This window comes from Calidris pugnax, unplaced genomic scaffold (assembly GCF_001431845.1).
Source record: "Calidris pugnax isolate Ruff unplaced genomic scaffold, ASM143184v1 scaffold41, whole genome shotgun sequence".
In the NCBI taxonomy this organism is placed as follows: domain Eukaryota; kingdom Metazoa; phylum Chordata; class Aves; order Charadriiformes; family Scolopacidae; genus Calidris; species Calidris pugnax.
Window position 1 is genome coordinate 10,204,799 of NW_015094509.1, and position 128,981 is coordinate 10,333,779.

General features: G+C 39.6%; 3 protein-coding genes across 5 annotated transcripts in view; 1 reads left to right on the forward strand and 2 right to left on the reverse strand.

The window, feature by feature from the left end:
• The window catches only part of VPS13B (vacuolar protein sorting 13 homolog B (yeast)), a 461,850-nt gene extending 426,507 nt beyond the window's left edge, over nucleotides 1–35,343 (forward strand). For 2 of the 3 annotated variants that reach the window (XM_014965404.1, XM_014965405.1), the window contains exons 47-61: nucleotides 1–146; nucleotides 796–997; nucleotides 2,005–2,193; nucleotides 2,606–2,752; nucleotides 3,854–4,137; nucleotides 5,597–5,724; nucleotides 6,316–6,515; nucleotides 9,160–9,278; nucleotides 10,474–11,297; nucleotides 15,782–15,958; nucleotides 16,886–17,056; nucleotides 23,730–23,906; nucleotides 26,331–26,433; nucleotides 27,097–27,346; nucleotides 33,299–35,343. The exon at nucleotides 1–146 is cut by the window's left edge and continues 25 nt beyond it. In XM_014965404.1, the coding sequence (XP_014820890.1) occupies nucleotides 1–146; nucleotides 796–997; nucleotides 2,005–2,193; nucleotides 2,606–2,752; nucleotides 3,854–4,137; nucleotides 5,597–5,724; nucleotides 6,316–6,515; nucleotides 9,160–9,278; nucleotides 10,474–11,297; nucleotides 15,782–15,958; nucleotides 16,886–17,056; nucleotides 23,730–23,906; nucleotides 26,331–26,433; nucleotides 27,097–27,346; nucleotides 33,299–33,544 (3,363 nt within the window). In that variant the 3' untranslated portion in view covers nucleotides 33,545–35,343. The remainder of the gene's footprint in view (nucleotides 147–795; nucleotides 998–2,004; nucleotides 2,194–2,605; nucleotides 2,753–3,853; nucleotides 4,138–5,596; nucleotides 5,725–6,315; nucleotides 6,516–9,159; nucleotides 9,279–10,473; nucleotides 11,298–15,781; nucleotides 15,959–16,885; nucleotides 17,057–23,729; nucleotides 23,907–26,330; nucleotides 26,434–27,096; nucleotides 27,347–33,298) is intronic. The other variant, XM_014965406.1, reaches the window with a different exon arrangement.
• A 2,925-nt stretch (nucleotides 35,344–38,268) lies between these two features.
• On the reverse strand, nucleotides 38,269–44,240 carry LOC106902292 (cytochrome c oxidase subunit 6C). Its single transcript, XM_014965674.1, has 4 exons — nucleotides 44,086–44,240; nucleotides 42,971–43,098; nucleotides 41,216–41,354; nucleotides 38,269–38,395 (listed from the first exon to the last, which is right to left on the reverse strand). Exons 2-3 carry the CDS (start codon nucleotides 43,082–43,084, stop codon nucleotides 41,235–41,237), a joined length of 234 nt encoding a protein of 77 aa, XP_014821160.1. The 5' UTR covers nucleotides 43,085–43,098; nucleotides 44,086–44,240; the 3' UTR covers nucleotides 38,269–38,395; nucleotides 41,216–41,234.
• Nucleotides 44,241–57,586: 13,346 nt separating this feature from the next.
• On the reverse strand, nucleotides 57,587–118,809 carry RGS22 (regulator of G-protein signaling 22). Its single transcript, XM_014965208.1, has 28 exons — nucleotides 118,744–118,809; nucleotides 117,783–117,811; nucleotides 116,441–116,489; nucleotides 115,141–115,203; nucleotides 106,695–106,916; nucleotides 102,810–102,895; nucleotides 100,831–100,996; nucleotides 100,355–100,526; nucleotides 96,910–97,591; nucleotides 96,190–96,351; nucleotides 95,069–95,249; nucleotides 93,259–93,398; nucleotides 92,632–92,737; nucleotides 90,672–90,797; nucleotides 89,010–89,111; nucleotides 83,829–84,023; nucleotides 79,513–79,605; nucleotides 78,833–78,999; nucleotides 75,505–75,667; nucleotides 74,732–74,890; nucleotides 72,854–72,913; nucleotides 70,667–70,828; nucleotides 66,898–67,077; nucleotides 65,246–65,386; nucleotides 61,531–61,629; nucleotides 60,503–60,605; nucleotides 59,915–60,024; nucleotides 57,587–57,739 (listed from the first exon to the last, which is right to left on the reverse strand). Exons 1-27 carry the CDS (start codon nucleotides 118,807–118,809, stop codon nucleotides 59,918–59,920), a joined length of 3,981 nt encoding a protein of 1,326 aa, XP_014820694.1. The 3' UTR covers nucleotides 57,587–57,739; nucleotides 59,915–59,917.
• Between the last annotated feature and the right edge of the window lie 10,172 nt (nucleotides 118,810–128,981).

Sequence of the window (128,981 nt, forward strand, 5' to 3'; positions counted from 1 at the left end):
GCAGTCCCTATCTCAACCGCGCTAATTAAACAGATAGCGACTAAGTCCCATCCAGGTGGCAATGTCAACCAAGTACTGTCCGAGTTCTATGGCACCGCTAATCCTCCCCAGCCTGCATGGCCATATAATAGGAAGGATTCAGACAGGTAATTCTTTGTTAAACCTTCTTCATGGTTGTTGCTTTGCCTTTTCAAGTGAACTGAAATCACGTTCAGGAAGGCTATATGTGATCAACATGGAATATTTTTCTGTAATTACATGATTCCTGTATGTAAGCTGCAGAATCTGTTGCAGGTGGGAAAAAAATTGAGGTCAGCCTAGGGGCTGCCCTTGATTACACTGAGAAGATTGCATCAGCAAGGATTAAAAAAAATGGAACTTTTTTTTTTGTGAATGTACTGTCTTTACTGCAGCTCTAGAGGCTGTTGTTTATCCAGTAACTGTTTCAGTGCAGAGACAGGGAGTTGCTGTAGGAGGAGTTACTGGGGAAAAAAAAAGGAAATGTGATTTTACAACTACAAAAGTCACAGGCTTAGTTCTGAAGGTTAGTGGTAATTTTGTTAAGGTGTTTCTTTAATTGGCTACATTTAGGTTGAGCTTATGCATATGTCTTTATATGTAGCTAGATCTGTCTGACTGCATCTCTGGGTGTTCCAGAATGATAAGAGGAGATTGTTTTTCTATTTCAAAACCGGAAAATCCTTGCAAATTTCTGAAAGTGACACCTTATAATTTGTAATCTTAAAATTCATTATTCCTTTGATTTTATCTTTTTGTTTATTTGTTGTTGAACAGCAACGAACAACTCTCCCAATGGGACAGCCCAATGCGGGTAAAGCTGTCGGTGTGGAAACCGTGTGTTAAAACTCTGCTGATAGAGCTCCTGCCCTGGGCTTTGCTTATCAATCAGTCCAAGTGGGATCTGTGGCTGTTTGAAGGAGAGAAGATCGTTCTTCAAGTACCTACCGGGAAAGTAATTATACCCCCCAATTTCGAGGTAACTTTGCCATTCACGTTAACAGGCACAGTTCTGCTAAACATTCTGATTCTGAAGAAAGCTTATTAATCCAGATGATTCTCGCTTTCCAGTCACTGTGTCTGTCAGTCACATGGTGAGGAGTAGAAATAACAATAGAAATTTGCCAGGCTGACTGAGCCACCGAGTGGGTAGAACATATTTGATAGCAATGTTTGAAGAACAACAAATGTCTTAAAGATGCATAGTTAAAAATTGTCTGTAAGACACTGTAGGAAGAGGACCTGCGTGCCGTCTGATTCGCCAAACTTCTCTCCTTCCTCCCAATTCAGTTAATGAATCTGCAACACCGGCATAACGTAGCAGCCCAAGTAAATTGCTATAAAGGCCACGTATAGACTTTGGCCCCTGCTGTGCCAGCCTGTCACTTGGGAAGTGTGACCACAGCAGCAAAGCTGACAGCCTGGAAGGAATGTTTGGCTTGAGAGTGTTTTAGGTTGAGTTATTGCATAGCTGGTGTGTTGTCAAGAAAGGTTTGACAGTGACATAGGGTGAATTACAAACAAGGAAGATTCGTTAGGATGCCTGCCTTCCTCAATTCAGTTTTCTGTAGTGGATCTTCTCACATATCTTAGCTTGGCCATGTGTGTGCTTTTAAATTATTATGACCCAAGAATTCCTTATTTTTAAAAGAATTAAAATAATTTGGCACAGCATCTTGTCAATTCTGATTGGGCAATCTGATGCTTTCTGGTTTTTTTGCCATCTGTTTTTCCCTTGTGAATGCCTGTTAATAAACAAAAGGTCTGCCTCTTAACACATCTCTGTGTAGACTATGGTCTTGATTCCACTGTGAAGGATTAGTCCCATAACTGCATTGTGGTTTAATCTGTCCTTGTACTGCATAGAAAGAAACAGAGGGAGAAAGGGAGGAAATTAGATAAATTTCATACTGGAAACTACATTTAACTCTAGTAGAAGTGTATCAAATAGCCAACAAGTGATAATTGGTCATTTTTCACTTGCAGGAAGCTTTTCAGCTTGGAATATACTGGGCAAACACTAATACTGTGCACAAATCAGTGGCAATTAAACTGGTTCATAATGTAACCTCCCCAAAATGGAAGGATGCCGATAATGGAGAAGTAGTAACGTTGGACGAAGAAGGTTTTGTTGAAGCTGAAATAAAACTTGGTGCTTTTCCAGGTCATCAAAAGGTTAGAAGAAAAATATCATGATTTATAACTTCATTGTTTAAAAACAAAGTCATATAGCAGATGAAAACAATCAAATGTATATAGTGTGAAAGCTCCCTAATTATATTAATACATGTAAAACATAATGAGACTGTAAACATTGTATGAAGCATAATTTTAAAGAGTTAGATCACCAAAGATGTTCTACGCTACTCATCAAGATAATACAGTATCTCCTGGAAAAAGAATTAATGAGTTCTCAATCTTGTTTGGAAAATGTTGACAGGTGGAACTTCAAAGATACATGATGTGGCTCCAGTTACGAAGTGCATGAATGTAGACAGGATTTCCACAGTTAAAAAGAAAATGGCAGTTCTGTCACTGTACCTTATGTGGTTGTGTGTGTGACATCATTGTTTTTATCATCTTACAGTTGTGTCAATTCTGCGTTTCTTCAATGGTTCGACAAGGTATACAAATTCTACAGATAGAAGATAAGACAACAATAATCAATGATACGTCATACCAAATCTATTATAGGCCACAGCTTTCTATTTCCAAACCCCACTCAGGAGAAGAGGTGAGGCACTGTGCATACTGGTTTTGTTTGTCGTCTGCGGTATATGGGTGTTTAGATTTGTATAGTCTCAACTGCACATAGCAGAGCTTGAACAGAAACCTTTAGACATAATAATGATAAAGGATTTTATATCATTTTGATTTAAAATACAGAATCCTGGGTAAATTCAACTACAGTAATTAACTGTGATCAGAAGTCTGTGCAAAGCAGGAGATTCTTGCACATTGCAGAATTAGTTCTGCCTGTTCTCCATCTGTTCAGGCACTAATGGCCATTTCTGTAAAATAGGCAGCGTAATCCGTAGTAGCTGTTGAAATTGTTCTCAGAATTTTTACGGAGTTCGCGTGTAAAAGAGGTATATTGGCCTGGCAGGCTGAAAACTTTTTGTTATCCTTTTGGGAAGATTCCAGTTATCTGAACAAAGCTGCAGAGCTAGAGACGTGCCCAGAGTTTATGTATTTCAGTGAACTGCATCAAATCGTGAATATCAGTTTTCTAATAATTGCACAGTATATTTAGGGACTAGCTTACAGGAACCCAAATGTATGCATGGTCAATATATTTTAATCAACCATTTATACATATTTATTGAAGATTACATTTATAGTAAAATATGTGGAAAGAATTCTCAGGGTTAAACTTGCTAGAGGAGTTGGCAAATAAACAAATTTTTTAAGTTCTCTATTTCTGTATTGTTTTCCTACTGCATTAGTTTTCTTCACGTCAGTAGCTACATTTGTGCATCGCGCTTCTTGTGGCAGTCTTTGGGATGGGAAATTGGAAGAATGTTGAGGCTAAAATCTATTCTTAGTTTTATATCTATAAATGGATTTTCTTCTCACAGTTGTGTTATAATACTGTAACTGTTGCTTTTGGTAGTTGTGTTGTTCAACTGAGCATGGACTGTAGATAACTGTGCTCAGTTAGCTGCCTAAATACACCTTGGGACAGAATTTGACCAAATGGCTTTCAATGCAATGGTCTTAGTGCATCTCTTAGTTGAGTTCAATTTGCTACTTGAGACTGTTCTGTGCAAGACTGACATGAATAAACCCCCCGTTGGGAGCCAGCATGTGCCACCACCATCTTTTTTCTTTCCAGGACTTCCACTCACCGGACAGTACGGTGTTCAGCGTCAGCCCAGCTGGGACACCACCCAGCGAGACGCTGAGCACTGTGCCCTGCTGGGACCTGATGTGGGACACGGGTCCCTTGGCTGAAGGGGTGCCTCTCACTGAAAAACGTGTGCTGCTGAGCTTCAGCCCAGGCGGCTGCACCGGCGGTGGCGAGCTGTGGAGCCTACCAGCTGTCATTAAACAGGAGTTTCCTAGACAGAGCGTGGCGGTGCCCACGGGGGTTTGTGGTGAAAGTGGATTTTGTACCAGGTACCGTATACTGTACTATCATGAATTGTTACCATAAAGTCTCAGTCAGTAACAAAACATAAGAGATTAATACAAAAGTCAAAGTAACACATGCCCCCCATATGTAAAGGCACGTCTTACTTTAATTTAAGAATTGTTATCTTTTGATGGTTTTGATGCTTTTATTATAAATGGTTTAAAGTTATGACCGTGTACAAGTTGTACAATTTTTATAATGTATGGGCTGCTATTTTTTTACATGCATACAAAATAAGAGCGTGAAAAATTCATATTTGAGATTATGGTCTTTTTTAAATTTGCAGGTAACAGTTCAAGGACAGTGTGAAATAATACCATACAAAAATTCAGGTTTCGTTTATAAAAGTCAAAATATTTTTTAGTAATAATAATAAGAGGATAAATAGGAGAAGCAAAAAAGGGAATGAAACTATTTTGAGAGTACAACAAGGAAAGATTTCCAAGTTTTAAAGCTTGAAATGTCCAAATGTGCACCCCACTTAAAAATTCTATTCATGCTTATGCTGATATAAACAAGCATCAATCTGCTGAAATTAGAGAGGCTACATCAGTATATATTACCAGCTATATGATCTGTCCCTTGCTTGAAGTGCTTGATACCATCCAAACCCTCATATAGTTCCTCTGCAGAGTCTAAGAGGTGTCATTGTGGATACTAGAGATTCTCACACAGACTTCAGATTTTAAAAAAGATTAAAATGTGAAGAACAAGGAAAGAATTCCGTATAATACAGAGACAGGCATAGAGGATCTCATGTTCTTAATCAATTTTTCAAACTGTTTGGATTTTTAAAATCACTGTGAAGTTTTTTAGAGTTAGCAAATAAATTTGCACAAGGAAAAAGAAAGAATTTGTGTTAATGTGTGAAGGCACTTTATGTAGCTAATGAGTAGAACTAGATTAATGTATTTTCATTTTGGAAATTTATGTAGTGATGATCCATAACATTAACATTTGAAAGGGCGATGGCATCGTAGATCGTTCCAGGGGAGCAGTCAGTTACAATTTTATGCATTTGTTAAAAATACCTTTCATATGTATCAGAGAAGTATGCGTGCAAATTCTTCTGGAAAATTTTGAAGATTTATGTTGAAAATTTGGGCCTACAATCTCATGTTTTTAATTTAATATAAATCTCTGCTGGCTAGGGCTCTCATCTTGCAAACACACGTGCTCAATTTAACTCATGAGTAGTCTCTATGAAGTGATTTCTTCTCTAATGTTGTTTTTCATGCTATTTCCACGTGTTCCTCTGTCTAAATATAATACTCAGTGGAGATATGTGTTTGCCTACACGTATAGAAATATCTATGGAATTGGAACTTGATCATAAAGAAACTTACAGATGGTAGTTTTGAATGTTTTTAATGGTCCAGAGTAATAATACGTAAAGATTTAATCCAAAACGTGCATAATCAAACATATCTGCTTCTGTTTTAGAGCTATAGCACTGACTTATCAAGAGCATCTTGGCGTGACATACCTAACACTTACAGAAGATCCTAGTCCTCGTATAATTATCCACAATAGGTGCTCCGTTCCATTGCTTGTAAAAGAGAACTTCAAAGGTAGGTGGTATGCAGTAATGAAAAACAGTGCACTGTTGCAGTATACATTATTTTACTGTATCTCTAATACATAGTTGAGTTCAGTATGTCTTTTGGTTACAAGACCTTGATGCCCTCATAAAGGTCTGTCTCAAAGTGAGAGATTGTGGAAGATACTGAAGCCTGGAAGCTATTGGAGCTCGTCGTGATGAGGTCAGGAGTATGAACTTACATGGCTCCAGGCTTTTGGGTCTCCCTGGTTCCAGCAGTCAAGGTGACTTGGCTCTAGGAGACTAGTGGGCAGTGGAGCTTGTGGACATCAGCTCATTCCCATGGAACATTTAAATCTCAGACTTGCAAATGTGACACAAAACATACTGCCAAAATTCCAGTTACAGTATGTTAATGTAATGATCAGTGGAACATTATGTAAATCATAATGACATAAGAAAGAACAAAAGCCTGAACACATAAAAGTTCCACCAATAGAAATGTTTCTATTTATTAGTAACATTTCAGACAGAAACTCCCTCGTTTGTGTAAGCATAGTTGAATTTTGCTTTAATACGGTTTTTAGAAACCCCTAATCTTGTATATTTTACATAATTTCAGATACACCAAAGTTTGAAGTTTATTGTAGAAAGATTCCAGCTCAATGTTCAGTTCATCATGAACTTTACCATCAAGTCTCCAGCTATCCAGATTGCAAAACAAGAGATTTGTTGCCCAGCATTCTTCTGAAAGTGATGTCATCCGATGAATTAGTAAATGAATGGAGTGATTTTGTGGACATCAACAATCAAGGAACACAAGTAAATCATTATTAACTATATCCTAGTTCACAGCATAAATGATTGTCTTTGTGACCTGCATGGTATATCATTCCTCTGCAATAAGCATATCCTTTCTGTTGGTTTGTTTTGTTTTTTTATTTAAGTCTTGGGAGTTCTGCTTCCTAAGCCCCTTCCTGTGGAAGCTGTAGTATGCAGATTACTGTCTTTGCTGGCTGTTTTTAAAAATAGCTACATCGAAATACAGGCTTTCTAGCACTGAGAGTTTTTTACTTCTTTTTAATCAACCTGGTGTTCCCTGGAAAAATCAATCCTGAAAATTTCTGGCCCCTGTAAGCAAAGAATCCCAGAGGAGCCAGGAAAATCCTGCAGTTTGGTAACTTAATTATCACAGGTTTTTTATCTTTACATCTTGTAGGAATCATCACTGTCATTCTCCCTCTATGTCTTCACAGAAGCTACGCGTGTCTTTCTAAAACAAAACAAAACAAAACCCCCTTTTCTTTCCTTCTGTTATTTTTCTCCTGTTTTGGGGTAAATGAAAACTTCCTTCACTGGAGTAATTCTTTTTGATGGGAATTTTTTCCATCTTTGAAGTCATTAATTTACATGGAATCAACATAAACTGCTTGGCTCTTTGAAAGAAATACTAGTTTCAGATGTTTTCCCTGGGGACCAATCACAAAATGCTCTTGATTATTGAGTGTTATGTTATATAGCAAGTAGTTCAGTTTCATTCAGCAAGCCAGTCAAGCAACCCAAGGTTTCAGATTTCAGTCATTAATGTTATGCCAGACCAGGGTTCTTTATAAGTATCTGGCTCCTAGAAGGAATTAGATGCTAAGACAACATTTGGGGATCGTTGTCTACTTGAAGAACTCCCCAAATAAAAAGTGTAGCCTTCTGTTATTGAAGTTTTAGGGTTTACACCTAGAGAATTTCCCCAGGATTTCTCCATCAGTCTTTCTCTTAAAAAACTATAAATATGTATAAATAAGGATTATGCTAATAGCTTTGCATACAACTCAATTCAGATTGTGAAATAACTGGGATTTAAAGGATCTTGAGTAATTTGTACTCTTTCTACGTAGTCACAGATAAGTACTTCTTATTCTATTAGAAAGAAAATGGTGTTTATTTTCTGAAATTAAGGTATTTATCATCAAAATCATCTGAAATTGGAATTAAAATTACCAATCTTTAAGATCTGTTAGGGATTTTTTAGAATAATGAGGGTTTACTGAAAATTCAGTAAATGTCCTTTTTCCTCCAGTTTTGTCATGCAGGATTGCAAATCTCTTTCAGATAAGCAAAGGATTAAATCCCACTTATCAAAATTAGACATTCTCTTATATGTAATTCTCAGAAGAATAAGACATAATTTGATGAACAAAATTTAATTATCTGTACAAGTATACACTCTGTACAATATAAGTAGTTTAAGTGTTGATCTTAATAAACTGCCAAGTGCTTTTCCTTCTGGTGACTTGTTAACAGCAGTAAAGATTCTTCAAGACAAACAACTGTTAATTTTACCTGTGCTAGCCCATTATCTTTGTGTTATTCCTTGAGTTTGCATTCCTTTGAATTATAGCTTCTGTCATTACAATCTAGTAAACAATTGTGTTGATAGTAGCCCTACAAGAAAAGAAAAGCCAGCTTGCTCTAACAAGGACTGCTGTGAGTTTTCCAAACCTGAAAAGACCTTAGTATTTTATAGTCTCATAAAAGATTATTTATATTTATATTCTTCTTATATTTAAGTATTATTAAATAATAATATATCATATTATTAAATAATAATATATATTAAATGAATTTATTAATATTTATATTTAAATATTTATGTTATTTCCTTGCAACACAAAACTTGCACAGAAATACTGCAGAATTAAGCTCCAAAAACAATACATCATTCCTTTAAGTTGAATATTAAGGATAGCATGTTCAGAATGAAAGTTTGCATATCTGTGAGCAAGACACAAACCTGTTGTCAAGTTCCCATTTTCTTGCCTTGTTAGACACTTTACGCATTCTAATAGACTTTTGCAATTTCATTGTGGGAGCACCTTGCTTGTGAAGGTGTTCTCACCAAACCAGATTAGATGGCTTTAAAATGTGTTCAGTGTTGTTGTTAAGCAGGTCTTCATGTTACTTATCTTTTCTAGTCTTCATGTGTTTTGGATCATGTTGTCAGCCATTCATTGAACCAGCTCTGAGCTGGGGCATAGCAACATAATGTTAATTTAGAGGGTTTTTTTCCAGAGGAGAAGGTGGGATTTTGCAGAGCTCCAGAAATACGCCTTTGTCCTTAATCCAAAATCACAAATTAAAAGTTCCTTTTTATTCTTTTCTCATATAACTTTCCCCCCTTCCCAGCACATGCTGCTTATTTCTGGAGAAAAAGTTTCTTATTAAATTGTATTCACTTATACAGTTTAAGGATGAGGTGCAAATTTCGTCTTGCTGTACAATTGAAATACTTTGAGTATCAGAACTGTTATTTTCTGATGTATTGAAATCTGTTTCTATTTTTCCTGAACAGTATCATGATTTGAGTAAAAATCTCAACTAGAAGGCATTAATAGGATTGATTTGAATTATGGCACATTAAAAATAGTAATTTCAGTAGTATCCCATATGTTTCTAACTCTCTTTTTACTAGATTGTGTTCTTAACTGGCTTTGGCTATGTTTATGTGGACATTGCCCATCAGTGTGGAACAATAGTCATAACCTTGGCCCCAGAAGGAAGAGCAGGACCCGTCGAGATCAACCTCAACAGGTACATAACACACATAAAAGATGATAAAAAGCATTGCAAAGCGGTGCTGAGAGGTCAGTCAGCTTTCTGAGTGTTAACTGACTTATGAACCTTGGCTTAACTGTTTGGTTTGTTTAATACTGCTGCATGCTCTATGGCATATGTTTAGACCATATGTTATGCTTTGTGTATCAGAGCTAAAAAAGAACAATCTAACATCAAAAGTCATGTCACTTTAGGGTAAACACTAGATTTCTGATATAAAAAGAAGTCTTGAGTTGTTCATTAAAAAACCCCCACATTTTCCATTGTAATTAATTTTGATTATGTTCATCAATTTAAAATTGATGAAATAGCTAGGTCCTGCCATCTGTTTTCATATAATTTACTACTAAAATTAATAGGCAGTTTGATATGCAGGGACTGTAGAAATAGTCTTACAGTCAGTAATTAATTGTACTTTATTATAATGCTCTTCTTTGGAAGACTTGTCCACTTCCATAACACACCACAACTTGTTCCTCAGTTCCATGCAAGTGCAATTATAATACTACCTGTTTCCAAGATGCAGGATGCCTGGCCTCCAGCAATGCTGTTACAATTAGAATGGAATTTGTTGTACTGGTTTTGTTTGCACTGTAATTAAGTATTAATCCCCAAGGTACTGATCATCAGCAGTACATAACAGCCTGCTTGCTAGTTAAACTTGGCAATGGGCAGTTAACACTGGAGTCGGGGAGGCCCTCAATGCCATCGGTATGAAAATGCTGTGGTGGTGTCGTTGGAGGGTACTCACTGCGTGTGAGGTGAAATGAATTATCCATAATAGTAATCATCAGTAGTGGCTCCCAGAAGGTGTTGTAACAGCTGAGGTTGTACGGCAGTTATCAGAGAATTGTATTTGTCTGCTTTAATACCTGACTCCTGTTGCAAATCCAGTAGGGAGTAAACCTGTATATAGAGACATTCCTGTCTAAACTGTCCTGTTGATGGATAAGAAAGCATGAGAAACCTGGCATAGATGTGTAATATCCCATTTCTTAGAAGACCCCCTGGGTGGTACCCACTGTGGTGATTAAGGCTGCTAGATCTCATTAATATTAATTAATCTTAGGTATTATAGAGAATGTCTCTCCTGATAGTTTTTGGAGAAAGCAAGATGCCAGGTGAACTCAAAATACATGAAGTGATAAAATGTTTTTTCCTTCCTGTCTAGAAGTCAAGAGCAGACCCTGTCACTGAAAATGTTCATCAGTCAGTTGAGTCTTGCTGCATTTGATGATATTACAAACCATAAAGTGTCATCTGAACTTCTGCGTCTCACAGCAGACAACGTTTTCCTCCACATGGCCCCAGCTGCCAGCTACCTGAGACCCCTGTCCCAGGAGTACCAGCGGGATGCCATGGAAGCCCTCCCACAATTTCATAGTCTCCAAGTGTATTGTGAAGACTTGCAACTGGACAATCAGTTGTACAGCAAATCCAATTTCCATTTTGCAGTCCTGCTGTGCCAAGGAGAGAAAAATGAGACCGTGCAGTGGTCCAGAGTGAACAATCTCATTGTTTGCAACAAAGATTTGGAAAGCTATAAGGAAAACTGCTTTATAAAACTCTGCATTGCTTTTTCTGAGGAAGAGAATTTCATGTTTCACGTGAATGACCTCAGCTTTGAGCTCAAACCAGCTAGGCTGTATGTGGAAGACACCTTTGTTTACTACATTAAGACTTTGTTTGATACATATCTTCCAGAAAACAAAACAGCTTGTCAATCCATGAATACTTCAGATACTACCCTGATACTGCCTGAACAAGTCAGAGAGCATGCAAGAGCTTTAGTCAAGCCAGTGAAGTTAAGAAAATTAACAATACAACCTGTTAATCTCCTCGTCAGTATTCACGCTTCGTTGAAACTGTATATAGCCTCAGATCATACCCCTCTCTCCTTCTCTGTATTTGAGCGAGGACCCATCTTCACCACTGCCAGGCAACTTGTCCATGCCTTGGCCATGCATTATGCTGCTGGAGCACTTTTCAGGGCAGGTCAGTACTTTTCCATACTATGTAGCATTTTTATTAGGTACCAGAATTCTCCGATTGTCTCTCAAGCTGACTAACCTAGATGTGAGCCATACAATTACTGTTTTCCTCAAACACCATTTGATAATGATATTTTCAGACACCTTTCATGTCCTGCCATACGACAGACGGGAAATAAAATGGCTGAGCAGACACCAGTGAAGATTCATAAAGTTGTGCTAAACATTAGCCAGCCGCCTGAAGGCTTTACAAAACTCTGAACGCAGCATAAAAATGTATTGTAGCTGGCTTAAGTTTTGTCGTTTTATATTATAGCACTAGTCAGAATCAACCCACATTCCTCACATAAACTCCCCAAAACTACATTTAATCAAATTATTCAGCATGTTGCTCTGCATTCAGAAGTAAATTATAGCCCTGAATGTTGTTTTGTTGTTAAAACTCCTTTTGGCTGCAGTTTATGATTAGGAATCTGTCTTTCTTCATGCAGCCTTCATGCTAAACTGGCACACAGATGTTTGTTGTCCTTTGATCCAAGAACTATGAAGTTTGCTGTTACTAACTTTTTTCCATATAGGATCAGTAGCGAGCAATTAATCTATTAGGTTAGCAGGTACATTCTCTTTCCCATGAATATTAATTTAGATAAAACAAAATTTGGTCTCAGCTTTATCTTATTGTGGAATGGAATTTGTACCTGAGACAGCAGGAAGGTCCTCCATGATCATACAGAAGTAATATACTTCACACTAAAACGTGGGATTTATTTTCCTACAATACTAATGGTCAGATTTTCTGAAATCCTGATGCTTCCATTTGTGCTGCAAGTGTGCCTGCGACCTGATTTCTATGCACAGTTTCCAAAACTGTACACGTGCATTTCAGGTGTTTATAAATAGATGCTGATCAGGTCTTTCCCTGTGGCATACCTGACTTGCGTAGCTGATTTTGCCAGCTGTGTACAGAATTGCGCATCAGAACATTGCGTACTGATTCATTATTTTCTTGCATTATTTTGCTTGCAAAATTAGCAGGTTTTTCTTTTTACTACTTGTTTGGATTTGGTTAAAGTCAAATCCCACAGTGCAAAAGGGGAGATCTAGTTTCTTCCTAGTTAAGAGTGAAACTGTGGCCAAATATGGTCTACAGTGTGAATGTTTCTCCCCACAAGTGGCTAGGAGTGGTGATACAAGTGGTGATAGACTGCAGCAGGAAATTGGGGTTATACTGGCTTTTCATCTGCAACATCCCAGGTGAGGCACATATGCTAGTGAGGGATTCCTGAGCCTGCTCTTGGTCTTTCCTCCTGTGCTACCCTTGCAGCATGCAGCAGTGCACAGCCCACTCGATGCTCTTCCTGGGCTTATGATGTAGCTGAAATCAAGCAGGTTTAAATATTAAGAAATAAGATTTGCTTCAGCGGAACTGCTCTTCAGGAAAACACATAAGCATATATTTAGTTGCTACTTAGATCCTGCTCAAAGCACTGAAACTAAAATGTATTTTTGGAAAGGGGTTACCGTGATTAAAATGGTGAATTGTGTTGATTAATGTTTGCTTGGGCAAAGAAGGTGCTTTATTTTGAAGAGTTTGTGACACTTGTCAAAAGGCTGACTGTGTCAACAAAGTTAAAAAGGAGGAACAAAATCAAGCAAAAAGCTTTATATGGTCTGCAAACCCTGAGTCCTTTCCTCATCCTCAGGTGAGTTACACTTCTTGGATTGGTCTCTTATGGAAGAGAACCTCCCTCTCCTGCCTTTTAACCACATTAATCTGCAAAACAAGGGGTTGTTTGACACACACCCCCTCCCCTTCTGCTCACTGCAGCCCCATGCATAAATCGTTGTAGCATCTGCACAAACAGTGTTCCCACACAGCTGTGCTTTATGCTTCAAACGGGATATAGTCTCGTTCTGCCCTTAGCTTTGTGCAAGACCATTGCTGCCCTCTGGGAGGGGGCAGGGTTTGCCCCAAAGCCTGCTAAAGGTAGTCTATGAGGCTGCCCCATATGTTGCAAAGGGGCGGCCAGAATCCATGTCATGGAAGCAGTGAATGGGGTTGGAGACCTCTGTTCAAATATGCTGATGAGCATTGCTTGTCTCAAATTAACAAAGCTTACAAAGGAAATCTCCCATTCTTTTCTAATTAAGTTGGCTCCTATTTAAAATTATTACTGCTATTAGCCAGATCTAACCTATGGTTACCTAAAAAGAAAATGCAGTGACTCTCTGCTAATATAGTCATAATTATTTCGTATTAGTGGATATAATTATTAAGCATACTTTGGGAGATGGTAACCTGACATAATACTGTATTTCTGCAAAGTAAAATGCAGCACAGAGTTTGTGAATCGAGGGATTATTCCTGATTCATCATATTCCTGTTCCTGACTTACTCCCACGCCATCCTCCTTGGGTTGGGTGGTCCATGCTGGCAGTGAGGAGCCATCACTTTCGCTCTGGGCACTGGCCAGGGAGAGTCACCATTGCTGCAGGTTGCACGTTCCTCCCGAGTGCTCTCCAAGGGTGAGCACGCTCCATCCAGAGGTTCCAAAACTGAGCCCACAGGCCAGGGCCAGACTGCAACAGCCTGTCCCCAGGGTACTGGGCAACCCCTCAGCTTTGTGTTTAACCAGTTTCATTCCTGGTTTTACTCTGGTTTTCATTCTTGAGCCCACTGGCTGGCCAAACAGGTGAGTGGAGTTGGAGTCTCCCCTGGCCTGTCCTGGCAGTGCCTGCCTGGGGTGTCACAGGGCAGCAAGGCACTAACCCTCAGTGTCATGCAGCCCCTTTCCGTCACATCACCACCTCAGGACAAGGAATGCCAAGAACATTTAGTTAAAAAAAAAATTTAAAAAAAAGGCTGCTTGTAAGGAATTATAGCAACATTATCGATCAGAAAAAGCAGAAAGAGCATCTCTTCCATCTGTAGAGGCCTCCCCGCCCCTCCAGCTTTTCATCACTTCACACAGTGGCAAGGATAATTTGTTAAAAATACTACAGCGAGGGAGCCGCAGGCCCAGCCTGGAGTGCTGGCTTCCCCGTCCCCGGCAGGGAAGGACTGCCAGGGGGACACTCCTCCCCAGGGCAGGCACCGCGGGGCCGCAGTGCTCGTTGCCTCTCTGCTTGTCGCGCTGCCAGTAGTACTTGTTTTTTGTTTTCATAGTGCATCCCACCCTCTCCCTTATGTCCACTGCGGTTCCCGCTTTTTATACTACGTATACTGGAGTTCTCAACCTGCCAGGGCTGAAATGTGGGACAGATTCAACAAGAATAATAGATTTTCCGGGAGCTTAGAATGATAGTATGAGATTAATTCATTTCATATGAGTAACATTTTCTCTTCTGTTCAGTTTCATGATTCAGCCTTCCACAGGAGTGACTGGGAGGGGTTACTAGAAAACAAGAAAAGCATCTGGATAGCAGGAGTTCGCGGTGATGAGATGGGAATGAGGAGGGCAAGGCAGATCAAGGGCCCTCGGTGGGAGAGCAGGAGGCCAATCTGTCCATCGTTCAGTCCCCTGGCCCTGTCACGCCTCGTGTCGCTCTGACAGTGCCAGTTGAAATTCATGGTACGGGGGCTCAAAGACCAGGCAGTTCCCATTTAACGTTTATTGCCTTTTCTGAATAGCTCTCTCCGGGCTGCCGAAAAAAAAGAGTTCTGCAGCACTATTTCCCTAATAAATCTGCTGCCAACCAGCCTGAGAAAGACAAGACCTGCAAACAGCTTTCCAGCAACAGATTGCTGCGCGCTCAGCCATCCAGCAAGCTGCTGGCAACCCTGCGTTTATATAGGAAACCAGATCCGCAGATACCTCTCCTGGGATATGCATAAGGAATACTCCCCTATGAGTAACCTAATCAGCATGTAGATGTCATTGCTGTTTACACAACTGTACTGAGCAAAAGACATTTGTCTGGCTTTCACTGCACTCTAACAGAAAATGATCAGCTTAGAAGGGTTGGGGTGGATTTAAAATAACTTCTTAAGCAGTTGTCAAAAATCTGCATCCCCTTTCCTAACACTCCATCAAGCAATTGACCTCCACACTCCGGTAAAGCAGTACATTGTATCAGTGTAAACTCCCTGTCACAATTCTATCACATAGGGATGTGAAATCACAACGCTGCCTTATAGTGTCTAAAACCGACCCAGGCATCTGAACTTGCAGTCCCCTTCCTCTGAAGCTGTGAGGCTCTAGCATCCGCCTCGCTAGGACACTTTTAGCAGAAATACGGGAAGCTCCTGGAAGGAAGTCATTCTAAAGCTATTTGTGAGTTTGCCAAAAGGATTTCTTTGATTTACGAAGTATGAAAGATTGCCATTTCTGAATTCATAGTGCATGAGTTATTTCCCGTGTTGTGCTCAAAGGAAGTTCATAATGCGATGAATTCTAGTGTGAAAAAGAGAATTAAGGAATAACCTTTTCACAACTGCTGCTTCTGCAGTTTTTGCAGCCGTAACATGTGTCTTGTTTCTTCACACAGGCTGGGTTGTCGGATCCTTGGAAATTCTGGGAAGCCCGGCAAGTCTGGTGAGAAGCATAGGGAATGGCATAGCCGATTTCTTCAGGCTCCCCTATGAAGGGCTGACCAGAGGCCCAGGAGCGTTTGTCAGTGGAGTTTCCAGAGGAACAACATCATTTGTAAAACACATTTCCAAAGGTAGAGCTTTCACTTTGTTGCTCCAACTACTGCTTTGTTGTCGTGCGCTGTTAAAGGATGTGTTAAAGTTTTAAACAATATTGCTTGCAGCTTTGTTTGGCTTGCTAGGCTGCAGAGAAATGCTGGGAGGGGAACAAAGCTCATATATAACATTTTATGTATTAAACAGATCACCGCTTAACTACAGTGTGTAAGAATGTTTCAGAAACTTCAGAATTTTAAACCTCCCAGTGGGAAACAGAGATTGGCTCAGCCAGTATTTCATGTGATAACTGCAGAAATATTAAAGGTGTTCTGTACTTCTGCTAACCATCAGAAATTCTACACTGTGTCGCCTCATCATATTTATTATTTCTTTTTTTTCAAGGAAAAAAAAAAAAAAGAAGTAGATACAGTTGTCATAACTGTGTAAGTCCGTGGATAGGTTTTGACAGCGGGGCTGGTCTGGCCTGAGAACAGGAGCAGCTTTTGTTGTGCGAAGCCTGTACACACAGTGCCATCGCGTGGCTCCAGCCGCCGCAGAGACGGCAGCGCGACTGCCTGCGCCGCTCGCTGCTCTCCAGGCTCCCCCAGGACACGTCCTGCCGGGCTCCTTCTCTAAATATTTGTTTACCTTTCCAGCGCTCCCCCCCTCCCCTTAGATTGGCCTTAGAGGAGTTTGTGAGCTGGAGAGGGGTGTTGGGATGAGCTGCTGTTCCCACCGGCCGGGGAGACCTGGTGCAGGGTCACGTCACAGGCGTGACACGGGACCGTAGGAGCAGCGTGGCGATGCTTAACTAATAGTAAAGCATGTTACACATGGGCAACTTTTCAATTGACTTGCTGTTCTGCTCGTAAGCTCAGTATTTCAGTGAGGCATAGAATGTCTCCATGTTTTAAATTAAAGCATTTTGATCCAGACCCAAATGTATATCTCCATGTATTTAGGTACACTGACGTCAATTACCAATCTGGCAACAAGTCTTGCTCGGAATATGGATAGGCTGTCACTGGATGAGGAGCATTACAACAGACAAGAAGAATGGAGAAGGCAGCTTCCAGAGAGCCTGGGAGAAGGACTGAGACAGGGGCTCTCTCGTTTAGGCATTAGCCTTCTAGGTAACGTACTATTAAATATCAAATCGAGTGATAATTCTGTTTTATGATCTTCTCACCAGCCTTTTCTCCATGTGAGTTATAATAGCAAAATCTGTTTGTTTTGGTGTTTTCTTTTGAAATAGCCTCACAGTATGTATATGAGATAGTTTCTTTTCATTAAGGTTTAGTAACTTTTGTATATGTTTTTTGCTGATAAAAATCATCGCAGTTACAGAACAAGTTTGTACTCTGTTTGTATTTTCATTGGTACAGGATGTATATCTGAGAAGAAAAGAATAATTCTGCTTTGGGCAGGGTGACTTATAACTAAGTCAGCACACGGACGTCATCACACTGATGTTTACTTTCCAGTGAGTTATAGGAATGCCTTCTGAACCTGCTTGGTTTTGCTGCACTGTAGATATCGGGGGATTCTTGGTTTTGTTTGAAAACCACTTGAACTTAGTGCAGATGTTAAGTAAGCTTTGATGAGGAATTCTGCTTTAACAAAGAAACCCAGATCATCCTGATTCAGTGTAGTTGTATTCGTTAGGTAGCCAAGTGGTTTCGTTAGAAGTGAAGATTACTCTAGCAATTTCAAAATAGTACCTAAAAATTTGAAAACTAACCCATACTGGAAAAAAAAAAATCTCTGCAAGAAGTTCTGCAGTGAGGAGCTGGATTTTCTAGGTTACTTCTACTTGTCATACAGCAAAGGAATGCAGAACTGTATTGTTTGGCAGAGTTCCTCAGTACATATTAAAGAGTATGAATCCCTTAGAGATCAAAGTGACCAAAAGCAGTCCAGTGCAAAAGGTTAGAAGAGCTGAAGCTTGAAAGGATTTGTCCTCTTTCCTAATCTTCAGTAGTGTACACAACTCCTAAATGTGCAACCGCAACCCTGAAAGCCCCAAAGAGGAAGTGGTAAAAATGTTACAAGTTTGGGTTAAGTTACTGGAAATTATTTTAAGCAATAACATTAGATGATGTGAAGCACTGTCATTTGATAATGCCTGTAAAGCGGCAAGCAAGTGTCCTGGGAGAAATGTGTATAAAGGAGAAATTTCATATATTAGTAGCTACTCTCCCAATAGTAAGCTGTTACTGGTGTTGCAAATCAAAGGCAGTTCAGAGAAGGTTTTATTTTTCCTTCTTGTTTTATTGGGCTAAGGGCAGTCAGGTTGAGTAGCTGGATGAAAGATTATACTTTTAGAAGCACCGTGTCAGCCTGGTGTATGTGTGCTGGTGAAGTGGTTTGGTGATCTTGGCTCAGTTATTAATAAGAGACAAATAAGGTGGTGGCTGTCCCCTTCACCGACACACCGGAGCCCTCAGAGCTAAAAGCATCAGCTGTACAGCCTGAACTAAAGAGCTAAATGTTGTCGCTTTGGCTGTAGCAAGGCAAAGTTCCTGCTGTTCAGGAGAGCTGGGAACTCACACCCTACGTGCACAAATAGGCCATGGCTGTGCCTCCCTGCACACAGGGCTGCGGCCGGGCATGGGATTACACCTGAGTTAAAAACAAAACCAAGGAAAAGAGTTAGAATTTCAGTGTCGCTGATTTCCTAAGAAATCAGACTTCATGTTAGAAACCTAGAGCTCCGTACTAGCATTTAAACAGTGCTCCTCCACAGCCTAGGATCTTGTTCTTACTCCCGCTGTAATTATTTAGAGATTCCTCCCTGCTAAATACCTCTGTTCTTAGCAGTGGAGGCAACAAAGCACTCAGATAAATTGCTGTGGTTACTGTGTAACTGGACTTAACAAGTATAGGACCTCTCACACTGAGGAATCAGAAATATTCCAGTGAATTTGTATCAGGCATAATTTTTTTTAGTTCAACCTGATTTTTTAAAAGCATGTTTTCTCTGTATACACAGCAGCATGGGTGTAAATTGTGCCAAGACCTAAATTATGAATTCACTTTTTACAAATGCATCAGAAAGCTGTTTCTGTTCTGAACGTTCAGTTCAGAGAATATCGTGGCTTCCCCAGAAAAACAGTTGTGGTTGAAGGGAGGTACCACTGTGCTGCTTGCTTTCACCGGAACGTTCAGCACGAACGTGCTTACCCTAAAAATAACTGCAGGTTCTTCGTACATAACGAAACAAAGCAGAGCTGCGGTGTTACTTTCCTTCACAAGGATGAAGAGTTCAGATGAGCACAGGAATGCAGAGAGCGAGATCCTTTGAAGCCATAATTTCTATGACTTTCTAATTGTAAAATTGAGACGTGTGAAAAAGATTTCTAGGATAGTCAAAGTACTGTCACGTTTGTAAAAGCTGACAACTCGTGCAAGCAGCTTAAATAAGTGCAGATGCAGATTTAGTGCCTAGGCACTGGTGTGTAAGAGCCCTCAGTTCACCGATACGTTGTGGTATCTACGCAGAAAGAAGAGTTGCGTTTTCTGATTTTTCTGAAAATCTGGCTCATGGTGGCCCTGATTCAGCAAAGCACTTAAGCATGTGCTTAAGAGCTTTGCTGAATCGGGGCCAAAATCATGTACTCTTGTCTCCTCCTCAGTGCAAGTTGTTCCCTGTGGTACATTCTTAAGTGCTTTGTCCTGTCTCATTTTAAATGACTCAAGCACTGTCAGGGTGTTGTTTGATTTGATTGTTATCTTTGGCTGGATGTCATCTTCTTTTCTCGTTTGGGAGAGACTTCTGGGTCATTTTAGTAACATTTGTGCGTGAAAAGAAGCAAAAACTTATGATAGGTGTGTTTTTTCTTTTATATGATTAGACAAAAATCCAGTGAAATTGCATTGAAAATATTTAGATGATCGGCACTCCCCACCAAGGAACCGCCTTCTGCATTTTGCATGACGGAGTCAAGCTTAAAATAGTAATTTAGAACTGTGTAAAAGAGGATACTGAAACTATAGGATTTATTTTCAACTACTGGTCCTAGTGAAAAATACTGTGTTGAAGTAGCTCCCTTTAGGAAGCTGAACTTTTCTGAATAACAGAAAAGCTGACAAGTATTAGAAAAGCCATTTTTCACACTGGCAAAGGTGCTGGACATTTCAGTTACTCCTTCCTGCCTTTGGGGAACGTGAACTGACAGTAGTAGTGACTGACGGTGTAACTGTGCTGCTAGAGAAGGTAAAGCCTGGATTTCAGAAGCTCATATTTTTGTTGTTAAAGGTGGTGGTTGTTGCTCTTGCTGTGCAACTATCACTTCACTGGGGCCACTCGAGGTTTGCCTATCTACAAGTGAGATGCCAAGGGCCAGTGCTAACCCTGAAGGCTATAGTGTGCTATTCCACACCCTAATTCTGCGAACACATTAGTGCACACCAACAGGTGCTCTTTTCGCTGTATTTTTATGTGATGTTTGCTGTGATGAGACCATGCTTCAGCGTACTTTCAGTGTGAAACACTTGCAGCAATCCTGAAGGACAACAGGGAAAAAAAGAAAAGGAAGCAAAATGGTTTCAGCTTGGCTGGCTTCCAGCCTTATGACAGAGCATGGCCAGTTTTTCCTGCTGGGGGATTTTTTCCTATTATTTCTTGGTCTGAAAGAGTTTTTCAACAAGCAACCCCAGCTTTGCTAAGTTGTGTAAGCTGCGCGACATTCACATTGTCAGACTCCGCACAAATCAGTTGCTGCCCATAATCAAATTCTTCTTGAAGTAATACAGTGATATACTCTGAACTATCTGAATTTTGTAGTTATCAAAGTATCTTTTTTATGGTTACTGAGCAACATATATTAACCAGAGTGCACCCCAGCTGATGTTTAGCAGATGTTACGGTGTTGCTGGAACCTCTTTGGTCCATTAATGGAAGAATATGTTTTTGTTTTGTTGCTTTGGTGTTTAATTTTATTGAGGTTTTCTTTATACATACATAATCTGTATGTACATATGTGGACATGCATATAAAATTGAATGCCTAGGGTAAGGAAGGAGAGAAAAATGGAGAATGGTTTCATTTAGAAAAAAAAAAAAAAAAGAAAAATGGGGAAGGGACAGGGACAGCAGTAGGACACCACCATAGCTGTCTCCAGTGTCTCCAGGCTGCGTGCGTGGGATTGGAGAGGAACCACTACGTGTGGTTCCATGCTCTGCTTCCCTGATACCCTACTGAAATCTAGGGGGAGAGACCTTATGGGATAAGTCCATCCAGCACGGTTCTACTAGCACTAACTTTATGTTAGAAAGAAAGAAGCCACATTGACACCAGGGGACATCTGTTTCATAGTTTCTGGTGCTAGAAGATGCAGTGAACCTCACGTGGGTGTCACCATTATCTCACTGCTGTTGGGTTTTGAGGTTGCTCAGCCTTTTGACCTTTTGATCCTTTTTTTTCTTCCCTTTGCCCACACATGATGCACACAGGAAAGGAGCTGCACAGATCTGGCTTCCCCATGCAAAGGTGGTAGGACCAGCCACTCCTTAACGAAAGGAGTAAAGTTAGAGTTTATTATGTGATTTGTGGGCATGACCACATGTGAATGAGTGATATCAGTGAGTTGCAATTCAGGATGAGAGATTATAAAGGATGAGCAGAAAGGAAAGAGAAGATCATTGGTTATATATTTTGCAGGTAGAAAGACAGGACTTGCAGAAGGATTTGAGGTACAAAAGGACAATGGCTTCACGGACAAGTTCAAAGCATGCATAAAATGGCAGAGTAACACAAAGTGTGGAAGTACTAAACAACCGGCTAATTAAGCTATATATTATTTGGGCTACTATATAAATAATCTTATATAACACAGTCACAGCAGTTTCCATTCTGTTTCCTTGTCCTCTGGGCCTAATTCCAGCTGAGAAGTGCCTGGAGCATACCACAGGTCCTTTGGAGTAGGCTCTTATTTATTATTACCTTATAACATTGCTCAAGTGTATTGCAGTAAATAATTTACTAGTGCTAGGACTTAGGTGGATTACATTTAATAAGGCAATAACTTCTGTTCTGAAAGTGCAGTTGCTGTGGATGACCTCGATAGATAGGGTGAAGGAGGTCACAGGGTAACATAATACTGGAACTTAGCAGAACACCAAGTATTGTTTCATGCCTTCAAATGCATCACAATTGTACAAAAGAAAAGACTGGACGAACAATCCCAATTGTGTAATGCGGTGTTGGGGTATTATTTTAGTCAAGCAGCAGGAGCAGCTGGTAAGTACTAATGAAACAGAATTGAATTGAAAATTGTACCATTTCCGTGGCGTGGCATTAAGGACTCTTCGTGGCCTTTGTGGTACAAGGGTGAACGTTCAGCTGAACGCTCTGTTTTGCTGCCTGAGATCAGTACAAACTGGGGAGCACATTAAAAATAGACCAACATTTTCAGGGGAAATACTATAGGTTTAATAGTAAAAGGTTGGAAGCAATCTCTCTAAGAGGAGAGGAAGGCATTTATGGGGGAGGCGAGTTTCTTGAACTGCTGATAGATAGTATGATAGTATCCCAGGGACAAGGGTCTGAGGAAATGTGTGCTGCTTCTCATCCTCATCTTTTCTTTGGACAGAAAACCAGGGTACAAGTACAATATTAGTTCTTGTTGTTCAAAGTCAGCAACTTCTCTGTTTATCCAGTAACGGTAACTAAAACCATCTGAGAAACGGTTAGCGGCGAGCTGACTAGTGCATGTCACGCTGGTAAACACACACGGCCAAATACCTCGGCTGTGATTGTCCAAATCTCTGGAATTACGCCTGGATTTGCTTCCACATACAAAACAGAATCTTCAAAGATGTCTGGGTTGCAGTAAAAATGCCTGGTTACCAAGGTGACACAGGATCTTACTCATTAAATAATTGTTTTATCTTGATATTTGCAGCCGAAGGTGCAAACTCAGAGCCGGCCGGGGAGCCTGCAAACTTGCTTTTCCCTGAGCAAAGAACCTCGGATCAGGCAGACCCTTTTCTAACTGATGTCACTTTGTCCAGTCCTTGTACTCTTAGCAAATTCCAAATAGCTTATCTATCAAAATTACAATAACTAGAGACATGTCTGTGGTTAAGTGGGTAGAGTAAACTCAAGATCAAAGAAATGTACCACCTCACATACCTGTTTACGTTTAGGAAGATTTAAGTCAGAGTTCTCTGTTGATACTAAAAGCTGGGAAGGTCACTGTGTCACTTGTAAAAGTTTGACCCGTTCGCATTAAAGTAAAATATGATCGTTTTCACAAAAAAGTAACAAAAAGTCTCAAAGTCTAATTCTGCTAATCTTAGTAATATATCAAAAGTTGCATTAGCTTATGAACATTTCTGGCAGTGGAAGAGGATATAAAAATGATCTATTGAATACAGGCAGTTTTTATTTTCATGAAGTCAATCTCAGGCTTACGTGAAGATCTCATTTCCATAACAGCTCAAGTCTTCTAAAACGGGTGGATTTTAATCCGAGCCCAGTATTTCCAGAATTGCTACACAGAATGAGCTAAATTAAACTAACTTAGCAAAAGCATTTAGTGAAAGTAGTTGAAAGATGAAAGCATACTGTCAAGTTAAGTGATCTGAATGTTTAAAAAAGTAAAATACGTTTTTTTAAAAAGGAAGTTGAGATTTAACCTAAACTGAAGCTAAAGCGTCGTTTAGCTAATTGGTCGCATGCTAAATAGCTGTATAAGGGTGGGGTACAGTCTATAACACAAGCAACATCCAGGCAGTATTAGGATTTCCTCTTATTCTGAGATATTAATCTTTACTAATTACTGGGTACTCTTGTTTGTTCAGGTGCAATCGCTGGGATCGTGGATCAGCCGATGCAGAACTTCCAGCGAGTGTCCGAGGCCCAGGCCTCAGCCGGGCACAAAGCCAGAGGGGTCATCTCAGGTGTGGGGAAGGGAATCATGGGCGTCTTCACAAAGCCCATCGGAGGGGCAGCTGAGCTCGTCTCCCAGACGGGTTACGGTGAGTTTCTCCATTCCCAACATCCCTATTTAAATTTTAAAATGCTCTTCAGATGCAACCTGCTGTGTCTTACTTACCGGGCTCAGTAGCTGTGGGACTAGAGAAAGATTCAGAAGGGCCAGCGCTGAAGAGCGATAAACGTTGTGCTCGTTTTCTTAAAAACCATCCTGTTGTGCTTCTCTCTTGTGTTACCGATCAGCGCTGCTACAGCCACAGAAACACAGAATGCAGAAAGCATGAAGTAATGCTTGGAATACAGTAGAATTAGTTACAGAAACATATGTGCTTACAAAAGAATTTTTGACATAAAAGTATTAGAGCAACACTATATCCAATTAGAGTGTTATTTTGAGATTGCTTTGTTACGGCAAGGGAAGAGTTGTGCTATCTCTACACAAGAGAGAGTTATGTTCCCAGAGAAAGAAGTGAGTCATGGAGTGGGACCATCCCCTTTGAACTGGAGAGTTGTGAGAAGAGAGTCCCGTTTGTAGATACGCAGGTAACCTTTTAACAACCAGAGGTGGGTTTTCCAGCTCAACTGAGCACTCAGGTGGTGAGTCCTTTCGGATTGACGTGAATACTTCTGGACAATCAAAAACTGTAAAAAATAAAAATGAAATATCAAAATACACTAATTTCTTTGTTTCCAGCATCAATAAATCAGAGCTGTTGGTCTGGGGGTGGGGGGCACTCACTGAGGAAAACCAGGGAGACCTGTCGATACAAGGACAGATGTGTCAATAATTTTGCTTCACTTATTACATCAGACAAACCTTGAAGATTTAAGCCTTTAATCACTAGCGGTATTTATGTTTGTGATGTCTTGATTAGAATACGAGTAGTTCTCCTAGGACTTCAGTTTAGGATATTGTTTCCATGCTTCCCATTACATTCAAAACTCATTCCTTAAAGCAATCTATTTAAAGAAATAATTAAATACTTAATTATTGCAGTTCTTTCAAATTATCTTGTTTGTATGAGTGTAAATATAACCGTTCTCCTGAATTACCATCCCATAGGTGTAAAAACCTTATCAGTAAAATCAGAAACTTTGCCTGTTGTCGGCTGACTGAGCGGTGGGTTTGCTGCTTTCTAGATTTAACTCTGCTGCAGTCTTTATCAAGAAACTTGTAACAGCAGAGGGACACTTTTCTTTGCAGATATGGTATACAAGAGATCATGTTTTCCGTGAGCATGTGACAAAAAGAGTTAGCCAGGAAAAAACATAAAAACTGTATCAATAATAGCTGACAGTGCGTGAGAGGAAAACACACAAGAGTTCAAGTAACTCTTACCCACAACTGGATTGGAAGTGGGACCGTGCCTCTTGGGGGGGACCGAGGGGTGGGGGACCACACAGAAATAAACACATGTTCTCTCTTTCTCCATCTGTAAATAACATTTTCACTCACATAATGCTGAGAACCTCGGTAAGCCAACTGTTACAACTGGGATGCTGCTTTTAAGTATTACCATCAACATGTGTGCTAAAAATTAAAGGTTTTTTTTCAGCGCTGATGTTTTGTTTAAATTATTATCCATTGTGTAAAAAGGAATCTAAGTTATTGACACCCTTATGCAAAAATGCCTTTTGCTTCAATGGAATGCTTAATTAGACAAAAGAAAATGTCTTTGTTTATTTAAAGAGTAACTTTGCACTAAACCATATAACACTAGTTCTTGCTGCTTAACCTACTTCCTGTCTGTCTTGTAAAAATTTTTAAAACTACTTGTGAATTTTTTTGCAACCCGCTCATTCTTTCTGGTGATCATACCTCATCTTTGGAAGTTTACAAGCCATCTGAAAGCACACGTACTGTATCCTCTTCAGCTTTGGATAGTCTGTTTAGAAACCTGTTTAACTGCTTCTTGTAGTCTCTATCCTGTGCTGGCACTAAGAAGAATTCACAATAATCCAGATGCCCCGGGAGATCTCATAAATGTATATGGATCTGTGTTTAACAGCTGGATTAAGTAACTGAACATTTAAATACAGTATCTAGGAAAACTTGCCTTCTAATTTGTACTGATCATGACACGTATGTGGAAGTATTTTAATATTAAGCAAGAAAGTTAACAACAGTCTTGATTTTTTTCACATAAATCTGAAGCGATGTGTCCGATCCTACTCTGAAATGATGGCTCTCAGGAGCATTATGTTTCTCTTGATTGCAAGGGTATGGCTGAGTTTTAGAACACACAGTGGGGTTTTTTTGTTCCTTGCTAATACAAGATCACCAGGGTTAAGTGCATAACTCTTGCATTGTAATATTTAATGAATTATCTTGACTATAGCTTCCAAAGTTGTGACATCATTTCGGATCTGCACTATTTTATGAACTGCTCTAAACAGATGACATCACCACAACATGTAACTGCTTCATAGAAAACAACTACTAAAAAACTCAAATTCTCTTACCACAGGTATTTTGCATGGAGCTGGACTTTCTCAGCTTCCCAAGCAGCGCTCTCATCCAAATGATCAACATGTTGAGCAGGCTCCAAACAGCCACGTCAAATATGTCTGGTAAAATTATTTAGACACTTGCTCATTTTTACATCCACATTGTTTATTAATAGGTTCTGGCCCGCGGTCAAGTTAACGGGCTGCTTCCCGGGGAAGGGCTGAGTTACAGCAGTTTGTTTAGGAACATTAAACACAAAGGTAGTGCATAGAAACCCAATCTGCAAATGATGGGCTGCTGATCTGCTTCCAGCTTTGCAACTACAGAGCTGATCTTTATTTAATGGCATTCAGTGAGTTCTTACTTATTTATCATTGCACCGAGCCCAAGAAAAATACTGCACATCTCCAGAAACAGCTGCTAGTGAAGATAGCTTTATTTTCTGCACTGGATTTGTAAGCCACTTCTCATGGTAATTTTTCTATTAGGATGGGAAATAGGCTGACCTAGCACAGTTACTAGGCCAATTTTGCAGTGAATGATTAAGGAGTTTCGATAAGTAACAGTTTCACATTTATTCTCTAAATCTTAAGTCTTATAATGGAGATTTGGAATATACTCCCTGGCTTATTTTATATTTGTAGGTGATAGCTATGGGCTTAAGTAAGAACATTAGTGATCAAAAGAAGTCCTGGAGGATCCAGTGCATAACACTGAATACTTCTTTGTTTTTCCTTCTTTTTCTCTAATTTTTCCTCTTTTTTTTTTTTTTCTTGATAATGCAGGAAAATGCTGCAATCTCTAGGAAGGCCGGAGGTCCACATGGCCTTAGACGTCATGATTGTGAGTGGGTCAGGGCAGCAGCATGAAGGCTGCTTACTGCTCACCTCGGAGGTGCTCTTCGTGGTCAGCATCAGTGAAGACACGCAGCAGCAGGCCTTCCCCGTGACTGAGATCGATTGTCTGGAAGACGATCAGCAAAAAGACCTGCTGAAGGTGCAGCTAAAGCAACAGAGAGTGCCTTCTGATTTGGAGGTAAAGACTTGAGTGTGATTTTCATTCAAAGATAAAGTTACGCTGATGATGATGATGCTTTTGGCACTGGGCATGCTCACCTCTGGGTCATGAGGCCAGAGTGCCACACCAGGGCACCTGCTGTTTTCATGCACATAGTTGACTGTGTTGTCCTTTGGATGAAAGGGACGTGTCTCCTCCCTTCTGTCTTTTTATTCATTGTGACGTTTCATATCTGTGACAGTGATTTTCTGAGGGAAAAAGTAGAGAAGCCCAGGTTCTTGGTAAGAACCACCCCTTTTGTGAAGGGGTTCTCAGGACTACCTGTGAGTGAGGTGTTCATTGTTTGGCCAGTCAGTGTTGCTGCCTCCACCTACGAAGTCACAGTGAGAACCGTTCCTTTTGTTCTTCTGTGAATTCTGTTTTAACAGGTCAGTGATGCTGCTGCGTGCTCCTTTCAGCATGTTTCTTACCTTGTTGCTTCCAATGCAGTGGTGTCTTACTTGGCAGGTCCCTGTGGTTGCTTCCTTAGATCTTCCTCCTTCTGCAAAGGGTAACTTTAAAAGCATCGGTTCCTTTGCTGAGACTGGATGCACTAAGTGTTTTGCCAGTTAGAGCATAAATCCTTCATCTTCGTATTGAAAGATTTCTAAGCCATTTGAATACTGAGGTTTTGGATGAGTGATCTCCTTTTAATGGTAGAAGAATGTTATATTTTTACACTTTCGGGAAACAATGTTTATTGTATTAAATTCTCAAGTGGAATCATATGAGTGATCATTTCAAAAACAAACACGCATGTCCCAGTTGTTGTTTGTATAAAAGTGTGTCAGGTAGTCCATGGACTGCCATACCAGGAATTTCTCTGTTTCAAGTATAAGAAAAGAGCAGACGTAGAACCCCATGAAGTATGAGGTGTGCCAAAAAGCAGGGGAGGCTTCAGCACCTTCAATGAAATCCTAATTTTGCTGAAGTCACCATCGATTCCAGCACGGCAAGAACTTCATCTGTGTCATGACAGCGCTTGGATTTTTTTGTGAAAGCTTTTTTTAGTGCTGAATTCCCTATTTACATTTATTGTCTTTCCACTACCCTCAGTCTCACAGAGTGCTGCTGACTGAAGTTGCCTTCTCTCACCACAAAGCTACATGAGGCATTACTTAAATTTCGATGGAAGTGGGCAAAGCTCAGCTTTTTTATCCCCGAATGCTGTGCGGTTGCTGGAGGCACACATCAGACTGAATCCAGACTATCCTGCTCAGTCCAGAGCTACTGTCCTGGAGGGAAGAGGAAGAGAATTTGTTCTCCCTAAGGCATTTGATGCACTCAGCCCGTCCTAACCCTAACTTTAGCACCATCCCACATTTTTTTTATTAGGCTGTTGTGTGATGGCTCTTGTCTTTGTGCCTGGTTGTCCAGGGGGTGAGGAGTGGGCTGCTGCTCTGGGGGAAGGGCTGCTTGCCCAAAGGTTGCTGCAAGGGGATGATGAGGCAGAGGGGCTGCCTGTCAGGGAGAAGGGAAGGCAAGGAACAGGGAACCTAATTCTAGTCCCTGCAGCTGGGAATGTACAGGGCTCCTGGGCAAGTGGCTGCTGTGCATGTGTAGCACAACCCTATATGGCATGTGCAGAGTCCAACCTTCCCACATACATGTGCTAGTGCACGCAGTAAGCGTGACCTGCTTTGTGGGTACTGGACCAAATACGTTTTTTTCTGAAGTTCTGGATAGAAGTATGGGACTCCTACTCCAGTGGCATAGCGATGCCAGGAGCTGTGAGCTTTGAGCCACCCAGCTGCAGTAGAGAATCTCTTCTGCTGACATGGGCTCTTGAGAATGTGGTGAACACGTATGGCATGACAGAAGCAGTGAAGAGTGCCTTTGCCCCAGGTGGAGCAAAGTCAATGATGGCAAGACAGCAAAAGCTGAGTGATGCTGTACAAAACAGACCTGGCATAAGCATTCCTTCAGAATGCAGAAGCTGATGCTGAAATTTGTGTGAAAATAGGCTGCAAGGAGGAGCAGTTGAAAGTAAGGCAGACAAGAATAAGAAACTTAAGGGTTTTTTATGCTAAGGCAGCTACACACTAAAAGATTCCAAAAGCTTCAAAAGTTTTAGTAATTACCTAGAGTTACAGAGTTGTGTAATGCTCTTCTGTAATTTATGTCTATTATAGTTTTTGCCTTAGTGGACTGGGAAATTTCGTAGTCCTTTCCTTTCTGCAGCTGAGCCTGTCAGCTCCGTGGTGCTTGGGGTGCTGTGTGCAGGGCTGGTGGCGGCGGGAGCCAGGGCCTCCCCTTCAGCTCCCCCACAAGAGCTTCTGTAGGAACTCTTGGGGTGTGATTAGGAAGAGGAACCTCAGGAGCAGCAAGCTGTGACGTGCAGGCGAGCAGCCTCGGAGCTGCAGGCCTGCACCCAAATAGACACGACTCCTAAATACTCATGGCAGACCATCTTCCTGCACTGAAGAGGTCCTCAGCTGAAGGGCAGACGCATCTGTACGTGATGACATTAGTAACGATGGCTGGGATTTTTAGCTGGAAAATGCCCAGTCAGGTCAACCAAAATGTTATGATGAGTTTAGCAAAATAGAGGTGATGTTACCAAATGTAAATTATGTCTGGTTTTCTGATTAATTTAGTCAGGGATCCTAGAAATACTACAGCAAATTGAAATGTTTCATTTCAACATTATAAAAATCCACTTTTTTGTCTTATTGCTCACAAAAATAATTGCCAAAAGTTTTGTTTCAGCTCTGCCCAAAACAGTTTCTCCCTTTCCCTCTCCTCAGCTTCTTGGAACTATTAGGAAACAAAACATGAGTTACTCTACAGCTGTAGTCACCAGAGATGTTATAGAGCATATTTTGACTCCTTTAGCAATAGGTTTGCCTGATGGCTTGTTCTCTTCCACAATATATAACTTAATCCATCTGGCTAGGAATAGCCTGGATGGGTTCTTGAAAACTCTGGCACTGACAACTTTGTTGTTGAAAGGGAAGCATTAATTGTACCTGGATTATCTTCCAAAGTAATTGAGACACTGCTTGCTTCCAGACAGACAAAGCACAGACCATCAGTGTTCCATAAGCATCCATCTGCACAACAAAGATGCTGTAGCTACTGTAGGGTTAGTTAGAATTGCTGAAGGCTTACTCTTTATAAGTCATAATGGGAGGAATTTTAGAAATATTCTGGAGTTCTTAGCCCAAAAATGTGGCCTTCCAGCATGAAAGGACATGGTATCTTTAGCATTCCTCTAGCAGGTGCGTTAAGCAATCCTTGACTTGAGTTTGGATTTATGAAATGATCTGGCTATTAACATTACAGGTGTTCACATTAGTGGGCTGAGGCACTTAGGGACAATGTTAGGTCCCATTTAGGAAAAATTTCAGAATAAAATCAGTCTAAGTTTCTGATGTCCTGACAATATAAGCTAAACTGAAATTGGCTGGAGAAGCAGACGGTTGCAGATGAAGTCATCTGGAAGCAAGTAGGGTCCCAGTTACTTTGGAAGACCATCCAAGTGCAGTTAATATTTCCTCCTGCATAATTATGCTGTATCTGTGGGCTATAGCCTGGGGCTGAAAATGAAGAATGGCTTCACGAGAGTAGGTGAGTGGGGATGCCAACACCTTTCCAAATTCTTTGATAACTTGGGCCTTTTAGTCAGTGTGGCAGCAGAACTGTAACGCAGCTGCCCCTGGGCTTTACCTGGAAGTAGAAATCAGGGAAAAAGTGTGGAGCCACCAACTAGCAAGATTTTCCCCATAACTTACTTAAAATCTAGTTGACGTAGGTGCTACTTTAATGCGTTTCTCTCCTTTCAACCGGTAAGACTGACTGCTGAGGTGCTTTTTCTGTGCCACCAGACTGAAGACCTGGTTCCGACCACTCTCCCTGTTAGCTGTGTGACTGCTGCAGCCATCTGCCTGCTGATTTCCCATCCCTCTAAGGTCACTCACAGAAAGCACACTCTCCTCTGTCCACTTCACCCTTTCTGCTGTTTCTAGGCGTAGGCTCCAACCTTGAGCTTCTGAGCGTCTTCACGAGGCTGCTTCCTTTAGCATTTTTGTGGTGATGATTGAAAACAGGAGGGTTCCTACTTGCTGAGCAGCAAATCCATCTCCAAAGGCTTAGTAAAAAAACCAGAGGGGACTGTTTTGATTTGGATGTGACATCTGCCGCTATCTATCAATCATAATAATTCTTTCTTCAAATAAGCAATGGTTTGTTTAAAATGGGCCTTGCAGACCAGAGTTGTGACAAGATATTGATCCTGGACGTTAAATTGAGTCCAATGGCAGTGTTTGAAAATATCATCACATCTAGTGAGCCATGTGTAAACCTCCCTGAGAGACAGTCAGGAGACAGCAGCCTTTGAATCCTCAGTGTGACAGCCAACAAGCAAAGACATTTTAAACCCTGCAAAAATGAAACTCATCAGCAGTTCTCCAAGTGGAAATAAGGAAACGTCAAAGCCTCACCCTGGAACAGCTTCTACCTTTTTGTTCATGGTCTTATTTTGGAAATAACTTCTATTCTGACTGACTTTGCTAGTGATAGCACTGTTGCATCCATGGTGGTATTTCTGAAATATGTATTTCATCTACAACTAGGAGGGTGTAGAGAGGTGGGTGTTGGCCTCTTCTCCCAAGGGAATAATGACAGGACCAGAGGAAATGGTCTGAAGTTGCAGCAGGGGAGGATTAGATAAGGTATTAGGAAGAATTACCTTACTGAGAGGGTGGTCGGGCACTGGAACAGCCTGCCCAGGGAGGTGGAGGAGTCACCAAACCTGGAGGTATTGAAGAAACGTGTAGACGTGGCTCTTCAGGGCATGCTCTAGTGCCCAAGATTATTGGTTTGTGGGTGACTGTGATGTTGTAGGGTGTTGTATTTTTTGTTCTGTTGTTTTTGTTTTGTTGTTGTTTGGTTTTTTGTGTGTGTGTTTTGTTTTTTGGTTGGTTTTTTTTTGAGGTTGGACTCAATGATCTCAGAGGTCCCTTCCAACCATGGTGATTCTGTGATTCTGTGATTTTTGAAACTATGTGACTAGCTTGATGCTGCTTGCATGCTTTCCCTTCTCAAGCTAGTCAGTCATCTCCAATTTCTTTGCCTATGACTTGTCATTTAATACTTTATCTGGTTGGAACCATATGGTCAACTTTCTGTTGATGCCTATTTGTTTTATTGTGGTTTTTCCACTAGAGGTGGGTTATTTGCATCCCTCTTGCTATAGAGCCTTGAACATCTACGTATTTCAGCCTGCAAAAAGGGGTTTCTTCTTTCCACCACCCTCCAACTCATGGTGGTGGAAAAGGCAGTTTGCACAGACACCTTAGTTTCTTCTCCAGAAACAACACGCCCAAACCCTCGTTGGTAAAACCCTTTTTGTTTCACAAAATGGAATTGTGTGAGTCCTCTGACCCAGAATGGCTTTTTTGGTGGCCAGAAGCAGACAGATGTATCCTGTCACAGAACATTCACCCGGAAGGTAGCTTCTAGCCTTTATTTTAAATCAAGTTATAGACTTAAACTGAACTGCGCAGATAGAACTATGGGCTGTCTTTAATTGTACTTTGTAAGAAGAAGGTTTTGCTAATTAGGATTGTTATCTGATAAGCACTGCCAGGAGCTACTGGCATTTTTTAAAAGGGGTTCAGGTGGTTTTCCTGTCCACAAAGAGTAGATCTATTGTAAAGATCTGTCCTTGAGCAAAGTGTAGAGTCCACCCCTGAAATTCTCAAACGACACTGCTTGAATTTCCTAAGAAAGAGTTAGAACTTCCCAATCCACCCAGCACTGAACTATGGGAAAACACTGTTGACTAAAACATCCATTAAACTATTGTAGAAAAGATCCCAGGGAGGAAGAACTTTGAACTACAGAAAGTAATGTGGAAGTGACTGTCCTTACTGCTGAGTTCAGTCACTGTCAATCACTCAATGATCATTTTATCTCGTCTGATTTCAGGCAGATGGAGCCAGAGAGAGGCTCTCGGAGCAGCAGTACCACCGCCTCGTGGAGTACGTCACCAAGGCATCTTACCACCTCCCTCCCAGCACCGCCCCAGCCCCAGCCCTGCAACCTGTCGCTGCCGACCCCCTTCCAACCATAACCAAAACTTACCAATATGTAGTTGATCCAAATTTTGCCAAAGTGTTCATTAGCAAATTCACCATGGTGAAAAATAAAGCCTTGAGGAAAGGATTTAATTAATAATTCTTTGCGGTAAGTACAGTAATACCTTCCTGGTTTGAAATGAATGCTTTCTCTGCAGTGACCTACATGAAGCGGAGATGCATATAATTTTTGAAGAGGAAGGAGATGATAACAAAGTTAAGCCCCGTAGCTTTTCTCATCTTGACAGCATTCCTGCTCCCTCGCCAAAATGGGAGTGCTGGAAGGGAAGTGATCAAGCAGACAAATCAAGTGAAAAGGAACAGCCTTGGACTATAACTCAATCAAAATCCTTTTCAATAACCAAAAATCAGAGATTAAGGAAAATTGCGTGCCTACAGCCATCTTTGCCACACACACAAAATGTGTCTCAATACCTACTCTATCATATTTTAGGGTCTGCCAGTTTCTGTTATAAACCAGGTTTATAACTCAGCTGTAAAAACTTGCTCAAGGCTGAGCCTCCCCCACACACACACTCACTCCCCCCAACATGTACATCCTGAGGCAAAACATTTTCCCCGCTAAATCTGAAAACCCCAGTGTGGCTGGTTTCAGTTACTAGTGACAGCTGGGTTTTAGCACCGCTTTAACCTTAAAATAGCTTCCTTTATTTGACTGAAGTTTTGCAGGACATTAGTCCTTAATGTAAACTAGTGCCTTTGTGTGGTTTGGAGAACAAAACATGAACTACAACATGAATTTATTTTTCAAACTCTCTGTATACAGAAACTTTATTTTATCCACCATCAAGTATTCAGAAGGACTGTCACTGTGTATATGACATTGCGCACTGTCTGGTTGTTAGCTGGAAGCCAGTAACGTGCAGTTCAAAACTTTAAGCAGCAGAGCTCAGTCTCCTTAAAATCCACCAAAAATCTGTAAGCTCAATGTAACATAGATGTGCAGGTGCTAAGCATAACCCTGCTGGGTCTCACTCACTTCTGATCTGCCACCACTACACAGTATGTACTTCCCTTAAGCCCTAATTCATTTTATGCTTATCATCATGGAACAGCTAAAGCCAGGGATATTTAAAAACATGAGTTTTCAAGTATGTTTTTGCTAAGCAAAGTGAGATATATTTTTTTTAAGTTGATCAAAAAGTATGGACGCACAGGCTCCAGTTACATGAGTAGTTAATGATGCCATCACGGTACACTTACGATGTTAAACACTTCTTATTTTTCAGATGTTTTAGTTTGTAGTAGACAAGAAATCACTGTCTCTGGGTGCAGTTAAGTTACTTTATACACCAAATCTGGCTATGGCAGCTTTAAAAAACAAAAGCTTACTTGGTTTTCAACTATGCGTGTTACTTTTCTCCCATTTTCTATGTACTTATGGGCATGAATTTTGTCTGGGGATTCCTGAACGTGGCCAGAATTGGAGACAAGAAAACTGGAACAAAATCTGATCATTTGGAGCAGATACATGTGCTTTATAGTTAATAACTTCTATGCATAACTTGATACGACCAAATGGCACAGTAAATAAGAATGTAGTAACTGCAATGCTTTTCTTGTGAGTTCTGTTTTGTTAAAAGGTATTTCTAAAAGCCGTGTCTCTCGTGTACTGAAAATACAGAAGCCTGGGATCTGCACTGTCCTTTGCTGAATGTGAAATAAGCCCATCCATTATCAACATTTCATACAGTGATTTAATAACTTAGTCATTGTTTAAATAACACTATTTAAATAACATATATGTATATAGACATACATGCTTCGTTCCTGAATATTTTATGGAAATAGTTTAATACTTCTAATTTTGCATATTGGTGGATAAATTGTAATATAATGAGATCGTTTGAAGATAATAAAGCTATTCCTATAATACTTGGTTTTGTGAGCTATTTGGTCATTCAGTTACAAAGGAATGAACAGGTCTCTGTGTAGAGCAGTGACAAGACAGACATCCAAGCTTCACATAGACCCCATTAGATTCCAGTTGGTCACTGGACTCTGTCATGTACCAGAAAATGCAATAGGTCATGACAATACTTTGGAAGTAAAACCTGATGATTTAGCTTGCCAAAAAACACGTGCTGAGAAGTTTTATGCTTTTGTGACTGAGTCAAACCAGCACTGTAGTCACTGTTAGAATTAGACTAATCTGTTCATTATTTACACAGTGCACAAAGCAGCCCAGAGGATGCAAACACACCTGTAAAAGATGAGGGAAGGCAGCACTTTAATCTCTAAAAGTTTGTAGGTTGCAGCCATCATTTAAGGTACATTTGTGGTTTTCCCTGAATTATATTCTCCTGGAATAAACACTTAAATTATACTCCTCTTCAGCAAATTAAGCGAGCGTCTTTACTGCATTAGGCAGGTTCTTCCTCCCCCTTCTGCCCACATGGATGGAGACGTGTGCAGACGGGGTATAAATCAGCCGCTCCTACATACGAGCTGCGTGAACTATGAAAACAAAGTTGTGCACAGAGCAGCTGCCTGTACTTAGCTGCTAAAGCACTCCAGTGTGTACTCTTAAAACATGCCTACTCTCATAATGCTCTTTAGCCCTGGAGAGCGCACAACTTCAAATCTATCTTTTTAGTTTGCTTCCAGAACAATCAATCATTCCTCAAACACTCGAGACCAAAGTAAGCCAGCCAAAAAACTGGAAGGCACGGTCAGGCTTATACACAGCAAGACCTTTCCCAAAGTAGTTTAGGTCAAACAATTCCTTGTTATATATTATTTCATGCATAAATATAGCAGAAACCTTTGCAGACTGTGGGGATGGCCTCAGCACAGACAAGCACGTTTCTCAGCGCTGCATCTCCTAGAAGAGCATTGCCAGCCCCTGTAAGGATCGGCTGATTGGGGTCTAACTCACACAGGTCTGGCTTCTCCCTTGCTACATCCCAGTCCCACGTGTGTGTCAGGCAGGATTAGCTGAACTCCTGCTGGCAAAGGCAAAGAGAAAGACCGGGAGGGTGGGGGAGCGGAATAAAAGAAAATCAATGGGTTGTTGTGGATTTCAGAAAAGGAGGTTTGCCCTTCTGCCTGCTCCTTCGTTAGGTACCCAGCTTTGCCCTCCCTTCCCACTCCCGAGGAAGGGGAGCTGTGGGTTGGTTGGCATTCCCTGCTGAAAGAAGTACTTGCTTTGCAGTCACTGTGAAACCATAATATCATTTTACAGGAACTGTTCTAACTCACAGACACCCAAAGCAGAGACACAGAAGTGAGCGCTCACCTTCCATCATCGTTGCACACATTCAGCCAGAGACACCTTTGAGCTCTGCTGTCCAGCCAGAGCTACCTTCAGTTCAGCCACACACACTCTCATGTCTTTAAATCAGCACGTGCTGGTAACTGAAGGAACACAGACTACAGCAGTAACTGCTGTTGGCTGTAACAGTTTAGAAGAAACCTAGAATTTAAAAGCAAATTAATTCCCAGCAACTGGGAAGAACAGAGGGGCTAGGGCTGCAAGGGCAGTCAGGTCTGCTGGCCCGCACACCTGGCAGTAGCAAGTTCCTTTGCCTCCAAAGCTGTCAGTATGACTAAAGACCCCTGGCTATTTAAACCTGCAGACATGCCTGAGAAAATGTTAGTCAGTTCTTAATGGCACACAATGTTTATACTGTACATGGGGAAGATAAATGGGTATCATTTGCTATTGTTAAGCTTTGGTTTACATTTATAGGAACAGGGGTATTTTGATTACTAGCGGGTTTCCCCTCCACCATTAATGTCAAATTCCTTCTTTGCTTAAAGGAAGCACTGCCTGTATGGAAAGCTTAAAGGAAATCCCATGGTGCTCTGTAATAGTGTTCTGGATCAAATACATTACTTACTTGCTTTCATTAGTCCAAATGTTGCTCACGGATACCTATTAAGTGTTAAGTAGTTAATGATCCATTTAAAATAATGAGAGTTACTCCAAACAGGATTTGAACTGAAGACCTTCAAATACAACACAGATGGCTTAATTTGTCACGCTGCTTCGTACAAAGCCTTCCCTCCTTCCACAGTCGGCTTTGACTCCCCTACCAGTACCCACAGGCAGCAATGGAGAGCTGCAGTCCTAGTACCATCCTCAACCTCAGCAACAGGCAACGCACAAAGCACATTCCAAGTGAGGGGTGTCATGGCAGAAGATAAAGCATCAGGTCTTGGACTACACACAATGTAGCAGAGATGAAAACCGCACTTAGCTGACTGCTTCCAGAGATTAAAAAGGAGATGAATCGTGTCTAGAAGCAGCAGGCAAAGATTTTCATTACTGTAAAATCCTAAAAATAAGTATTTCTTGTCTGCTTTTACCCTCTTTCCCCTTGTACATCAAATAAAAGCGACCATACCTGCAGTTTAGAGCCTCTGTCCAATCAGAGTAACTTACCTCATCCGAGTTGGTGAGTCTGGCTGTAGCTGGTTGCTGCTGTGAGGAAGGCCATACAGCGGTGGCAGCAGGAAAAGGTTGGCTAGCGTATTTCCAGCATTCCTCTCCAAGTTCTTTCATCCCAAGGTCAGCTCACCTTGTGAAGCCAGAGGTAACACAGAACCTTCCAGAAATCCAGCCTGTAACAACTATCCTCTTGCATATTCCCATCAGCAGCTGGGACAACCTAGCGGTAACTGCTCAGGGATAGACTTTGTTATCAAATGGGGAATTTGGTCAAAACAGGGATGCAAATAATTCCTGGGGGAAAGAAAACTAGACTTAGCCATCTTGAGCAATTTATAAAGACTTTCCACCACTCTTCCCAGCATCTGAGCATTTAGGCATTTCGACATCAATGAAGACAACGAAGCGCCACTGACATATGTATTTTATTTATTGGGTTACATTCGAGCGTGCCATGCACTGAAGTGCACTACACTTTACAGTTCAGTGAACAAATAAGGTTCGGTCATCAAGTCTCTTTAGACTGAAGGGAATCTGCAAGATAAAAAAAAGTATTAAGTTATGTTGGACAAACTTTATGCTCTAAGGAAAACATATTGGTATGTATGAATGCAAAGCAATAGAGAGAAATGTTTATGTGGTGGTTTAGTCTGGAGGAATTCCCCCTGCTATTTCCTGATGGTTTAAGATTCACACACCCTTCATGTGGCAAACAGAAGTGAAACATGGAACAAATCAAGAGCTGGAACAATACTGCTTAGCACGTGAGATCCACTGTACATGCTGCACTGATAACTGAATCAATCTTGCTAAGGGCCTGAAAGAGAAAGGAATGCAACTTTCAGATAGGAGCCAGAGAGGAAGCAAGTGGTGTAGGCAACCTACCAAGGAAGGAAGAAAACCAAATTCAAATTGCTTCTCCACATTATATTGAACGCAATCCAAGACCAGCTGCGCTCCATGACAAGAGTCATGCAAGTGGTTAGCACTGAACTCTGTGCTGGCCCCTTTATTCCAGTACCGAGCACACTGCAGAGGCAGGAGACCCCTCAAATTTATACTTGCGCTTGGTTTCCGTTACGGTATCACCACACAAAGTCTGTGCCAAGTAGGTGAAACAGCGTAAATTCACACTTTGGTACCACGTTGCCTGCATGCCCAGCAGGAACAAACCCGGTGCAGAGTTCCAGGCTAACACCTTCACTCAGGAATTCTGCTTCCTGCCTGCCCTGCCCTCTCCTCAGTCCCGGGGCTGAGCACCCACTCCAGAGCGAGCACTCTAGGAGGTTAAACCACCACATTTACTGCCACATACAGAATATATTCCAATACAATGAGAGACATAGACCACGCATGACCACTGTACTCTCTAGGTAACTATACCAGCAACACCATCAAACTCAGCCTCCATCCAGCTTCCTGAGATTTAAGCTACTGAAGCAAAAGAAAATGTCTTCCATCTGTTCTGTGTACTTGTTCTTTTCACAGTCTTTTCAGAACATTTGAAACACTGGCATCGTGTTCCCCTTCTTCTACTTACGTATTCATGTGCAGGCACACATGAAAAAAACCCAACTCTTTCTACTATGAAAGAGTGAAAAATATGAGTTCTTATCTAAATAGGCTAAGGAATAAGAAGCCTCAGCACTTCAAACAAAATCACATATAAAGGATTTGTCTTTCACATTTTTCTTTTGAGCTGGTGTAATTAAGGAATGGAAGACATGTTTAGGAAACATTTAATTTTAACAGGTGCACACAATGTGCAACTTTTTTTTTAACTGCAAATGGGAACATAAGCTGCTGAGAGTAGAGCTCTATTTGCACTGAAAAAAATCCTGTTCATGATTCCAATTAAATATTCAACATGCATCCTTGTTGACAGTGTTTGTTTCAAATGATTTTACCACCAGATGGCCTTTCAGAATACTCTGATGGAGGCCACCTGACTAAAGAATGCCATTCTACTGTCTAAGAAAGTTTAAAAGTGCCTATATATTAGCAATACTATCAAACCAAAGGCAGAATTACAAGAACTAAACCAGGTAAATTTATCATTTCATTATTTATCTTTGTTGCAGTCACAGCTAAAAAACAAAGTTTTGCCCTCTCACAAAAAATAAAAATAAAAAAACAACCCAAAACTACAAAAGGAACTGCCACTTTTTTTTTTTCCTTTTTAAATTTGTTAGAAAAGGTGGAGCTCTGCTTTTTTATGTCATTGTGTTATGCAGAAACCAGATGATAGTTTTAGATTGTGACACAAGAGAATTTAGTATTAATAGCGCTAAGTACAAATATTTTATTCAATATTGCTGCTTTAAGCAAACAGACTGAGAAAATCCAGCTGGCCAGGATAATTAGAGCCACAGATTATCATGTAATGATCACAATATGAAAACATTCCAAAAGAATGAAAAAGCTATCATTCTTGATTAGCTTGAAGTCATTTTAAGAGAAGCAGAGAACTCAATGTAAGAAATTTGGATTGAGAAAGGGGGAGGAATTCTTTATTAGTTGTCACATCGTGAGTTTGTGCAGTGAGTGTGCTTATTAATAACTATGACAAGGTTGAAATCAAGACTTCTTTTCCCTGGTGTTATGACAACAAGTGAGGGAGAACAAAGTTTGGTAATCTTCAAACAAAAGGCAGTATTAAACGCTAGGAAAATATCATCACGAACAAAGTTGTATTCAAGCTTAATGAAGGACAGCAAAAATCCAAATATTAGTACACAGAACTGTATGCCGTTGTGATTTTTTATATCTATGAATGTATTTAAATATATTTCCCCTCACGACTAGTTAGCTTCCCCCTCTCACCAACTTCAAAAGACAGAAGGATGTGTGGAAGCTGTCTCTGTTTCATGCACTAAGATGGATGCTATGAGAGAGAAACAGCCTCTCCCCTTTCTCATTCACTGTTCCACCACAAGTACATAAGTAGCAGACAGAGGCAGCCCGAAGCTAAGCAGTTCAAGATGTGAGAGCACCAACAAAACAGTGATATCGGGCAAATCTTATAGCTTAATACAAAAGCTTTGTCTCCTCTCCACTGCTGTGTGAGGAGGGAAAGGCCTGGCCTCATCTTGTGCAAGTCTCCTGTATCACACCAGTTAAACACATTACCCAAAAGGCATTCAGGAGCTCTCTATTCTACCCCTACTACCTGCTTCCCAATTCCTGTATTTCTTCATGTTTTTATTACCTGGAGGTCTCCCAAGTGCTTTTGTATCCTTTTTCTTTGGGAGCACCTTTCTATTTGATCAAAAAAGAACCACCTCCAAATAGAAGCACAATGTTTCACTGAAACAATCAAGCTTACTCTTGTTTTAATGCCAAGGAGCTTATTACCTGTTAATGCAGGTTCCCATCATTTGGGTGGTGCAGACTCAAACACACCAGCTGCCCTCATAGCTTCAAAGTCCTTCATGGGATCATAGTTTTTATAGAACTCTGCATAAGCTCGTTTTCTGGGTTCAGCAATTCCAAACTGGAAAGTAACACACAGAAAATTAAAGCCTGCAAAGCTCTACAAGCAGGGATTATTTTTGTTTCTGTTAGTGCTGTGATGTGTATCAGTGGAGATCAGCCTAACAAGCCCTTAGCTCAAATCAGGAAAATATTACTTTGTTCCTGTTCAAATCCACAGTTCAGGCCACCTGACCACTGGTCGGAAAAACAAATGTCTGAAGCGAAACCTTAAAAAGAAAATCCATTACAAAATAGCACATTACACAGATCCAGAAGCACTCCTCCTAGATTGACACTCAAGTGTCCAGTGCCCTCCCTGCTAACAGTTTTATAGGTAAAATGTGCCATTATGGCAAGTTTTGTAGACAGCTGCAAAACTGTGACTCCAGATAAAATGGCATCCTAAAACAATGTATTACATTGGAGCTGCACTGCAGGTCAACTACAGAAGTCTGGGAAATTTTGACAAGGCTGCCAGGCCACACTTAGAGCTCATCGACAGAAAAAGACACAATCCTGACTCCTTGGATATTCATTCATCCAAAGCACAGGGATATGCTCAAAAAGCCCCCAAAAAGGTGAAGAAAAGTCCAAGGTGGGTTCAACAGTATCTAACACATAACCAAGTAAATCACTGCTGAGATCCATGTTACTTAGTTCTAAATATGGTCTGGTGCCTTACCAGTGTGGGGATAAGGCAAATATGTGGGGGTGCCAAATGAGGTATAAAATTTTAAGTCTAACCACAAACAAGCTTGCCTATCTCCTAACAGATGTGTTAAGCAGATGTTGAGCTTTAACTGTATACATTTATTGTTTCTGATAGACATCTCTGAGAAGCTTAAGTCAACTGTGACGGTTTTCTGATGAACAACCTGAAATTAACTTAATTTCTAGTCACTTCCATCAATAGCTTCCTGAGTACTCAAATGCTGCAAATAGTATATGAGTTCAATGGGCAAACTAAGATCCAGTTCCTCCACAGGAATCCAAACTGTGTTGCTTGCTTTGTGTACGAGACCCAAGAGTTATTTAGTAAAGGCACTCAAGAACCACCACCACCCTTATCTTTGTCAGAAGTCTCTTAAGGACCACAAAAACCAAACTCCAATCTGTAAGTTGCTTTTTTTGTAAGTGTAATGCTCCATTTTCCCATGACACTTTAAAAGAAAGGATAAAAGGACCATACTGGCCTTCCCCACACTGGTATCTTCAGTGTGAAGGATGGGTTTTCCGAATTCCAGATAAGCAAGTTTTCTGAAATCAGTCTGGAGATAAAATAAGACTGACAACTCCAGAGTCTCAGATACCATGATGGAGAGAGACACAGACTATCTAGAGTTAACGTGCGTCAATCGTGAGAATGGTCAAGAGCAGTCTAGGACTAGGAGATTCAAGGTTAAGTTGTCACGAACTGCAAGATCTTGATCACACAGCTTAAGGCATCAGGTTATTCATATCATTTCCTCAAGTGAAGATTAGGAAGATTTATTTATGTTCTGGAAACATGCTTACCAAAATACATTACTAAAGCTTTCTGAAGAACAGCTCAACCCAATCTCAACAAAAAAATATTATGAATTCTTAAAACACTCTAATGAGTCCAGTTTATAATTGAATGACTACAGATCTCACCTTGTACAAAGCCGCACATCCCACAGATACAAAAAATGCCCCAAATAGGTGAAACTTCATTCGCCTGGCCAAAAGGCGCCGCATTTGTGGCTTAGGCAACAGTGCAGACGACATGGTGACTATATTTCCTATAAGAAAACAAAAACGAGAACTGTGGGACAAGAACCTCTACTTAAATAATCTTCCTTAACTCTACTCTAGAAAGATAGTGCTTTTTCTATTGTGTAATAATCACCTTCACAACATAAGCAAGAGCACTCCTTCTCTATTTGACTTCTCAATTAGACTATTTAAGTGACATCATTCAAGGATGACCTATTTATTACATGAATCCAAGTAAGTTTTTATACTCCTTACATCCAATACTCATGGAATCAAGACTGGCCTTCACTGTTCATATTAAACCCTTTCCTCCCTGCACATCTACCACTTCAGTCCTACTGTCCCGGTACTCACATCAGAACACATTCAGAACACTTGATCACATTTTATTCATTTCTAAGGAAAAGCATATGCCTCTTGAACTAGTTTTGTGGTTTGGTGTGTTTTTTTTAATAACTGCACACTCTATCACATGAAAGGAATTTTTTTCTCTTCCATAAGATTCTACTAAAAACCTACAAGGCCTGAAGCAGGCGGCTCTCTTTAAACACCCGTTAAAGGCTCACTGGGCGAGCAGCGGCTCCCAGGCCGTGCTGCCCGCAGGCTGCTGCCCTCCGTGCGGCCTCCAGCGCCACAGAGCCCGGGAGCGACAACCAGAAGGCGGCCCAGCCGTCCCCAACGCCCTCGGTGCCACAGCCGCGCACCACCGCCCTCCTCTCACACCGAAGAGAAACCACCACAGAAAAGCCCCTCTGCGGACCCGCCGCCGCCGTGCCCAGGCTGAATCAAGCCCCGCACCGGTTCCCCCTCAGAGAAGGCCCTCCCTGCCCTCGCCGCCGCAGGGCCCGTCCCCGCCACCCTCAGGGACGCGCAGAGGTCACGGGCTGCCGCAAGGGGCCGAGGGGAGAGCGGCGGCTGGTGGCCCTCGGGACGAGGCGGGGAGAGGGGACCGGCGGCGGGGAGGCGGTTGTGGGGGGAAGAGGACGAGGGGGGGGACAGGAGCGCGGCCTCACCTCAGCGCGGTCCCACCAACGTCCTTCCGCCCCGCCGACCGGGCACCTCTGCGGCCGCGCGACGCCGCATGCGCGGGAGGCGGCGGCCTGGCTACGGCGAGCGGCTGGGCCCAAACCCCGCAACGCGCGCTCCAGGGGGACTGTCGGCCTCGGGGGGAAAGGGCGGGCCGCCCACCCGGGGGGCGACCGGGGCGACGCGCTGTGAGGGCCCCTCCGTCACCTCAGGCCTCCTGGGCACCCAGCACCTTCGGCGGGCGCAGCGAGTGCCCTGTGGGCTGGCCTGGCCGCTGCTGAGGGCTCTCCCCACGGTGTACTCCAGCCGACTTACGAGTTCTTTTCAAGATTGGGCAATAAGCAATTTTAAAAAAAAACAAGAGAACAAGAAAAAGCACAGTAAAAATGCCTTCCTCCTTTCATATTTGGTACTTCAGCGACTGCGTCTGGACTCCTCTGTCCCTTCCTGGTGTCCCCAGCCCAGGAAGGACATTGGTGTGTGGGACGTGGGCCCAGCCCAGGGCCTTTGGGGTGATAAGGGGCAGGGGCACAGGAGGGAACACTGGGGGAGCTGCCTCTGGTCAGGAGGGTGGTGAGACACTGGGGCAGGTTGCCCAGAGAAGCTGTGGATGCCCCATCCCTGGAGGTGTTCAAGGCCAGGCTGGATGGGGCTTTGAGCAACCTGGTCTGGTGGGAGGTGTCCCCTACCCTTGACAGGGGGTTGGACTAGATGATTTTTAAGGTCCCTTCCAACCCAAACTGTACTATGAGTGTATGGAGTGCTCTCGATGGGGCCTGCTGGGCTGAGCCAGGCCGAGACGGGCCACACCACAGCCCTTGTGCCAGCCAATGCTACCTGCTCACTGCCCCACTGCTTCCACAACAAACCAGTGCCCTCCACCCTTCCCACACATCAGTCACTTTTCCAGATCTCCTGAGTGGCCATCAAACTCAAAATGACCATAATACTAGAAGATATGAATCAATAATCTTTGTAGAGTTTGCTAAGAACGATTGGCCAAGCCTAGAAACATATCAATCGGTTTGTAATCCTTCCTAGATATCCCTTAGCCAGCTTTCGTACCTTTCTTGGAATGAGGCACACATGTGCTTTGCCCAGGGTTTCAGCCTAATCATTCAGCCTAATCACCACCTGCATATGGTATTGTCGTTGTTTCCATTCCTGGGGAGTCTCTGTGGGATTTACTAAATGCTATAAATTCCTGCCTTGAAAAAACTGAGGCCACTCATGTGCAGCAAGGTATTCATCAAACCTTGCACTCCCTTGCAAAAGGCAGCAGGTCCTGACATCAAATGGCAAGAGGAGATGGGCCCTTAAAACTGAAAAGAAGTTGCTTTTACTTTGATGGAATTAAAGAAGAGGAAAGTGTGAGTAGAAAATTGCAGAGAGAAATCATACAGCCACGGCTACAAGCTGGGAGAATGGTCCATGCATCAGCAATCTGAATAGATGGAATTTGGACAACGTTCCTCAAACTGTTACAATAGTTGAGACTGAAATGAAAAATGTCTGTCCAAGAGTTTTTCCTGTGTGGATTAACACAAAAAGCCAAATGTTAATGATGTCATGCAGAAAGAATGACGAGATATATCTATAACCTGATTGGGGGTGGGTCTAAGGAAATACCCAGGTTCACAAGGGCACTGCTCTTCCTGAGGCAAGCTCATGAAGTCATTTGGTGAGACCAGAAAAGAAATGGCAGGGAGAGTTGTCTAGGGAATCTTAAAAGCTCCACTCAACTTGCCCTAGTATTACGCAATGTCAGAAAAAGAGGATACAAAATTAATTGGAATAACAGCGTAGCAGGTTTCATGGCTACTATCGTTATAAATTAAATATGAGGAATTTTCCTATAAACGTCAGTCTTGGTGAGACAGAAGAGTTTGGTGGATGAACCTAGGTCTGCAAATAAACTCTTGATTGCTGTTTTCAATAGCTTAGTTCATGGCTGGCCAGGTCATTAAATTCTTTTCTATGTGATCAGTTTCCCCATGTGCCTGAGATACTGCTGGCTAGGCATCTTTGTGTTATAGTTAAGATGCTAAATGAAGTGCTAATTGTTATTATTCTTTGACGTCATTACTGTGGAATATACAGCCAACTCCTTATTGTTCTGTGTAAAGGGCAGTTCGGGACTGTGCAAATAAGGGATAAAAAAAGGATAGAGGATACGTTGGAGGAAGAGCCATGGAAGGAGGGCAGAGAGAATCAGCTCCATCAAGTTAGTGCACAGAGTTGCTTCCTATCACTCCGGTTTCCGAACAGATTATAATGGCTGAATGTGGCTTTGAACCCGAGTGGACCCCTTGCGTCCAAATCCATTAGAGCAAATAAACCTTCTGAAAACTCCGAGGCATACAGTACAGAGACAACAGCAGTTACTTCCTTCCCAGTCCACCCAATCCCTGGGGTTTCTGGCACCTGCTTCAGTTGTCTTTTGGACATGAATTTTAGGACTATTTGCTCAAAAGGTGCCACGGTTACTGAGCTAGAAACTGCAGTCCTCTTTCCCTCTCGAAAATGCTATACACCAGCAACAGTTGACACTTCTTCATGGAAGTCATCTTCTGAGGAGTGAAGGAAGGCATTAATGCTAAAGCATTTCTTGCTTGCGCTCCACTGAAATTTAAAATAAAATTTACCTCTGACTTTAGTGAGAGAAAATTTAGGCAGTGGATCCTTGTCTTTTCCACAAAGAGTGCCAGCTGTCATACTTAGCACTGTACTCTCTGTGGTGTGGACTGGAGCCGACTAGGAACAGGACTGTGACAATCAAGTGATTTTGCATATGCCACAAAAAGTCTTTAGATAGTCGTAATCTGGATCAAATTAGAACCAAAAATCTACTGGAAAAAGATCACGTGGGACATCAGCAATCCCCTGAGCCAGCTGCACGCCTAAATAGTTTAGTTTATTATAAAATCTACCTCTCTATCACAAAAGAAAAAAGTTAAACAATGTTATGTGCCACATATGAGAATGTATACATTTGTGCTCCTCCTCCCATTTCTGTGCCAGAAATTAACTAAGCGTGTACTGTCTTACCACGGCTGTGTCGACATCCATCAATGGTGCTGTGGAACAAACAAAGATATTGTGGCACAAGAAGCCATTTAGCAGAATTGGAATGGCAGCTGTACAAAAATGAGGGTGAATCAATGATTCCTAAATGGAAAAAGTCAAAATTAGTAGGGGGAAGAAAAATATTTTTGTACTTCCAAAAGGGCATTATAAACAAAGGAGAGAAAAAAAGCAAAAGTTCAAATCAGAATAAATGGAGCGGACAGGGATTTCACAAGCCTTTGTTGATTTTATGCATGCTTCTGAAAGAGAAAAATGTCAAAAAAAGAAATTTCTTAAGTTCTGTTCAACTTGTAAAGAGTCGGATTTTTAGTCTTTTTATACACATCAAATAGAGATATAGTTACATGAATGATCCTGTGTTTGGTACCATCGTGACCTGTACTGTTAAAAAAAGAGACTCAGCTATTTCCCAAGTTCCCAACCTGTGGTGAAGACATGGCTGATGGGTGTACTCAGGCCCAAGAACTAGAAAACAAACCAAGTTCCACAGCTGAGACGTTAACATTTATGTGATACCTTTTCCCCTACTTTCTTTTCTGGAGCATCGTTCTGTATTAATTGTTCTTGCTCTGGAGTCCTTCAGGTTCAGAGGGTCTATCTGAAACAAATATACTGCTTATTTTAGCAACAGGAAAACCTTTGTTCAGATAAACTGCATTTTTAAACAAGTAATACTCTATATATGTCTCATCCTTGCCTAAAAGCTTAACTTAGACAAGTCTAACTTCATCATTTATTGCAGAAACATTCTACATTATCATCTGATTTCTTAGAAAAACACACCCACAGAAACACCTCCTTCCAGTTCCTTGCTCAAAGCCCTTTAAATGATGCCAATATTTTTCTGTCTTTTGTGCTTTTAAATGTTATGTAGCCTGTCTGCAACGGAAATAAAGTCATCAAGGACAATGTTTTTATGCTGTTCCTTTACTCCTTTCTATTTGCATAGAGGTGCCTTACTCTGGGAAAGCTTTTTCATTCCCCATCCGTGTTTTCCCATGAACTGGTGGAGTTAAACTACCTTTACAGACAAATGCTCCAATCAACCACTCAACACACTAAATTGTTACACGTAATTCAGTCTCTACAGTCCCATCTCAGCCCATCAGATGTTGGCCACAAGCATTCCTAGCCTGGCTTGAGCTCCAGAAAGTGTCCAGGTAAAAACAGCAAGGGAGCAGAGTTTCTCCTTTTGAAGATGAAAGTAAGAACCACAACGTGAGGGCAAAAGGCCAAGCTTTTCATAGTCCTTTTCAGAGCACAGAGTTTGGGTGGTGTGCTGTGGCGTGGTTTGGTTTCACACAAGGTAAAGTTCTCTAGCTCCAAACATCATCTACCATATGGAAACTATCGTATGGCAGATGATGTCTGCCCAGCCTGCCCAGCATCCTGGTGGGTCTGTACACACAAGCACCTGGTACATGACCAGTACTCCCCTCCTTGGTCATGAGCGTGTTACAGTAAGTCTTAGCAGAAGATTCATGGGTACCCGTCACTAGTCCAAAGCCATTGAAACAAGGAATGTTCTTCATATCTTAACAGGGTTTAGACCAGACCTTTTCTTAGTTTCTGTTTTCCTAGACGTGACCAGTGATCATCTGACCTCCAGGAAAGTGGAAAGTGGCCAAGTGCTGCTGTTCACACAGGAGTTGGTTTGTTCAAGGCATTAATTCTGACAGAAAATGGCAGACCAGCTTACCCGTCGGTGTAAAACAGTTGCTGTGAAGCGGGAAAGCCTCCTTCAAAGAGAAGATCAGACTCACTCTCCACAGGTCACTGCGTTTGGTCCCTTCCTTGGTTAGGTTCAACCTGCTTGTTCTGGGCAGCTCTTGGCTCAGTGGGCTCCTCTAAGAGCAGTGAGCTGCGTGGAGAGGAGAAGAGGCCTTGCTCGGGTTAGGGAGGGACTGCACCCCAAGAGAGTGACACCTGAAAATTTGCAACTGTGGGATGTTACCTAGAGGCATCTGTGCCCTTTATTTGTTTTAGGCAGTACAGAGCAGAGCACATCCTGAAGAAATAAAAGACTGTCCCGGGTTATATGTAAAGTGCTGCTTCTGCAATTGTTTCCTGTGGCAAGTTTTTAGGCCTTTTCTTACAGGTTTCTAAACCTCTCGTTTTAGTCTGTTTTAATTCATGTTGAGGTGGTGACATGATAAGTGCTATGAGACATTGGCAAGTTTTCCTTTCGGGGGCTGAAATTATAGTCTAGAAAGAGTAGGGGGTGTCTCTTTCAGATTTGTTGTGACCTGTATCATCACACTGTGGTCATGTCAACCAAATCGTGTCCATTTATGAAAGAAGAGAGTTCATGAACACAATTGAAAACAAAAATAAAATAACAAGTACCCCAGAGATTATCTATTTCTTGAACTCTTTATGACCTGGTGAACGAATTGTGAGCCTGAGAGCTTGTCTGTTGTTTCCAATTACATCACCTGGTCTAATAAAAGATATCCCCTCTTCCTAAAAAACGCCATTGCTTTTGTTTATTTTGGTGTTGGAAAAACCTATTGATTTAGGATTGCTATGTTGTGTAAAAGGTCTGTAGCTTTTATTTGATGTTTGATGGTAGTGAAAATATAACAGATTTTCTTTACAGCCATAAATTGGGCAACGTTTGAAATCCTACCACTCAGGGAGTTCCTGACTACAAAATCCCCAGTGGAGCTAAAATCCAGTCAGATTGTGGTCCCAGATCTGAAAGGTGAGGCACAGTCAGACGTGTGAGGCTTCCAGAAAGTAGTCAAATCATCTGTTCGTGTTTTTTTAACGAACTTGTTATTGGAATAAACTTTTAAAAATATGTATACTTAAACCAGCCTGTTTTAACTTTACTGCTTTGTTTGATATAATCTAATTAGGAAATCGTGGATCTCGGGTTTCTACTGCATTGAAATTTTTGAGCTTCGTGATTAACAAAACTGGCAATAGATAACAGCATAAGCAACCTTAGTTAAATATATTTTGATTAAGTGAGTTCAGGATACATTTTCCTAAGACAAATTTGGCCATGTTCAATACGGCATTACATGTAAACGTCTGGAAAAACTGCAATGTTTTTCCAAGCAGGAGGCATGAGATTACTATAATCCATAGCCTCCACCACAGTATTAATTAGCATGGCTCACTAACCAGGGACGTAATATTTGTAAATGAAACTCTAGAAGGGCATCAGTAAGGAACAGGATGTTGAAGCCAAATGGAAAACATGAACCAATAAAAAGGCTGAACTAGCTAGAAGTGCAAGCTCAGCCTTTGAAGTTAGTTCAAGTACTGCATGCTTTAATTTTGGTGTAATCTTATGATGGGGGTACAAACAAGAACTCAGAAACAGATTTTGTAACATTTGGCCCAATAGCAGATGAATCAGTTTGTTGATGGTTACCAACAATTGCACAGCCAGAGAAGCTGTGGTCTTTGTTAAACCAGATTGAATAATTGGCTTCAGTGGGAGTTTCGGGTGCAGAGCAAATGAAGTGTCATGGCCCTTGACTGTCGTAAGATTCCTTAGCAGAGGCTAAGCTTTTGCATTCAGAACAACGCGAATATGGATTCAGAGAAAATAACTCCCTCAAGAGTTCATCTACTCGCTCCCCTGCCCCAATATGGCTCTGAAAATACGTAGTCATTCCTGGCAGATGTGCGTATCTTATCTGTTTTTAGAATCCCTCTGATGACAATAAGGATACCAAAAGCTCTCTGGGCAGTTTGTTTCCAACGCTTAACTATTGTCTCAAAATACAATCTGTGATTAGTACTACATTACCTTGGCAAGTCCAACTAAGACTATGTATTTCTGTCTTTTGATTGTGTTTTGCTTTGTTTGTGTTGGGTTTTTTTTAATACACTGTTGTGTGGAGCCATGCTTTCCTGGTGTTTCACTCAGAAAAAAATGCCAAAAGATCAGTTTTCGTCCTTTGGACAGCTTTCCGAAGGCCTAGTACTGCCAGGTGCTGAGCACCTCCAGAGACATGAATTAAGAGAACAAATTTCAATATATTCAGCAAATTTCAGGATCAGGAAGCCAGGAGTTAAGATGATCTTTGACCTGGCAGGTCATAACTGGAAGATGAACACAATCATACATACTCTCCTTTTTTAGATCAAGTATTCAGTTCATTAGCTTGAAAATAGTAAATCATTTATCCTAGTCTTTAGTGAGTGGCCCAACACATGCTGTTAATTACTTTCTCATTTGGGAGAAAAAACGCAGCGAAAGTTAATTTTTTCTTGCATATGCTTTCTAGAGGAAAAAGAACTCCCCAAAATTGCACTTGTTTTCTCTTTCCAGCAGCCACGCAGACCTCTGGAAAGAGCCATATTCCTCAATAAAGCAAGTGTAATGGCTCTGTCCTCTCAAATGCAAATGAGTATGAACCCAAACATTTTAATGAAACGTAAAGACCTTAATTTCAAAAAAATACACAGAAGTAAATGGTTGCAATATTGTATCAGGAAGAAGAGGATATACACCAAACTTGAGCCCTATGTGATTATGGCAGTAAAATAGTTTACCAAACAAGGTAATTTTATGCATATTTAGTGTATAAATTTATGCACCCAAGCACACACAAATCTGTGAAGCATATAGACGTGTGTACATGCCTGCACGCACATATACACACACAAAACTGTAAAGCTGTAAATTACTCTAGGGATGTGACAGATTTGATTCCCAAGTTTCTGGAATGAGTGATGTTCAAGCCAGTCAAGGTCTGGGGTTTACAAAAGTAGTGCTGGTCAGTTGGGTCTCACCAATGGGATGAAATTCATTGAGTTGCCTACAGGTGAAAACCACTAAGAATGCTGAAAGCTTGGTGATTGCATTTACCAAGCCATAGGCACCACAGCCTGTTACACTGAGTATTCCCAGTGAAATCTCTGTATTTACTGACTTTGACAGATGGGGAATATTGCATAAGCTATTGTGTGCCTGTGCATTCCTTGAGTGTGATGCTCTGTTTTTTTCTTGCTTGCCTTGTCATTTGTTTCATTTAACTTTCTCATTAATGGCACAATTGCTTTGCTTTGTTCAAAAATCCTTTTCTGAGAAGCGAGTATTACTTTCTTTTTAAACTTCTTGCCAACAAAAGATTTTCAAACGCATATGGTACAGAGCTTACTACATTTCCACTTTTCCTTTGACATGAAATGAAAACCTAACATGAGAAATGCACACAGTTCATCAGCATACTCTGAACAAATACATAATTAACATGTGGAATAAGCAATGCTGTTGTCAACGCTTTCACATATGTTACCATAAAACTAAAATATTTTAATTAGTAGAGAAATAGAGGAAAATCCAAGTAAATGCAGCCTGTGCTTGACATATAAATTAGCTTGGCTCAATGAATATTAAAAATAAGAGAATCTCACCTATACCTTGTCAACCCTTAACATACTAGGACAGGTTAGTGCATCCTGCATAATTCCAATCTGTTCCAGCGCTCTAATAAATTATTACTTGGCAGAGAAGTATCCATCGTGTCCATTGTGCAAATGCTTTACTAAATCACTGGTAGAAATCAAAATGTGTGAGTTCATTAGCAGGTAGGTAGGCAGAAAGCATAGACTTTGGTGTTTTGTATTAATCCAGTGTGCTGGACTGACAGAACCTTATTTGAAGGCTACGTAATAAGAGGAAAAATGAAAAAGCTATATAGCAATACCATGTGGCTTCTGATTTGGGAACTACAATTTAGCCTATTAGACATGGACCTGTTCCAAAAGTGCACATTCAAACAATCATGCATGAAGGAGTTAGAAACACAGATGTGAATTATAACTCTCTGAAATCCTGGGAATGCTCCAAATCAGACCATTAGAGGTAGGTTTGAACTGTGTGTACAGATCCAGATCTAAAATTTTTGTACAAACTTGTCTTTCCCTAACATTTTTACAGCAACTACTGAATGTATTAAAACCAGCAATGTTCCATAAGCTTAAAAAAATACCAGTTAACCCCATCTTAGCTGTATTCAGACATGATTCACAATGACAGACTAAAGGCATTTCTATAGAAAGGCAGTAACAAAAATCATCAGTTAAATGCAATGGGACAGTTTAAACAGGTCAAATTCTAGCTGGATTACAGCAGCTCCCTGGGCCACATACAGCTGCACGGGGATCAGTTTGGCCCAGCGTTTAACATTAGAAACATAAATAATTTAAAGATTTTCTTGCCCAAGTTTGGGACAGAACTTTGACACATCTGGTCTCTTTTCAATCATTTTTACACACAGACAAGCTTAAGTGAATAGTTTTGAGGAACAGTGTTGGATGGGATTGAGGCTGGCCATTTCACAAACGTACAAGGGCTAGAGGACAGAACATTTCCCCAGGTCTGTAATGCAGTGTAGGGCTAAAGGCACAGAAGGAGCAGTGAGGGGCCATCTGCCATTTTTAAGGGTTTTCAGCAGGGAACTGAAGGTCCCACATTTATGAGCATACCCAGTCCATTGATCCTTTTGTCTGTAGACTTCATTAATGCAGGTTTCTCTTTTTTTTTTTTTTTTTTAAAGGTCTGTAATGCAGTGTAGGGCTAAAGGCACAGAAGGAGCAGTGAGGGGCCATCTGCCATTTTTAAGGGTTTTCAGCAGGGAACTGAAGGTCCCACATTTATGAGCATACCCAGTCCATTGATCCTTTTGTCTGTAGACTTCATTAATGCAGGTTTTTTTTTTTTTTTTTTTTTTTTAAGTCAAACTTATTTGCAAAGTAAATAACAGTGATTCCTCTCGTGCACCAGATGTAGAAGGTGTGGCACAAACCAGTCGGGCCTTGGCCACCCAGAACTGTCTGCTGAGGGAACTAACAGCAGAAACTGGGTCTGCTGAATCTGGTTCTGCTGCTGTGCCTGCAAAGCACGTCTCTGCAAGGCTGATCTCAGTGCCTGACAATTAAATACTAGATTTCCATACCTTGAAAGGGACAAACGAAGCCACAACTCAGGCTCTAAGACCATTCCCCATTAATAGTACTTTAAGAAACAGCCACTAAAAAGAGATCATGAGGAGTATGGAGGCAATGGCAGAGCAGCATTGTGCAGACACAAATGAGAAAGCATTTTGCTCCTTTTTAAATGGCCTGGTGACCACCACTACCCCTCTTGTGAACCATTGTAAGTGTGCACATTAATGACATACGCTGGCACTACACATTTGCAGGAATTAAGGACATAGTCTGATACATATATGTGTCATGGAGTAGCAGGAGAGAAGTCAAAGCAAAGTGTATAAAGCCCCATCCTGAAGTGCCTAGTCACAGCTTACGCTGATGTCAAAAGTATTTGAATGAGCAACTTCAGGACTGCACCCTCAAAAATTATAAAATATTTTAATAAACATACCAGGTAAAACACCAGAGAAAAGTGAAATATATAGTAATATAATAATAGCATCTAAGCGTAAATATTTATGAATCCAAGTGATGGCTTAAAAAAATTCCAAAATAGTTCCAATATGTTGCATTTCTTGGAAGTAAACATGAAAAGTAAGACTGAATGAATATGATTAGAATCTGTATTTTGAACGCCACTAAAGCATAAATCCATCCAGAAGAGTTTCTGAGTTTGCAGGTTTCTGAAAAGAGAATTGTTTTTATTGCCTGCAGCAGCAAACTCCACAGATAACTGTTCTGCCATGGGCTTCTGAAAGTCTCAAGGTATATGTAGTTAAAATAAACAAGAAACTACGTTTTAGTTATCTAAAGGGAGGGGGTGCTAGGCTCGGTGAGTAAAACTTTTCTAGCCCTTTAAAACTGTGGAGCTCCCATAGGTGTTATATCAGCCACCTGAGAGAGACCCCAGGACTAGCGGGGGCTGTCCCAGCCCAGGGCAGGGGGGTTGGAACTCAATGATCTTTAAGGTCCTTTCCAACCCAAACCATTCTATGATTCTATGATTCTAAATCTGAAGAACAAGATAAAAAGGCAATAGCAGTGCAAGCAGAAAGTGCTATATTACAGAAGTGATATCGAGTCATCATTTAGAACAATAGCAGTTAATTAGTCTCTGTACCTGTTCAGTTCTTGGGCTCGTTGCTGGAATTGGCAATAGTCATTACTTGGTCGCTCGGGAGGGACCACTAAAACCACTATTCCATTTCAGGTGTGTCACCACAGAGCAGTTACGGGGTATCTGCCATTGCATCAAATTAGATTCAGTAACCCAGAAGTGAAAGGGTTCCTGTTTCTTGATAAATCCCCTGTCAAAATGCTCAATATTTTTTTAAAATTCACACATAAAATGGCCATACTGATATGACATGTATTTCTAGCATTACTAATACACATGATCCTCTTGAGTTGCATCCTCCTTATAGCTTATAAATGACTCTGTGTGTGTATATGCACATATATATACACGCATATATATATTTCAATTAACATGGAGACAAAAGTGCAAACTGGATTGAGGGTTATTATTGGTTTGCAGAACTTTGAGTGTATAGAACCAGTTGGCAAAATTGTACTCACTCGTCAAAGTACATGAAGTACTTTTTTTGTTTGCTTTTTAAGTTTGATAGACGTGTATGGTATTAATCATAGTAACTGTCTGGGACAGTAGTTTTTGCGTAGGGGCTGGTAAATTTTTGTTAACAATTTGGCAAGACTGGAGCATATTCACAAGGAGTTTTATCATCGGTGACAAATATCTGGATAATATTTTTCGTTTTAGAAGTAATCCAAGTATGATTCAGGTCAAAGCTACCACTGTAAGATGAGCATTGCCTTGCATGTTATTTAACTGTCTCAAAATGCCATGAAGGCAGGAGTACAACAAAACAAACTGACTGCCACGCACCAGCAGTTGGTTGTGTGCACTGTACTGACTACAGCAGCAGAAGGTGGCCTCGCACATGTTTTTTAGACTGACATACACCACTGCATTTATGGCATTTCGTGATTCTTCTTTGCCTTTCACATTAATGAGTGGTAGGCCACACAGTACCACATGTGCTCCGCTCACTACAAGATGCTACATTCCACCCTCCTCAGATGTAGTGAGCATTAAAGTTTCCTGCATCTGTGAAATTTGGGAAAACATGAAATACAGGGACAATAATTTTATGTTTTACTCCCCTGTGGCTTCCACCCACGACATCTTTCTCAGGTAACATCACACAAGCAAACAACCTAAACACAGAAGGAATGGAGATAAGCACAAAGCAAACTCTGCCTCTGAACTGTTGCGAGAACAGGAACTGAACCAATGATCTCCCGTGCTCCTTCTGTGAGGATATATGAGCAGGGCAGCTATATCCATAAAAGTGAGTGTCTTTCTTCCCTGCCAGCCTGTCTGAAGCAACTCCTGATGGAACTACCATGCAATTCTTGGTCATTATGTTAAAAGTGAAAAAGAAAAAGACTATTAGTTGTCCTTAGCTGCCATTCCACACTGAGGAGGAAAGCACTCATGAATGGTCCTTAGCAGTGTGGTCTAAGAGCTCCAAGTGAAGAACCAAGTGAAGAGCCTGTACTTCTGACAACTGTGATGGGGCTGCATGGCTTGTTCTCTCTGTCCAAGAGGTTGGGAGCAGTAGCAGAAGACAATCCCTGCCCTAACTCAGGGGTAGTCCTTGGAAACTCAGCAAGCTGGAGCTCCCTGATCTGCCTTTCTCTTACATGCGTTACACACATGTAGAGAAGAATGGAGCCAACAACTTTATGGCTGGGGACTGGTATTTAAAGCGGTCTGAAGAATGTGGAGAGGTCTATCATTATCCTGTCCCCTGCCTAGCAGTTAATTCTGTCCCTGCCCCCTCTTGACTCCGCAGTTAATCCTTTGGCCCTAGTCCCAACATCAACTCTGCCTCAATTCTTTTTAAAACTCTTAAAATTGTAAAAAGAAGCAAGAACATAGGGAGAGCTACACAAGAGCTATGAGGTCCTGCAACCTTCTGTTGACTAATGCTGTGGGAAGAATGATGTGTTACAAAAATTCTCAATCACATCTGTGTCCTGATGTATTTTAAGCCTTTCTTGTTGATCAATACTCAGAAATGAGGCAGGAGGTGTACTTTGGATCAGGAATCAGACCGGATTGGGAGCAAACCACAACAGGGTTTGATTTTGTGATAGCTTGGACACCTCATGAGTTTATACTTGACAAATAGAAGCTGCGTGAATTGCAGTCATGAGAACATAGTGTGCTGACACACACTGCTTCAGGGCTGTGAGTTCAATGCAGTGGTTTACTTTTTCATTAGATCAGGCACTGAAGAACTGGGTTTGATTATAAGATCTTTAGGACCAAGACCACCCAGTTGTTTGTACCATGCATACTTCAGCAGAATCTTAGTCTGACTTGAGCCTCAAGGTGTACTAATAAACAAATTAGTAACACAAGAGTCAGTATCACAATCATGTTGATGTGGAAGATGTTTATTTTCTACCCCTGACTAATGTCTCATGGTTCTTAGTAACATTGCAAGTCATCATCCTTGCTCCAGAAACAAAAAGACAAACCTTGCATGCTCATTATTTTTGTGCCTCCTGCCCACCTCCATTAAATGTCTCTGTGTTCCCTTCCTCAGAGAGATTTTAATCTGCCTGCAAAAGGTAACAGAAAGTCATTGCTGGGTTCCAGCCAGTTGAAATAGTCAGAACAGTTCTTCAATAAATGCATCACAAAAAGAGAAACAAGGTCTGATAGGGCTGGTCCTCACTAGCAACCAGTCTCCCACCCAGCTGCTTGCTTACCCACTCACTCACTCCCCGCTCTCCCCCAGCAGGACAAGGGGAGAAAAAAGGCAAAACAGGGAAGAGAAAGAGAAAGAGAGGGAGATTGCCTACCAATTACTGTTGCAGGCAAAACAGACTCAAATTGGGAAAATTAATTTATTGCCAGTTAGAATAAATCATTACTGATTCAGGTAGTGGGAGACAAACCCAAGAGAAACGAATATTTACACACTTTGAGAAAACACTGTTCCTCCACATTTCCCAGGTTCAAGGTCACCCCAAGCACTTCTCTTCCCCTCCTTGTTATTGCCACAGGTTACACTCAGTCCCTGCGGTGAGTGAGGCACTGGGCATCCCCTGCTTCCTTCTCACTCTTTTCCTCTGCTGCAGTGTGGGTCCTCCATGGGCTGCAGGGAATATGTGCTCCACCACAGACCACCTTCTCTGGACTTGATGTTTCCTCTGTTGTTTTTCACTCTTTTTATTCCCTCCTCTCTCTAGATTTCTTTGCTCTTTCTTAAATATGTTTCCCTGAGGTGCCACCATCTTGGCTGCAGGACTCAGCTGTGCCCTGTGGTGTGTTGGCTGGAACTGGCTGGAACCAAATGTGTCCAGCATGGGGCAGCTGCAGCCCCCCTCACAGAGGCCACCACTACAGCCCCCATCACTGCCAGCACCTTGCCATTTATACTCAATACACAAGGTGTGACCTCCTCTATAACAAAGTGGAGAGAAGCTGTCCCATCAAGAGCAGCAGTGGTCTTTTGTAGGTATCTCACCCAACCAGCAGAGAGCGTGGCTGAGGAGAACCACCAGAGGGTCATGATGGAAGAAGAGGAAACCACTCAAATGTAGTGGCAACACTTGAGCTATTGGGAGGGAAGGGGCAGGGAAGACAAATTTCCAGTCGTATTGTAGAGTGGGGTGCAACTAAAGCTGGTGAGAAAGACATCTCAAACCACTCAAGACCTCTACTTTCTCAAGGCATTAGACCATAGCAGAGCCTGATGGCTGGCAGGAATGCAGCTCTCAGGTTTTGAATCACAGGATGGGCTAGGGACTGCTGGGCTGGTCTGCAGCAATGACTGCAGCTACCTTGTAGGCCCTTTTTGAGTGCTGGGACTGGCTGGAGGTTTCTCAGCTACAAAGCAGGACCAAAGTCGCCATGCAAGGCCTCCACACACTGATACAGCTGCGTGTGAAGCAGAGCTGCAGTACAAAAAGGCATAAATGTATGAAATAGAATAACACCTGCAGAGGTGCATAAGGTCCGAAGTGACTGGATGACTTTAACGGCAACTAGAGGAAGTAATAAAAGGGCAGAAAGACAACACGAGGGAAGATGAAGAAATTCTGAAGTTTTCTCTGAAGCCATATACAGAAAATGGTGCCACAGGAGGGACTAGCAAGGGCAGGACAGCAACTTGCCTAAAATAGCAGTGTTGAAGTACTGAATTAGAATTCTAGAGAAAGGAGGAGCAGAAGATGAAGGGGAGCGATAGTCTAAGTTCTATTAATTCTTTTCAGTCCATCTAATTTGAGCATAGGCCTAAAAAAACAAAACCAAACCTCTAGGGGATTCTTCCATCTAGGAATTCAAGCTTTGAAGCAAAATCTGCTTTTCTGTCTTTAGCAGATCTCTTTGCTGTCCCACTTCTTTCTCCCATTCTAATGTTTAATTGGCTTCAGCAGAGATGATCTATTGCTAGTTCTGTGTCAGGCCCTTGCCAGTAACTCCATGGGGTCTGAGCTTCCTTCAGTCATCTCATGCTCTTATTTAAAATATTTTAACTGGAAAGCTTAGATAACCGCATTTCAGAGACTACCATTTTGCAACAAAATTCCATCTGGTCAACATTAGGTCCACTAACCATGGTTGGAGTGAAAAATAATCTTGCCTTCATGTTGAGTCTGTACAGCTTCAGCTAAACGTGATTTGGAGTGGGATAACTTGCTACTAATGAGCATCAGTACTGACAGCAGGAAAACTAGCTTTTAAGAATCCAAATTTCAAAGCACACTTCTTGGCAGTCGGGTACTCACTTTCTATTTCTCAGGAAGATTTGAGTCTTTCTCCAAAATCATACTACTCTTTGGAGAAATGGTAGATTTTTCAGAGTTTCCAGGCTTTAGGAAGGACATAGATGAAGCACCTGTGTACAGAAAGATAATTTAAATTATAAGAAACTGAGTGGTTTTGATATTACATAGTGTTATTGCTAGCCCTACTTCTACATTGAGTTATGTAATGAACAAACAGGTCATAATATCCTTGGGGCAGAGCTAAGAGGATATACCCAGCTCACAGGAGGGTGAGGCAATGCCTCTTACATCCCCCAAAAATAGGATTGCCATGCCACGTACTGAATGAAGAAATGGCCATATTCCTCTCTGCAGTAGGACCTGTGCAGTAAAGACAATGCTGATACCCTACAACTTTTAATTTTCCCTTTCTTAAAAAGCTTATCAGTCACAAGTACAGTGCAGGGAGCAACTCTTCTGCAGAGAGAATAAGAGGGGCAGGGGTTTATGTACGTAGCTTCAAAGGAGAGCAAACAAAGTCCTTCGGCTGAGAGAATTTCACCTAGGTTATAAGCTTGTCCTTCTGAACTACAGAGCTTGGTTAACAACCTGTAAGGAATGATGATGAGTTTTTCTCCAGATCATCTTGCATTTTAAGGTGTATTCTCTCCCGCTCCAAGGCTTCTATGTACTTGGAATAGGACCAGGAAGCCTGCAAGAACCGTTAAAAACCATCAGCCTCCAGACCATATCACTGGTAGTTCCTGATCCATTTCAACAGTGAGACAAAAAAATTGTTTATGTTATATCCCTGTTATTGAATAATCACAACTATCAAGAAGAGAAGTTTTTTCATGACAATACCGTAATTGTGGGGAAAATACTATTGCTGCAAATAAGCAAATCTCAAAACACCATGAAATGCCACGGGAAGAGCTCTATGGAATATGAGCAGTGGTCAAAGTGCAATTTACTCCTGCATCGCATGACATAGCTGTGATGATGTGGTTGCACAGATTCCCCATTATGTTATGGCAGTGTCAACTCAGCTATGAATGATCCCTCGATATGCTCCAGGTGGCATGTCTATTCTTCCTGTTTCTCCAATAAAATTACTGTTACCTTTTCACTACAGATTTGATGCATCATGAGAGTTGTCCTGATAGAACTACTAAAGAGCTATTTTCTGACAGATTTTCTATCCAAATACCTAGATGTCCTAAATTAGTTCAGCTCCAGTTTTTGATATATCAGCAGAACACAACTGAAGCCTAAACCACATTTTTTCTGGATATGAATTTCACAAGTAATGAAAAGCTTCTTATTCCAGAACTGAACTTCCTTTTCTTCAGTTCATCTTTAAATAAAGATTCTTTTTAAATCTACACTCCTAAATGGCTTAATATGGCTTAATACTACTCAGAACCCAAGTCTTAAAAAAATTAACAAAGAAAAAAAAAAATTATCACTGTCAGGTAGATAAACTTATGACAGCAAAGTTAATTGTAGAAGAAAGAACAGTTATTGAAGAACCACGTGACAGCAATATTCCAAACCAAACTCAAACTTCCCATTCTCCCAAGATCATTTTATCTCTCTTGAATGATGATATCTGTAGCAACATTCTTATTACTCACCTCCAACCCATATCCTTCTGACAATGGTGCTGATCCTGTCTCTGCACTAATTTCATCTACCAAAGTGCTGCTGATGAGTTTTGTCTCCACTTCTTTAACCTGGCAATAATAAGAACTCATAATTAGATGTAGACAATAGTTACTGAGCTAAAGTAAAAAGCAAAGTCTGAGGAAGCAAAAGTTGTCATTGGAGATAGTGTCATATGCAGTAATGTTTTGTAATGCCCAGCTTCATTATTCATCATGTTGGTCATAATAAAAAACAGCAGAAGATACTGGGTTTTTTTAATTATTCCTGTGTGCTAATTGGAGTTTCCTGACCCCTACACTCCTGTCGACTATCTTCCTTTCAGATTCAATACCTATTCCAAAATTAGCTAAGCAAGAGGGGAGATCTGCAGCACTGCATGTTTTAAGGACAGAGAAGCCTTTGTGATCCTCTAATTTGGCCTCAGGTATAAAAGTAGAACGTAGGATTGTCGTGATTAATTCCAGCTTGATCCAGTAGCTGTGAATGAACTACAGTATACATGGTAGGAAAACAGGCAATCTGATTTTAAAAATTTGCAGTGAAGGACAAGGCATTGTAACCCTTGGTAAACTGCTCTGATAATGATTAACTATTTGTCATTTTCATGTTGGTTCAGTGTTTTACTAAGGCTGCAACTTGGCACATTCTGTTTGATGATCCCAAAACTCTTTATGAACATTTATCAATTGTCATATTTAACCTCACGTAATTAACCCCACAACATCCCCATGAGGCGAGTAATATAACCTTTAATATAACCTTACCATGTTGCAAATGAGAAAGTGAAAAAAATGAGGGGAAATGGTTCCCAAAGTCACTCAGAAAGCCCTTGAAAGATATGAAAAGGATCAGAATATCCGATTTCCTTGCTCTCAAGGTGCCTTTTCCTTCCTCATCATCCTCACTGTCCTATGAACCCATCATCTATAAAGGTGACTTTTAGGTATAGAACTGGCCAGGCAATGTGATGTTTATCTTCTCTCCAGAAGAAGGCTTACTAACTTCTGTGGCACGCTAAATTGGTGGAACAGGGGTGCCAAAGCAAATACAGCAGTAGTGTGTATGCTAATATACCACAGTTTATGTTTGCTAGCTTTCTCAATTAGAATGGTGAAGCAAGTGAGGTCTTTAATAATGCCTTATCATATCAAATTAGGCAACGTTACGGCAATATCATATCCCATGACAATACACCACTTACTAACAAATAAGCTTACTGCTAGGAAGCTTAAAGAGAGATGCAGGAAAGATGGAAAAGGAAAACGAATGCTTATTTTGGCTTTGCCAAAATAGGTTTTACCTTTCTTTGCTAAGGGCATGGAAAGAATAAGTACAGATTTACAGGGCAAGTTGAAACTATCTTGTACACTTGAAAGCAAAACATCCAAAATCTATTTTGAAGGTAAAATGCAACTATGTATACAACAAATTACAAATACTGGCATCAAGACAGCCTGCCTAACGTAATTAATGATATTTTTTTAAGTATGTGGCATATGCATCTAGCAGTTAACAAAGGAAGGTGTCTGCCTTCCAGACACCGAGCTTAAAAGAGGTCTCTGCATTGTATGGTGCTTGCGTGGCATCCTTCACAGTCAGCCACTCCTCCCCTGCACTGAGCCCATTGCCAGGAAGCCTTCAATAGCATTTGCCCCATAAATAACAAATAGGCACACTCAAAAAATATTGAGATAGTCAAATAATACCAAGTCATGCATCATGATCCAGTGAAAACCTCCTTGACTGCCCATTTTTTCCATTATACTACATAAAAGTCCAACTCTTATCCAGTTGGTTCAGAAAGTGAGGTGAGACTGGGCACCCAAGGGACAAATTTGTAAGAAGGGAGAAAGTAAAATTCCTCCCCCAGGACAACAATTGTTCAGTTTGACATAAATCCAAAATGGCAACTGATTTGTGGGGGAGAAGAAAATATACAGAAAGAAAAAAATATCATTTATAACCCTTGCCAGAGCTTTCCTCTCCTTCAGCATGAGCCTAGTGGGGCAGAGGAGCATAGACATTATTTTAAATGCCAAGAAATCGTCACCTTCTACAAGCTGCCAAGTGAACCTGCTATCGCTTATGTTGGATGAGTCTTATCAGTATCCTTCAGGGATACTGAATCATCTGAATAGTTATGTTGTCACTGAGGGGACAGAAATCTCAGACAAGAGAACACGGAATGGCAAATTCTTTAAACAATAATAGAGGGGGAGAAAGGTTTCAAAAACTTATCTGTTCCACCTATTCTTTCAAGAGATTTTAAAAGGTAACTGGTTTGCTGATAACGTTTTGTGAGAAGTTTGTCTGCAAACTGTTTACTGAACTGCATTCTCTGCCTGTCACTTTCTAAAATTTCTTACCCTATTTCCCAGCTTAGAAGGGTAATTCACCTTTCCCATTTGTTCCCCATAAAAGCTAGGCTTTTGCCCTCCTGGCCAAGATTTGCTCTTTACTTCCTTGATCTTAATCAGAAATCTTATAGACAGGCAACAAACAGATGGAAAAAATAAGTCTGTGAAAACGCAAAAGTGCATTACTTTGAAATATTGCATTCTTGCACTATAAGTATTGCCAATGGCCTTGCCAGACATATCTGTATGGAGGCAACGTGCTTTGGAGAAAGGAACAAGAGTTCTTGGATTTTAGACTTCACTTGACATTGGTGTGTGGCCTTGAGTAACGCTTCACTGGTCCTCAGTTTTCATGTGTCTAAAAGAGGATAACAATGTGTACATGATCTTACAGGCATATATGTCTTTATCTGTCCAGGTACTCATGTGGTTCTCATCACAAGTAACATCTCAACACATGTGTACATGGTATTTGAAATATGTAAAGGTCTTTTAATACTACTTTTGATAGTTTGCAAGTCCAATAATTTCTCTGCCCTTAAAGGAATGTTCTCTCCTCAAAGCTAGCCAAACAATTACATTTTGTAAAAAATAAACTTTTGCAAAGCCTATAATCAATAGGAAAAAAAAATCCATTATATTTCAATAATAGAATTCCAAGAAAAACAATTTTACAAGCAAGCATTCCGATGTAGAAGTCACAGTTCTGTTAATGCACTGAAACTGTCTGGAAACTCATTGTGAACAGTCTAACAATTTCACTGTCAAAGCTGAGAAATATTCAGGAAAGACAAAGACTATACAAAGCAATTAGCACATAATATTTTTTTTTTTAAATATGTGCTGAATTTTCAAATGCTCCTTCTGAAAAATAGATATGAAATCTGGATTTGTTTGTTTTTCTTTCAATAATGACACAGGACAGTAAATTCTAAAATAGGACAGCACATAATGAAAGTGCCAACAGGTCTGCTATTTCCCATTGTACACATGGACCGCACATAGATTTATTTCTTTTTTAATGCAGCCCTCTTTTTTTGCTCTTCTCTTGGCACAAAAGATGACTCAAATACATTTTCCCCTCTGCTTAATGAAAGGAGTATTCCATTGACTCATGTGCTTCAAGTTAAACATATGTATGTGCATTGGCAGGATTGGGAACTAATCGTCCTCGGACCGGGTTGCATGTAAAGTCTGAACTCTAAGAATAAGATTTCAGTAGCTTTGGATCAGGCTGAGAAAGGGATATTTGAATTCTTGCATGTTTGCTCATGAAGGAGTTTTTATACAGATTGTCAGCTGTCACCTGAAAATTTGTGAGCCTTACCTCTGCTGTTTTGCCTTCCTTCTTTTGCATCTTTTTTTCCTTTTTTTTCTCCAAGGCAAGTAGAATTTTGTCACCAGGCAAATTGCTTCGAAACTTACAAAATTTTGGCCAAAATTTAAACAGAAGAGCGAAAATAGTCATCTGCACAGAAAGAAAAGAGAGTCAGTCTTGACCATATTAAGAAAACAGAGTTTACTGTAAAATAAAATGTAGTTTACCATGAGAATGAAATAACTATTTCTTTTTGAATACACAGCCTTGTTCCTCCCACGTACTGTGTCCTGACATTTCAGCCCAGCTTTGCTCGGCACATGCTTTTCATCAGTGTGTTTATTACTGGTGAGAAATCTTCCTAAAACACAGTTAAAAGGCACTTTCTTTTTTTATATTTCCCTAAACAATTGTTTGCATTAATGAAAACATCCATCATTTTTTACAAGTATTCCTGATAAAATATACACCAGTCGAATTGCTTTTGCATAACTGTTCTGCTCAAGTATTTCAAATATTCAGTTCATTAGGGAGAGGGGGATTTCTCCCTCCTTAAGAGAAAGGAAATACTTTTTTGCCTCTGGAAAGGCTCTTAAACCACATTACAGATCTATGAGCAAATCTTGGATAATTTTTAAATGATATAATCTCTCACAGGGTCTTTTTTGAACTAGAATAAGAAAAACAATTTTAGAAAAGCAAACAGAGGGGCTCAGTGAATTCTGTTGCTGCACATACTAAGGCTCACATTTTTAGATTTAGATGTTTAATTCTCATTGAGAAACTTGGCTTCAAAGGAGCCGAGCATGCTCAGCACCTCACCACTTCTGGCCCAACAGGCTTGAAAGTGACATGTGAGTCACTGTCATATTCTAGTCACAGCTTTTTGGCCGAGTTCTTCCCTTGGTTTTGTGCCACATTTCTGGAGCTCACAGGCTGAAATGAGACTTCATATTTCTCTTAGGACCTGTATGAACCCTCTTCTCTGATCATTCATCTTTTGTGATCCAAATAATTTATGGACTCACAGCTGATGCTTAAAGGTGTTGGTGGCAATTTTATAGGAAAAGAAGAGGCACTAGTTTTCTTGGGTTTATAAAATAAGTCAGAGAAGACAGTAACGAGAAATAAGTAGTAAAAGTTCAAAAATTGCTGTTCAGTCTGATTAATACAAAGATGAGAGAGAAAATTGCCTACAGCCACTTAATATAGACTTTCTATAATAAAAAAAGGGAAAGACATTAGGTTAAGCTGTCTTTGTGATTTACTCACATCTGCATTTTTTCATAAACTACAAAACCTACAAACTTTCTAAGTATGAATTACTTCTCTGACATTAAGCAAGTGGTAAAGGAGCAGCAATTAAAAACACAGACAGAATTCATTTCTACTGCCAGAATTCCTAACACAGACCTGGATAACACCTTTCCAGGATCAGGTAGCTGTCAGATATTGTCCAGTTTATTGAGCAGTAAATATCTGAAGCCTCTCTGTCATCTCCACCATACAATCTTCATTGAAATGCATGACTATAGTGTTCTCCTTCATTCCCAGGCTTATGTGTGGAGTCCAAATTGCCACATAAACAACAAAGACTTTCCTTAAAATCAGGTACAGAGACTCTGGCCGGATCTGTTACAGAGATTCTCCCAGCTTCTTACCTGTGCTTCTCTAAAAATGTAAGGTCCTAGTTCTTTCCTGTGCTCCAGAATCTTCTTTGCTTGTTCAGTTGGGATGTCAATCTGCAAAGCTGGGGGTACGGCAGAATTAATAAAGCAGTCGATAATAGCTGTGATCTTTTTCTGGACTGTGGCATCATCACAATGAGAATGGCACAAGTCCTGAAAGATGAAAAATAGCATTTTCAGTCAATGGAGAGAGAGACTCAGACCCTTCACAGGGGCCCAGTGATCAAAGAGTAGTAGTCATACAAAAATAATTATACAATAGATTTTTTCAGTATGTAGGGCAAAATTGTTATAGCAAATGTGCACAGTCAAAGACATAGTTAAGACATGAGTGGGACTTCTGGTTTGCAAATGCAGATATATAGCAATCATTGCTTTGAGGTGATAATCTGTGCCTGTGCGTTCTGATGGAACAGGATAGTTTTTATCCTGCATTCAGTTCAAATACATTACTGGCAAATATGAGAGATTTCTGAAAAGAGAAACACACTTACAGGTGTAAAGTGCACTGATTTTCACAATGAGCCTGCTATGACTAGCATAGCCATGGTAACTAAAAGACAGAGAAATGCTCTAAATGCTCCAAGAGGGGAATTATTTAGAGGGTACAAAGTATTATAACCAGGAATGTTGGCACAAGAGGGGACAATTTCAGCTACCAGTACAATCTTCTATTTTTTGAAATCTAGTTTCCCCGTTCATTAAGATTTTCTAGTTTCCCCAAAAGCTCAAAGCTTGAAATAACTCTGTGCAAAACAAAATACAAAACAAACCTGGACTTACAAGAGTGAGATCTTAAAGAAAAATTGGGATTTTCTACTTTTTAAAATGTGATCCCATTGTTCTTGTAAAAACTGTTATTACTGTGTTTTCACACTCTGATGATACTACCATTGGACTTTGGCAGGACAGAAAAATAGTTGAAAGAACTTCCTTCAAATGCTTTGAAATACAAACTTTCCATTTATCCATAAACATCAAGAAATTTTTATAACACTAGGACATTATCACATACATCTCCTAAAGACAAAATGAGCAGTCTGGAGGATTTTCAGGAAGAGTGTGCTCTAAATGAAGAATTTGCATTTAGTTTTGGTATAGGAGGCTAGGTATTTACTTTGCAAAGAAATTAAAACCAGAGTTTTTAACCAGAAATGTGGTATGTGAAAGAGCTGGCTTGTTTTATTATGAATACTTTTTAGTTTTGTGAAGGAAAAAAAGAATGATAACAGCTACAATGAGGAAAGTAAGGCAATACAAAAACATATGCAATGTATCCTAAGAATATATTATGGCTTCCTTTGCTCATCTAACATAGAAGAAAAGGCAGAGAGCTCAAATGGGGAAGACAAACAAGCCATATGATATCAAGAGGGGTGAGACATGAACATAGAGGAACAGATGGAAATGATCGACAGAGTCATATTTCTTCATATTTGTTTAAAAAAAAATAATAATTTGTTTTTTGATTGTCCCAAGATGTGCTGCCAGTTTGATGGGTTACAAGGAGCAATGCAGTCACTGACTGCTAAAGGGATTTCTGTCTAAACTGATGGCACAACAGGGCTCAGACAATACAAGTATGCACGGTGCAAAGCGCTGCCCACGGCTTTGGCGATGTTCTTCCAGTTCAGCCTGACCCACAACACTCCTACTGCTCCAGCCCTTTGCTTCTATAAAGAGTATCAACTGCCAACGATGACAAATCGCGTGCATGTAGAAATATGGTCAGATTGTACTTTTTCTTGATAAGAAGACAAATAAAGTTAACATAAGTGAAGGAGAGAGGGTGGGACATAAAACAATGAAGGTTTTCTTCGGAGACCAGATCCACAAAGAAAACAGTCTAAACTACGCTCCACATTAATTGGCAGAAAGTTTCCATTTCCTTCACAACGCAGTGATGAAGAGTCACAAATCTGAAAAAAGCATCAAATATTTTGAGAAGGATTTATGTCAGGGAACTTCAAGTGCCTTCATGTCAAGTTTCTAATCTAAGCTATTCACTCTGTAACCAAGAGAGACACAGCAGCAGCTCCAGAGAGCATTTCAGCCGACAGTTCCTTGCTTGGGGATCAGAGACTCTGTGAGGAAGAGAGATTGCCCCCTGGAAACAGAGAAGCTAAAGCAGACCCCAAACTCAAATGCGTAAAACTAAACAGTGAAAATACACCCATATGCCTGCAGCAGGATCTCCAACTGCTACTGTGTTTACCTGCTGATTTCTGAGCGTGATAGCTGACCTCATGCTCCCTGCCCGCCACGTGCACACAGGCTGTGTTCAGGAGCCCAGTCTCCAAGCTCTGGACTCCAGGAACACTTTTGCATCAGCAGCATCCCAGAGGCAAAAGGAACAACTGAAGGATCCGTGGTGTCCTGCACTCAGTACAGGGTGCTACTAGGAGGCTGCACTGTGATTTAAAGCCTCACTCCAGAATTTTCCCATTGTGTTTCATCCCACACAGCAGCAATTTCACAAAGGGAAAAAGTTCTCCTAATTCTAACTGGGAGAGAGGCAACCTCTGCTGAAATTCCCTATCACGTTATACCTTGGCTGCATCCTCAGCTGCAGTCAAATGTGACTGTAGAGAGTGCAAGGAAGCTGGGGGCTGCATTGTACGTATAAGCTTTTTGGGTAAATACTGTCTTTACATCTGTACATTTGATTGAATTTAAAAGTTTTCTCTGATTTTTGAGGGATTAACAAATTCAGCAATAATCCCATTATTTAACAGTATGTAACTATAAAAACAGAATTAACATTTTAATGCTTGCATATTTTCTACTGCTCAACAGATGTATACCAAAATCTGGGAATTAGCTAGTTAGTAGTGTCTCTTTAGAGACTCAGAAGAACATTACAGTTTGAAGAAAGAAATATAGGGATAATACCGTTAAATCATTAAAAATAGCTACCCTTAAGAAGCAAGGATTTTTATCAAAGAAAAAACAGTTTAAACAGTGAGAGAGGTTTTATTATGCACAAGAAAATACCTAGAGATATTCTTGTTAAAATTCTCCTGATATGCAGAAAAGGATGCATTTGCTTACAAACTGAACGATGTTCCCCTTGCTCCATTTTACCACCGTACCTTATACTTCTGTACCTCTTGCCAAAAGAGCACTCCGTTCTGCAGCAGGTCTCCTTTCAGTGACACAAAGCGTTGAAACTGATTTGCTGTCACTGGGTTCAACAGCGCTTTGCGGAAAGCAATTATTTCACTAGATGAAGAGACACACTTATTGTCCACATGCTGTCAAAAGAAGAAATAAAGGCACCAAATAAACTTTGTTTCAAAAAGCAATAACAAAGGCATTAGTCAGTGTAAACTGTCTGATCCTTATCTTTGCACTGACCCTAACTTTCAGTAGTTTATGAGTTTATTACATGGATACAATAGAATGTGGCAAGGTTTCATTTCTTTCTTTCTTTTCTTCTTCTTCTTCTTTTTTTTTTTTTTTTTTCCCGTTTTGGTTTGGCAAAATTTTTTGGAAGGCGGGGTGGGGGGTACAGTTTGAAGAAAGAAATATAGGGATAATACCGTTAAATCATTAAAAATAGCTACCCTTAAGAAGCAAGGATTTTTATCAAAGAAAAAACAGTTTAAACAGTGAGAGAGGTTTTATTATGCACAAGAAAATACCTAGAGATATTCTTGTTAAAATTCTCCTGATATGCAGAAAAGGATGCATTTGCTTACAAACTGAACGATGTTCCCCTTGCTCCATTTTACCACCGTACCTTATACTTCTGTACCTCTTGCCAAAAGAGCACTCCGTTCTGCAGCAGGTCTCCTTTCAGTGACACAAAGCGTTGAAACTGATTTGCTGTCACTGGGTTCAACAGCGCTTTGCGGAAAGCAATTATTTCACTAGATGAAGAGACACACTTATTGTCCACATGCTGTCAAAAGAAGAAATAAAGGCACCAAATAAACTTTGTTTCAAAAAGCAATAACAAAGGCATTAGTCAGTGTAAACTGTCTGATCCTTATCTTTGCACTGACCCTAACTTTCAGTAGTTTATGAGTTTATTACATGGATACAATAGAATGTGGCAAGGTTTCATTTCTTTCTTTCTTTTCTTCTTCTTCTTTTTTTTTTTTTTTTTTTTTTCCAGTTTGGTTTGGGCAACATTTTTTGGAAGACGTGATGGGAGAGGAAATGACTGACAATGATTTAGACCATATGACTACATACTATAAAGTATGGAAACAGCTATTGTTATTGATTATGGCAACAGGCTACTTTTCTAGAGAACAGTTTGAGTTTTGTGCAAACAAACAACAAAGAAAAAGGAACAGAGAAACCACATAGTTTAAAGTTGTAAAATGCTTCTGACAGGGATCTCACCAACAAAATGAGCTTTGAAATGTGTTGCCATGATCACCAACAGAAGCTGGGGAGTTTGCTCTCTGTGGAATAAAGCTACCAATGGCAAAATAGAATTTAAAGTCATAGGGACATTTTGGAAATCCTCATGCTGCGAGGCGCAGAGCAGTAGGCAGCCAGGAAAGGGTGGAGAAAGAAAGATGGCTTATGCAGGGACGGTTTGTTTAAAATGAAGTTCAGGCTGGCCTGCCTTCCTGAACAAACAGTTCTTGTGCTGTCACTAAGGAGCAAGCCAAAGAACCCCCTCTTTGTTATCAGATGGATGAATGAAAACTATCTTCTAACACTGGTATAAAACTCTTGAAGTCCTGGAGGGATGGAGTGCTGTTCAATGGTCAGCATGGGACAGAAACATCTTTAATTGCTTCAGACAGTCCTGGAAGTCTAATTTGACTTTAAGATGAAGGTCTTTGCAGCTTCTCTTAAAAAGAGGGGTTACACTTAGCATCCTGCCACAGAGCCTGCCAGGGATGAGAGCCTACACCTGAGAGAGGGAGGGTGGTGGCTGTCCAAAGGGTCCTTTGGTTAAAATAAAGTCAGCTCAATTTAAACAGTAAGGTGGCATCTTCTCAGCCCTCCTCCAGTTCTCCAAACATGTTATATCCCCTGTGGCCTGGATTTAGGCAACTTTTGGGGAAAATTATTTCTGGGGCATATTCATGATGGGAAGAACAAAATGATGCTCCCATCCCTATACTACTACATGAACACTACTTATTTTATGGGTCAACAACCTTGAAGCAGAACGTGGAAAATAACCATCTTCCTGACAAACAGACAAAGGGAAAACTCAGTTAACAGAACCCACATGCACTTTGGATCTCTTTTGAACTAATGGTTTGCATGGATAATCGGTGACCGGGTCTCCAGTTTGATTTCAACAGACAATAAAAGTTCAACTGAATAAATGTATACAACTTGTATGTTGGCAATCACAAAGAGTTCACTGCTCTTCAAGAGGAAAAAACTGGCAAACATCTGATGAAATGTATTATTACAAAGGTTTAAGATGTTTAAAATTGATATTATCTCAGTGCTGTAAGATTAAAATACAATTCTAAATGAAACAGATACTGTGAGATATGATTAAACCTGCCCACTCCACTGCATACTTCACATTCCCTTTTGTGTCTGCACGTAATCCACTCGCAATAATAAATAAACTACCAGATGCTGGAATGAACAGCTTGTCCCAATAAGTCCACTGCATGAAAAATACAGATAAATGTGAATTAAAGGCACAATACCAGTTTGAGGAGGATTAAGAGTGCTCCAAAGTCCAGGACAAGAAGCATGTTTTTTTCAAGTATGACCTCTCCAGCCAGGAAGGGAGAGAAATTTACCGTGAACATCCAGCAGGGAGCTAAATTCAGCAGTGAGTAATCAGTCCACTGTAGCCAATGCAATCATGCCCACTTTTGACAGCATTACATTTGGGCCTCACACAGTCAGCAGGGAAATTGTGAAGGATGTGCAAGGTCCAAACAGAAAAGACAGGGAAACTGCAGACAAAAGAGACACAGTAAACTTCACTTGCCTTCCACATCCTAGTTGTCTTCTGTTTTTGGCGTGGAAGATCTTCAGTTATGTCCTTTATCTGCGGTTGAACAAAAGATTATCATTGCATTTTTTAACTCTTCTTGTTTCATGTTCAGCCCTCTAATGACTGAGACCACAGTGTTAGAATAGTTAATATATCTTCATTTGGATCTTTAAATTTGAAACTTGCTGTGAACCCACACTGTTCATCTGTAAATGAGCATGTGCTCATTAACACTGGGAAGTTAGAGAAGACAAAAGGCAAAGGCAGCCGAACTGCACTCTTCCACTGGTTTACCTTACCCATAATGTTATGAGGGACCAATTCTGTTTGGAACAGATTTTGGTCTATAACTTTTTTTTTTTTCTATGAAATGTTTTTAGTTCCTTTGGACAGCTATATCAGAAATACAGGCTTGATCCTGCAGCTTCTTTGTAGCAAAAATACACCTCAAATCAAGGGCAGATTTTCTGAATAAGGACTACATAGCATGCCCACAGTGTTTGGTCACTGTGAAATATGAAGCCAAGTGGAGAATGTCATCTGGTTTCATTTCTTCTAAAATACGTTCTTCAAAGGACCTTTTCATCCTCTGAATTTGCAGTAAGAAATAGAAAAGAGCAGTCAGACATAAATGGAGTTAGGAAAAGACTAAAAGCTCATTAGAAGTATGTATTTCCTGTAAACTGTTTATTAGAGTTGAATACAGCATTTTCCAAACTGCGTGGGCTGCTCTCCCTGCCAGCACGGTGCAGCAGGTGCAAGAGGAGGCATGAGCTGGCTCCCAGACCTGGAAGCAACTTCACCTGATCATATGGGTTTGTGCCACAGCTCGTAAATGAAATGCTTTTTTTTTCAGTTAAAAAAGGGCAGAGGGTTACGAGATTTTGTTTTAACATAATCATTATTAAAATTACAATTTGCCTCATCAGAACCTGCAGTTTTCAGATTGTTTAGTGCTCCGAGTCAATGAAAAGGATCCAGTTCAAATGCACTTCTGACAACCTTATTGCTGTTAAAAAGATCATAGAAAATGAGTTTTATGAGTCAATACAGTCTGCCTATGTGTCTGCTTGATGGAACTGTCAAGTTTCCTTCTGCTGTGACATTCGCATTTCAGAGCTTTTGTGGAAGTGCAAAAAACCCCAAGCCTTTTTGCATCTGTCACCAGCAGGATGATCTCCCTACACAGATCCCAGCCACACAGGCACTCTCATAAAAGGCATATGTTAGCTCTGCCCATTCCTCAGTCTTTCTAACGAGCCAGCAGGAGGTGAAAGGCTTCTCAACCCCAATTTTCTGGCAACTTTCTGAAGTAACCAATTGGAAACGAGGCTTGTAGCAGTTAACCTCCGCACTCAGCAGAATTTCACAAGTCCTGGAGTCATTTCTACATGCATTGCAGCTCCAGATGGAAGAATATGGACAGCGTCAGAGAGACAGAGAAAATACAGCGTGGAAAGCCCACTCATTTGCTTGTGTTCTCATCCCCTTGAGCAAATCCTTTACACAAAGTAGCATTTCTTCTGGGGTCAAGTATATGGCTAGGGTACATTGGCATATAGGGAGTGCAGCACTCCCATATTCAAAGATTAGTTTACTCCTCTGGCAGTCTGACTGGTAGCACAGCTAACACCAGCTCCTTCAGATTTAGGATCTAACAATAATACTGTTGGCCAGACTAAGCCTTCAGAGGAACTGCCTTCACAATTATCAAGCTAAATGCTTCGACCTGTACACACTAGAGCATCTCTTTTAGTGTAAACTAAATGTGAGCTGTAGGCTGCTTTTCCTCTAAAGCATTTTATCCCAATGGTAAATTATGGGACAAATAAAAAACAATGCCTAGATTTGTTGCTGTTGTTAAAAAATTACCTTTGCTTGTCCCTCCGCCCCATGGTGCTCATCTGCCAGGAACAATGGCAGCCATTGTTTTTCTAATCTCTTCTGGACGCATTGCTGAATTTCTAGCAGAACCGCTGGCGAAAGTCGATCATGAAGGATTTGTCCCCATCCTCCACCTGAACGCATTAGCTGAGCAATCCAAATACAATAACACATGACATAAACTTTTGTGTATACCAAAAGTCCTTTATATCTCTACATCCTTGATTTAGCAAAGCATGAGCTTAACTGTAAGCAAAGCATTTAATGCGTGCTTACCCAAGGCTCACATGTACTTTTCATAAAAGGGTACAGATTACATTTGTCCCTACCTATAATAGAATACAGACTCCAGCAAATAATACCCCAGCTTGACCGAGTAAATTTCCTAAGTATCAAGATATATTGGAGTACCACAGCTCAGACTCACTGTCTGTGCCTTTACTGACATACTAAAATAGAAAGCTGGAACAAGTCACTCTGCCTGAATGCCATTTTTACACTTTTTCTGAGATGTTTTGTGCTTGCTCTGGCTGCGGCCTCAGATCAGGGTTTAAGAGAGATGTTCTGTAAGGACGGGGGAGGAACAGTGTGAACAAGAAGGAGGGGATCCCCACAACCAGAACAGATCCAGATTTCTGGCCAAAATTGTAGGTAAGATTTGAGGACACAGCATGTGGAAAAGCTGGATTAAAGCTGCTTATGGACTTTTACCTGTCATAGTCAGTGCAATTGTTATTTATAAACAGTTTTGTAACTGGTACCTGTTCTTGTTGTTCTCTGGTAGCTGGGCTGTTGGGTCCAAAGAAGTACTTTTTGTTTAAGTATTTGTTTTTAATGTCCTTAGATTTTTCCTCCCTTTTTTCTTTATCCTTGTGGTGCATCTTTCTGAATTGTTCAATATCTAGCCAGCACATGAGATCCATGCTACAAGCAAATTTAAACAGAATGTTATTACAATATTGAGTTAATTTCATCAACATTCTAGGGAGTTATTAGTTTAACCACAAGCCACCAAAGTGTTCAAGTCCTAAATACCAGGTCAGATTGGACTGAAATTTTATGTCATTTTTCCTTTGCTAGTACCATCTGGTGAGACCATGGCACTTACTGAACAGGCAGATCAAACACACATCTTCAGGATCTAATTTAGGGTCCCTTCTGGGGTACCCTGAAAGGAGTAACCTCCTCAATGTGCCGCTTCTAAATCCAGCAGGGACTGTGAACCAGAGCCATAGTGCAGAGCTCACAGAGGGAGTGAAAAATGAAACAGATGAGAATTTGAAGCAGTACTGAGGCTGTGAGCCACCGAGAGATGAGTCGACACCCTCTGTTCTGCTTCCTCCTTGTATCACCCGAGAAAGGAGCAGGGATGACAGCTGGGAACATCAGCCCCAGAAATCACTCCCTTATTACCCCGTGTGAAGGGCTAGAGTTTAAGTCAGTCTCCAGTCAAGCAGACAAAAAGAATTTATGATAAATTTTGTTTCTAAGGCTTTTTGTGGGATGACTTTTCATAAATTACTGGTTCTACTACTCATTTTATTATCCATAGTAAGTGACAAATAATCTCGCTATGCAATTCTTGATCTATATATTGTTCATAATCATTTGAGTGTATGTATCAATTTAAGTTTTCTTTAATGGGACCTATATTGGTTTTATGCTTTAAACCAGAGGACAGAGTAAGTGACATCTACAATTTCAATTTAATTTATATGACTGTTTTCTGATAGTATCTTATTAACTGAAATTTTGTGAGCATTTGATGAGGACATTCACCTCAGCAGGAAATACGAAACATTAAATTCAGACAAATCTGTTTCACTTTTCCATTCAGTTAATAAGTGGCTTTTTCAAAGCATTAATCTATGAGTAAAACTTTCAAAAGCATCCAACTGATTTAAGAACAGATGTCCCCCTTAAAAAAATCTTTTGAGACCCTTACAAACCTAAGTTCTATTGAGACTGAAATTCTTTCATTCCCTAGCTCATCACAACACGAATAAGTTCACCCAAATGCAAGTGATCCAAGTTACTGTGGTTTATGGAGTTATTCCTTGGCATATGCCTATGACAACGGATCAAATACGTCCATCTTATTTAAAAAGCAAAATATATAAACTTAAAGTGTGTTAGGTTAAACCATTTACAGTGGTGGCTTGTCCTAGCATACCATTCTTTTTCATTTCGACAGATCAGGAAGACATGCATAGTCAGGTAGTCTGGTGAGACTAACAAGTGGTAACCCACTAACCCAAATTAACACAAATTGTCCTGCAATTGTGTGAATATGTGTTATATATTTAACAAAATATTAATTAATGGAATTTTGTTTAGTGTCTTACCAGAATTTGTGCCCAAGTGCTCAGCAGGCTGTCCTTCCTGAAACTTGGATCACTCACAATTGGGCAATAACAGAACCATAAATTTTAATGGAGAGGCAAATGACATATTTGTTGGTTTTTGCTAAAATTTTCCAGATTGCATTAGTTCTAGTATCCCTTCAGCTTATAGTACCATTAAGGATCTTTATTTAGCATGCCAGCTGGACTTCAGAGTTACTAGGTCTGGACCCAGCTCTGGTTTTTGAGACTTTTTCAAAAGTTTTTCTTCATTATGAATTTTTACAAAAGAAAATTTCTCCATGAATTAAACATTTTTCTGTCTGGCACTGTCACTTAAGATGAGACTTCTCTGTGATTAACAGAGAGGCAGCAAGTCCCAGAGGCAATTCAGCGTAGCTCTCCAGGACCCCATACTAGCCAGTGACCTGTTCTCTGGCGATTCCTGCCGTTTCCCTAATTAGACAGGAACTCTACACCAGTGGTCTCCAAAGTGAATTGTGTGCACCCCAGGGCACGTGTGAGATGGTTTATTGGGGCAGGAAGAAAACACTAGAAATTCAGTAGCACAAGTATATCATTTATAAAAAAATAAATATACATATTTTGAGGGTGCATGCTCAAAAATTTTTTACTGTTAGGGTGTATGATCAAAAAAGTTTGGAGATCACTGGTGTAGAAAACTAATGCAGAATTCACTTGACCATTGACCCCCCACAGCATAAGACTCTCTATCTGAACTCATAACCTACAGTCTTTTTGTAGTCAGATAGCAGAAATAGCCATCTTCAGGAATGATCCACCCAAACTGGTTTTAGATGTTACGTTCAGAATTAGAAAAACTGTGTCCAGAAGTGTGTATTTCTCTCTCTGACTACAAAGGAAACCTATGATGATAAGCAGAAGTGATGACATTGAGACTTGGCCAGAGAAATCCTGTGCTAGATGTCCATCTCTGGACACTTTTGAAAAAGCTGACCAATATCTAATCTAAAATGATAGCAGTGGCTGACTGGAAGCAACAGGCAATATGCAAAGCATCAGTTCATGGGAACCCAGTTTAAAGGAAGGAAGTGACAATTCAAGGACTTGCTAACAGTTATTTAAAAAATATATTAGCCTTTTCCTAAAACAGGATAGAGATCAGTACGGGGCTTGGGAAGGAAATAATGAAAAAAAAAAGAAAAAAGAAAAAAAAAAAGGTGGCAAACTCACATTTACTTCTGCTAGAACTTTTGTTTAGATTCATTTTTAAATAAATGGGCCCACTTTTTCAAAAACCCTGCATAAACTGTATCTGCTGTGAGCTGGTACTTAATTCTGTTCAGATCAGTGCAAACACAAAACTGTGGTTGCTCTCACACTGTGAGAATAACATGGCTGTCTTCTATTTGTACATTTTTATAACATCCAGCTTTAATTTTTAAAATGTACTAAATTGAATCTGTACTAAAAAAGAAAAAAATTTACTCATTATAGGCTAATTGCTCTACTCAGGGGTTTGCCACTAATCAAAGCAGAAACTGAAAGCAGAACTGTAATACCATCGTGTTATGACAGGAGAATTTTTACCCCCAAAATGTTAAGACAATCAGTTTTCTGAACAATGTGCCTGTGCATTTCATAAATATATAAATGTATTTTTTAAAAAGACTAGAATCTGTGAACATTGAGATAACCAAGATCCCTAGCAAAGATTTATTCTGAACTTAGAAATGGGTAAAATAGTAACAACGAAGAAACATACCCAGCAGAATGCTCATTAAGAAAAGTCCAGAACTGTTCTAACTTCTCTTTGTCGTGGATCAGGTCAGATAAATTAGGACGTACTGATTCTTTGGGAGCTTGATGCAAGTGCTGATCTTCTTTGAGAGAATCAAGGCAGGGTGGCAGATCAGTGTCAGCAATAGTACTCTGAGGGAAGAAATTATTTCACTCGCACAACTGCTTCTTTCATGTATGTATTTTGTTCAGTCTAATAATCCTTGCATTAGATAACTCCTGTCCCTATAGAACAGCTTTTTGATTGCTAAGAAAATAGAGTTAAGGCTCCAGCTCTTAGTTTTTTGTTTGCTTTAAACACACCAGTGTGTGCAGGTTTCATAATCAAATAAACTAATATATACCTGTAACTTACTTGAAAATTGAGGTATTAACTTAAGGGCCCAAAATACATTCCATAGACTTTAATGGAAACTATCTCATTGACTCCAATCATACAGTAGTCTGATGTTGATGTAACTGACAGAAAACCTGTATTTGTAATTAACACAATGGCTGACAATCATTACCCAAAACGAATGGTAGAAATTGGACTACTTGCTTCTGCAAACTGATGTGTAGTCAGTCTTTATTTGCTGATACTCAAAGTGTTAACCCTCTCTGATAGAAAAAGAGTTTGTTTTTGTTAGTAGGTACTTGTCTTACCTCATCCTTCTTGGAACCACTCTCTTGATGCAAAGCCTGGAGCTTTCTAAAGTACACGGAGTCCAGCTGTCGAGTTTCTTCCACCAACTCCACCTAATAAAAATAATATCTTATGTCATCCCTACAGTACACATTATAGAAAGATGGAGAACTGGACGGGCACCTTGCCAGTGACAGTGGATAGGAAAGAATATGTTTGCCAGTAATGAGACTGATGTTTAGAAGACAGTAAAAGTCACATCCTTGTGACAAACAATTCAATTAAAAGGTCTGGTAGAACAAAATTTTCAGATCTGTGTAGGATCTCATGTACATTTCTACAGAACACCACTAAATAACCTAACTGTATCTTTAAGAAAATAACTTTGTATTTAAATAATTGCTAAATTATATTGTGTATATTGTGTCAGACTTACCTGATTTCCTATACCAGCAAATTGTATGTCAAAGAAGCAGAAAACAGCTCTTAAAACTATGACTCTCAGTGGGAAATGTCAAAAAGATAGAGTGCCACAGATTTCCAGAAACGGAAATTTAAGACCAGAAAGACACTATACCATCTAAACAATGAAGGTGAAAACTTTCAGACTTCCAGTTTTGCCCCCTTCCTTAGTTTTATACCAGGAAATGCCTTGAAATAATAAATTGCGCATGGTTAGAACTCATGGAGCATTAGCCTTTTTTATCTTAATTACAAGCCTTATGTATATAACTATAGCAGTTCTCCATGTGATGTGCAAACAATCGGTAACTGCATAAGGAAGAGTTTGGTGACCCTCTTGGCTGACTATACCATTCAAGTGCAGGGTTTAGGATATTCAGCAAAATTGAGCCAATGCATTGTACTGATTAACACACCTGTTACAAAGATTAGAAAGCCTGGTCTTATTGTACAAGAGTTTCTGTGCAAGAGAGAGAAGAGAGTTTTTAGATTAATATTCATTATGCTTTTGTCTAAATGTGAATACCACAGTAATCACCGTGTTATCTGAATGCCTTCAGGCTCAGTGTAACCCCATTCCACTGTTATAAAGTGCTTTTGGGTATTCTTTCCTTTAAAAGAAAACGTAGTTTAAAAGTAAATAGGAAAATAATTCAGAACATTTTTCATAAAGTTTAAACCGAAAGCAGACAGAGGCAGGATGAGAGGCAACAATAAAAAGGAACTCTCCTGTTTTCATGCTTCGTTTACAGATAAAAATGTAGATACATACTGACCATGTCCCAAATAAACAATTTTGGACTCACCTAATTCTTGATAAAATATCTTGTTTCATTACGGGCCAAATATATCCTGCTGTATGGTAGAACAAAGGGGAAGAGTAGAGCCAGGGACTGAACAAAATACAAAGCAGACCTTGTCTTTGTGCTGGGAAGGAGTGTGCCTAAGCATCAGCCTGCGCCTAGTACAAAGAGACTCTAGTGCCTCCTAGAAGAGGTCGGTTTATTAAAACTCTTCACAAACGCGTGTATTGTGCACTCAAAAGGATTTAGTTCTGGTTTTTCATGCTCTGATTAAGATGTTTGTGTTATTATGGCACTGAGAAGGCTGCATGTAACTACACTTGCAAAGAAAAGCATCCTCTGAACAGACAGGGCAATAGATTATCCCTCAGTTAACTCGAGGAGGTATAAACTGACACACACGTTAACTTAAAACTGTTTTCAGTTTTTACTTCGGAGGAATTCTTCCACCGCTAAAAGCAATGAAAACACTGTATTCAGACCATGATCAAAAGCAGAGCCTTTTTTATAGAAAGATGATGTATAATACTCAGCTGAGTCAATGACTTGACTCAGTGAGGATCGGCTCTAGATACGAGGCAACTTGTGTTGATAATACACACGGAAAACACACATTTACAAAAGACTGTAAAACTATTCTGATAGAAAGTAAATAAAATTTCAGTTTCATTAATACATTGATCAATTACACAGTGTTCTGCAGATCATAAACAAGTATAGCTAAAATAGCTTAGGAAAAATAATTTATCTGAAAGCTTAGAAAAGATGCTGAAAAGTGAAGAGAATATTTTGCAGATGTGTTTGGATTAGTATATTTCATTTTAGTAATTTGTTTTCAGTGTTTAAACTTTCAAAGTTTCTTAAGGAAATCAAGTTATCACAGGATGAGAGGGAAGATCCCCTTGTGAATTAATTAGAAGGTAGAAAATAAGAAATAAAGAAATAACTTTCATTGTGGGGTGGGGTTCCTATTGGAGTCTCACAGGGATCTGAGCTGAGGTTGTTTTTTTAAACATTCAGAAATTATCTGGAAAAGGAGGTGAGTTAGGAGACAACAAAGTTTGCAAAATGATTCCACAGAGCAAAAAATTAAATTGACTGTGAAGAGCTGCAGGATTTCAGGACGCTTTAGCATCTGCATGATAAAAGGGCAGCTGAATTCAACGACAATAAACATTAAGTCATTCCAGTGAGCTCCAAATTAGGGCTTTCCATTAGTTGTTATTACTTAGTAAAGAGATCTTGGAATCATTGCAGATGGCTATTAGCTTACATTTTGCACATCTACTCAAAGTTCACCAGAAGTCAAAAGGCAATTAGAACCATAGGAACAATTAGGAAAGGAAAAAAGAGCAAAGCAGAACACATGATTCTGCCACTGGATAATCCTTAGTGCCCCCAGATCTTGAGTACCGCTTGCATCTCATTGAAAGAATATAAAATAACAGATACAGAAGGGGGTGATAAGTGTAACAAAGGTATGGAACACCTTTTGTAAGAGGAAAGGTCAAACAGTCTAGGATTCTTGAGTTTCAAAGAGATATAATTGGAGTGGGGTACAACAGAAACATGTAAAAGCGTAACAACACTGAGAATGTGACAAGCTAACAATTGTTCACTGTTCCTCATGACATACAAAACTAGGGCACCAGGTGAAATTATAAGGGAGGGGTTTGCAAACAAACCAAGATAAGCATTTTTTTCTCCTATTGCATGATTAAATCATGGAACCCTCTACTACAGTGAGGCTGAAGAAATAAAATGACTCAAGACACATTTATATAAACCCATAAGGAAAAAAAAAATCATCAAAGACTATTAAACACATAAACATGAATAAGACCTCGGCTTCTTGTACCTCCTCAGTTGCAAAGTGCTAAAGCTGGTGTGGGGTTTTTTTCTGTGCTTATGATCTGTTCTTAAGTGTTTAATACTGTCCACCACCTAATAGGCTTAGATCATTCTCAATTTCGATTTTATGATCTGTTCTCCTAGTTGTTCATACATGCATGTGTGATATAGTAACAAAAAGACACTGCATTACAAAACTTCTGCAAAAGGATTTCAAAAGCGTTGCAGGGAGCAATGCCTGCATGTTCTCATTACATGCCGACAGGAGTATCAGCAGCAAGTGATAATATTTCCTGTAAAAACAGAGGTGCTTCATCTAAAGTCATAGTGGAGAAAAAAAGGAACAGGAATGGACTACCTGCCCTTCAACTCCTGGTTCCTCACTGCCACTTTCTCCTTCCATATCCAAGAGAGAGATCTTAAAGACTTGGAATTAGAAGTTTGACCTACAGTTGGTAGCTAAGTTTATAATGAGCAGAGAGCTACAGCCTGCACCACTGCCTCCACCAATTCTTGTTCTTATTTCACAAAAACAGAGTCAGGATTGCAGCCATCTCCTCTGACCTGCATGAACCTGCTCAGTTGAAGCCTTCAGAGGCTCTCTGGAATTAAACTGATTACATCACTGAGCCACCTACTCCAGGAAGCCTGCAGGGCACAGTAAGCCCTTACACAGCAGGGCAGCTACCTAAAAAGTGTTGGGGGGAATACAGCTGGATCACTGGATCACATTTCCTCTTATGCTAATCAGTAGCTACACTTGAATTCTAAATACCAAGAAGTACTTCATGAAATTAATACGGACCTAACATCACCGTAGTGACAATTTAGAAACACGGCTTATTTTGTACTTATCATGAAAAACATAGAAGACTTGTGGGCAATCCATCATAAGAAAATCACTTTTGATCAATGGTAAGATCGCAGAAACATGACACTTCCTGGGTGCAAAGAGAAATTTTGCCATAGCAAGATGCGTTCTTCCCTAATTCACAGAACAAAGGGTCTATGAAGCCTGAACCTTCCTTTTGGACGAGAAGTCTGCTCTCCACAGGATGCTCAGCCTACTCCCTGCATCAGCGTAGAATGGACTGGGTGAACAAAACATCCCATAATACTTTTCACTTCCTGACTATAAATGTAAAATTGGTTGCATGTGAAGGCTCTTGTGATTTTCTTCCCCGACATAAGAATTTTTCAGTGCCATCCAGATTGGTTACCTTTCCATAAGTGTATTTGTCTGCTTCCACCATCTTCATCCATGGTTCTAGGAGAACAGTGAGAATATATTCTTCTGCTGGGTCAAAAAGATCCTCAAAAGCTGGGTCAATTTTCTGATAAATAATGTTTTTCTTACTCTGATGAAGTCCAATGTCCATACTGGCAGATGGGGCAATGTAAGTTGCATAAAGGAACTACAATAAAACAGAAGAAAATTGTTTCTTAACCATTATCTAATCACAGTCCACTGAAGGAGAGAATTTGTGCATATTTGTCTCCCACTGCTCTGCAGTTTATTCTGAACATATACCTATTTACACCTGCCTTTTTTTAATCAATATTACTGTTTTGTCCAAAATTCAGTTATTGCCATAACTGACCTCCCTGCCAATTATATTCCTGTTTGTGAGAATGGTTAGACCATGAAATAATGCTTAATGGCAATTTCGCTTGGAGATATTTGACTGATTCTTAGTTAGATTCAGATAACCACAATCATTACAGCAACTTCACTGTAAGCAAGGATTACAATATGGTTTTTTATGAAGCAGAGTTTGCCATTCAACATCTACAAAAAGAAGAAAGCTGAACCTGGAGAATGTTTCCTTCTCACTAGCAGCTCATTCTTGAAGCATAGAGTAATTTTTTTACTTATTTGAAAGGATTTTTCTTTCCAAATAGTCCCCTAAGTCAAATTCTTGTTTTTTAGATGTTTAATAAATTGCTATGAAAAAGAACATTGAAAACTCAGAGAAAAACACTTTCTTCCAGAAATATCTTGGAAGAAAAATATATCTTTCTAATACATCATGACTCTGACTGCAGCTAGGAACTCAAGTGAAAAAAGATGCTGCCATAACAAATTTCAGGTATTTATTAATGTTTTATCTTCTTCATATCATATCATATCATATCATCAAAGTCTAACTAATTTTCAAACATATGGTCAGGGGATCAGATTAGTAGCATAAATCAGAATTCCTCTCTATGATAGAACTGAGGAGATCATCTTCACTATTTATTATCCCACAGATTTGGCAATGAAGAATGCAGGTTTCTGATAATTCTCATTTGCCTTATGTTGCTAAAATCCAACTGTAACTAGCAAATGTACAAAGCAGTAGAAAAGAAGAAAATAATACATTTATTCTGTGTTCGATCATTAATAAAACATTGTTGTATTTAGACTTCAAGCACAGTGAGAGAATGTTTGTGTACATTAAATAATTATGTTTCTGTTTGTTTTAAATGAAATTCTGATTTATTAGTCTCTTTCTTTCAAACAGCAACAGTACCAGAATACATGCCCATTATTTTGGACCTTAACAGTTTGAAACAGACCCTTTAGACTCTCCTGCTACCAGGTCACTGAGAAATACAGGGCTACGATAGTTGACACCAATCCTCCAGTTAGAACTTGTTGTGATTATGGTATTTACTGTCTATGCAGGATTTCACCTACTTTCTACCTAGACCAAATCACTGAAAACAAAGATGTTTTGTGGCTGTTGTGGCCCATGTTATAGTGCAATAAAGGCCTCCAAGTACAAGGGTAAGGTTGAAGAATGAGGACATCCGTAGGAAGAGTCCTAGATGAAGAACAAGACCACACTTAGTCTAAATTATGCCCTTCTCAGCAAATCTCCAAATAAATTTAACAGAAATGGCATTGATTAGATTCATAGTGATTTCAAAAGTTGGAAGCTATTTTAAAGAACCCTAACACTAGTAAAGTTTCAGTTACATCATGTTCTAGTCTGTCCAAAACATTCAACGTATAAAACAGCCAAATTAGAAGGGACCAGTCCAATGATATAAAGATGTGGTATCTTTAAAAATAGACTTTTTAAACAAGGGTTAACCCTTTTATTCATCATTAGGGCTACATTGGTCCACCTGTTATGACTCATAAAACCACACAAGGGATCTGTAAATTGGTGAAAATGGTCCAAACGAGGTCACATTTTAACACACCTTTAACCTGGTTTCTTAAAAGGCTGATCATTTTTAGCATAGTTTTAAGAACAAAATCAAAACAAACACTCTGCATGTTTCTTGGGTGGAACTCTTCTTTCCCCCATGATTTTGTCTGAAATGGATTAAATTGAGTATATTTGCTACTATTCTTTAGAGCTGACAAAAAAAAAAACCAAAACCCTATAGAGTCAGAAATTGCCCAGACTAAGGAAGCTTTGGCCATAAACTATTGTTGATCTGCTCAGTTTTCTGAAACTCAGTGGAATAGTGAAACTATTGCTGTATTTGCCATCCTCCTAAAGGATCAACAGGAAAAAATTACATTTACTGAACACAAAGGTTATCAAATTCACACAAAAATCTTAAGCATGTAACATCAAGTGCATAACATACTTCATTTATTCAGTATTTTATTCCTTTTGCAAAACACAAAGAATTTTCCTATGTGCCAGCTATACATTTTCCTATAAATGTGTTAGAATAAGTGATGGATTGAACCCAAAACCCTATCTGGAAATTTGGTCAGAGTTTACATCTTGAAATTACTTATAATGGCACAAATCTGAAGGCAGGAAATGCTTCAGAAACTCAAGTTAAGACTTTGGCTTCATTTATGACTTTCCAAATCAGGGATTGTTCAGGCCTTGGGTTTTGGTGTGAATTCATTCCCAGATGAGAAGTCTTTGGTAAGAGTTCTCAGAATGACTAGAGTGAAGCAAGAAACACGAAGAAAATTTAAGTCCAAGTGCTTTGTATTGCTGCCCAAAGGCATGGATACTGCTCTGATCTAAATTAGGGGCTTGTGCAGCTGCTTGACAGAATCGTATGATGGAATAATACAATGCACTGGCTGGTCTTAAATGGAAAGGCTAAACTGCCTTAACCCCCATCATCACTTTCCACTAACATAAGTCTTGTGTCCGACCCTAAAAGTTCACAGTAATGATAATTCCCTCTATCTAAATTGATTCTAGTGTTAAAATATTGTACTTCCCATAACTGTATGAAATTTTCAACTCTAAATAACTGGGTTTTTATCAAAAACTACAATATGTGTTTCTTTATTGCTTTTCTTTCCCAATTTATTTTACACTCCTGTGCATATGTTCGTAGTGAATAACAATATATGTTACTGGATGATAACCAGTACGCATCATTTTTCTTATCCATCGGACTTCATTCTCTCTGTAGTTTCTTTCCCTGGATGAAAGAGTATACACCTTGGAATGCATTTTCTTACTTTGTCATAAAGCTGAGATAAAAATGCCTAACAAATGAAACAATGAGTAGCAGATAGATAGCAATCCAAGTTTGCTCTTTTTTTCTAACAGGAAGCAGGCAGAACACATACAGAATACTTTGGATGTATCTTTCTGTAATAAATAGCAAAATATATATGACAATGTGCTGTGCGAATCTGATCCACATTCTCCTAGGAGTATTTGGAATGACTATCCTATTGTGCCAAAGGTGAGCGCAGAATTTGGGAAGGCATCTCTTCCACAAGCAAACCCTGTAGATTGGATGCAGCTTGACTCTTTACCGTGTTCCAATGAAAACAAGAATAATTTTTGTGCAGCCTTAAAAGGCAAGCTTGAGAATGATACCAAATGTTGCAGCACATGTGTTGATTTGTTATGTTACATTTCAGCTGTTAGTTATGCTAATGGAACAGTTTCACATATTTCGTTTTGATGTATTTACTTTAATGGCTATGTGTATGTAGCTCTCTGCAATTGCCTGGTAACACTGATTGCACGATGTTCTGCTGTCACCACCAGGCCGGCGCTGGAAATAAGATAAGTGAAAAACAACCTGGGCCTTAATTTTCAGCCGTGCAACTGCCGCAGAAAGAGTGTCATCTGGTGTTAAATGAAGCCAAATTGAAAAGCACCGTGGACCATAACCTAAGATTTGGCCTGCAACAAGACATGTAGGAAAATAAAGACACAGTCTAGATATGATTAACTTGTACGCCTGTTGTGAGGGGGGTCCCTTGTCACACACAGGCCTGGGCAGGTACAGGAGACAGCCTGAGGGGTGCAGTCAGTTGCCCTCAACCTCAGGCTGTATGTAGAGCTCGAGGGGAAGGCAACTAAATAGGGTAGCAGTTCAACTTAGCCAGTGCGGGACAGGAGAGAGGGAGGAATCCGCACCTCAGCTTCCGCTTGGAGTTTCTGTACCAATAACACAATTCAGGTGAGACTTCTGGAAGGCTATGCAAAATTCTGTAATTTGCCCCAGTAAAACCTCCAAGAAGGAAAAGAAGACAAATTTAAGGAAGTCCAGATGCTCAGTAACATAAGCCATACAAAGAGATTATTCTCCACTGCTCTCTACAGATATTTGTTCCAACCACACGTGAAGTAGCTTTGCTCTATTACAGCATATACTGAAATATGCAGATAGGATATACTCCTACACAGGGTTTACAGAGGAAAAACAGACCGAAGTTTCACAAAGTGATTTTAAAAGTTGCTTGGAGTTCTTATAATTGTATCATGCTTCTGCTGCCTCCTTCCCTGGCAGTATCGGACTATTCCGCAGTTGGTGACAGCCATCAGCACTCATGTGGTGAGCCAGTTCACTTTTGTTTTACTCCCTGACTTAAAGTGTGCGCTCAATGAAGAATGCTTGTTTATAGGAAGTATCAGTTCCACTTTATGGTAAATGAGGGTCTAAAGATCGAATTGGGGCGAGGATGACTGCGAAAAGTGCATAATGATGCCCTTGACAATCAGAAAAAGAAAAACAAGACTGACAACTGAAAGATCCATTTTCATGACTAAGGTCATTATCTGAGGTCTGGACTGTGAGACCTGCAATTCCAACCCACACAAGAGATGGAAGGAAAGGTACAGCATAATCAGATGATTTGGAAAAAATATTATCTCGGATGTTAACACTAAGCAGATAGTTTCCAAATATGACACAGAGTAGCAAAGGGGAGATTAGGCAAACTGAGTATAATAGATAAAACTGGGAACAGGCAGCAGAGCCTAAAAATCAAGCTATGCATGATTAACATTTAAATAAAGATATTCCATGGAAACAGTCCAAAGAGCTTCTTTTATTGTCCACAGCCCAGATTTACTTTTGTGTGGGTTGTCAAGATTTGGAAACTTTTCTACTTTCTATCTTCTTTTCAGCTCTACACTGAACGAATGTATTTGCGAAGGGAAAACACATTATTTACAACTTACTTGAGCTTGCTTGCATATTTTATAAGGATGAAGAGTTTCTTGGTAGAAAAGCTGATGATAAGCTTGTAGGTCAAACCAAAAGTACGCACTGTTCTTCCACAACTAGAGACAAAAAAATATTATAAGTTATTGCTACCCAAATATCACAGCTTTATAAAAGGTTTACTTTCCAATACAAGTAATTATTTAGCTCCTTGGGTTCATCATAAATCAAGCTCAATTTAAGATGAATTTAATCTTCTGTTGCATACTGGCAGAAGGACAACATATTTAATGGCATTGTCACTGTGATACTGTATCTTTTATTGTATCCTATATGCATAATTGGCCATTAAATTTTTAATATTGTACTTAACATTTGAAGACTAACCACATCTCAGTGGCATAAAGCCAGCACTAAAGGAGAAATGCTGGTAATGGACATGCAGAATTTGTGCCATGGTGAAATAGCATTTTGCAATAATAACTAAAACAATTAAATATCGTGTACTAACTGGGACTATCATTACTTTTTATTACATGCATTTCTGAGGCACAGAGTATTGGCATCATTTCATAAATTCAAACAAATGTCAAAAGATCTTTCAGAAGAAGGACTCTAGATCTTTCCCCAGGTCCTCTGGTTTAGTCATATGCTTACAGGGCTTGGATCTTAAAAATACCCTGAAACCCCCATCACTGGAGAATAAAGTGTTCCAAAAAGATAGGGGCAGGGAACTTTGTTCCACAAACTGTAACCTGCCAGACCTGGCATATGAGTGAAATAGGCTCCACAGTTGTAGACAAAACCTTAAGGAAATAATTTTCAAAGGAGTCTGGCACCTGCAAAGGCTAGAGAACTTGTCGGTGGGGGCATATCTCCAATAAAAAAATAAGTTACTTTTACTTAGATTTCTATCTATACACATTTAACATTTTTAGTTGAAGGTATTCAGCTTTGGAAACATTGGCTCTTGCCTTCTGGTAGCCAAAGGCATTTCTAGCTACTGCTGCTGGATTCTGGGTTGTGCCAGTGGTGAAACAGATGTCCATCTTGATTGCATTCAAATCTCCCCTAAAGACTCAATTTTTCTGCAAAACCACTAAACACTGACTCAGATTCATAACTTGTTCCAACCAATCCTGAATTTACACCCAGCAATGAATGACGGATCTGCTGACTGCAGACAAGAAATAGTGTTATGTTTCTTAGAAATCCAAGAAGCTTCGTGGAAGCAGAAGAACGTTTTTAAAACATTGGAGATTTTGGACATCACTAACCCAACAAGTAAGAAGGAGGCAGATTATCATGAGTAATAGCATAGCAGATTTTCCATCTTTTTAAAAAATGTTTTTGTGGGTTAAGACCTCATTTTTTCTGCCAAGTTAAAGGCTAGTTTTTAAAAATGATTAGTCTTTTTTTTTTTTTATCCCTGATGGTACAATCAGATTTCCGATAGGTTTGAGACAGTTAGGATCTGACAGCTTGGTTAAGACCTGTCATTAGTTTGAATATACACATGAACAGTTTATTGTTGTTGAGGGATTGGAGTCTCACAAGTAATAATTCATCCAGTCATCAATCTTTCTTTCTCCATTTTTTTTTCAGTCTGGCTACCCTCTATAACTTGGCATTCAGTCAATTGTGGACTAAATTATCACAGGGTAGGAAAATGCTCATACCTTATTCCCTGACTTCTCACAGAAGTGTGTGAAGTAGTAGCCTGCTCTGTTCTCCAAATAAAGAGACTGCAGCATGCTTTCCATTCTTGATCCCCCTAAAACAACACTGCCAGCAGCACTTTTCCCCTGGACAAATAAAATATAGTTATTCAGCAAGGAATAGCAGGCTTTCATTATTTTCAAATGTCAGTACATTGCAATGGAGGGCCATGCAGTGTGTTCAATTAGTATCTTCATCCCAAGAAACTACACTCCATTTTCTACGACATATGCAATTGATCATAGCTCTCCATACCATTTTCCCACTAAATAGTCACATCCAGTGGAATAAATCTGATGACTGAAGGCATGCAGAGTAGCAAAATGACCATAGCATCCCTTGGGTGGTTCCTCAATACTTGAAACGGGAAAATTAACCTGGCCTTAATTCTGTCATTAACTCCTTAGCTCCAGATCTGGGGAATTCCAATGATACTAAACCACGTCACTTAGCTGTTAAAAGTTGTCTCAGCTCAGGCTACTGTCTTTTGAACCAACAGAAGTCCACAGGTGGTTAGATAGCATGGAACAAGAGCTACATCTCCTGGGGTTACACCACTGACATCAGCATCAAAATCATGAGTGTTTTAGGGGAGAGGAAACCCATGGCCTTTGCTGTGGCTAGCTCCTGGAGCATTTGAGGAAGAATACATCCATTTTGACAATGCTCACAGAGAAACCAGAGGAGAGTACAAACTAGTAAATTAGCTTCTGATGATCACAAGAGAGGAACCTTGGCTGACTTGCTGACTCTGATAGCAGAAGTGGGAGCACATGAGTGTGGTGGCTGACAACCAGCTTCTTTCCAAATAATAACAGGGATGGAGAAGGGCAGGAGGAAGCCAGACTTCCGAAGCAGAGCAGGAAGACCCTACTATACTCAGTATAAAGTTAAATTATGGATTCCCTTTGCATCATATTTGTTATGACAAATTGTGGGGTCCTGACTGTAGGTTCCATTCTAGCCCTGTAAGTGTAAATGGATAATATTTTCCTCCCTCAGCCATAGGGAAACTCTGCATGATGAAGGTGTATAGAAACTAATGGTGCACACATTCCCTTAATATAAGCTTCTAACTGCAAATATCTCCTAATTGCAAAGGCTAGCCTTTTCTTATGTCAAAATTAATGAAGTAATAAACAAAGTATGATTCTGATGTGAAAAACAAACAATTATGTGCTGAAGTGATCAGCAAACTCCATGCATGCGTAAACAGGCCCAGATGTCTTAATTGCTTTTTTTTCTCTTTAGTTGGGAGGCCATGGGTATTAATACATTGATGAAATTGCAGTGTGTTTCGAGACCATTCCATAAGTGTGAAAAGTTTTGGATATATTTTAAATTGCTAAGTCTTGACATCTCATGTGTTCAATTTGTCAGCATTTTAACAGCTATTGAGAAAAGGCTCTTCTGTGCAGCCTGTCCCTCCTGAGATTTGCTGGATTGAGGGCTTGCTTAGCAGGCAATAATTTAACAAAGAAAAGAATGAAGTACACAAGCAATAAAGATGGGTTGTACAAGTGAAGCATTTTCCTCTTATGAATTTTACTATTTTAATGACTTTCTAGGGCAGATTCAATTTTCACTATAAGTCTGGTATACTTTCCTAGGCAACCATTCCACTGAAGCATTTATTCAGTGAATTTTCCATAATAGCCTACTGAACACACAGTCACCATGGAGAAGATCAACACTTTCTAGTGAAAATAAACCTCTATACATGCCATGATTTCCTATCAAATAGGTGACAGATACCACACAGAAAATGCTGACATTCTAATTATACCTCTGCATGTGGCATTGACATTCACATAATCAAACCAATTTCTCCCCATCGTTGACTACTTCCCCTTCAATACTACAGAATAAAGTGTTTTAACCCATAATTCAAGACAACTAATGTTTTCAAGCACTACTTGCCGGGAGCAGCTCAGCATAGGTGTACTTTCTATGACCCTGGTATTTTGAGTCCTTGGTGTCATCCAAAGCTAAGGAATGAGCCATGTCTTCGCTCACTGACTTTGGCCTAGATCCACAAACAAACAAAATTTTTAATACGTATTTGAGAAAAAAATAGGACTGCTTATAAAATAAACAGCTAAAAAGAGGGAGGTAAAATGACATAGCGAATAGCAGAGAAAAAATACATGGAGTTCAGATTTATAATAAATGTTAAAAGTGTCGAGGAATATGTTTTCATGTGGCCCTGTGGAAATCACTGACACAGCATATCTTTGAGGGCAGGTGCTTGAGAGAGGTTAAAAGAATAGAAATGTGTGTAGATAATATCAACAATTGTACAAGAGTAGGTAAAACATCCATATTTGGAGAAATAAACCCTTTTGCGTTGTGGCACAAACAAATGAGAAATTAATCAAGCAGGGAGGAATCCTCCATGCACACAATCTGTACCATAACTGTGCTTCACTAAGCAGATTGTTGTATTAAAGAAAAGTATTCATGGAAACAGTAGGATCTAAAAGCCTTTCATAAATATTTGAGGTATATTGGTGTGCAGAAGGATGTACAAGGGACTTGGGTACTTACCGCTTTCTACCACTAGAAATGTCATCACTTCGGGGACTCTGACTTGGTGGCAGGGTGGGTGATAATCTTGATGATGTCTTCAAAGATAAATGTGGCATAGCTTGTTCTAATAAAGTTGATGGTGAGCTCGTTCTGCTTTTCTAAAAGAAACAACAGAAAAATAAGGTAATTCTGATTATTTTTACCTTTGTGTTTTCTTAGTATATTCTCATTAACTACTCAGAAACATTCAAGGGTCTTCAGGACTATTTTTCCTTGTCAGTCATAATATGTAGAACTGCAAATTGCAAAAATCTTCTCTGAATATCTTGCAAAATTTTTCAACACACCTTTATAACCCATATAGCTTAAAAATTACATTTTCAACAGATAGAAATGTTACATGCACTTTGTACAAAATTACAGAGGATGTGCGGAGAAGAGGATGTGAAGATGTTTTGTGAATCTTTACAAAGATTACCTTAAGTATCTCACTGTAAGGCAGATACAATCACTCAAAATAGGAGAGAAAGCGGGGATTCTACCATACATCACTGACTTATTTTGAACAAAATCATGCTATGAGTTTTTGGAGACATCAGTTGCATTCAGAGTGCCCTCAAAAATTCAGAGTTACTCGCAATATTCAGAGTTATTCAGAAATACTGTTCTTTCTAAGCTTTTGTAAGCACAGTGAAACAGGAAGATTCAAAAATAAAGATTTTTTTCACAGAAAAAAAAAAGAGAAGGAAAAAGAAAAGAAAAAAAAAACAGCAAATGGTCCATCAGCCAATTCTGTGAAGTTTGTGGGTGCCAGGTCAAGGTCATAGTTTTCTCCAAGTGCTGACCCCCACAGGAACTGGAAAACCTGCAGAGTTATGATCCTGTCTGCCTGACCTACAGCTAGTCCTGGGCCATTAGAGTACCTTGTGAAGACAGAATGGGTCTCTGTAAGAGACAGCTGCTTCTGGCTCCCATTCCTGCTGTGATCAGAGGGAATCTGACTTCTGGAACCCAGGTTGCTCTGAACAGAAAATCTTTCCTACTGTTTTTCCTCCATTATCTCCATGAATTTCCCTTTTAAAAAATATAATTGTACTCTAAAACTATCCAACTCAAAGTAACAGAGGTGTATGTGAACAGTCTGTGGCATAGACCATCCAGTTCTTGATACTGGAACCATCGTCTTGATTCACATTCTCCAAGTACCTTCTGTGCTGAGGCTTAACACTGTGTTGCTGAAAACCTGCAGCTTTCATTGCAGTTACCTCTCAAATTCAGGCTTCCAAGTAAAAAAAGGAGTCAAAACTGATTGGCACGCTACAAGCTGTGAAAAGGTCTGTGTTGTGTGGCTCATGGACCTCTGCAGAAAGCAAAAATCCCATGTAGCTGCTTGAAGGACTGTGATGATAGAAAATGAACAGAACTCTGGCCTTTTTACAAACATGAAAGGGAGATTCAGGGTAACTGCAGTGAAGTTGTAAGAATTACTCTGGATTTAAAAAAAGGCTTGTTGAAAGGCAGAATCTATGCTGTTAGATCCATAATTTTGCAGTTCTGAGAATTTTGAACTAAAATATCTATCCAAAAAACTTATGAAATAGCCAGGATGTAACTGAGAAGATAATTTGACTCAATTTGTAGCAACCTGTTGCCTAAAGTATAGTAAAGTTTTGACGCATTTTTATACATAACCATTTGCAACCAACCACCTTGCTACATCTTGACTTCCTAACAACCACGTGCTGTACTCTTGTTCCATTGAATTCAAGGAGTTTTATCATTGGTTTTGGTGGGACAAGGCTTTGTTTTTTCAATGTTGTGATCCTACCTGAGGAAGGGAAGTTGGTGTCCTAGGCATGCGAGACTTAGGTGTCAATGGCAGCAATGATACCATTTGTGGAAAAGGATCAATGTCCACCCTTGGCCTCTCTTGGCATGTGTGCCAGAGCTTCAGTTTTGCACTGGCAGTATCTATTGCTGTTGAATGAGTCACACAAAATCTGGGACCCCTGGGGAAAAAAACAAGCTTATAAGTAAAACTTTCCCAAAACATGAACTACTGGACTATTTGGTTTCTTTTTTTATTTCCCCTTGATGGTGTTTATTGTATTAAGATATGGTGCTGTATGCTCCTAGAATTAAAAATCAGTTAGTGTTAAAGATATATTTTGACATTGCACTCTTGTAAATCTAAAACCAAGAGACACATAAATAAACTTAGGTTGCAAATTCTGCACCATTACATAGTTGCCTTTGTATGAGTTCGCAGTGGAATATGCTCCATCCATTCTACAGCAAAGAACAGAAGAGGATTGTAGGTCACAGGACTCAGATGACAACTCTCATGAGGTCCCACAGCAAAGTTCACCATTACAGGTATTTGTTTATGCCTGTGATTTGTTGATCCCCCTTGGGGAGGAGAGACCTTCAAAAATTTAGCGTATGTTTTGGAAACAAGTTAGAATTTGTATTCTCACTTAAGCTGTCAATATGTAAAAGGCATTTTGTATGACAGTTATCGAACACTAAAGTCTCGGAGTCAAATTCCATGTAGATGTATACACAGATCATCCTCAGAAACATGAGAAGAGCAATATGGGGAATTGGTTAGGACAGAATTAACCTTTTATGCCAGAAGGGATTGCTCTACCCTGAAGGCTAAAGTTTAGTTGAATTATATCCAAAGCAACTATACACAAAGAAGCTCAGATGCTCTGGCAGTAAAGTAACAAGGGCTCAGTAAGACAGATCTACCTGACTTCTCAGCCGATCGCAGTGTAGTTCAGGCTCAACTAAAAATTCAGAGGCAACATTTACTAATATTTACGATGGCACTACTTCCCATAATTGCAATGGGATAAGTGCGATGAAATACACCTAATAGGCTTATCAAAGAAAAGGGAAATTTGTTAAACAATAGAATCTTAGTTCATGTTCATTTTTTCATACCAGTAAAGAAGGAGAGGTTTCAGTACTTCAGGCTGAATCTGTCTTAAATGCCTTATAGTCCACTGATATCCATGCAGCAGATGAAGTCTGAGTAAGATTTCTGAACCGAGGAAATAGTCCCCACTGCTCAGCTGATAGAGTTTTCTCATCTTGGTGAGTTGCCTTGAGTCAACAAAAACAGTCACATAAGCACGTATCAGATGCTATACAGAACTAGGTACAGTTCATCCTACTGGCTAAACTGCTGTCATGCAACATGTTTTTAATTGCAAGTGGCAGAAGCCAAAACAATTTTTCCACAAATTAAAGACAGGTTGTGTATAAGATAAAATGTAGAGTCCCTTAGAATAAACAATCAGAATCCAGCAGAGCCTTTAAAGGACTTTGTCATACTGAATGCCCTACTTGTGAATTTAAGTTCTTTTATTCCTTTTTTAATTTCTGTTGTCATCTGTTTTCCAAATCTCTTTCTAACAGAGGTTCAGTATTAAGGTGATTCTGATTTCATGTAAGCTTTGCAAACATGACTGCAAAAAGAGTTTTATCAGCTTCAGCAGAGCCATTTCTGACTTATCTTGTCCGGACAGTCCTGATTTCTTTAATTGTGTCTGTTCTATTCCAACACTAAAATTTATTCTGAAATCTCCGAAAACCTACATTGATCTAGCTGGGTTACAAGTATTAAAACAATGGGAATAACTGTTAAATAATGGGAATTACCTTTGTTGCCTTGTAGAGTCCTTAAGAACCTTTAGTCTTTCAATATCCATCCAAAGCCACCAGTACCTCTCCCCAAGTGTTCCTTTAATGAACTTCTTGAATCTTTCAAACTCATGTCTGTTGCCAGTGTCATAAGTCTTGTGACTAATACACCAGGCAGCCCTACTGTCTGCCCCGTCACTTTCAGAACTTGATGTTAAGCTTACTTCTTCAGTGTCTCGTTCTCTTACATCTCCCTCGGAGTCCAAGACCGTAAATGGAGAAGAACTTTGGGAAAAGAGTGACTCTGCAGTACCATGGGCAAATTCATTATCTGCTAAATCATATACGAGCACTTCAGGTTGTTTGTGAAAATCCACATCACTCTCAGTGTCAGCATCTGGCTGGTGGATCAGTTCTGAAACGGGTTCCTTTGTTACAAATTGAGTGTAAGGTGGTATGAATTCTTGCGGTGTCTGAAAAGTTGTGCTTTCCTGTCCATTTTCTTCTTTTGTTGCATTGTCCCGTTTCAGGTCTAGATAAACGCTTAACTGAGTGTTGGAAGGAGGTTCAGCAATGGCCACAGACGAGCTCTCCTCAGCCTCTCTGGATCTCTCCCTAATAATGTTGGCTTTTTCTGACACTTGGCTTGGAGGGGAAAGGAAACTCCTCAAGTGGTATTCCTTAGACAGGGAACCCGCGTCTGCATTAGATAAGAAAATATCTTTGAACACTCTTTTGATTTGGGGCTGTTCTCTTGCATATCCACATATACAAGTTAAAAAAATGCAACCTGTTTATATTGTGCTGCTGCAGAACAATCAGACCATGTCACGCTGGAGAGCACGGAATAGCAGAGGTATCTGGCTAGAAACTCAGCCCCACGACTCAGAAACTCATTTCCTGATGAATTTTAGCAGAGCAACAGAGTTCAGGAACAACTCTCTCTGGGGCCAGTTGTCTTGTTTACTTAGCTGAGCATCCCAGTTCCTCAGCACTTGTTAAACCACCTTGTTGTGCTGCAAGGCCTGGTTTGGTCATTGTTTGATCGAAGTCACAGTATGTAGCAGGACTGGTCTTTGTTCAGACATGAGGAAGTGACAGTAAGTGGTAATTCTTTGTCTACTTTGATTATTGCAAAAGACTAAAAAAGTCAAACAGGCCTCTGTCAGCTGGGTAAAATCTTGACATACATAGAAGGATGACAAAACTAATTATTATGTCAAGAGCTCTGGAAACACTTAACAATCCTGCAGTCCAGTCTGCCACCAAGAAATGGCTCCTTCCATTTAGAAATGTTTCATAACTAACAAGTTAGAACACTGACCAGCCCTGGGTTTTTTTGTCTACACTTCCCTACTTAAGTCCTTTTACCTGACTCCTCATCATTCCCATGCTATTAAGCATGCCCTGCCATCCTGGTCTGGTGAGAAAGAAACTCACTGCTTTAGCTTGCTCAAATATCTTTTCTACTTCTCTCAGACTTTTAGCAATTGAGTACTTCTGGAGCATGTTAGCAAAGGTGACCTTGACTATACATACTGCTGAGCTAGGTTAATGCTGCTGGCACTGTTCAAGTCAATCCCGTAAAACTGAGCAGAATAACTACAGATGCTATGAACAGCAGCAGAATCTAAGTGGAAGTGAGAAAAAACAAAGCCATAATTCAACTGTGTCTCTACAATATCTTCATATCAATCCAGCATTTAAACAATAGAATAAACTGAATCTTCCGTTTTTCTCTAAAGCTAAGATGAAGGCTTTCATACTCTATTGTATCACTAAGGCAAAACATTGTCATTGGGGAGAAAAGGGCTAAACCTCTCAGATCCACTCAATTCAAATATGTGATGTTAACACCCTGTGTAGCCCTCTATGGTGGCCTAGTCAATAAATGGCAATGGCAGTTAGACATCCCTTCCATCTTCCTCCGAAAATAAGCCACATCTAACCAGCGCTGGCCATCGTTGCAGTCAGACGCTTGGATTAGGAGTACGGCATAGATTCCCTGCTCTGCACTTATGTAATTTCATGTGTAAATACCTATGGCACAATACGTTGACATTAATATAAACATCAGTGTGATTTAAAATATCTTATTTCTAAACTATGCCAAATGTTTTCACTTGACAAAGAAAAATTATGGCTTCTTAACGCAGTTCTGTGAAACTGAAGTGTGAAGGATGATTTCAGAGGACCTGAGGAAATTAGGGAGAGAGTTACACAGCTCTTGAGTAAACAAAAGCCCAGTGGCTCAGGGTTTTGTTCAAGATATTAATTGATAACCCTGATCCAACTGAAGCAGTGAGCAAGGAATTCAAACTGGGTTGTCCAAGGAAATACCTTCAGCTATTGAACTCTTTCTAATTGCAGGCTGGCTCTGAGAAACTCAGCTGGTGCCCTTTATTGCTTCCAGTGCCTGACACCTACACCAGGTGAATACTGTGCCTAAAAATAATTTTTGAATGAAAGAATGTTGGGTTTCCCATGAAATAGCCATGAAGAAGAGTAATAAACATATGTAAAATGAAAGTCTATGCTATAAAATAAAGTTTTCAGTGAGAAGACGTAAAATATTCATTGAGGCAAAATGCTGTTAACTGCAGGATAACTGCAGCAAAAGAAGAGACAAAGAGGCTTTCCAGAGGCCTATGCCCAGCCCATTCCAATACAGAGTTGTGAGCTGCAAGTGCAACTGGAATTAATAATCCATGAATCAGCTATATATTTCCTGGGGGAGCCTCATGGATTTGGAGAAGACGACAGACTTCTGGAGTTACCATGTCTTTCCATTTTCCATTCAGCCGTTGGACCCCAAGGTCCCAGCAGTACAAGTCTCAAAATGGAGTGGCTGCTTTGTCCTCTGAGAATAGCAGAGAGAACTCCTAACATGAGCTGAGACTTCTCTCTTCAACTTGCTACTGCCTACAGAGCAGAAGCAAGGCTCCGCAATGAGGTACAGGTCCATATGTGCACCTGTATGTTCTCTCCCAATACCTTTGAAACCTGTTGAACAGTTTCAGTTAAATTTGGCAGATAGGAGTGTCATAAGCAATTATGTTCTATAAAGATTCATAAAAATTGGCAGCCAAAAGGCCCTTAAGTACCCAACATAAATACCCTGAGAAGATGGCTGCAACACAAATCATACATTATCAAATACCCAAAAAATCCAGACAAGAAAGTCTTTCAAAACATATCAAATGAAAAAAAGTGCCCCTCAGCTGAAGCTTACAAACATCTATGAGACAGAAATATGTAAGAAAAGAAGCTTCTATTATTACAAATTACTTGGCTACTAGCTCAAATTTTAATTTAAAGTTGTGTCTATGGAAAGAAACAAATCCCTATCTGAAGCCTAAGATACCATGCAAATAAATAGAGTTAGTAATTTCTTGAAATGCCTTTTCTTTCCACCTAGTCAGACTTGTGTTATAAATACTATGGCTGAGCTCCTGTTACTTACCCAGAAGGCTATCTTTTTCGCTTAATGAATCATCTCTTTCATGCTGCCCAGGTAAATACTGAGTATCTTGAGTTTGACTAGAAGCTACAGGACGCATAATTGAATCTGTAGTTTTCATGGATTCGCTTTGCTTTGCTAATGTAAACCAATCCTTTGTCTGAGAAACCGTAGCCTAAGAAAAGAAATGTCATAGAGTAACACAAATTTCTCTATTTATTGCAGTGTTTCTGAGAGCGGAGAGCTTACTGTCTGTAGTCATTTGGTGCAGTCCATCTGCATAAATTTCTATAATGGTAGTCCCCAGTTATATACTATATTACAACCCATTAACCTTCTTCTATAGTACAAAGAGCTTTGAAAAGAAGGGATATTCAGAGAATCAGTTGTCCAATTAGGCTGTGACCTCCGTTACATTAATTTAACCCAATGCATTCAATCTAGCTTGATGTTACACCCACTAAGCATGTTTATTTTACCTGGCCAAGTGATATGTAGAATTTCTTCATATTGAACAAAATGTCATCCTCCTGAGGAGAGGGAGAATTTAAATGTCTTCTCTTTATCCAGGGATAATAGTCACTATCTATAATGAAATTAATGCCAGTCTTGCTCCATTCTACCTGTGATATCAATTTAGCTAGCCTGAAATTAAATGTTGAGACAGGAAAATAGTTGATTTTAGCTTTTTGTCAGAGAAACAGTTGATTTTTCCCTAGGATAAACTCTGAAAATAAATTGCTACAAGGAAATTAATGATCTGCTTTATTATTTCACCCCTCACCTGCTGTCACGTATATAAACACCAGTATTGCCATTCCATAGTCCATTAGCTTTAAAGCTGGTGGCCTGCTTTGCATTATCAAGCTTTACCAGTAAAGTGATTTTTGTTAGGATGATCTTGCATGTATCTATGCAGTCCCAAGCCCTGCCAAGAAGCCCTTGATTGCTAAAATGGAACTATTCTCCCGTATTGCAGAAGCTGTGCATCTTGCCAGACATTACAGTTCCTGATCCTGATACAAGCAATCTTCCAGCAGCAATGCCACAGCAGTGATCGTACCAATTGAACTTTGAGATGATAACAAGTCAGCTGGTGCTACTGTGTTCAGCTGGCTGCTGTGTGAGGACTTCGTAGTACTGAACAGCACTCCAGTGCTGCCTTGTGTTAGTGTGAGGCTTGTGATGTTCAGGAAAAGGCAATCTTAGAACCACGTGAAGATAACAAGGATGCTCTGAGCTCAAGAACTGGGACAGAACTTAACTAAGTTCTAGTACAAGCAGTACAAAACCAACTGGAGTGCATGTGAAGGGAAGAAGCAGCCTATGCCTGAGCCTATGGCCATGAGCTGAATGCCCAGTTTTGTTTGTCTCCGCTATTTGAGGGCAAATAGGATTTCATTCTAGGGTTGGGGATTCTTCATCTTTAAACGCAGGTTTCCCTTTTAGTATTTCAGCTTTTCTTGATCCTGATTCAGGAAAGCAACTTAAAGTACTGATAGCAATGGAAATTAGGAACCTATTCAAGGTTAGTTTTCTCAATTTCTCTTAGGTAACTCTCCTTGATCAAGGAAATACTTTGCTATAGCAGAAGACCAAATTTTTAGTGTTTCACAAGGCCCAGATACCTGTAAAGCAAGATGCTACTAAAGGTAAAATGGAGCACTCTTGCATGTTTTACTTATTCTTTGCACAGTTTTCCCCTTGAATTCAAGTGCAATCTTCAGGTATTGAAAGTTAAAAATATTGTGAAAATTTTCATATGGAAGCCCATACCCCAGTAACTAGGCAGTCATTACAATCAACAATCATGAGTTTTGTAAACCCTAATGCCAGGCTGCCTCTCCTTCTAGGACCTCTAAAACACCCTACAATTATCAGCATCTAGACAAATCCTTAAGGAATGTAGAGGAAGATCCTTCCAAAAAAGCACACTAAACCTCCTAAACATCTGCTGAAAGGACATCTGGAAAAATATAGCAAGTGTATAACAGTAAATCATCCAACTATGCCACGGCATCTCACAGAGAACCTTGCAAAAGGAAGTCTAACAGTGCACCCAAAGACAGAAAACTTATAACTGGGCTGGCTGTTTTTTTTTTTTCCCCAATAGATTTCCTGGATTCATATCTTCTACTTAGGTGGCCTCTGTATTGATTAGAGAGAGAAGCATTGCTACCGTGATATCTCTATGGAACAGAGATTCAGACATCAATTAACCCCACTCTTACTTTCTTTGAAATGGTATAATATGGTATGTAATTCATGGTCAAGGAAAACTACAGAACCATGAGTGAAAGAAGTCACTGATTTTACTTTATCCAGCTCACTAAAATGCTAAAATTGAACAGGACTAGAGGTGGGAGAAAACATATTAAGGGTACCGTCAAGATGAATTAAACAGAAGAGAAAAATGTACAAATTTAATACTGAGAGACAGCATATAAGATTGCAATACCTGTATTCAAAGTAACAGTCACTTTCTAGAAATGCTGGAAGTCTTTCTTTCTTAATCCACTGAATTGCTTGTTCTCGATCAAGACACTATTAAAAAAGAAATGCCAAACATTTGCAGTATTCTTAACTTTTTCATTTTGTTTGCCATGTAACAGATTCTGTCCATCCACCTTCTACAGAAGCATTGTCTCAGGAAGACGAATATACAATTAACATCACCTTTGGCATTCAGGTTAACCTCAATTGTGCTAGGACAATTGAGTTAATTTACATTCCTAGAAACAGCTAATACTGATTTCTGTTACAGAAATCTGATTTCACCTATAAGAATACAACTTTTTTAATGAAACATGAGTGTTTTTTCTTCAGAAATAATGTATGTGTAAATCATGCTTTTACAGTACAATATCAAATGCAAATGAGATGCTCATAATTTTTCTGCAATAGGAAACTGCTAATTTTTCTGACTTTATCACATTTTATCAATAAGCACTATTTTTCCTCAAGAATTTGAAGAATAAGGAACTCTAAAATTAAATTGTACTTCCAGAATGGGAGAGCTGTGGATGTTAAAAACAAAATCAAACAAATAAAAAGTCCATCAGCTATCACCTTCCCCACTTTTATGTTGGAGCATTGCACAACTGCACTGCACACCATAACTCTCAGTGAAAACCAGTGTGTAATGAATCGAGCCCATAACAGATTTCTGCTCAGGAGGTCTAAGTCTCAGTGTCTCAACACAGAAAGCAAAGTAGCTCCAATAAGTGGGTTTGGGGGTGAAAGGGAGGTGTTGAGCAGTGAGCTGCACAGAGCCAGCTAGCCAAAAACTATGCCTAGGGTCTCACACAGAGAGCAAGCCCTCTGACTACTGGCCACAGTGATCCATAGCTGATTCCCTTAGAAATTACTCACAGCACATTTTTTAACTTTTTTTTTTTTTTCTTTTTAAGAGTGTACTTTTTCCACTTTTAAGAGATGACCTGATTTATTTATCTGAGGTGTATTTCTCCTTTTAGTGATGGTGAGGCTGCTGATTTGGAAGAATGCAGTAACTCCCTTTGTCCATAAAAACAGGTGAAGTTTGGGCAAGGATGGGTGCTACTTGCTATATCAAATAATCAGTTCACGTAGATAATGTTTCAAATTTTCTTTCCATGAGCTAATATTCCATTAGGGACAAGGCTTATTTCTGCCACATATATATCTGTAGGGGATTAAAAAAATCTGAATTACACAGAAAGTGGGTGGTTTCATTTAGAGAGAGAAAATATTTCAAAATATGGAAAGCTTATGTTGGCAGTGGCTCATACAATGTAATTTGTGGAGATGGAGACTAATTACTCCCAACCACACAGTGTATGCCTCCTTTTGGTAACTGACAAGCTTTTTTGGAGTATAGAAGATTGTCTCTTTATTTTGGCATTTAATATTTATGCATTTACTGACTCACAGCCCAGTTTTTTATCTGAGTAATTTGTAACATGTTCATGTCTGTACATGGCTGGTACACAAAATTCTGTATACCATCAGAAGGAAAGAAACTCTATTCTTTCCCCTTCCCCAGAGAAAGATGCTACATTTAATCTGATGGGGTTTGTTACCTTGGTTATCTTCCTTACCCAGTCAGCCTTAGGCCTTGCTGGGACCCAATCCAGTAAAGCTTTTAGCACGCGTTTAAGTTTAAGCATGTGTTTAACTTCCCTTGATTAAAGTTAAACACATACTTAAGTGCTTTGCTGAACTGGGGTTTCTCTGAAGTAAGGTATGTGGGATGCCAGCCAGTTTCTTTCCATAGTTGTGATCAATTCTACCCAACTCCACAGGTTTTTTTCTTAACATATTTTACGCCAAGTTGATTTTGACTATTGATAAGAAGATGCTTACCTCCATATCAATATTTGCAAGTGTGCATGCACACATGCTGAGAACTTTTGCTTATCTGTAAATTTCTGACAGTCTAAGAGGAAAGCAAAACACAGAGAAAAATAGCACTGGCTGTGTTTCTTGTGTAGAACATCTTTAAATTCAGGCTGTAGCCTGAAAGGCCTACTAAGATTCTCCAATCGTAGCTCATTTTCATTAATAATGCACCAGTGATGGCCACTCAAGGCGACTTTTTGTAGCAATGTAACGTTCAAAGTCAAGGTCAATCTCTCCAGTCAGTGAAAAGAAAGCAGTCAAAGCAAAGGAGACTGCGTCACCTGATGCCTGAAAGATCAAATCCTAGTTGATTTGAACTGAACTACTTGATGGAGTTGGTCTGGGATGACTTCTTCTAGTTCGGTCATAGTGTAGTACAATGAATGAAGCTGATTTCTTTCATTTCGTGTAGTTGCAGCAACAATTTTTTGGCATGATGTTTTGTAGGCTGTTTTGTCCCAGCTCAGCCTTGAGATGCCAAGCTGAACTGGGTGAGGCGTTTAGGTTACCCGTCTAGTAAAGGAGTCATCAAAAATAAGAAGAAACATCAACCATTCCCCCAAAAGGGGAAGAAAGCGTACCGAGGCGTGCTGCTCCTCAAAAGGCCATAATACTTCCCATCTATGGAAAATGGCCCAGAGAAAGAAATGCATTCTTAAATAATACAGGAGCCCTGTTGCTCCAAACCACATGAAAGGTGTCAGTATTAGTGAAATGGCTTTGAATTTGTCAAGACAAGCCATCCAGAGTTGCAATGAGGTGAGATTATCCCAGAGAGTGTTAACCACACTTGCACAAGCACAAATTTCCTCAGTTGAATCCTGAGAGCAAATAAGATATTGAGAACAGCTCTTCTGATTTTGTGCTCTCAAGCAAAATATTTGTGAAAATAATAATTTAACATGGTAGGGATATATGTGAGCCTTGTCCTTTTGTAGCATTTGTCCAGTTTAGGTGCAGATAATCGCAATTTCCCATTACTATCATTTTGTTAAACAGCATTGCCTTTTGACCTCTCTCAAAACTGTTTTCTTTTCTGAAAACCATTAAGCTAATAGTGGGCAAAGCAGCAGTCTGTCTAGCTTTCCAGCTATGACATAATTTAGAGCAGCCGCCTCCAAAAATGTAGCAAGAACTTAGGCTGGCCTTGAATGAAATGAACTAAAGTCACATCAGTCACACCAATGCAAAGTAAGCAAGAAAGGAATAAACTAAGTATTCCAGAGAAATATTTTTTTCTCCTCCAAATCTATTGTTTAAAGGTAAACTCCCACAAGTAATTATACTGTCTTTTAGTCTTGCAGGTATATATGGTGCTTTAATTGCCAATTTTAACCTGCTTAATTTTAATTTGGTGCTGAAGAAAGCCTTGAAAGTAAACAGGTAAGAACACCAAAACTGATAGTCTGAGGAAGTCTGAACAAGATCTTTTTTCTGAAATCTAACCTATATCTTTCCACTAATTTAGCTTTCTTGTGGCCAAAGATTATTTTCTCTGGGCATTTCAATTGATGCTAACCATGTAAATCTTTTGGGAATTAATGGAAGAGAGACTTATGTGTTGCCAGACCACAGATGAGCTCATAGCCACACAAGGAAATTAATTAATAAGGAAAGACTGAGATGCATTAGTTTCAGTCAATTTGCACATTCCAGGGATCACTAGTAAAGTCACTGTTGTCATAATATTTTTTCTTTTAATATTAAAAAGTATTCAGACCACACAACCTAATCCTGCCCTACAAAATCTTCAAAATTTTGTTCTACAGGATGTATATGTGTCATTCCATTCACTTGTCTGGTAGACACATGTGCATTGCAGGGCATAATTTGGCCCATCATTATGTTTTCCTAACATAAATTAACATTTTTCCCAAGCTACCAAGCCAAACACAACAATAACTACTGCCAGTATCTCTACAGTAAGATCTAAATATAAACTCAAGGGCTATAAGATGCTTACCATAGTGTTGTAATTTGGATCAATATTGAAGGTTGGAGAATTGCTGTGCATTTTGGAGAGCTGCCCATCATTCTTTGCTTTCCTCAGAACATCATAAATGGGGTTTGGAGGTTTCTGATCATGTAGATTTTTTTTCAGCTGGCTTTCCAGGCATTGTGGGGCATCATTAACTACTTCAAAAACCCCAAAGTCAGAGTTAAACTTAATTGGCTGGGCAAAAGTCTGCAAAAGAAGTTTGGAAAGTTTATAACATTGTAATAAGGGACATCTTTCATTTAAGAAAGTTACTTTTTATAGTATAGAAGCATCCTACAGAGTGCAAGCTGGTATTTTGAGACTTCTTTCTCTTGCCTGATGTAGTTCATCTTTAGGGCCAGAATAGTAATTTTTCTGCATTCTTTTTCTTTAGACTCTTTGCTGGATAGCTTTCCAAAGCATTCCTACTTTTTGTCTCAGCTATGCTTAATTGTCAAGAATTTAACTCATTCTAGATCATAGACTTGTCTTTTTCACATGCAAATAATAGATACAGATATCTATATAATATGTAGATATAAGAGATAATAATAGATATAGATATAATAGATGTCTAGAATACATAATTCACAGTGACTTTAGAATCTGTTCTGCAGGAAGCTACTTACCTATAGGATCAGATCTCCAGTGTTACTCTCCTATTCATTGGCACAAAAAAAATCAAAACTTGCAAAGATTAGCAATGAAACTGACCTGTTAAATGTGAGATGTGTTTGAGGAGGATGAATGTGAAGATTTCCATATGTAGGAAATTATTTTCACCATATTGTTACTTGTAGGTCAACCACCTACCAAAACCTATGGCCTGTAATAAGTTTTTTTGTACATCACTAGTTCAGTGAGATACTGTGTAACACATGAGGTAGACCAGATTTCATCTTCAGCTATGTAACTGTAACTGTTGTCAACTCCAAAAAACCCACTGCAGAGCCATCTTTCATCCTTTGAGGTCTGGTATTAGGTATTTTCCTGCCTTTTTTTCTAAAAGACTAGCCTTCAAGTTCTCTTACTTGAAATGAAGAGGGAAAATATGATGGATTTTACAGAAGTAATGGGTGATACCCAAGACAGGTATGAATATGATATTATTTACAACCAGTGCATATAAGCATCTCTGCATTGAGCTGGAGAACAAGGTGGCATGTTGTATTTAAGAACTGAAGAAAATCCTGGCCTTATCCAGACCCAGTGCCAAAATTCTTTTTGGCTTCATTCCAGACACGATCCCACCTGGTGTTTGTACAGTTGTCATTCCCCTGCACTTAATAAGATTATTTTATTTTTTCAAGCACTGCATTTTTCATTTCCTTGAACATTTTCATATATCGCATATATACACACAAAGGCATAATTCATATACCTACTAGATATGCTGAATATATGCTACATATAATACAGAAATATATTACAGACCAATTTTATCCTTTTTCACACCCATATAAGTCCAAAGTAACCATGTCGGTGTCAGCTATTTTGCTGCTTCTATTTGAAGCCCCCTTAGTTGATCAATGTCTTGTAGAGCAATGCCCAGGATCAAACCATGTGGCTGCAACATGTGGTTACAACATTCCCTACTTATCCTATAATGTCTCACTGTGGAACCTCAGCCTGGCAAAGCACGTAGCTTGTGGGAGCTCTAAGTGTATGGTTAGTGCCTATGACATCAGACTGTCACTGCTCAGAGCCATGCGTTGAATTGCATTAGTCTCTTTAGTTACCTAACTTTAGTTGAAAATCATGGCTTGGTTTTTGTTCTCTGACACCTTGTGCCTCTTTTGGCATTAATTTTCTCCAGGGTACTCTGCACGTTTTAGTGCTTTTTCTCCAGATGTACTGAACAGCACTTTAAAGAGGCTTTTATGTGCAGTAAGTAGATTTCTCTATACTTCATTTAAACTCCCTCCCAATTCACTGTGTATACATTTCATTTACTTTCAAACCTAATTTGGGCTGCTACCAACTTGTAAGTGACTAACTGTGCAACCTTAATAACCTCCAAATGTATTCTTTCTTATTTGTTTTTTTCATGATTTTAAAAAGGAAACAGAAGAAAATATACTAAGAAACAAGGTGCTTAATTCTTTCAAGATTTGAAATGCTCTTGCTTGTGGAGAAAAGCAAACAAAGTGCAAATTCCATAATATAGGGCTATGTGACTAGACATGACTAGATTATTTTAGTTCCATGTTATTCAACTTGAAAACTAAGCAGAGACGACATTAATTTATCACACACATCTACTTTTACTTAATCCTAAGTAACTTACTCTAGATCTAGGCTTTTCAATACACATTCTAATTAACTGAACAGAAAACATACGGCAACTTTAATGTAGTGAAACAGATGCTGGTGACAATTTTTAAAATGAAAGTTATTGCTATTCTGGGTGTCTGACTACAAATCATTTGTAAAACACATATGCAAATTGAACAAAAGAACATACACTGATGGAATAAGAGGATTAAGACTTGATACACTACAACTTGACTGAAAAAGGTGGTTCTAGTCCAGACTTTTGGGTTCTGGGCCAAGATATAGTTACCTATCTTCAGAAACATTAAGAAGCACGCATACTGCTTGTATCAGTCAGAGAGTAGCCAGTAGATCCCCTCTACTTGACAGTAGTAGGACTACATCTGGAATACTGCATCTGGTTTTGGGTCCCCGGTACATGTATATGAGTAATGATCATGTATTTAAATAAGTCCAGCAGAAGCCACTGAGATGGTCAGAGGCTGGAGCACTTGCCCTGTGAGGAGAGGCTGAGGGAAGTGGGGTTGTTTAGCCTGAAGAAGAGGAGGTCCTCTGGGCGGACCTAGCAGCAGTCTTACAGTACTTACAAGGAGGTTACTGAGAAGGTAGACCCAGGCTTTTCATAGAGGTGCATGGTGGGAAGACAAGAGAACCACGGTCATACATTGAAACAATAGGGGTCTCAACTGGATATAAGAAAAAGAGTAATTGTGGGATGATTAGTATTGGAACAGGCTGTCCAGAGAGACTATGACATCAGTTGTCGGAGGATTTCAAGACCAATTGGAGAAGGTGCCAAGCAACCTGGTCTCAACACTAAAGCATTGACCCTGCTTTGAGCAGGAAGTCAAACTACAGGCCTCCCCAAAAACCCTTACAGCCTGAGTGATCTATGACTCTGTAAAAATCCCACCAGCCAGAGCATCTCATCAAACTATCATACAAAAGCATTTTAGAATAGTTAAAACCTTTCTGGAGAAGAGTATTTCACTTGCTTACTTCAGAAAACTGAAATGATAAATCAGAATGGTTTTTACAAACATAATAAAAGAAGAGGTAAGTCCTGATCTCCTTAACTCATCGCATGACACAAAAAAAAAGTGATAATGTTATGACAAAAGTCAAATGGGAACACACAAAAAAGAGTAACTCAATTTCTTGTAGGAAACATTTTCCCAGCTACAGGACAGGACAGAGAGGATCAATCAATCCATTTCCCTCTCAGTATGGGAAAAACTTGGTAGAAAAACACCCAATCTAACCATTCCCATACATTACAAGCCACAAAAAAAAAATCCCGTTCAATACCCTGTAGCAAATGTTAAATCTTTTCCACAGAAGCCAAGTGCTGTAAAATCTACAATGTTTCACAGGACAATAATGAGAGAGGTTTATAGCACCACCAATATACTAGGTCATTGCAATAACGAGGAATATCTTCAGTGAAGATGCCTTTGTTAAGAAGTGGATGATAGCCTGCACTATAAAGGAAGGGGAAAAAACTCTCTGTGCCAATCTAATATACTAAGAAATGTCTTTCTTACCCTACATTTGGCAAGTGCTTTGGCTTTTTACAGACAAGTAAAATACACTAACCAAAGACTAAGGGTATCAACGCATTCTTCCCTACATTCTCTCTCTAGTTTGGGCCAATTTTTGATCCTTTGAAGATAGAGAGGGAAAACTCCAGAGCCAAATTATACCTCAAGATGTTAAGAAAAAACAAATGCATTTTGGCAGGAGCCTTGAAGCTTGGGATTCATACATTATCAATTTAGCACAATAAATAGTACCAACAGGGACTTGAGAATACCAACAAATAAATAGTCCACAGAGACTTTGCAAACAGTTTCACTCACAGGCAATTCTCCCCTTGAACCCATTATGATCAATGTAACTCAGTATAGTAATCTCGGCTTCAGAAAAAATCTCCAAGCAAACAACAAAAGCTGCTTTCAGACTGTGGTACACCAGGTACACCAATACTATTAATTAAACAATCACGTGTACATTTTTGCCAGCAATGAAATTTCTTAGTTGTCAAATGCACGTTGAATACGGTTTCAGCTGAAGAATAAATAGAATACATAATTTTGAAACCTGAAGTTACACACTTAACTGAAGGGAAGGCAAATTTCCCTCAGTCCTCCCAAAACAGAAACCAAAACAGCATCCATCACCATGTTGCCAGGATATCAGACATATAAATCTTACAGTTCTCTGCCTTAACAGTTTTCAGATATACTTAACTCCAGATACACTTAACAAATGTGTAAATATGCTCACCACATCCCACCCTGAGTAATGTAGTTTGACCCCAAGAGAAACAGAATGACCACAGCTTGGCTGCCTCTTAGGTTAAGGCCCTGAAAGGGTGGGAATTAATAGAGTCCTCATCCAGGAGCTTTGCCAAAACTTCCTTAAGATGGGTATGCATGTATCATAAATAAATGTCAGTGAGAGTTCAGACCAGAAGAGAATTTGAGCAGCTCTAGAAAGTGCCTGGAAAATTCACATTTGCATGTGGTCAATGGCAAATCTCCCATTGACTTTAATGAGTCCAGGATTTCCCTTCTGCTGATGAGTAAGGCAAAAGTCACAATCACATACCACAATTTAATTAAGAGAGAAGAGGAGAGCGTTTTGGATAAGCCCACTATCAATAATAAAAGAAGTTGGGAGGGCTTTTTAGGCTTCCTTTAATATCAAGGACATCAAGCAACTTTCAGTGCTGGGCAAGACTCAACATAACATGCACTAGCGCCTCATTGATGTAAAAGCCTTTTTAAGGGAGGTTGTATTGGTGTGTGCAGCCTCCCTCCTCACACCTGGAAAAGGCAAGAGGAAACTAACGAGCACAAATCGATGCCTTGAATTGATACTTTGAATTATTCACAGCCATCTTCAAAGCAGAGAAGGGCCTGAACCTTGCGGCAGAGTGGATTGCTTTTTGCTTTCTGCCCTTTCCCTCATCTGCTACTTGCCTGGTTTTACTCTTGACAGCACCAGGTTTTCAGGACCATTCTGTTTTCAGAAAGACCGATTGGCCCAAACTTTATTATATGGGCTTTAATTATTTTCAGAATCATCACCTGCATCAAATCCTGGATCCCAGACTATTCAGCAGAGAGCTTTTATGGTGAGAAGACTTTCAAAAGAAGCAGTCTTCAAATCTGATGTTGATAATATTGTGGTCACTTGTTGGCTTTCTACTCCAAGGGAAACCCACAGCCAGGAACTTGCCACCAATAATGCCATCTCCTGAAATACTTCAACTGAGGTGCAGTTAGCTTTTCTGTCTCTAGGGCAACTCCTTGAGGTTGCAGAGTGTTATTTTCATCAGGACCTGTTCCACTAGTAACTGGAAAATGAGTGGTAAGGTCCATGCATGGTCTTGGGGTGGAATGAGTAGCAGGCAGTTTGAAGAGCGCAAGAGAAACAAGTTGACGTTAGTGTGCTTTCTTGCTGAGGCCACCAACACTGAGCTGGAAGGCTATTTCTGACTTCTGAATTTTCATTGCTGGATAAACATGTTCTTGGATGTTTTAAATACATAGACCAAAGATTCAAATTCTAAGGATGCCTGACAGGCTAGAAATGGAAATGTATCCAGGCCAATGTTTCTCTTAAATCTTTCATTTTAGATTAGTTACTAAGGAAGGTGTAACTCGTTTGTATGTCATATAATTTGTTTCTGCTACTGTGAAATCACTTTACTACTGGAAACAAGTGCCCTCATGAGGGTTTTTGTATTATTTTATCTTTCAGAAATATTTTCTGTACAAACTATCCTTTATTACAGTATGTAGATCTTTGGAGTAGCTAGATATTCATGTCAGATTGTATTGAATATCGTTATAATAACAGGATCACTTAAAGGATATACTGTAAATAAAAAAAATAAAAAAAAAATCTGCTGCTGCTGCTATAGCAAGTCCCCAGTGATACAATTTTCCATACACTAGGGGTGCATTATAAATCAACGCAGAGGCAGTCTCTTAAAATAAGCACATGCTACCCCTGATTTCTTGTATCAAGTCACACAATATTTTCAGTTTAACTTGTTGCCTAACTACTAGCACACCTGGGTAATACTGTTCCCAGGCAACAGCATATAAGCACAACAAGAATAAAGCAATGGAAATTTCAACGCGGTCTTTAGTAGAAGCCTTCTGAGAAGGAGAGGGAAATTGGGAATATAAGGTATTCAAACCACAGAACTCAAGGCATTAGTAGAACTTAATTGTGAGGAGGGTAAATATTCAGAAAAGATCAAAGAGAAAATAAAACCAATTATGAGAACATTACGGATAAAAATCGCTAATAGAGCATCTGTTTTCATAAAGATATGTAAATATATAGAAGAGAGACCATGTGTCATCATAGAAACCTACCAAGTCTAACAGCATAAAACAGTGTTTACTGAGGAGTGTCTTTGAACTCTGTTCTGAGGGCTTCCAGAGCTGTCAGAAGTGCCTGGATGTTTGCTGTCGTTCAGAGCTGCTGAGCTGTGCCAGGACTGCAAGCTGAGAAGCCTTCTGAGGCTAAGGAGAATTTTAGCCTCTAATTGATGTCCTGAAATCTGTGCATGTCCAAGGAGACCCAGAGGTTAAGCAGGCTGAACCTCTTACCTGCTCCATCCTCTGTGATTTGGGGAAAACTTGGACCATAGTTTCCAAACAAGCAGCAAAGGCATGGAGGATGGTATTCCTGTGCTGAGAGCAATCTGGCACGTGGAAGAAGGCCTGAGTTTAAAAGCTATGTAGTTAGGCTTAGATTTAGGCAGATATGCAGATGCAAGGAGGGAAGAAGTGGGGGAGAAAAAGGGAAAAACACAGCCCTCTCACCACACATTTTCTTCTGTCTTCATCTCCCTAGCTTTGTAAAAATTATTCTTAGGAATCTTGCAGCGTGGTGAAAGCATGTAAAGGCTGAGCTCCTAAGAGAAGCCAGTATTGCTGCTGTGCAGAAACCCCACACTTTGATATAGAGTTAATACTTCCAGATTCTATTTCAAGATAAAAAATTGGCATGAGGATGGCCCTTTCTACCATCCTTAGTTCTGCAGCTCCCATTACATGTACTTTTACACGAATCTGTGATGTGGCTTAGAGAGAACATCTATGTCAAGTTCAGTTTGGTAAACCTGAATCGTAACTGAATTTATTTCAATAGTGGCTGTACCATAGTCTTAGTTCCAAGGAGCATCAAGGAATATTCTGCCCATTCCTAACGCTGGTGGTGATTCCTACCAAAGAAGTTGCAGAAATGGATAAATGTTCTCATAGTGCAGCTTGTTGGGCTGAAGTACTTTAGGAGGGGGACAGGCTGTGGGTCAGCTCTGGGGCAAATAGGCTGGGGGACCCCATGGGAGCCATGAGTGACACTGTGGAAAGGTCTGTGCCACCTTCTAGAGCAGTACGGGTGTGAGGTGTGGGGATGGAGAGAACGGGGAGACTCAGGGCCAAGACTACCAAGATGAAGTTGGGTGAGGTTGCTGCGTTGAGGGAGCAGGACATTACGTGTGACTCCCATGAGAGTGTTTGAGGCAGGGCACTTGACAGGGAAAAGGAGCAAAATATAGGGCAACTGGTTAAATATAGGGCACTGGGTATGGTGGTTTGATTGCAACCAGATCAGCACACAGAAAAGAGCGTAAGGCTGCATCCTTCTAGCTGCAGATGGGAGGGGAAGAGAAGGGGAGTGCCAACTTCGAGGTCTTCACAGCCATGAAGAGAAACAGAGACGGTTCCTGAGGTAAAGTGATTATTGACCACTTTAATGGTCAGAAGAATGTAAAAGGACAAACATTTGTTATGTCAGCGTGTCATGGTACTGGAATAAAAGTAGACTTCTTATGCTTTTTATAGAAATATTTATATCTCTTTGTCCTAATCATATTATTTTGGTGCACTGTGATTAAAATATGCAAATTTGCAAGAGAAAATCTGTCTCCGGAAGTCCAGATACTATGTTATTTTTCCTGACAGATGACAACATTATCTGTTAATAATAACTCTTGCTACTATTAAAATAGACATATGGTAAAGGCCATTTAATTTCTCAATGGCAAAATGCAAAATGTTCTAAGCAAAATGCTACTAAGCTTATTAAAGTGTTTCTTGTATTTTGCAAGGAACTTCTAAAAGGTACTTACCGGAAGACTCAAAAATTCATTAAAGTAGTCCACAAGCATATCATCTGTGGCTAAGTATTCTTCCTACAGAGAGACAAAACCACAAAGCAAGGCTTGTACTAATCTGCACTAACACGGTTTGAATGCACTGTTGCCTCAAACAATGACTTTTCCATGAGATATGACATGCAAACTTTTGCAAAAGGTTATTTCCCACTTTTGAGAATATAATCATTGCAACTTGGTTATATTCTAGCCACTGCACGTCACTGAGGTCCTAGCAATTTAAAAAACACACATGAAGGTAAATCCTTTGCCAAGAAATTTACAAATAAAGGCTTCATGAACCGAACAGCTTCAATGTGCATAAGCTAACAGTCTAGAAATTCCCCACATTATACTTTTTTCCCCTCGCATCTGGGAAGGAGAAGAGTATAAAAGTTCACCAGAGCCTGCTTCTGCTCCCGCACTGCTGCTTGGGGATGTTTGGAATAAAAGGGAGTTCACTGATCTGTAATTTGGCTTACCAAGCAAGCAGTATGGGCCATACTTGAAATCTGACAGAACTGGGAGGCTTCCTGTTGACCTCATCAGAAATGAAGACTGCATCTGCAGGTGGTTTCGTACCCTTTCTGACCCCTGCATTTTCAATCCTATTAATAAGACTCAAAAACTGTAGAACAGAAATTAATTTTTTTGCTATGACAAATCAACAAATATCGATTGCAATCTTATTTCCACTGCACTAAATAGCACCACCACCGCCCTCATTTCGATTCAACAGAAGGTACAAGTAGAACATTATTCCATCGATGCTCAGAAATCTGTCTTCAGTATAATGAAGACTTCTGAACAAGTTTTAATAGTTTCAGTTTCTTGAATATTCTGTTATTTCTGCCTTGAAACACCAGGAGAATGCCCCTAAGTCAAACATATTTGCTGATATAAGCAAAGGTCTTGTGACACCAATCTTTTTTTTCTCTTTCTTAAGTTCATTTTCTTAAGTTCATAGCACTGAAATGCACTAGGGATGAACAGTGTGTTAAAGGGAGGTTATGCACAGTGTATGTGGTATCACTTACAGGCAGGCAGTATCTTGATGCAAACTCCACAGTGTCTCCACCTAATTAGAGACAGCTTGTACTTAGGTAAGGAAGAAATCTTGAGCTAATCTACTTTAATATGAACTCAGGAAGGCCCCTGCGTGCTGCATGACAAGACAGAACCAGACTTGATGGTGTTTGTCCAGCCTTAGTCTGCCAACATTTACTCCTTAGCACTCGTGTTTGTTGCTATGACCGATACGGGACAGGCAAGTTACCTCATGCTCGTTCCTGGAAAATGCTGAACAACACGGAAAGCAAGGTTTTCTGCATCACACAGATTGTGCTTTATTTGGATCACAGGCCCATGGTCCAATGCAGCCTCAGTACCACAGACCTAGAGATGTTAGGGCCCTAATTAAATAGGAGATTTTACCAAAGTGTCTAACCCAAAGCATTTTGAAGCCAACAGAAAATCCTCACACTAATGTTGCTAGGGAATCAATCAGTTCCAGAAATCTCAATTCAGTATGTATTAACACAATTAATAAAAGAAAGTCATTAGAAACAAGCTGCAGTCTGCCTCGCATTCAGTTTGGGTAATGCACAACTAGATTTGACACTGAAAAGGATGAATCTGAAGATGGCTACATGTAATACCCCATGTGAATATTTTATTGTTTTAAAGAACTTATTCAAAAAAATTCATTTATTACTGGTTGAAGTACAAGCTCTTTAAGATTACGCAGGTAACATGTGTTTTTAATTTGCCAAGGATATAATTCTCTGCAGTCCCATATAACAGCAAGAAATGTAAACACGGTGGTTGATTAATCAATAAAATGTTTATGATCTTATTAATGCAAGCTTTATTACTTACTGATCCTACTGCATCTATACACAATATACTTTCCTCTGGGTTTTGGAGGGGTTTTTGTGGTCAGTCTAATTTTCATTTGAAAGCATAGTTGCACTTTCATATGTGTACACTGTAGGTTATGGAGTTCCATATACAATACTACAGCTTAGATTTTTGCTTCAGGAAGCATTTTGTTTCATTTCTGCCCATGCCATTTTTCCTGCTGCACAATCCAAATTATAACTAGAAAAAGCTGCCTTACAATTGCAACTGGATGTCAAGGTGTGCTAAAAATTGGTCCAAAACTGCAGTTTTGCCTTCATGCAATTTGCATACAAATAGGAATATCCTGGGCCTGATTTCTGACACTCTTTTAAAATTGAAAGGAATTTTAAAATCCTTTCAGCAATGGCATACAACTATTATAGATATTTTGTGGAAAGAAACCTAATTTCTATTTATAGTATTTGATAGCTTTCTCTATTACTGCCATCATGAAAAAATATAGAAACACAGAAATATTATTAGACACCAAAAGATAATCCGAACATGGGTAAAAGTGGTACCATCTTGAAATGCATAAATAATACGTAGAGCTAAATATCTGCTATATATATCATTTATCTCTACCTGATTTTGTGTTGATTATTTTATGATAATAAATAGTATAAATAAAATATCTAGAGGCTCCCCAAAGGAATAGAAATACTTTAAAATACACAGTTACAAAGGTAGCCAAAATGGGAAGAGGCAAACATTACCTAAGCCGCAAGATTTTAGGTGTCATTTCCTATGAGGTAACAGACAAACATATCTGCCTTTCAAATGAGAAGACAAACATCAGGGAAATCCTACAATGAGCTATGAGCAAAGGGCAGAAAACATAAAGTAAGGAGAAGATTGTTAAATCTGACATATCAAACCTTCCAGCTGATTGTTTCCTTTCTTCATCCTATTTCACTTTCCTTTCCGTTTCCATTCTTATTCTCCATAGGTTCCTGTTACCTTTTTTTCCTAATTATTTTCAAACCAAGTATTTTTCTCTCTTGAAAATTGTAAGAAATTGCTCAGTATTCCACACTTACACAGAGGAAAGAAATGAGAAACAAGACAACAGTTTGCAAAAACTTATTTTTTGCTCTACAGTTGCATGACAAAATGACTGATCAAGCCTTATAAAGCATACTTACAAACACTTCTTCTGTTATACATGGAGGCTCTGAAATAGAAAAATGAAACATCATACGTTATCCAAGCAATACAATCAAGCTTGTTCAACTATGATTACTGAATAGAAACAAAAAGTAGTGAGGCATGACAACCTTCCTGGATATTCTGAAATAAAATTACTCAGTCTGAGGAAAAAAAAATAAACTCTAAGAAAACGTGGTAATGTTGAAGCATACATTAAAAGGTTGAGAATCACAAGAATGCTTTAAATATAATTAAAGTATTAACTAGATTATTTTACATATAAATCAGTTCACTTCTTGTCAGCTTTCCTCTCCAAAATCGATTACTAGAAGTTTGCTGGGTTTAATGAAAACACAGATTTGTGTGAGACTCTGGGAGCCTCAAACAGCAAATATTACGAATCGTATGATAAAATTAAAAAAAAAAAAAAAAAACAAACAACTAATTGTGGGTGTTCCCAGATAACCAAATCTCACTTGTTCTAGGAGAACAAGTCTGCCTGACGCAGAGCTGGAAAGCACTACCTACCCGTGGTAAGCCTCTTCGACCACATCCCGGATCTACCCACCTCCGGGCCGGCATCCACACCTGCATGCTTACCACCTCATCAGCGGAGGTGAAATCCTGGGCTAGGGACCAGAAAGAGAAGCTGTGGAGCTGCTGGGCCTGCCTGGGGAGTGCTGGTCTGTGGCAGGGAGGGCTGGCCCTGCTGCGTGGCTCAGGGCAAGCGGGGTTGCTATGGCACTGCAAACAATGCACAGGATGAGCCGGGCAGCAACCAAATGCTTCTACTGCGGGTGGGAAGCAGGCTCGGACACCAGGCACACCGCTGATGTGGTCCCAAAAGAGATGCCTGTGAACTTAGGAATAGGAGGATATTTGCAGCAATTGCTCTTTTCTCAATTGGCCTAGGCAGTTCTTATTCTAAAATGATATTCTACCTTCTTCTACCTTAGCAAAGCCCTTCAGCCACATGAGACTTTGCCTTAAATATAAATATCTTAAAACATACAACAAACAACTGATGAATTTACATCACGTACCAAGTAATTCTGCACCTCTAAGCAGATTGTGAGGCTTGATCCCAAGTAACAAAGTCAGTCCTACCTGTGGTAGAGAACTTCCACTGCAGCTAAGTAAGAAATAGCAAGGAGCTTCATATTCCTAAAGCCCAGATGAAACTGGGGCTGTTCCCCAACAGGATCCATTGCAATGTACCAGAAACACAACCTGCAGCCTAGGCAAAGCCTTCGCCCTGCTGCCAGGGCCCAGATCGAGCAGAAATCCAAAGGCAGTTGAATTTTCCCTTGGTTAGGAAGTTTATAAATAGCATATGTGGAAGTGGAGAAGACATTAAGAGATACAGAAGAGAGTCTACTCCTAGAATGTTAATATATAAGAGAAAGTCTCATTTCTGGTATGGTCAGCTAAAGCCGTACACAAAGAAGGAATTCAGGCTCCTATATAAGGTTTTAAGTGGACTTCAGGTGTTCCACAACTGGGATCAGAAAACATTCTACCTAGTATGTATCTGACCCTAGAACTGCTTAAATTCTTCCGGCACCTTCAGGTTTTTTGACATGAAAATTCCCTCAAAGGTCCTACTGCTGCTTACTTCCAGAACAGCACTGATTTCAGTAGCTTGGCATAAATCCCACTGGGACCAGTTGTACAAGATGTCACGTATGCAAGTTACTTGAAGGGCTCCTCTGAGAAGCCTAATCCATCTGTGGCCAGGAAGTGCCCAAGATGCACCAAGAGCTTCCCATTCCCAGTAAACTCTATCATTTGTTTCCCCTTTCACAGAACTGTTTAGTATCTCCAGCGGTGAAAAAAAGTTTTATTTTAATTCATATGACTTTGGTGGAATCCATGGTCAAGTAAAAACAGAACAAATACACATGCTCAGGGACTATAGCGTAAAGTCCAGGAAACAGCAACTGTTAAAAATGAACAAGCTGCAAATAAAATATCATAGAGGCAGGGAAAATGGCTTCATCTTCTAGAAAGATACGGTATTTTGCACCCTCTACTCTAGAGGTACATTCCCACTCCTGGGGCTGCCTGCCCGAATACCATGATCACTGCTCTAATTACTAAATGCCAGGGTAACGTCTCTTCTGAGTAGCTTGGTGGAATGCTGTTAGCTTCTGATTCGTTTTTTTACACTGAATTGTTTTGTGGTTGGCTTGGTTTGTTTTTTTTTTTCACTTAAGGGAAGAACGGTCTTTCGAAAGACCTAACAGATAAGCCAAATAGTATCATAGCCAAGACACACATTTCAGCCAAAAATTTGATATATATGAAAAACATATTCAACAGAAGCAATGAATAAAATATAAAGATTCAAACTTAAGTGAGCTATAGGCAATTTGAATAGCATGATCAGTATTCTAATGAAGCATTAACTACCCTGTAGTTCTCTGCATGCAAATTCTATTCAATAAGACATGACAACAACAGGTTAAAACTGAATGGCAAATATTTCAACACATGATTCCTTAGTGTTGTGTATCAGGACATGTTCTATTGTGATTATGAAGTAGTTCGAGTAGGTACACCTAATGTATATGTTAGAGAAATATGTATACCAGGATAGTCCATAAAATGTAAAGTGAAATCTTTCCAACAGGTAGAACTGTACTGCATTGTATACGATTGCATTGCCTCACAACCAAACTATTTAATATGATTTCAAATGCTTAAGCTAATGTTCATTCCACTCCTTTCCCCTCTGCTTCTTTTTCTTTCTGATGGGGGTTTAGATTGTTATACATCAAAGACTTTCTCCTAAACTTCCTTAGCTGCTTGCAATTTTTGAAGAAAAAGCAACAGAAACGTGACAAAAACGTTTGTTTTGTTTTTTTTTTTTTAAATTAGAAATGGAAGCCACAAATCAGCTTAGCTAGAATTGAAGTTTGGAAATGAATTAATAAAAAAAAAAAAAAAAATCCCTTTTCTCTCCTTCTGTCATCTGGTATATTTTGGTATAAAACTCTTAGGTCTTTGTTCTCTTCATAGTGTACTTCAAAGACTGCATTTTGGATTAAGCTCATCAGGAAATATACACTGCACTCTCTCACAGAGAATCTATTAGCAGTCCTTTTCTTATTATCTTAGGTAACATACATTTAGGTCAAATATTTTGTGTGCGTGCATTTCAGTCCTGATTTTATGTTGCCAGTCAAATGTTCACCAGCTGATGAAGCTGAGATATAAAGATTAGCCTCATTTTCCTACTTTTTCTCTTTCCATGCTCTTCTCTCATTTTCATGTTGATGATCGTTTATCTTAGCAGAACTGCAGACTTACAGAATGCTCCATAAATATAGCCAAAGCTGTGATCTATTCCAAAAAACATCAGATCTTATAGAAGAGATGAATGGCTAGACAGGATGGAGAGCAATTTCTCAAAAAGGTGATACCACTTAAACTTTAGACAAGAGAAAGCAAAAAGACTAGAAGTAGATTTCAAGTAGAGCAAAAAGACTAGAAGTAAGTTTCAAATTATTAGCATTTTGAGGAATTATGATCTAGCAGAGGGTCAGCACAGGAAAACAAATGGGAGGAAAACAAATTGGTTCTCTCCATCCCTGCTGGCATCTCCCTCCTCTGCTCATTACTGAAGAGCCATTTAGAGAGGTGAACTCTCAGTCAGGACTTTAATCTGCCATTGTCACTTTCCTCCACACTTCCCAGAAACTTGTGCTTTCAAACATTTACCAGGGAATGTTTCAAAGTATCAGCCAGCCACATCAGATCAAAACTGCTGAGACAACTCTGCACTCAAAGAAACAAGTGTATAAGCTGTGCCAGCTTGCTGGGTGAACAAGTCCCCTCCTTGTGATTTGCTCAAGACAAGACATAAATCGGGTTGCTTTATTAAATGCAAATATGCGCTTTTGTTTTTCAGTGGAAACCTGTGTTTGATTCCTGGCAGTGGTCACAATGAAGTCATGAACATCCCCATAACTAATCACTCATTCAAGAAGTGGCAAATACTATTTAAAAAAAAAATTAGATAGGCATCTAAAGTGATCTCCAAGGGCACCTGTTAACTAATTCCCATCAATTTTCAAAAGAAAGTCCCCATCTCAGATAGAGGTGGGCATTTCATCTTGTGATATTTGTAATACCTAAATATCTTTACAGTTTACAGAAATCCAGCTTCACTTGAATGTAACTACTCTTTCTTCTTTGGATGATTGCCACATACATTTTAGCTTTTGCTGCTTTCAGATGCAATCTCATAAACTGAAAACAGGTGCTAGGAAACCTATTTAAATATTGACTGCAGAACTGCCAAAATGGGAGTCAGATCCTGAGAGAAAAGCACAAATTGATCGTCAGATAGCTGGCCCTTAAGTGCCTTGAATTATTCTGTTGGCAAAATGGCAGAAGCTGCCTGTTGTGGTAGTACAGCCTCTCTGTGTTAAATCTGATAGTTCTAGTTTACAACACAGTTTAATGCGATTCTGTGGCTGTCAGAAAAAGTTAATGCAGACACCTGAGGAAACAGTTACTGAGAATATGAGAGCTCAAAAGAATTCTTAAGAGAGAATAAAAAAAACAAAACCCAAACATTCTTAAGATAGCCTAGGTGAACAGAAAAAAAAAAAAAAAAGAAAGTGCTTAAAAATAAAATAGGAAGGGCTAAATAGTAGAGGAAGAGGTGCAACATAGCTTTGGTCTATCAACATTAGAAACATTTTACTAGAGGAGGAGACTGTCAGAGGCAATGCAGTTCCAAAGAGCTTGACCTCTACAAAAGTCCCTATTGGCTTAATAACTGTAAAACATTCCTTCACTTGTCCGTGTCACCAATGGCCCAACCTTATTCTACCAGGACAAAGTAGAGGTGTTTTATCAAGTTTAAAGGCTTAAAATAAAGTTTAAATTCCCTTTGCTTGTATGAGTCAATACATATGGGTGATATGTTTTGACCCATATACAATATGAGGTCATTGTATGGGTCCTGGAAAAGATAAAGGAAACGCAGAGGCATACCTGGAAAGTGAATCAGAATTTGGAAGGACCACTTAGCAATTTGTGATATACATTTGTACATTTGTTAACTCATATACACCAGCTTCGTCCTTCATACCTGCAGTCATCTGAACCCTTCAGAAATTCATACTAATGTCTTAAGACATAACTGCTAGAACTTTAGGAGAGCATCACACCATGTTTTCTAATTTTGGAAAGGAGCACTAAAACTTCATTGAAAAAACTACTCAGAAGGATTGTGGCAGTTTGAAGACAGAAATAAAGTTGTTCTGTGAAGACAAGATGAAAATTAGCAAAGAACTACTAGACCCACACCTATCAAACCACATACAAGATAAAAACAATGGGGATGGTGCCTAAATCTACAGCAAGGCAGAGTTTATTGCTAGCAGCCCTACTACAGTTAACATAGCACAAGCTTTCACCTGAAACATAAGATACAGATCAGAAGAAACTATGACAGTTATATCTCACAGAGATTTCACTATCAGGGATGCATCAAATTTTGGCACTATGCACAAAAGATTGCATTGTCACTGTCTATTCTCCACTTTTCATGTAGATAAACTGGAGTCATGTTTTGTAATACATTTTGGCTGTGCTAATTTAAGCTTTGCAAATTTGCTTGCACAACTAGAAGTAAGAAGAGATGGTAAATTTCATGACAACTTTTTTCCTGGGGTTACTTGTAACCTGGTGTAAGTCAGGTCAGTTCCTTGATCTAGGCTTAACAAATGTTCTAACCAATTAAGGGGACAACATAAGAGACATATGAAGAAGCTTCAGCAGATAGGAATAATATACGCCACTGATGCCAAACACATCCTTTAAGATCCTCTCCTGGCAGTATGTGGCATATACCAAACAAGAGACACAAAACGCATGTTAGTCTTCCCAGTCTTGCTGTTACAATCAAACAGATGTCAACAACAGTCCTCAAACCCAGGATTCCCCAGGTAGGAGCTAAGTTATTCATGTGAGAGATTACTGATACATCAAGCCTGGGATAGCAGCAGTGCTGCTTGAGACAGCACATCCCACTGACCGCCAGTTCCCAGAACTTTTGTGCTATCCTGCCATGGCTGCTTGTGTAGCTGTATAATGAAGCAGAACTGGGCAAATGATCCAGCTTAAAAAAACAAAATCAGGTGGAAAGAAGGAAAAGTTTTCATGTACATCAGCTTCCAGAATACAGCAGTGTGAACACAACAGATGTTAAGAATGGTATAAGAATCCATAACTAATAGCTGCTTCTTAAGATTTCAATAATGCTTCAGAAAAACACAAACCTATAGCTTCCTTATTTTTTAGATATTCTGCTTTCCTACCTATTGCTCTCCCAGTCTCCGGAAGTACCTAGTTAAAGAGTAAAGAACACATTAAGTTCCCAAATTTTCATCCAGTCTTGATTTAACAGACTAAAACTAAAAAAAAAAAAAAAAAGCCATTTTGATTCTGTTTAAAAAGTCTTATGAGGGAATACTTAGCCCCTTTCCAAATTTGAGCATAAAAAAGGTTATTTTTTTCTTGTTCACTAAAGGCATCAGAACATTGATTAAGTATGTATAAAATACATACAATAAGATAGTCTTCCTGTGATGATTTTAAATCATGATAGATTGAGGAGGCACTTGTAGGTTGCCCACACTTTGCAAAACTATACTGGATTTTACTATCAAATACCTTTTCTGTAGCTGGGAAATAAAGTCCAGAGTTACGTGGCTCCTGAAATTGTCAATTCTCAAATACTTCAACTGCAACATTTCCACGACAGTTACTTTTTGTAGGCAACACCAAGATGGTATGGAGACTGCCGTCCATGGCTGAGGGAGGAACTGAGCCAGCAGTCGCTCTTTAGGCCAATCTTGCCTGGTTGCTGTAGGACCTGGCTGTGTGCCCAGCTTAGCTTCACCCTGGAGAAGTAATACCATCTGAATTGCTTCCCAGGATGCCACTCTTGGCTTGGAGATTTTGGTATGCATCTCCTGGGGTCGGGAATTATGGCCAGCCTTGCTTTAAGCTATTCAAAACATTTTGCATTTCTAACCTTGAGTTGCTAAGTAAGGGTTAAAGCAAGAACTAAAACAACTAACATTCTGTTCTGTAAGAAAAATCTTTGGTGCCCCCTTGTGATAAAATATTTTTATGAACAGAATGCATGCATTTGAAATAAAGGATGACTTTCAGTGAGGAAAGCAGTTCAACCTTTAAGGTAGTTTCACATTTAAGTTAGTTAATTGAGCGAAGCATTTCTAGAATTAGTTTGCTTTCTTGTTACCCGTTCTGTGTTGTATGACATTCTCCCTGGACTACTCTATGACAAGTACTTAAGCAACAGAAAAAGTCCAGAACAGGAACCTAAACAGCGCACAAGTGAGCAGAACACAGGACCCATATCTTGCCTTTCACAAGATTAAAAAAAAATCATACTTGCACTTAGCATGCTCATTTGGGATACAGAGTTTTAGAACAAATTCTTGACAAACACCTCCACCAGCGAGACTGGAGAATAACTCCATCCCAATAATAGTTTTTGTACACCAGAGTATGCAATGGGAAAAGGATAAAGGAAAATTGAACCTGAAATTTCAATATTTTGTGAGAGTGCTGCTTTTGTATAAAATTCTTACAAAGACAGGAGAATGTTCTCAACACAACCAAAGTTCGTGTTTAAAAGCCAAAAATGTTGCTATCACCACAATCTGTGCAGCATGTAATCTATGAAAATGTGTACCAGGAAAACGTGATTAATTCATGAGAGGAGAACTTCATTTTGTATCCCAGCTGTCTACACATAGGCTGGGTACTGAGCTATCGAGTCCTGGCAGAACAAAGCATTTCTAGGTGTGTCCTCCCAAGTAATGAATTACAATCAATTCAGTACTTGGGGAACTTTAGTGTCTGCTCAGTGAACATAGGAGCAGACAGGAGTCCTCCATTTAGACAACAGCAGCACATCTCCCACAGTCCCTCTTTTGCCATAAGTTACTATCCTTCTACCGGCTCTAGTGAAGACACCATATATATATTTAAACAGCTTACAGAAATAGGTTTCACACTATGATTCAGGACTGAAAAGAAGCAGTTGAAATACAGACAGTTGCCATCCCATTTGCTAAAGACTGAAGGTGCTTACAGAATTAAGACACAACAATTCAGTGATCCTCACACAGCTGTTTTCAGAATGAGTTTTAGAACACAGAGGGGAAAAATTAGAGGGTCTTTTAACACATGAACTCCAGTATTAAAGTCAGAGATACGTTTTTATATGAAGCTTCTAGTATTAAACACCAATGTTTGAGTTCATTCAGAACTCCATGCCATCCATATTTTCAGCTGAAGAGTTGGTTTCTTTACTACTCATCCATTAACAACCAATAAGGCCTTACTACCATTTAGGCTTTCAACAAGTTTGGGTAGGTTCTAACACTGTACAGAGGCTTGTCAAAGTTAAGAGGAAAAAATGTTAAGACTTTTTGTAATGAGAATTTCAACTAATCAAATCTTGAATTCAGAAAGTAAAAGCAAGCTTTGTTTTTGTTTAACTAAAAATAAGTACATCATTCTCAAGAAGCAGTCAGATGCCCCCCCAAACCTGACAAGTGATAACAGAATCTGCTAGATGTTTTGCATCAAAAAATCCTTTAAGATTCACTACAGACAAAAATTGTGCACTTATAAGAATGTAATATAATCACATGAAATACTAAATCACCATGAGGCTGAAGTAAAGAAAGAAAAAAGGCCTAAAGTTTAGTAGTACAAGATACGAGGTTATGCACTTAAGGCTCAGTAAGAATTTATGGAAGAAATCGGAATCTTTTTAAAATTTGTGAGAGAATAATGTAGGAGTACTACACCTAGGGACTAAACTGCAAGTGTGTAGAAGACACAAAACCATGCTAATCTTAGTATGTATCGGTTAAAGTATTTCTGGTAGAGAAAAGAACACTCTAATATTATTCGAGGCCTTGAGGAGGTTTAAACTGGAATACTGGTTGCCCAGATAAAAAGAAGAGATTCTAATGGAAACAGTGAGGAGTCATTAAGACAATCCAAGAGACAGATGTATAGAATAGCTATTTTTATAGCAATGCTGGGGGAAAAAAGGCAACCGATGAAGTGATTAGTACAGCGATGTGGAATAGGTCTCCAACATAAAGGTCATGAGACAGTATTCTATTCAATTTTAAGACAGAACTTGACGAGTTCACACAAGAACTTGGCACTACACTCCAGAAGTCCCCTTCTTATCTGACACTCCTGTATCTCTTCGTGTGCCTATGAAAACAGGAAGAAAAGGAATATCTTGTATTAAAATTAACCTGCATGACTTAAATTGCTTAAGTGGTACCAATGAATAACCAATACATGGAATAGGAAAATAATCTAACAGATGCTGATGAGCTCCTTAATTTAACAAACAAAATTTTATATTATTTTTAGCTAGCTAGTGATAGAACATACTAACATTCACTAGCCTATAAACAACCAAAAAGATTTATAACATTTTTTTGCCTAAGCTCTTCCATACTTGTCACCAAGGAAAGAATGATCAGAGACTTAAGTAATTTCAATTTCCTTCTCACAGACCACTTGAGGTTTATGATTGCTGCTCAAAAAAAAAAAAAAAGATTTATGAAGTACAATTCTTGCAGCAATATCTGTCAGCAGCAAAAGCTTGCTTCTAAGAATTCTTTTTTAGAATTTAAACCCACAGGTCTGCCTCAAAACACCAACTTCAGAAATCTAAACGCATTCCCTGGGAATCCTTCATATGCAATATCACTCCTTCCACTACAGCTCATACCTGCCCCAGTAGAAATAAGGACTGCAAAAATAAGATTTTCAGCAGCAAATAAACCAAAAATTACCTTGAACATTAAAATTAATCTCATCATCCCCAACTTCCAGAGTTAAAGACAATTGACTCCTCCCTTTCCAACAATCTGTTGTCAATTGCAAGAAAAAAAAATCATGAGCTGGAGAATAATTATGGGGAGGATATTTTAGGAAACTCTTGACCATTGTAATTTCTACTCGAGGACCACTTTTGCATCCTTCTTCTATGTACTAGCTAGAAGCGTTAGTACCTGACATCAGGTGTCTGAGAATTAATTCAGCCCTAAGGACATAAATCCCTAGACTTCCTGAAATTCACTGTTTTTATGTTTGGTTTTTTGTTTTGTAGGGCATTTTTGTTGGGCTTTTTGGGGAACATAGGAGCCTACATTCTCCTTTGTTGTTTCATTCAAGTCCAGGCTCATAGAGCTTAGTGGTATCTGATGGAGACTGATTGAGGGATGGAGTATACAGAAAAAAGCATAGCAGCAGGGATTCAAAAAAGAGTTACTTCCACTCTCCTACCCCTAAGACTTCATTTCTGTCAATAAATCAATCAAATATCATGAAAAAAATTTATTCCTTTTACCCAAAATATTAGAGGCTATTAGATAACTATAAAATACTTTGTGTTCCATCAGATATATTATCCTTTACCCACATATTAAGTATATCATGATTTTACTTCTCCCTTTTTTCAAGGCATAAAGCTTATTAAAAAAAAAAGAAACAAAACCAAAAACAAATAACCACACTGTCAGAGGGGACCACTACCCATAGACGAGAAGTCTGGCTTTTTCACTTGCTCCCACCTCTGGGTTCATTTCAGCTGAACACCAGAGCCTCATTGCATTCATGATAGACCTAAATGAACAAAAGACATTTGATTCAAGAGATTTTTTTGAGACAGATTTAGA

What these genes read in the sequence shown, in the direction of transcription:
- LOC106902292 (XM_014965674.1), bottom strand. Translation starts at nt 43,084, where the DNA reads ATGTCGTCTGCACTGTTGCCTAAGCCACAAATGCGGCGCCTTTTGGCC. An exon ending in GATGTGCGGCTTTGTACAAG is followed by an intron (nt 41,355 to 42,970) that starts GTGAGATCTGTA and finishes GTTACTTTCCAG; the next exon opens with TTTGGAATTGCTGAACCCAG.
- RGS22 (XM_014965208.1), bottom strand. Translation starts at nt 118,809, where the DNA reads ATGCAGGTGTGGATGCCGGCCCGGAGGTGGGTAGATCCGGGATGTGGT. An exon ending in ATTTCTAGTGGTAGAAAGCG is followed by an intron (nt 92,738 to 93,258) that starts GTAAGTACCCAA and finishes TTGTGGATCTAG; the next exon opens with GCCAAAGTCAGTGAGCGAAG. An exon ending in CTCATCATCATTCCTTACAG is followed by an intron (nt 60,025 to 60,502) that starts GTTGTTAACCAA and finishes TTCTGTACACAG; the next exon opens with GTGCTTCATCTATGTCCTTC.